We start from the raw sequence: 144,179 nt of genomic DNA, 5'->3' as shown, positions 1-144,179 counted from the left end.
GAATGTGTACAAGGCATCATGAAATCTGAGGATTGCCAACGGATTTTGGGTCGCACTGTACAGCCCAGTGTCAGAAAGCTGGGTTTGCGTCCAAGATCTTGGGTCTTCCAGCAGGACAATGACCCCAAACATATGTCAAAAAGCCCCCAGAAATGGATGGCAACAAAGCGCTGGAGAGTTCTGAAGTGGCAGCAATGAGTCCAGATCTAAATCCCATTGAACACCTGTGGAGAGATTTTAAAATTGCTGATGGGAAAAAGCGACTGATTTCAGTTATTTTTTTCCAAAGAGTGTGCAACCAAATATTAAGTTAAGGGTGCCAATAATTTTGGTGTGACATTATGTCCAATTTGCTTTTTTTCCTCCCTTTTTTGGATTAGTTCCAATACACACAAAGGAAATAAACATGTGTATAGCAAATGTACTTCTGTATAGTTCTCCACTTCTGTCTAGTCTAGAGCAGAAAACATGACACAGCGAGGACTAGAGACAGACTTGGGGGAAAACCTTTTAAATGCTGCACAGTGCCATGATCACCGCAATCCTGACCCAGATCTGCATCAGGGTACAATTTTGCTAGAGTGGTGGTGGTACTGTATCTATATTAAACTCGCTTCGGATGCAAGTATCTATTTTACTGAAGAAGGAACTTATGGAGATTCCAAAACACATTTAATGGAGATACAGTACCACCACCACTGTTGCAATATTCTACTTTGTACTTTGAAACCTACATTCAGGAATCCTTGCCCGTATCTTTTGGGAAATCTCAGGTTCAGCGCGCACACCTCTCAAGAGGCAGATGCTGGCTTTCTGATCCTACTTGCTGTATCTGCACACTTCCATACGTGCCGGCCAGCCAAACAGGAACGACGCACCGCAACCAATCCTACAGACCCAGAGAGACACCCCTGTTCCACTCCATCTGCACACTGAGAGGGCTCACAGAACCCTGCTAGTATCCGATCTGACTGCAAGAACCAGGGAGGACTTGCATTTCTTCCAAGGGTGAGCGGTACTGTGTACCAGTGTCTATATTTACAAGATTATGTTCTATTTAAATGGTGGAACATTGAAGAGCATTGCAAATTTGGTGGCCCAGTATGGGATGGTGTTTCCCCGTACTTCTCCTGCCCTGTGAGGCAGAGTCTCTCAATGTCCCCAGGGCCCCCTTTATGTATTATTCCCTGTGTATATAAATTGGGATGTTAATAATGTACTGTTTCTTTAATTGTTATACCATGTGAATGTTACCCAGGAGGCACTAGTGACCAGGTGACCTATGGGCTCCTTGCACAGCCCCCCTATATAACAGGGGAAGGCCTGCAATCTCTCTTTTTCCATGCTCTTAGTTCCCGAGGTCCAGTACAGTCAAGTCCTTTCAGTGTGTGTGTCTGGAACATTGGAGGCCTCAAACCCAAAGTCTGCAGCTACCTGTCAATTGCAAGTAAGCCAAAGTCATCTAATTGTCAGTCATTACGTCAGTCAAGTCAAGTCCACCTTATAGTCACTGTGGCCTGCACCAAAGTCTGTCTAACTATTGCAAGTCCAAGCAAGCCTGCAAGGTCCCCTTGTGTCACTGGTCACCTCCTTGGGATATTGGCTGTACTGCATAGACTGTCATCTGTCTACCCTCAGTAAAGCTACCGTTGTCCGTAACTTGGCGTCGGTATCTTCATTGCCCCCGTGCCTAGCCCAGGACCAGCGGTATTACCTTCGGGTGGTTAAGGCCAAACCACGCCCTGGCGTCACGGCAAGAAGGGGTTAATACCATCTGCCCCTTGGGTTATAACATCTACCATGCACATAACACCCCAGCGCCACACAAACAATTGCTGCAAACTTTGCATGCTCCTATTGATTCATTGCACAGACTATCTATGAATTGCATTGCATCATATTTTATATATTTTATTTTTTATGATTTTTTTTATTAATGTATCATTTACTATTAACATTATTTTATATCCTGTTATAATTTTTGCATTTATTCTGCCAAATTCACCCACAAGGGCCCTGTGGGTGGACTGTTTATACGCATTGCAGTGCATGCGAGAATCTGGTAAACATTGAAGATGCTATAATGCTCTCATGATGAACACTTGATCAGGGAGTTAGACACCACCAGACTAATATTGATGGCCTATCAATTTTAAAAGACTAGATAATCCCTTTAACCCCTTAAGGACCCAGCCATTGTAGGACCCGGCCATTTTTTGCACATCTGACCACTGTCACTTTAAACATTAATAACTCTGGAATGCTTTTAGTTATCATTCTGATTCCGAGATAGTTTTTTCGTGACATATTCTACTTTAACTTAGTTGTAAAAATTTTTGGTAACTTGCATCCATTCTTGGTGAAAAATCCCAAAATTTGATGAAAAATTTGAAAATTTTGCATTTTTCTAACATTGAAGCTCTCTGCTTGTAATGAAAATGGATATTCCAAATATATATTTTTTTATTCACATATACAAGATGTCTACTTTATATTTGCATCATAAAATTGACGTGTTTTTACTTTTGGAAGACACCAGAGGTCTTCAAAGTTCAGCAGCAATTTTCCAATTTTTCACAAAATTTCCAAAATCACAATTTTTCAGGGACCAGTTCAGGTTTGAAGTGGATTTGTAGAGTCTTCATCTTATAAATACCCCACAAATGCACCCCCCAAAGTATTCAAAATGACATTCAGTAAGCATTTTAACCCTTTAGGTGTTTCACAGGAATAGCAGCAAAGTGAAGGAGAAAATTCACAATCTTCATTTTTTACACTTGCATGTTCTTGTAGACCCAATTTTTGAATTTTTACAAGGGGTAAAAGGAGAAAATGTATACTTTTATTTGTAGCCCAATTGCTCTCGAGTAAGCACATACCTCATATGTCTATGTAAAGTGTTCGGCGGGCGCAGTAGAGGGCTCAGAAGAGAAGGAGCGACAAGGGGATTTTGGAGCGTACGTTTTTCTGAAATGGTTTTTGGGGGGGCATGTTGCATTTAGGAAGCCCCTATGGTGCCAGAACAGGAAAAAAAAAACACATGGCATACCATTTTGGAAACTATACCCCTTGAGGAACGTAACAAGGAATAAAGTGAGCCTTAATACCCCACAGGTGTTTCACGACTTTTGCATATGTAAAAAAATGTAAAAAAAAATGTCAATAAAATGTGTGTTTCCCCCCAAATTTCAAATTTTTGCAAGGGTTAATAGCAGAAAATACCCCCCAAAATTTGTAACCCCATCTCTTCTGAGTATGGAGGTACCCCATAAGTTGACCTGAAGTGCACTACGGGCGAACTACAATGCTCAGAAGAGAAGGAGTCATATTTGGCTTTTTGAGAGCAAATTTTGCTCGGGGGCATGTCGCATTTAGGAAGCCCCTATGGTGCCAGGACAGCAAAAAATACCCACATGGCATACCATTTTGGAAACTAGACCCCTTGAGGAACGTAACAAGGGGTACAGTGAGCATTTACCCCCCACTGGTGTCTGTCAGATCTTTGGAACAGTGGGCTGTACAAAATTTTTAATTTGCGCAGCCCACTGTTCCAAAGATCTGTCAGACACCAGTGGGGTGTAAATTCTCACTGCACCCCTCATTACATTCCGTGAGCGGTGTAGTTTCCGAAATAGGGTCACATGTGTTTTTTTTTTTTTTTGCGTTTGTCAAAATCGCTGTAACAATCAGCCACCCCTATGCAAATCACCTCAAATGTACATGGTGCACTCTCCCTTCTGGGCCTTGTTGTGCGCCCCCAGAGCACTTTGCGCCACCATATGGGGTATCTCCGTAGTCGGGAGAAATTGCATTACAAATTTTGGGGGGCTTTTTTCCCTTTTACCTATTGTCAAAAGGAAAAGTATAGGGCAACACCAGCATGTTAGTGTAAAAAAATTTATTTTTTACACTAACATGCTGGTGTAGACCCCAACTTCACCTTTTCATAAGGGGTGAAAGGAGAAAAAGCCCCCCCTAAATGTGTAAGGCAATTTCTCCCGAGTACGGCGATACCCCATATGTGGCCCTAAACTGTTGCCTTGAAATACGACAGGGCTCCAAAGTGAGAGCGCCATGCGCATTTGAGGCCTGAATTAGGGATTTGCATAGGGGTGGACATAGGGGTATTCTACACCAGTGATTCCCAAACAGGGTGCCTCCAGCTGTTGCAAAACTCCCAGCATGCTTGGACAGTCGACGGCTGTCCGGAAATACTGGGAGTTGTTGTTTTGCAACAGCTGGAGGCTCCATTTTGCCCCCCCTGCGATTGGTCGGTTAACTAACCGAAGAATCGCAGGGGATCGGAGGAGGTGGCAGGCTTGCCTCCTCGCTCCTATACTTCAGCATGGTCCTGGCTGTCTGTGACAGCCGGGATCATGCAAAAATTACCGGGCGGTCGGGTCCCAGAGACCCGATCAGCCCGGTATCGCCTACATGGCCCCCCTTGGCGTTTGCCCTGGATCCCTGCTGAAGGATTTCAGCAGGGATCCGCTTCCGATCTCTGCCGGGTGAGCGGCGGAGACCAGGAAAAGACCATGACGTATGCATACGTCATGGGTCCTTAAGACCCAGGGTGTGATGACGTATGCATACGTCATGGGTCCTTAAGAGGTTAAAGGAGTATTCCAGGAAAAAAAATTTTTTTTATATATATATATATATATATATATATATCAACTGGCTACAGAAAATTAAACAGATTTGTAAATGACTTCTATTAAAAAATCTTAATCCTTTCAATAATTATAAGCTGCTGAAGTTGAGTTGTTGTTTTCTGTCTGGCAACAGTGCTCTCTGCTGCCATCTCTGCTTGTCTCGGGAACTGCACAGAGTAGAATAGGTTTGCTATGGGAATTTGCTTCTAAACTGGGTGGTTCCCGAGACACGTGTCACCAGAGAACACTTAGACAGAAAATAACAACTCAACTTCAGCAGCTCAAAAGTACTGAAAGGATTAAGATTTTTTAATGGAAGTAATTTAAAAATCCGTTTAACTTTCTGGAGCCAGTTCATATATAAAAAAAAAGTTTTTTTCCTGGAATACCCCTTTAACTACCATTATATAATGTTTTCCATTAGTCTCTAGATACTACCATATCTGCAATGATCCTATTCCTGCTATCCTGCTATTGGTCCAGTTATCCTGATCCTGCTATTGGTCCAGTTGTCATACCCACAGGAAGAGGTGACAGAGGCCAGCTGGCACTACTCAAACCCAAACACAACCTGAAGTCATGTGTGGTGCTGTTTTTGGAAAAAATTATTTCTGTTTTTCTATTCCTGGGTAACCCCTTTAACAAAATAAAGGTGGACATATCAAAAAAAGCCTGACTAATTTATTTTACAGTATTTTTAATTACACCTTTTTTTCTTATCACATTTTCATAGCTCACTTGTGTTTCTTTGAAAATATGTAAAGTTTCTATTTGACCCCATTGTTTTCCATTACACACCAACATTAGAAAAATGTGTGGCAATTTAAAATTCCCAAAAATTCTTGCAGAAAATTGCAAATCACACGTTACAAAATTGTGAAATAGTTCAGGATTCCATGGAAGAAGATTAATCTGAAACATCATAATCTGGATCCAATAATGATATCAGAACACATCAACTAAAAAACAGCCAAAAAAAAGTAAAAAAGGTTGTTTGCCATGATATATTCCTAAATCGTAGTAAAATGTACAGCAATTATGCTAATCGGTTATTTGCCATACAAAGGTGTGTGGTACCACAAAGCAGCAAAGCCAGATAGGCCTCCAGATTGGACCCTATTTAAAAATTAAAAAATATATAATTTGAAAAAACATTTGCACAGTCAAGTTTAAATGGACACTGTCAGATGAAAAAATTTGATGTTGTTACTGATGAAAATTAAAGACGTTTTGAAATATTTTGAATATTTAATAAAGAAAACAGCTCCTGAAAATCCCACCTCTAGGGGTCCTCATACCTACTGGGACACTAACCAGTTCTGCAGCAGCATCAGATTTGTCCATGAGTCAGGGACAAGAGATGACTCATGGACAAGACTGCATGAGCAGACTCACCAATCACCTCCCCCTACCATAAGGGATGGACACGCCCCCTTCCACCACACACCAATCACCTCCCACCACCACAAGGGAGGGACATGCCCCCAGCACCTGAGAGGATCTCTAACACATTGAGCTAATAAAAAGAGGGATTTTTATGATAAATATAGGTGATATAAGCATAAAAATTAGATGTACATGGTCAGGATTAGGTACTAAGGGGGAGATTTATCAAAACCCGTGCAGAAGAAAACTTTCCTAGTTGCCTATAGCAACCAATCAGATCGCTTCTTTCATTTTTAGGAAGGCCTGTGAAAAATTTAACAAGCGATCTGATTGGCGGCTATGGGCAACTGGACAACTTTCGCTCTGCACAGGTTTTGATGAATCTCCCCCTGGTTTTATTAATGTTTTATTATTTATTATTATTATTAAAGTATTCATTTTTGTTGGATCTGACAGGTAACTGGAAAAACAAAAAAATAAAAAATAAATAAAAAATTTTTACACCGTGCAAAACTTGGTAAAAAGTGGTGCGAAAATCCCTCTATGTTCCGAATATATCCTCTAGAGTCTTTTTATAAAGTTCAGGTAAAGATCGTTCACACATAACTTTTCCCTTTTGCGTATGAGCGGAGTTAGTAATCCCCTTGTAGCTTGAACACATGTTTAAGGTTGTGGTGACATTAAAATCATTGGCAGGTAGTCTAAAAAGTGTCAGTGCGATCGTGGAAAACGTTGTCTCTCCTAATAATTGCCAAGTAAAGATCCGGCCAAGCGTGAATGTCCAGTTGGTTGCGGAAGTTAATTCAAAGCCATTGATTTGGAAAGGTGACATGTTAGATTAAGTAATGGAGGGGGCGAACATGGAAAAAGGGGGATGGATGGAAAGATGACGACAGGCTGGGAGGGTGCTGGACTATAGATAAAATCTACGCCGTTAATCCAAGGTCATCTAGACACCACCGGTCTCGCCAAGGTAAGATAACATCACCTCTATCCCGTATGTCTATTTTTTAGTCCTTGGAAAAAAGTTACAGCAGGTTCATTAAAAGAGAATTTCTTTAGCCTGGTGACAGGAGAGGACAGGTGGCTGAGACACACAAAGGGGGTCTTTGTCCTTCTGAGCTTAAATGAGCATATTGTATAGAGTAATGACTAGTATAGGATTAACCTATAACCTAAGCTACGCTAAATGATTAAAAACCCTCTACTAAAATGTATATTAGACATGGCATATTAAAAAGCCGCTGCACATTTCTAGATACAAAAAATAGGTTTCTATTTGGGTAGTTCTGTTCATACTACTATTACTTTGATTCTTAAAGGAGACATTACCAATATGAGTGGTCCAGCTTCAAATAGATACCAACAAATCCCTATAGATTCCATTGATTTATAATGGGTCTGACAGGTTTTCATCTAGGGTTGACAAGAGTAGTTCTGCAGACTACATTGTTCATGGTATAAAATAAGGTTCCGTCTTTCTGGCTTGGGATCAAATTTGGCAAAACATAAAGAAACATGGTAAGAAGGACAGACGATAAAGGGAAAAGCAGACGATGGACGGAAACAGGCTTATTTCCCCAAGCTTATTGTATGGCCTTTAATGCTCCCTACACCAGCTTGGCAATCTCCCTAAGGCAAAACATTAATCCCTCAGACCCATGAGCTCTCTTTAAAAGAGTTGTTGTATTACAATAACCCCTTTTTATGTGGCCCATTTTAGGGGGGGCACTTAGGACCGTCATTTATGAGCCAAAGCCATGAGATTATATTGAGAGACTATTGCTCTGGATTCTCCATCTATTTTATGTTTTGCTCTTCTCCACAGATGCTCAGATTCTTGTCCGCTGTCTTCTTCATCCTTCTGGCTCTGAATTACATGTCTTCAGCGGCTCCTAGTGAACCTCAACATCCAGGAGACCAGGCTTCCCCCGAGCAGCTGGCCCAGTATTACTCAGACCTGTGGCAGTACATCACCTTCGTCACTCGTCCTAGGTAAGAGGAGTTACCCATCATTCTATTGAAGCTACCAAGCTAACGGTGGCCATAAAATCCCGTTAACTGATCATACTTTCAATAGGTTTCCCCTAAAGTTTCTGGTGTCTTCTGACTTCATGGTAACGTAAATGTTTGGGTATTAAATACATCACAAATATCACAAATACATATATGTATCCATGATTGATATTCAATTGTAAGTCCACGTGGCTTGCATCTAAGATAACACTTTTGAGAGTGCTGTCAAGATATAAGAACTCTCAAAATAATTTACCAAACTTTGTGGCCCTCATTTACTAAGAGTGGAATGTAGTTTTCTTTGTGTTTTTTTTCCGACAGGTTTATTTCAATGGATTTATTTCTTGTATTTGATTATTTTCCCCACGCTTTGCACTTTTTACACCTGCTCTGAGCTGTCAGGTATTCCAGAGCTCAATCCCACCACATTTTATGTGGAAACATTAGAAAATGTTAGTAAATTTGTAGTTTTTTTTTTTTTTTTACAACATTTTTTTTTAGGGACACATCCCCTTTCCCTAATGACCAAACCCCTTTTTTATTTTCTGGGTAAAGTGGAGAGATAGTAGTGTTTTTTGGGGATTTTTTTGTTGTTGGAAATTTTGACAACTGACACATGGGACACAAAAAAACCCTACAAATCTACTCAGAAAAGCCTTAGTAAATAAGGCCCAATGTATATATTCTGGATGATATCAGGGCTATTGGGGGAGATTTATCAAAACCTGTGCAGAGGAAAACTTGCCCAGTTGCCCATAGCAATCAATCAGCTTGCTTCTTTCATTTTTAGGAAGACCTGTGGAAAATGAAAGAAGCGATCTGATTGGTTGCTATGGGTAACTGGACAACTTTTCCTCTGCACAGGTTTTGATAAATCTCCCCCACTAAGTGTGCAGAAGTAGAAGGTACACAAAGCTCTTGAGGAAACAAAGGCCAACCTGGAACATAAGATGATAAGTATTTAAATGTCACATTGGGGACCTCTTATGGGTTTTTCATTGGCACCCACGGCTTCAAGTTATGCCTCTTGATGATTTACATCCAAGAACAACACAATTATATATAGCACTGTTATAATATGCATGCTTGGCCTATTTATCATGCCAGGGGTGGGACCCAAAGGCTAGCTGGTAATGATTCTATGCTATAGATCAGAGTTCTGTACTGGTGGCAGGGTATACACGTCTTCATCTATGTGTTTCATATAAGGATGTATTATGGTGTTACAATGACTAAATAAAATGTAAATGTAGAAATAATGTTTAGAAATCTTTTTTGATTTGTAATTGATTTGGTTTGTATAGATTTGGAAAAAGATGGAGTGAAGTTGGAGTAGAAGATGTCCCCAGCTATTAAACCGGTAAAGCAAGTAATATATTACTAAAAATTAATAAGTCAAAGGAAGTCGTTTTTTTTGTCTCTCGCTCTCCTTTTACCCTATCCAGTGGTTGTTAGGGGTAAGGGTAGGTTTTATGCCACTTTGTCCCTATTTCCAAGAACCATGACACATTGCAATGGAGACCAAGCAAACTTGTCATGTCCGTATTGGCCTGTGTTCACACACAGTTATTGGATTTACTTTGTGTGAAAAGTTTTATGTTCTCTGGTCAGGGAATAGTTAATGTCTCTGGCTTTTTCAGCCTCAGCCTCTGTTAGCCAATAGCTCCGAGGGTGTTTCTATTTAATGTCAGCCCAGTCTAGCCTCTGGGCTGGTGATTAACTTCATTATATCCTGACTTGTTATGATGCTGGATATGCTGCTGGGAGCTCTTGGTGATAACTCTTCTTATTTGAGATTATAATCTACTATCTCTGTTTTAACATGCACTTTGTATTTTCTGGTTTTAGCCATGTTAGGTGGCATACTCTTAGTGGATTTTAAGCTGTGTTTGTTTGGTCGGTTTTAGGATTTGTATGTTCTTTCTGCTATGTGTCTATTCACACTGTATTTTCTCTTGTATCCGTTTGTGAAGTTCTGTGTTTTAGATTTCTGTTTTCCTACTGGGTCAGCTTCTGACCACACTAGGGAGTGTGCCGCTGGCCAGTAGTCTATTTGGATTTATTATTAATGGCTTCTCCTATAGTGGAGTGGAGTGTCCAGTTTGTGTGTCCAGTGTGAACAGACACATAGGAGAAAGAACATACAAATCCTAAAACCGACTAAACAAACACAGCTTAAAATCCACTAAGAGCATTCCACCTAACATGGCTAAAACCAGAAAATACAAAGTGCATCCTAAAACAGAGATAGTAGATTAAAAGCTCAAATAAGAAGAGTTATCACCAAGAGCTCCCAGCAGCATATCCAACATCATAGCAAGTCAAGATATAATGAAGTTAATCATCAGCCCAGAGGCTAGACTGGACTGACATTAAATAGACATACCCTTGGAGCTATTGGATAACAGAGGCTGAGGCTGAAAAAGCCAGAGACATTAACTATTCCCTGACCAGAGAACATAAAACTGTTCACACACAGCAAATCCAATAACTGTGTGTGAACACAGGCCAATATAGACATGACAAAACTGAGTGATTCCCATTTAGCTAAGACCCTCCCATTTGATAATGGGGATAAGGAGGAGTTTCATTAACTTGGAAAAACAGGCAAACTGACAAATACTATATTGATTTCTTCCTTACCTCTTGTGATTTCTAGATAAACTCTTCCTTTAAGGTTGTGTCCCTAACTACCATTCTACCTCATAGTCTACAATGATTACAGTATATTAGAAGTAGCTATTGTTCAAAGAGGAAATACCTCTATAAAATGGCATCTTATGATAAAGGAATGATCTGTGTGAATCCAACAGCAAAGGCCTCTAAATTTGAACAACTCCGAGCTCTCTATAATGTACAATTCTCTGTTTAATTACATTATTTCTTCTCAGGTCGGGGACAAATCCTGTGCGACATGGGCAATGAAGGGTCATCCTGAAGACTACCAAAGATCTATATTATATGTTTTATCATAATTCATATCTTATGTTTCATTAATCTGATGTAATGGAAAATCTCAATCATTAGTTTAATAAAACTTTGTTACTAACTTTGCCTGATTAAACCGTTCTGTGAGTACTGATTGAGTACAAGTGAAGCTTAATCCTTTGGTGTGACACTTGGAGTTGGAATTTGGAACTTACTCTTTTGATTACAAGAAAATGTCCTTTAATAGACTCTAAATAGAGCGGGAGCAGAAAAAAAACCCTTGTTACTTGGCACAAACCATCAGACAAATGCTTTTAGTGAATACAGTTTTGTTTCTATTAAAATACCTTCTGCAATATAAGGCATTTCAGGGCATTAATGCCCCTTCATCAGATAAAAGTTTGGCATGACATAATACAAATAACATAGGCATTAAAATATGGAGGAATAGTGGCAAAAAGGTTCAAGAAACTCATACTCCACAAGGGCTATCTACGTTGTCAATAAGACAGGGCACCGTTATCCTATACACGGTCCGAGGTTGGGGACAGCTTCTCCTGGGCCAGACACAGGGAGTAAAAGGACACACCAACTTCGGGTTACGGATAACTGTCTTTACTGAGCTGGGTGCAGATGGTAATACATGTACAGCTGGGTTTAGGTGAGAGAGTGCAGCGTAGCCCCTTGGGACCCCTGCTGCCTTGCTGGGACTTGTGGTACTTACACCAAACAGATTAATACTGACTTGGGAGACGGAACAATGAATCCTGGCAGGTAGGGTCCTGGCAAGGTAATGAAGCCTTCTCCGCAGGGGCATGAACTTCCACCATGCGAGTAATCCTTGCAGGATGGCCAGTTGATAGATTAGATTTGAACTAGGCCTCTCCTCAGAGCACACAACACACAGCACACCTGATCCAAACTGTTGCTCAGGAGCACTCACAGGAACTGGGGTAACTCCTCCCCCATTACACTATACAGGGTACATTCACACGGGCGGGTTTACAGCGAGTTCTGCTGCAAGTTTGAGATGCGGCAAATTTTCCGCCGCAGCTCAAACTCCCAGCAAGAAACTCATTGTAAACCTCTGCCCGTGTAAATGTACCCTAAAAACACTACACTAACACATAATAAAGGGTAAAACACTACATATACACATACCCCTAGTCCCCCCCCCTGCAGACACCCAGTTTGGGAAACACTGCCGTAGGGTATTTTTGTGGCGGATTCAAATACCCTATTTAGTCCTCAAATGCGCATGGTGCTCTCTCACTTCGGAGCCCTGTCGTATTTCAAGGAAACAGTTAAGGGCCACATATGGGGTATCTCCGTACTCGGGAGAAATTGCGTTAGAAATTTTGGGGGGCTTTTTCTCCTTTTACCCCTTATGAAAAGGAAAAGTTGGGGTCTACACCAGCATGTTAGTGTAAAAAAACATTTTTTTTACACAAACATTCTGGTGTTGCCCCCTGCTTTTTATTTTCACAAGCGGTAAAAGGAAAAAAAAAAAATATTTGTAACACAATTTCTCCTGAGTACAGAACTACCCCATATGTGGGTGTTAAGTGCTCTGCGAGCGCACAACAAGGCTCAGGAGTGAAAGTGCACCATGTACATTTGAGGTCTAAATTGGTGATTTGCACAGGGGTGGCTGATTTTACAGCGGTTCTGACATGAACACAAAACAATAAATACCCATTTTGGAAACTACACCACTCACGTATTTTAATAAGGGGTGCAGTGAGCATGTACACCTCACAGGTGTCTGACAGATTTTTGGAACATTGGTCCGTGAAAATGAAAAATTTAATTTTTCATTTGCACAGCCTACTGTTCCAAAGATCTGTCAAATGCCAGTTGGGTGTAAATACTCACTGCACCCCTTATTAAATTCTGTGAGGGGTGTAGTTTCCAAAATAGGGTCACATGTGGGGGGTCCACTGTTCTGGCACCACGGGGGGGCTTTGTAAACGCACATGGCCCCTGAATTCCATTCCAAACAAATTCTCTCGCCATAAGCTCAATGGCGCTCCTTCTCTTCTGAGCATTGTAGTTCGCCCGCAGAACACTTTACATCCATATATGGGGTATTTCCATACTCAGAAGAAATGGGGTTACAAATTTTGGGGGGCATTTTCTCCTATAACCCCTTGTAAAAATGTAAAAGTTGGGGGAAAACCTGCATTTTAGTGAAAAAAAAACTAAAAATTAATTTACACATCCAACTTTAACGAAAAGTCGTCACACACCTGTGGGGTGTTAAGGCTCACTGGACCCCTTGATACGTGCCTTGAGGGGTGTAGTTTCCAAAATGGTATGCCATGTGGGGTTTTCTGCTGTTCTGGCACCATAGGGGCTTCCTAAATGTGACATGCCCCCAAAAAAACATTTTAGAAAAAATCACTCTTCAAAATCCCATTGTTGCTCCTTCCCTTCTGAGCCCTCTACTGCGCCCACCAAATACTTGACATCCACATATGAGGTATTTCCTTACTCGAGAGAAATTGAACTCCGATTTTGAACTCCAAAATTCCGATTTTGAAAAATATTTGAAAAATTGGGAAATTGCTGCTGAACTTTGAAGCCCTCTGATGTCTTCCAAAAGTAAAAACATGTCAATTTATGATGCCAATATGAAGTAGACATATTGTATTTGTGAATCAATATATCATTTATTTGGAATATTCATTTTCTTTACAAGCAGAGAGTTTCAAATTTAGAAAAATGCTAAATTTTCATGAAATTTGGGGATTTTTCACCTAGAAAGGATGCAAGTAACGACAAAAATTTACCTCTGTGTTAAAGGGGTACTCCGGCGCTAAGTCATCTTACCCCCTATCCAAGGGATAGGGGATAATATGCCTGACCACGGGGGTCCTGCCGCTGGGGACCCCCGTTATCTTCCACGCCACACCCCATTAGCATCAGCCCCTGGAGCGTGCTCGCTCCGGGTCTGATTACTAGCGATCACAGGGACGGAGATTAGTGACTTCACGGCTCCGCCCCATGTGATGTCATGGCTCCGCCCCCTCAATGCAAGCCTACGAAAGGGACTTGCATTGAGGGGGCGGAGCCGTGATGTCACACGGGGCGGAGCCGTGATGTCACTATGCTCCGTCCCTGTGATCGCTAGTAATCAGACCCGGAGCAAGCACGCTCCAGGGGCTGATGCTAATGGGGTGTGGCGTGGAAGATAACGGGGGTCCCCAGCGGCAGGACCCCCGTGGTCAGGCATATTATCCCCTATCCCTTGGATAGGGGGTAAGATGACTTAGCGCCGGAGTACCCCTTTAACACAGAGGTAAATTTTTGTCGTTACTTGCATCCTTTCTAGGTGAAAAATCCCCAAATTTCATGAAAGCACACTCCGGGGGCTGATGCTAACGGGGTGTGGCGTGGAAGATCACGGGGGTCCCCAGCGGCAGGACCCCCGTGGTCAGGCATCTTATCCCCTATCCTTTGCATAGGGGATAAGATGTCTTAGCGCCGGAGTACCCCTTTAAAGTAGAATATGTCACAAAAAAAACAAACTCGGAATCAAAACAATCGGTAAAAGCATCCCAGAGTTATTAAAGGGGTATTCCAGGCAAAAACTTTTTTTTATATATCAACTGGCTCCGGAAAGTTAAACAGATTTGTAAATTACTTCTAATAAAAAATCTTAATCCATCCAATAGTTATTAGCTTCTGAAGTTGAGTTGCTGTTTTCTGTCTAACTGCTTTCTGATGACTCACGTCCCTGGAGCTGTCCAGCTCCTATGGGGATATTCTCCCATCATGCACAGCTCCTGTGACGTGACATCATCATTGAGCAGTTAGACAGAAAACTTCAGAAGCTAATAACTATTGGAAGGATTAAGATTTTTTTAATAGAAGTAATATACAAATCTGTTTAACTTTCCGGAGCCAGTTGATATGTAAAAAAACGTTTTTGCCTGGAATACCCCTTTAATGCTTAAAGTGACAGTGGTCAGAATTGCAAAAAAGGGCTCAGTCCTTAAGGTGAAAAAGGGCTCAGTCCTTAAGGGGTTAAAAGGCACAGTAACACAGAAAAACATATATACATATAACAATAATAGAATTAATTTAGAAAAATATATCTGACATTAGAACGCAAACATAGTTGATTTAACTGTAGGACTATGGTGGGCCCAAAACCTTGTGCTACCAAGCTGCCCAAGATAGTCCAAAGCCACAGGACAGCTACTGATGCTGGGATACCACAAATGTGGCTATTCTGTTAATAGTTATATAAAAATTTGATCAGCATGTGTATGTTAACATTAACCTTTAGCACAGGGTTTTTACGCTGACATTTGACTGTGTTTCTACCCCCTTCTCTTGTAAGTCTCATCAGTGCTCTGTACAGCAGCATGAGCTTTCTACTGCTAATACCTCTCCCCATACACCCATGAGCACTTTCCTTTTTGTACTGCTAATACCTCTCCCTATACACCCAAGCATTCTGCTAGCATTTCATGCTGCTCTTTGGCATTGTCTAACTACTTTTCACTGCTTCTGAAATAACGACCCCTTAATCACTTTCCTCAGATACATCGACTAGGACTGTATTCTGCCCTTGGGTTTTTACACCCCAGGTGTATTATCTTGCACTTATCCACATTAAAGCTCAGTTACCAGAGTTCTGATCATTCTTCTACTTTACTTAAAGGGGTATTCCAGGAAAAACCTTTTTTTTTTATATATCAACTGGTTCCAGAAAGTAAAACAGATTTGTAAATTATTTCTATTAAAAAATCTTAATCCTTTCAGTACTTATGAGCTTCTGAAGTTAAGGTTGTTCTTTTCTGTCTAAGTAATCTCTGATGACACGTGTCTCGGGAAACGCCCAGTTTAGAAGCAAATCCCCATAGCAAACCTCTTCTAAACTGGGCGGTTCCCAAGACACGTGTCATCAGAGATTACTTAGACAGAAAAGAACAACCTAAACTTCAGAAGCTCATAAGTACTGAAAGGATTAAGATTTTTTAATAGAAGTAATTTACAAATCTGTTTAACTTTCTGGAGCCAGTTGATATATAAAAAAAAAGTTTTTTCCTGGATAACCCCTTTAAATCCTTTTCCATTTGGTGTATCTCTACAGGAACATCAAACCTGTTACATATCTTTGTGTCAGCAGCAAAAATACCAATACCTTACCATCGAGACCTTTTGCAATATCACTAATAAAGATATTAAACAAAATTGGTCCCAGTACAGATCCCTGAGGTGCCCACTGGTAACAAGACCTTGCTCTGAATATATCTTTTAACTACAACCCTCTGTTGTCTGTCACTCAGCCACTGCCTAATCCACTCAACAATATGGGAGTCCAAGCTCAATGACTGCAGTTTATTGATAAGTCTTCTATGTGGACAGTGTCAAAAGCCTTACTAAAATCTAGATATGTGATGTCTACTGCCCCTCCGCCATCTATAATTTTAGTCACCCAATCAAAAAAATCGATAAGATTAGTGTGACAGGATCTCTCTGTGGTTTTTCATCTTGAAATCCATGGGATTTTAGATGTTCCACAATCCTATTCTTTAGTATGGTTTTCATACTAAAGAGGAACGATGAGGACGAGCGAGGAGGAGCGAGGAACGAAGACATGGATATAGACCGTCACCCAGAATACATGGACCAATATAGGAGATTATAGCAGATATATTCTACCACCCAGGAATATGTGTAACTGTATAACGCTCTCCTTGATCACATGATGTTAAACTGGTGACCCCTCCCTCCTATAGAGATCAGTGGTGATGGCAGGGATGAGATCTGTATAGGGGATCTATAAATACCTTATATATTGGGAGAGATTTATCAAAACCTGTGTAGAGGAAAAGTTGCCCATAGCAACCAATCAGATTGCTTCTTTCATTTTTAAGAGGCCCTTTCGAAAATGAAAGAAGCAATCTGATTGGTTGCTATGGGCAACTGGTCAATGTTTCCTCTCCACAGGATTTGATGAATCTCCTCCATTGTGTCACTTATTTTCCATACTGCAACATTTCCAAATGTCACTTTCCCAATCTTCCCTGCAGTGGGCGGGGCTTAGATAGAGCGTGACAACTGCTGTGTGATCATGGCGCTCTCTATGGCCCGGCTCATGCACTGCGGGTGTTAGACCTGTTAGAAATAATAATAATTAAACTTGAAATTTTACATTGTACATCTCTTTTGGTCTTAACAAATAAGGAATATATGTTTGTTTGTTTTTTGGGGGAGGTCACACAAAGGGGCAGATTTATTAAGTGTGGTGTTTTATAAGTTAGTCTTAGGCTAAGTTTCCACATGACTTATTATTTTACCTGGGGAAAAAAAGCACAAAAACTACTGCCCTCATTTTGCACTTGCATGGGGCATTTTTATTTATTTTTTTTAAATAGTGGGATTAAGTGTTTTGTTTTCCTATGCATCACATTTTGCGCAGCATGAAATACACTGCATTAGCGCTACATTGGACCATACAATTAGGGTAGCAAATTTTGGTAGAAAAATTAGCTGCAGAAAATAAGTAAAGCATCCACATGTTACTGTACCTTTAGGTTTTCTTTTTGACATAATTTTTGCAAAGCTGTCAAAAAGAAGCATTTTCCAAAATAGTGTGTATTAGTTAATATGGTTTTTTTGGTGATGTACAAGCACATTAATATTTTTTTTCTATGCATTTATTTTATCCGTATAGGTCAATGGGAGGAAAAACTGGGTGAAATTTTTTTTTCACTGCGGGAGCATACTAAGGGAGATTTATCAGTCCTTGAGGGGAGGATCAGTGGAGAAATCGCCCATAGCAACCCATCAGATTCCAGGATTTATTTTTTAAGAAGGCCTTTATAAAATGAAAGCTGGAATCTGATTGGTTGCTATTGGTAACCGTTCCACAGATCCTCTGCACTAGGTTTGATTAATCTGCACCCCCTGTGTGATTTGGGAAAAATGTCACTGACATAAAAAAAAAAAACGTAATATAGAGAAAAAATGCCATAAACAACAACAGCACTATGTATGGATGCAGCAGGTCTCCAGCACTACTTAGAAGTCACAGAAACATTGCCCCCTCAGTCTCAAAAATAAATTATTGACCAAGACCTCCAAATACATTCATATCTCCAGATCCCTAAATACATTCATATCCCCATATTACTGTTGCAGTCATTGTACTCATTACCTTCTGCCTCCTTTATCTGGGACTCTGCTGTGCCACAATGGTCTCAAGCTCCATGCAGCCAGGGAACCAAGGACGACATGTCAGGCACACTTTATGGCCCTTAGTCCCTGAAGATTGGGGAATAAGGGGAAGGAGCCAGCACTGTACAGACACTAGAGGTCGGGAGAGGAAGATAAGGCTGACAGTGCCCAGGCAAGTAAATAAGTAAGCAGACTGCACACCACGCAGCCACAGAGTAAGATACGTTCACACTATATAATTCCTGCGGAATTCCTGCACGGTGAACTTTACCATCAGTGTGAATGGGTTTCCACGAGACCTGTTCACACTGAGCAATTTCAGTGTTGGACAATTCCGCCGCTAAAATTGTTCTGCTCAAAGAAGAAACTTGTTCTTCCTTTGCTCGTAAGTCCGCCAGCTCTGTATAGCCGTCAATGGTGATGGCACAGGCAGCTGCCAGACTGAATCTCCACTCGCTGAATTCCGCGGTCAGAGATTCAGCTTCAACTGCCCAATGTGAACGCACAACACTGACAGCACTTGTGCTGTGTGTCAGTGTCTCATGCGTTGCTTGTCATACAAGATAGTAGCTAGACATGTGCAATTCGTTTCGTCCCGAATGTCTAATTTACCGAATTTTACAGTTTTCGGGCATTCAGACCGATCCAAATGCACGAAAACATATTTTGAACATTCCCGAATAGCCATGATAATACGAATAGCAAAATAACGAATGCATTCATTATTTACCGAATGCATGTGGTAAATAACAAATGCATTCGTTATCCGTAAACGAAAGTAAAGAAGAATTTTTTTATTGGTCCTTGTGCTAACACTGTTGCGCTACACACTGTTTCTGTTGTTACCAGGGTGCCACCAGCTGTTGCAAAACTACAACACCCACCCAGCACGCCGTGACAGCCAAAGGCTGTCTGGGCATGCTGGGAGTTGCAGTTTTGCAACAGCTGGAGGCACACTTGGTACGTTGGCAAACATGCGCTAAGCTTTTTCTTTCATTTTTAACTTACGCTAGCTTTTTTCAGAAATGGGATATAGTAGGTCAATGACATGCATAGTAATTGCCGTGGGAACATTTTTCATTCATAAAACCGCAGACTTCATTGGATAATTGCCATTTGGGGTCCCAACGTTCTAAACGGCAATTATCCAATTAAGCCTGTGGTTTTATGAATGAAAAATGTTCCCACGGCAATTACTATGCATGTCATTGACCTACTAACCCATTTCTGAAAAAAGGGAGCGGAATTTGAAAACGAATTAAAAAGCTTTGCGCATGTTTGCCAAAGTGTGCCTCCAGCTGTTTCAAAACTGCAACTCCCAGCATGCCCAGACAGCCTTTGGCTGTCAAGGCATGCTGGGTGGGTGTTGTAGTTTTGCAACAGCTGGAGGCACCCTGGTAACAGTAACAGAAACAGTGTGTAACGATCAAACACATCGATCAAACACATCAATCATTCATACAGCATTCAATAATTCATTCATTCATTCATTTACTCATTCATTCAACATTACATTATGTATTAATAATAAATCACATAAAATTATATTATCTTACCTGTCTTCCAATGTTCCGACCTCTGCGGCTGCCCTCTTTTCCTGCACACACACGCTCCCGATAATGGTCCCCTGCTTAAAAAAGATTTACCCGAATGTACCCGAATACCAAATGTATCCGAAAGAAAATAAAAACCTGAATACCGAATGTATCCGAAAAATCAAACCGGACACCCGAATACCGAATGTATCCGAAAAATCAAAACCGAAAATATTACCGAACCGAAAATTTTATCCAAAACGAAAAAACAAAGCGAAACAAAGAATTTTCTTGGGCACATGTCTAATAGTAGCCTATTCAGCCTGGGCCTATTTTCAGGAAGGGGAATGAAGCTGCAGCAACATTAGCCCCTATCTTTATCCGGCCCTGCCAACAGCCCCGACATATTCTACTTGTTCAGAAACCAACAACACACAGGGACATCAGAAAACGCATGGAAAACTATGACTTTCACTGTAGTTTCCACATTATAAGAATATATGCTAGTGTCCTTTGGGTTCTTTGGAGTTGTTTGGAGCAACCACTCAGGGCCGGCCTTTGGGGTGTGCGAGCTGTGCGGCCGCACAGGGCGTCATAGCAACAGGGGCGCTGGGCGGCCGACACAGCTCGCATGCCACTAACATACTTGTCACATACTGCAGTGGCGGATCCGGGGGGGGGCAACGGGGCAATTGCCCCCCCCCCCGAGATCGCCTCCCCCGAGATTGCCCCCCCCCCCCCCCCCGAGATTGCCGCCCATCCCCCTCTCGGGAACTCTATCATGGTGGAGTGGGAGCTGTCAACTCAGTCGCTCCATCATTCATTCACCTTTCTCACACGCTGCTCCTTGCTTGCAGCGTCTGAGCCGCGGGGACGCGAACTACGGCTGGCTGGAGCGATGACGTCACATCATTGTGCCGGTGCCCGTAAACACGTTCCAGCGGCTGGCACACTGAGAGCAAGCAGTAAGCTTAGGAACCAATAAGTGAAACTTGGGGGGCACATAAACGGGGGAAATTGTATGTGAAGGGCACCTCACAGGAGGAATTCTAAGTGAAGAGCACATCACAGGGGGAATTCTAAGTGAGGGGCACATGACAGGGGGGCATTATAAGTGAGGGGCACATGAAAGGGGGCCCCCTGTCATGTGCCTCTTACATGTAATGACCCTGTGCTGTGCCCCTCACATATAATGACCCCATCATGTGCCCCTAACATATAATACCCCCTTTTCTGTGCCCCACACTTATAATGCCCCCTGAATGGGGCATTATTTCTATATGTGAGGGGCACTTACTGTTTTGCATTTCATAGGTATAGCGTATATTATAAGGAATTTCTGGGTTGGTTTTTATAGGCCACAATACGTTATGGTATTGTATTAAGAGGGTGCACTGAACTGTAAGGTTATATTAAGAGAGCACAGTGTGTGGTAGTATTATATTCAGAGGATACCTTGTGTGGTAGTATTATATTCAGAGGATACAGTGTGTGGTAGTATTATATTCAGAGGATTCAGTGTGTGGTAGTATTATATTCAGAGGATACAGTGTGTGGTAGTATTATATTCAGAGGATACAGTGTGTGGTAGTATATTCAGAGGATACAGTGTGTGGTAGTATTATATTCAGAGGGTACAGTGTGTGGTAGTTTTATATTTAGAGGATACAGTGTGTAGTAGTATTATATTCAGAGGGTGTGTGCCAGAATTATATTCAGGGGATACAGTGTTTGGCAGTATTATAATAATTATTGTTTTATGTAGAGGATCAGAAACCGCTGACATAGTGAGAAGCCATCTGGGAGTCAAGTTCTGCAGAGAGAAGATTTAGCTGGACCTTGCGGTATGTACCATCTGAATTAGATAAGGAAAGACTATAGAGAAGACGTCACCTGTAATCACTGGGGGGGGGGGGGGGGGGGCGCCACAAGGTTAGCTCGCACAGGGCGCCTGAACAACTAAGGCCGGCCCTGCAACCACTACCACAAAGTACAATGATGACCATGAAAAGCCCGGCACAGCTATATCAACTATAACACAGCTACAACACTTGTCTAGCTATTTACATGCAGCACCTGTCAGCTCATGAAACCTCATAGGGGTATGCAGATTGGAATACTTTGAAGTTTGGCTGCATTAAAATCAGGCACGAAGGCTTTCAGGGCGAAATGTGTCTGACCTTGGGAATGAAACACAATTGGAGCTCTGTAATTAATTATATGGCATCTGTCATCCCCAATTTCTGATTAAATCACGGCTTATTTGTTTAGTAGGCACTTTAAGATAAGAGCTACCCGGCCGTATACTGGGAACAAGGGCACAGCTGTTTCTAAAAAAGTCGTTTTGGCCGGGACATTGTTATTTTTTGGAGTAGCGCATAGTAAATACTCAATCATAATTCTGCCCCATTATGCTTACAATGGAGTTATATTCCACAGATGTGGTCTGTTGTGTCACTTCAGTTTCTCCTTATTTTCTATGTCGCTTACCATCTAAACAAACAAGATTTACCATCTAAACATACTAGAGAATAGTGTAGGGGGGATCCGAGAATTGCATGAGAACAAAACTGTGGTATGATGTGAGGACGGGACTATGATGGACTGTAAGCAATAGGGGCTTATAAAAGAATGGCAGCAGTATAAACGTCATATAACCTTTGGGATGTGGGGGTGAAGGGAATAAACTTCAATCTACCCCTTGTGCCTATGTGACAAACAATATAATGGGATAGCCATGATGCACTAGCCCCACTGAAGACTGTGCAGGTACCGGGAATGCAATAAGGTACTTGTACACCTTATCCTCAATGCCTCTGATGACTTTCCTTTCACAGAGGGAATTCTCTTGAGATTGATAAATATCCCTTTAGAAAGGACCTAGGAATTCACCGGGATGACAAGTTTTCTGGAGTTTAAAAGCTCTCACTGTGCGGTCAAAGGTGAGGTGAGGCCTATCTTATGGAGAAAGATAAACTAGACTACATGTACTTAGCCTGAAGGACTACAACTAACCACTCTGCTAAAAGGGAAGCCAGGCCAGGGAAGCTTCTTCCTCACTCTAGTATGTTCCATAATGTAAAGTATATCTGGCTTTGTTAGTGTAGTGAATGGGCCTCTCTTACATGAACTTACAGGTTTCAACATAAGGTGTCAGTATTGTAGCAAAGTTCAAAGAATATTTATAGATAGCTAGCATATGATAAATACATAGGACATCACAGTGCACGGAAAAAACAAGAAAACACAATAATGGAACTGCAACCATTCAACAACCAAAATATTTGTGAAAGCAGGATCTGTACTGGGATACTGCATCTACATGGGGCAACATAATTTACTTTAACATTGCAAACCATTGATGTTTCCATCCAGTAATCACAGCTTTAGCAGGCAGACTACAGAAATCGGACATAGCCTCTCCACTTATATTCTATGAAGGAGAGTAAATATACCATATACATTAGGTGACATTAGCTTGTCAAATGAGATACAACAACATATGATCAGATTTTGAGGTGTTTATAGACGAAAAATGCCATAGAACTGTTTTTTTATGTCATGAAAAATGACTGTGTTTGCTATATCTCATTAACCCTTCAATAGCAAAGATCCTATATTCCATCTTCTGAATTCTGCCATGCAGGAAATTACTTGTTACATTATGCTATTCCCGGTGCTGCTTTAACCCTATTACAGTCAGGTCCTGCTGGCTGCCATTACCTCTCAGGAGACCTACAGGTTGATGTGATAATCATATAACTGAGGCTAAATAATAACCTTAGGTTACCTAGCTCACCAGATGCGTTTCTCTGAGGGGGTGTAATTGAATAACTGGCTTAATCACTTTCGGGTGAATTGCTTATGTACACAGGGTAATGCTGTTAATGTGCTCCTGTCCTTACAAAATACCTTTTTTTTATCATTGAACAGTAAATCAAAAACTGTCTTACTGGCCATTTACTCTGGGGACCTGCTCTGAAGATTTTTTTCTCTCCATGACGATGGCAGCAAGTGATATATGGAAAAGAGAAAGGGTGCCTTAGTGAAACCAAAATGGAGTTGCTGGGCCAAAAGAAGTGGCATATAAAGAAGACAGGGGGTAAAACTGGGTCCTCATTATAGCATTTTTGTTTCTCCTCCCAGGACAGAAAGGCTGGTGCTTGTTTCCCCAGTTCAAATCTTGGCGCATTTCAGGATTATTCCTTTATTCATATGTTGAACACACCAGGATGAATCAGTGCTGATCTGGTTACCCCACCACCCATTCCCTAAAGCAGTGGCATGGCTTTCATGTTCTAGCCAGAGTGGAAGGCCATCAACAAATATCCGGTGTGCAATACAGTTTTTCACCTGTATTGGCCACCGTAGGTAACATGTCTAGCTGGCGGCAGCCTCTCATTTCATTTGCAAAAAATTAAGAATAATGGCCCACATTTACTTACTATACTAGCCGGCCTATAAACCATATTTTATTTTTAGTGCCATTTTTAGAATACAGGATAGGATGCAAACCACGCCCCTTCCAGTGAAACCTCTCCCAGTTTTAATATATCCCACTATCAAGTGCAAAATTGTCTAACAAAAAAAGGTTCAAACTCATAATAAATGTGTAATAAAAGCAAGCCATGCAAAACAGTTTTTTTTGGTGCACATTGCTTGAGAATCTGACCCAGTGGCCTTTGTCCTTCAGTTCCTACCTTTCAAAATCTTCATTTGCTCTCAGTGAATTGAAACATTTTTAGTTACATCCAGTAAATGATAACCCCTTATAGAACTGCGATGGAGAGTTTGTAACCACATATCTGGTATAGGTCATCCTCTTGGTCAGGTTTTTCCAACCGAGAACTACCAGTGGGGGCTGTAATGGCCCCTATTTTGGTTGTCACCCAGCTTTCCAAAAACAGATGCCAATAAGAAATGGTGGACAATCTTTGTAGCAACTTGAAAAAGGAGGATAAATTTTGAAAAAATATTTTTATTTTTCATATTGCCAAATCCCCTTGAATAGCGCACGGAGAGCAGCAGATTTCTCCCAATTGGATTATTCTGGTGGTTCCAGTAACTCTTGCCAAATTGCATTGTTTGCTGAATACATGGGAATGAGAGTGCTCCAAGTCATTACAATATGGTCGGATTATCCTGGTCATTTACATAGACTCTACAGCCATCTCATCATGACCATATGAACTGTCCTTCTGTTGCATGTTGCAGTACCCCCTTAAACTCCCCCCTTGCATTGACTTGCATTATTCCTGGCGTTTCCCTTTTAAGAACCAGTGGATTCTAAGCTGTCGCTACATCTGGGTGATAAGAAATAGACCAACGATAGACCACCACATAGAGCCCCCAGAACCTCATATTCTGACATCTATATCAAGGGGAGGTGAGCAGACCATATGTGAATGTAAATGGCATGTAAATTATCATGGGTTGTATCCGTGTATTTGTATATGTGAGCCTATATTTTTTGTTTATACGTGTGTATCTATCGGCATGCCAGTTTATGTATGAACAGTATTTATGTCTACAGATCTATATTGCTACATGAATATACGTATCCCTAAGTGTCTGTATTTGTGTCTATGTGTGTATGTTACATGTATGTTTCAATGTATGTACAGTATGTGTTTGTATTAGGGATCATATGTTTCATTTTTATGTGTGGGTACATATGTGCAGATTTATTTATGCTTGGATCTGAATGTGTGTTCACTATATGCTGATAAATGTATAGCTATGTGTGTTAGTTTGTTATAGTGTATGTGTGTACACATTTGTATGCGTACATATGTATGATAGTTTATATTAATACTATGTTAATGTATATGTATGATTACATGTATACTGTATATTTATGTTATATATGTCATCTATCTCTATTTATTTATTTGTCTATCATCTTTTATCTTTAGTTCAATTTAATATATCTATTTCATATCTGTCATCTAATATCTACCTCTTTTATATCTATCTATTCTGATATCTAGCAGATAGATACACGGCAGCACTCCCTGGTAGTGATTATTAGTGGCTTTATTAATCACAAAGTGAATATGCGACGTTTCGGCCACCTCACGTGGCCTTCATCAAGCCTATTCTGATATCTATCTATATCACTATTTCTCTCATATCTCTGTCTATCTATCTCGTATCTATCTATCTATCTATTTCATATCTATCTCTTATCTATCTATCGCTCTCATATCTATATATGTCATGTCTATCTATCTATCTCATATCTACCTATCCATCTCAGATCTATCTATCTCATATCTATCTATCTATCTATCTATCACATATCTATCTATCTCATATCTATCTATCCATCTCAGATCTATCTATCTCATATTTATCTATCTATCTATCTATCTATCTCATATATATCTATCACTCCATCTCAGATCTATCTATCTCATATCTATCTATCTAACTCGTATCTATCTATCTCATATCTATTTATTTCCTATTTATATATCTATCTATCTGTCTCACATCTATCTATATATCTATCTATCATCTATCATATATCTATTTATCTATCTATCTATCTATCTATCTATCTCATATCTATCTATCTATCCATCTCATATCTATCTATCTATCTATCTATCTATCTATCAATCTCATATCTATCTATCTACCTATCTCAGATCTATCTATCTATCTACCTATCTCAGATCTATCTATCTCATATCTATCTATCTCATATCTATCTATCTCATATCTATCTATCTATTTATCTATCTATCTCATATCTATCTATCTATCTCACATCTATCTATCTATCTATCTATCTATCTATTATCATAGTGTAGATATACTGATATTGTTTGTATCCCACTATATTTCTAAGGCCATGTTCACACAACAGTTCAGATTAATCTATCTAAGACAAACGTGTCTGATTTTTGTCATAGACTGATAGAAACCAATTACAGCTAATTTTTCATTTTCCCAGAACCATTTGAAAAATAAAAGCTGAGCTGTGATTGGTTCCTATCTGTCTACAACAAATTTTTTGTCTCAGATTGATAAATATGGCACAATTTATTTTTGCACAGTTTTAATCCTGTGTTTTACTGATAAAAATGTTTTTCTCCCTTTGCTGTTAAATTATATTGAACTCTGTAGTAAAAGGACTATAGGTGCAAATTACAAGCTCTTTTTTGACACAAAATGACTGAAAAATGTAAGAGTTTTTTTCATAAAAATGTGCCGATTTTCTGTACGGATGACAATACCAGCCATGGACATTGTGTGATTGTGGCCCATTGTCATCCGGATGGTTATAAATGTGTACGTACCATGTGCTCATGTTAGATTTGATGTGTAAATATGTAATGTCCTCTTTACTTTCACTTAGCTGCTCCGCCGTGTCACCGTCACCTGTTACGTATATGTTATATGGTGTTACTGATAAAGTCCGCGGCCATCTGCTATCAGTGAGTAGTAAGTGTAGCGGTATACATATGAGCTGATCCCCGGGGTTATAAGGCGATGGCGGTCACTCGCACAAATCTCACCATTATCACTGCATCCGGTTATCCAGAATCATAAAATATGAGAGGCTAAACCTGATATCTATCTGATACACATATGTTGTTTAGTCTAATGTAATCTGTAATCTGTTCTTTCCTGTTATCAGCCATTTCATTGCCAGAAAGAAGCTGCGGGTAATGTTTTTGTTTGTTTGTTTATTTAGTTATTTTTTATATCTTATCCAAAAAATTCTTCTTACTAAATACTTGTATTCTACATGAAACCACAACTCCAGAACATCTTCTCTTATGCTGGCTATATACATTCATGTTGGCCAAACCCATTGATTATTGCGATCGGCCAACCAACTAATGGTGGCTTCCCAACCCTCCCTTGACATCTGCCAACTGGGAAGGATCAAAAGGCCACCATATACAGTGACCCCCCGACCTACGGTGGCCCCAACATACGATCATTTTGACATACGATGGCCTCTCAAAAGTATATCCCAAGGTTAAAAGTTATGGAAGGGCATTATGCATGCTTTTCTAGTGAACTTTCATACATTGCCGAGTGGTGCTGTTGGCTATGTTCGGAAGTCCCATAGAGAGTAAACGGAGAAGTGGCGAGGTTGTGCGCTGCTGCTCCATTCGCTCAGGGGACAATTGATCTCCATTCTCATGATCGATGCGGGTCCCAGCAGTTAGGCCTTCATCAATCCTGTGGATAGGGGCTAACTTTGAGGGTACTCCAGTGGAAAACATTTTTTTTTTTTTTAATCAACTGGTGCCAGAAAGTTAAACAGATTTGTTATTTACTTCTATTTAAAAATCTTAATCCTTCCAGTACTTATCATCTGCTTTATACTACAGAGGAAGTTCTGTTCTTTTTGAATTTCTTTTCTGTCTGACTACAGTGCTCTCTGCTGACACCTCTGTCCATGTCAGGAACTGTCCAGAGTCAGAACATATCTCCATAGCAAACCTCTCCTGCTCTGGACAGTTCCTGACATGGACAGAGGTGTCAGCAGAGAGCACTGTGGTCAGACTGGAAAGAAATTCAAAAAGAAAAGAACTTTCTCTGAATTATACAGCAACTGATAAATACTGGAAGGATTAAGATTTTTAAATAGAAGTAATTTACAAATCTGTTTAACTTTCTGGCACCAGTTGATTGGAGGCCTTGCTGTATGTAGAGTATTTCCATATGTCATTGCACTACCTTGTAGTTTATTTGACCATCACAATAAGATTTGTATAATCTAGTCTGCTATCTCTAAAGATTGAGAGTCTACTTTGGGGTCTATATGAATGGAGGATCTGGTTCGGGGTTCTGTATAAATGTTGGGTTTGTTCTGGGGTTTGTCTAGATGTGGAGTTAAATCTGAGGTCTGTATAGATAAGAGATCAGTGTTGTATAGATGGAAAGGTCTTGTCTGGAGTCTATAGATTGGGTTATGGCCTGGGGTCTATAATATGGTTGTCTGGTCTGGGGTCTGTATAGATGAAGGGGTCTGGTATAAGGTCTGAATAGATTGTGGGGTCTGGCTAGGGGTTTATATAGATTGTGGGATCTTGTCTAGGAACTGTATAGATAAAAGGTTTATGTCTTGGGTCTGTATAGATAGGTGTCTGGTCTGGGGACTGTATAGAATTGGGGATCTGGTATAGGATCTGTGTAAATGGGGTCTAGTAGAAGGTCTAAGTAGATGGGGACCTGGACTAGGGTTTGTTTAAAGAGCTGGGCTGGATCAGTATAGACAGGGTATGATGTGTGGTCTGTATTTGTTTATGGGGGTATTCATTTTGAGGGCCATCTCATTTGCACTATTTGTGATTCAGATGCCACAATTTGGGGGCATATCCAATATAAACTGGTGGGCATAAGAAAAGAATGTTCTGGATTTAAAATTTCTTCATTACATTTCTCCTTAAAAGTTGGCAAATAAGAGGCCATGTCTTGTATTACACCTCAGCCCAGTGAATTAGATTGGGGCTAAGTTGCAATACCAGATATTGTCTCGGGACGAAAGTGGTGCTGTTTTTTCTTTTTTTTTTACAGTCCCTTAGGTTCTCAGCACCAATAGCAACTACATTTTTATCTAATCCAAAGTAATAAATGGCTTAACGTGTCAATAATTCTCTTTACTCCTAGGAGTCTCCTGTTACTCTTCAGTTCTCTCTTTGATAATTTCCCAAGATACAATCTGGCCTGTATCTTTTATAGCTGCCGGGTCCTCAATGCCTGTCCCATCCATCGAATCTGACTCTGGTAAGTTACAGATGCTAATAGGTGTGGAATTAGCAGAAGACAGGACTTAACAGACATGTAACCCCAAATGTCTGAAGCGTTGCCACTTGTTCTTGAAGGCCACGGGCAAGTGCGTTATCGACCTCTTGTGCCTATTGAACAAGCAGCGAGGTACAGAGCCAATTGCTCTCAGTTCCACCGCCCTTTAGTTTAAGCAGTGCCCTCTTCCTTCTTCAGGTAAGACAAGGGACTGATGGTTCCCTGAACCACCAGAGGTTTTTTTTTTTAACTTTAAAGGGGTACTCTGGGATACAAAAGCTTATCCCCTATCCTAACTATAGAGGATAAGTGTCCGACCGCTAGACCCCCCCCCCCCCCCCCCCCCCCAGTATCTCCTGTAAGGGATCCCGGCTCTCCTCCTGAATGGGACATGTTCGACCATTGCACAAATCGGCATTCGACACGTCCCCTCAATGCGGCTCTATGGGTGGGGAGGTGCGCGGTATTCATCAATCTCCGGTTCCTCTATAGAGCTGCCTTGAGGGGGCATGTCGTGCGGTGGTCGAAGACACCCAATTCATGAGGAGAACTGGGGCCCCGTACGGGAGATAGTGATCTGACACTTATCCCTTATCCTTAGTTTTTGTACCCCCAGAGTACTCCTTTAACTTCCCTTAGGATGCAGATAAAGTTGAACATCATACTGCTGTTTCAGTGGGCAGTCAACGGTTCCCTGTGCAGGTCCACCAGTTGCACCTATGGTAAAAGGGACCCATCCATCTAGTCCCCTTTTATATGCACCCCATACACTATTGCCTATCTATCTATCTATCTATCTATCTATCTATCTATCTATATCATATCTATCTATCTATCTCCTATCTATCTATCTATCTATCTCATATCTATCTATCTCCTATCTATCTATCTATCTATCTCATATCTATCTCCTATCTATCTATCTATCTATCATCTATCTCATATCTATTTGTTTATTTATCTATCTATCTATCTATCTCATATCTATCTAAGCAAAAAAATTTGCAGCACTCCAAATGCAGTGAAAAGATGGTGGATTTATTTAGCCCAATGGCATAGCAACGTTTCGGCTGCCCACTTGCAGCCTTTCTCAAGCTCCCAGGAGCTTACGCAGTGGCTGACACACCCCCTCAATACACAGAAAATCAAGGAAGAATTGTGAGAAAACCGTCACACACAGGTATAGACACTATATTATGAACTACACTAACTTTACAGCCCCTGTAGCATAATCAAATAAAAAAAAATCCTGGAATACCCCTTTATACATGGGCAATTTCTCTTGATCATCTCTGAGATGTTTCTAAACCTGTGTTACCTGTGTCACCTGTGTTAAATTCAGCTGATCAGGCATGAAATGAAAAGACACAGCTCTGTAGAAGGTCTCAGAGCTGATAATGCACAGCCAAGCAAAAGCCAAGCCATGAGGTGGAGATAACTGCCAGTAGAGCTCAGAGAGAGGATTGTGTGAAGGCACAGATCTGGAGAAGGATACAAAACATTCTACTGCACTGAATGTTCCCAAGAGCACATTGGCCTCCATAATTGTTACATGGAAGAAGACTGGAACAATTAGGACTCTTCCTGGAGCTGTCCATTTCACCAAACTAAGGAATCAGAGGAGAAGGACTTTGATAAGACAGGTGACTAACAACCCAATGGCCACTCTGACTGAACTACAAAGATGCTGTGTGCCGATGGGAGAAACTTCCAGAAGGCCAACCATCACTGCAGCCATCACAATCTGGACTTTATGGCAGAGTGACCAAAAAGAAGCCTCTTTTAAAGGAGTACTCCGGGATAAGAAAACGTATCCCCTATCCTAAGGATAGGGGATAAGTTTCATATCGTGGGGTGTCTGACAGCTGGGGCCCCTGCGACCTCCTATACGGGGTCCCGGCAGTCAGCAGCCAGGGGGCGTGTCCAACCACCGCATGATGCGGCAGCTGACACGCCCCCTCAATGCATCTCTATGGCAAAGCCTGAGAGCTGCATTCGTCAGTCTCTGCCTCTGCCACAGAAATGTATTGAGGGGGTGTGTCAGCCACTGCGTAATGCATTGGTCGAAACGTGCTATTTCGGCAAAGAGCCGAGGGCCACGTATGGAAGATCACAGGGGGCCCCAGTGGTCGGAACCCCCGCAATCTAAAACTTATCCTCTATCCTTAGGATAGGGCATGTTTCATATCCCAGAGTTCTCCTTTAAGTAAAAGTCACATAAAAGCGCATCTGTAGTTTGCAAAAAAAATAAAATAAAAATAACAAAACTCTCAGACTGTGAGAAACAAGATTCTCCGGTCTGATAAAAGAAAAAGTAAACTTTTTGGCCACAATTTTAGGCATCATGTCTGGAAGAAACCAGGCACTGCTCATCCCCACCCCACAGTGGAGCATAGAGGGGGCAGCATTATGCTCAGGGGTTGTTTGTGCAGAGCTGAGACAGGGAGACTGGTCAGGGTTGAGGGAAAGCTGAATGGAGCAAAGTACAGAGATATTCCTACTTATTAAACCCCAACACTCTGGACCTCAGACTACTCTGAAGATTTACCTTCCAACAAGACAATGGGGGAGATTTTTATAAACTAGCTAATTCTGCGAAAGTATAAATTTAGACAACATCACAAATATGCAGCAAATACTGAATGCGTTCCACTGATTTAGTTGCAGAATTACTGTGGATCTCGCCTCTATACACAGAACATGGTGCGATCAATCACATCTACAGCATAATGACCAGCTACGGATAATTCTGTTGTGAGTTCACTCAAAGGGCCAGGCCACAGCATGAAGTGCTGCCCCCTTAAACCTGCTGCCCTATTCACAGGCCAAGGGATGCTCAATGGCAAAGACATCTCTGCCATGAATGACCCTAAGCACAGCTCTGTGAATATCCTTGGGTGACCCAGCCTGAGCCTTAACATGAACCCAACAAAAATGTCTCTAGAGAGACCTAAAAATGGCTTCCACCTACGGTCCCCATCCAACCTTACACAGCTTGAGAGGATCTTCAGAGAAGAATGGCCGAAAATTCCTAAATCCGGGTGTGTAAACCTTGTGGTATCTTCCCCAAGAAGACTGAAGGCTGGAATCTCTGCCAAAGGGGCTTCACCTAAATACTGAGTAAAGGGTCTGAATACTTATGTCAATACAAGATTTTAGTTTTCCATTTTCAATAAATTAGCAAAGATTTCTAACATTCTATTTTCACTTTGTTATTACGGAGTATTGAGGGCAGAATAATGGAGAAAATTGAATTTAGTTAATTTTAGCACAACATGACAAAATGTAAAAAAAGAAGACTTTCCAAATGCATTTAATCTGTCTGGCTATGTATATAATGTCTATTTATCTATCTATATTATATCTATCTATCATCTATTTATTTATCTATCTATACAATATATATATATATATATATATATATATATATATATATGTCTGTCTATCTATCTCATATCTATCTATCTATCTCATATCTATCTATCATCTATCTTATATCTATCTATCTATCTCATATCTATCTATCTATCTATCTATCTATCTATCTATCTATCTATCTATCATCTATCTTATATCTATCTATCTATCTATCTCATATCTATCTATCTCATATCTATCCATCTATCTCATATCTATCTATCTATCTATCTATCTATCTATCAATCTATCTATCTATCTATCTATCTATCTATCCAGGGCTCAAGTCATGCAGGAACGCACAGGAATGGAGTTCCTGCACTTTTTCCAGAGCAGGAACACTGTTCCCATTTGAAGGAGTCCTGCAGGACCAGCCCTTGAGTGGAAATCATGCGTGAGTTCCCACACTTTTTTCCTCAGGACTTGACCCCTGTATCTATCTATCTATCTATCTCATATCTATCTATCTCATATCTATCTATCTATCTATCGCATATCTATCTCATATCTATCTATCTATCAATCTCATATCTATCTCATATCTATCTATCTATCTATCTCATATCTATCTATCTCATATCTATCTATCTATCTATCTATCTATCTATCTCATATCTATCTATCTATCTATCTCATATCTATCTATCTCATATCTATCTATCTCATATCTTTCTATCTCAAATCTATCTATCTATCTATCTATCTATCTATCTATCTATCTATCTCATATCTATCTATCTATCTCATATTCATCTATCTATCTATCTCATATCTATCTATCTCATATCTATCTATCTATCTCATATCTATCTATCTATCTATCTATCTCATATCTATCTATCTATATATCTCATATCTATCTATCTATCTATCTATCTCATATCTATCTATCTATCTATCTATATCATATCTATCTATCTCATATCTATCTATCTATCTATCTATCGATCTCATATCTATCTATCTATATATCTCATATCTATCTATCTATCTCATATCTATCTATCTATCTCATATCTATCTATCTATTACATATCTATCTTTCTAGTCCCCTTTTATTTGTATCCTTCCCCGGTGTCGCTGCCCATGGCTTCCTGTCTTTCTGTAGCTTGTTACGATGATCTCTTCTTTCCTCTCTTCTGCTTTCTGTGTGAATGTCACTTTGTGCGGCCTCGGTGCATGACGTCCAACACCCCCCCGCCCCCCATGCGCCTTATGCAGGAGGCGGAGATAGACCCCCTCATACATGAATGTGCCCTATTTAATTGTTGCATTTGCTGGCTTACTATATTACAGCCTTACTATATCACACTCTTACTATACGATTCGCTTCCTGTAGTCGGGCAGATGCAGATCTAGAATATCATCCCCCCGATGTATTCCGATATGATGTCTCTACCCGTGGAGTGGGGGCTGCAATGTATAGCAATGCTGATACTACAGCACGGAATGTAAAAGGATGTTATGCTGTTACTGGAGAATATGGCGCTTGGGTGATGGAAGGGTTAATCATCGCAGCATCCAGGCTGGTACCCATCTTGTGTAATCCCCAGGTTACTATGGAAACTAGAGAGTGATGTTCAAAGCGCCGAGCCTTAAAGGGGTCTTGCAGTAATACAATATCAGGCTAGTGGGATTTGCATCCACTAATGCAGAAAACTCCCTTCGTTGCCCCCCGCCCTTCCAGCCCATAGTATTTGCACCTTTGGCCTGGGCCAACCAGTTGGTTGCATGGTTTTTGCCATGCGCTTCGACTGGTTAAGTATTAGTATTTGTTATTAGCCCTGTGTAACATATACAGAAATGTTGTGTTTGGCTGTTATATAAGATGGTTTCCATGGGTGCTGCGTCCCCTGTCTCAGGGTCATAATGATGCTCTTGCCAGGCGCGGCTTCTGACCCTAATTCGGTCAGACTGATGTGACAGTGACACGAAGAGAAGGGCAGGGATGGAAACAGAGGCGAGGCAAGAGAAAAAGGAGTTATAGCAGGAATAGAATAGGGAGGGAGCAGCCGAGGAGCAGAGAAGGGGACACTGTGGAAGAAAAGCTTGATAGGAACGAGGCAGCCTAAGTGGGTGTCCTCCATGGGGTCTACAGAGGAATCCAGTTCACCAAAGGAAGGTAACTTCTTCACATAATTTCCGCCTAACATCATCATCCATATTATGACCTACCCCCAATGTTACCCAACCAGGGTGCCTCTAGCTGTTGCGAAACTACAACTCCCAGCATGCCCGGACAGCCAGCGGCTGTCCGGGCATGCTGGGAGTTGTAGTTTTGCAACAGCTGGAGGCCCCCTGGTTGGGAAACACTGACCTACACAATCCTATCATGACCCAGAAACCTTCTACCACAACCTTATACCTAATCTGTTTCTTCTTGAGGTTTATACTTCCTCTTAAGAATGTCCTGCTGATAGTGTGGTGTCCCGGTACAGTATTTCATACGTTACCTTTGTAGAGGTCCCCATAGTAAGAGTCCCTAGGAAAGTTGGGGTCCCTCTCCTGTAGTTATCCCCTTGTCATCCCTCAGTTAGTCTATGATTGTATAGAAGTTCTTATAAATATAAGTATAAATGTGTATATATGTAATTGCCTGCCTGTTCAGCGTAGCAGGACCTGCGGGTCACGTGATTAGGACTAGAACTCTATGGTTTTGCTACAGGACCTTTGGAGGTTCCCATGACGTGTTCACCCACAATGCAATGTAACGGTGAGTGACAGTTGTTATGGACCAATCCAAAACTGCCGGCCCCTGCCCATATAAAGGAGCTGCGCCATTTTGATCGCTTTCTTGGGTTGCTGACTCTGGAAGAGGTAGGACCTCCGCAGCTTACAAGACGATTTACTAGGCCAAAGCCTTGTGGCCTTGGCCTATATCAAAGCAGATATACTAAGCAATGCCCCGCTACTCACTGCAAGATCACTGGACCTAATTACTCCCCTAAATCCAGTGGATCTATGCTACCAAATCTCTAAGAAGCTAAATTGAGCTTATCTGATCCCAACCAACTGTCAATCGCTGCTCAGCTATATCTGTAGAGACTCTGTTATCTGGACTGTTACTATTGCTGCATGTACAGAAATTCTTCAGTAAAAGTTCCAGCAAGTTTTCAGTTAACAGTGGTTGTGGACAATCCTTTATTTCTGCATCACCTATTGCTCTTGGGAAGGGTGGCAATAGGCCTATCAAGATTACAGTATTTAACCCTCACCCTGGCATCACGAGTGACAAGGGTTAACAGCGCCCTTTAGTATTCTGAACAGCAACACCCTAACTACCCTACACCCCACAAGGCTTCATCCCCCAAGTTTACCACAATAGTATGGAGCTCATAGGGTTTTAATAGGTATTCTTGAATGTCCATAGTTTATTTTCTGTGTTCGTTAAGTGGACCTCATCCCGTTCCTGCCAATATGTTAAAAGGATAAATAGTTGGTCTGGGGTGTAATAGTAAGGGTGCTTGGTTTGGGCTGTTTATAGAAAGGGGTCTAGTATGTGATGTGTATTAATAAGGGGTCTGGTTAGTAGTGTGTGGTGTCCTGGTACCGTATTGCATACCGTACCTAGTTTAGAGGTCCCCAAAGTCAGAGTAACTACGCTCAGGTGGGATCCCTCAGATGGGACAGCCCTTGGTCGCCTCTCCTCTACTCTAATTCTATACTGTTAATACATGTATATATTTGGTAATAATGTATATTTAATATAATGTACAGTACTTACCTTGTTTAGCGTCGCAGGACCTTCGGTCATGTGACCATGTTAGTATCCTTTATGGTATGTTGCAGGACCTTTGGAGGTCCTTGGGTCACGTGTTACCCATAATCCTTTGTAATGGTGATTGACACAAGGATTGGACCAATTAGCACTAGTCCAACCCCTGCCCATATAAGGGAGCTGTAGCCAATTATCGCTCTCTTGGGTTGCTGCTTTCGTGGATGCCGGACTAGCAGGACGGATCTGCGCAACTTGCAAAGACACGCTAGGCCTGAAAACCTACCTGTCTCAGCGGAACTTAAACCGTGAGTTCTAAACTACCCCCGCTAAAGCTAGCGTGACTACTGGACCGCAACTAAATCCCCTAAATCCAGTGGAACAGGACAGCATATTATCCTAAAGACTCTAAATTGCTAAAGTCCCAACCTTTGTCAATCTCCAAAGAAAGCTTGCATGTATAGCAACTGTTCCGGATATGAAGCTTGCATAAAATCTTCAGTAAAAGTTACAACTGTTTTAGAAAACTCTCCGGTTTTGGACATTCCATTATTATCTACCTCCCGATCGCTCTTGGGAAGGGTGGCGGTAGGACATCGTTACTGAGGAGCCCTTACCCTGGCATCACTAATAGCAAGGGTTAACAAGCACCCTTTAGTCACCGCACAGCTACACTCCCCATACTCTACATCCCCCCAGGCTATCACAAGTGTGTATCAATGGAAGGTCTGGACTGAGATCTTTATAGATGGATTGTCTGGTCTAGGGTCTGTATAGATGAAGGGTTCAAGTCTGGGGTCTGTATAGATATGGTGATCGTGTCTGGGGGTTTGGGATCTGTATAAATTGGGGGTCTGGTTTGGGATCTGTATAGATAGAATGTGGTGACCCAGTACAGAATCACGTGTTCTCCTGTACTCCTGCCCATCCTGTGTGGCAGATGGTGCTTCAATGTCTGTCTTGGGCCCACTCTACTTAAAACTCTCCATAATGCAGTAAATAATGTAATGTTACATAAGGGTTGTTGTCAAGGACCTTGTTGTTAAGGGGAGTATGCAGTGGTGAACATGTGACTTATCCAGCCAATGAGATCTCTCTAAATTCCTCCCATATATAGTGAGGTCAGGGTTTAGCTCACTCTCTTAGTGCTCTTGTTGCTGAGATACAGTTTGGTGGGGAGTGAAGTCTGTCTGTAAGGTGGATCTGAAAGGAGGCCTGAGGCCTAATCCAGCAACCACGCATCTACTACAAGTTAACCCCATTACCCAGGTGAAAGTAAAAGCCTTGCGATAAGCCTACAGTCTTGGGGATATAATACAAGTCAAGTCCAGCAAGTTAGTTAAGTCCAAGTCCCTAAAGTATAGCGTCGACTGCATACCAGTCCAGTTAATTATACACAGCACAATCAAGTCCCAGCAAGCCGATAAGCTTCCCAGAGTTCACCCTGCAACTCCTTCACGCTAATATGAGCTGTCACAGATTGTACCATCTTTCCAACCTCAGTAAAGCAAGCCAGAAAACCGTAACCTTGCGTCAGAGTGATTACTTGCCCTGTGCCTGGGACAGGTGAAGCTGGCCTACCTCAGGTGGTGTATAGGTCAACCACACCCTGGCGTCACAAAATGGTTATTTACACATTATCCCGTCTGACACCACAAGAAGGTTTAGGTTGTGGGTCTGTTTAGAAGGAGGGTCTGGTCTGTGGTCTGTATAGATGGGGTGGTCTGGTCTACATAGTTGAGGGGTCTTGATTGTATGAGTAGGAATTTGCTCTGCAGGCTGTATAGATGGAGGGTTCAGGTCTGGGCTCTGTATAGCTATGGCGATCTGGTCTGGGGTCTGTATAGATGGGGTCTGGCATGTGGGCTGTATAGATGGGGATTTGGTCTATGCTCTGTATAGATGGAGTCTGGTACGTGGGCTGTATAGATGTGGTCTGGTCTGATGGCTGTTTAGATTGTGGGGTCTGGGATCAGTATAAATTGGGGGACTGGTCTGGGATCTGTATAGATAGAAGTTTAAGGTCGTGGGTTTGTTTAGAAGAAGGGTTTGATCTATGGCCTGTATAGATGGGGTGGTCTAATCTGTATAGCTGAGGGGTCTTGTTTTGGTCTCTGGTCGGTATAGATGGGGGGGGGGGGTTGTGGTCAGTATAGATGGGGGTCTGTGTCCAACATCTTAAAGATAATTCTTAAAGAAATGTTCCCATCAGTGTCTCTAATGCTTTTGTTGTGTCACTTTAAAGTTCTTTACTGGGCTCTTTCATGAGAATACGTCTTGAGATTTTCCCTCTCTCCTACCTTTCAGCCATGCAGCAAGTCATGCATACATTTGATCTCCCTCCATCCTCCGATCTGGACCTTATCTTCCTTAAAGGGATCATGGAGAGTCCAATGGTAATTCATTTCTTTGAAATAACTATGCATGGATATGAGTTTAAATTAGTTTTCTGGTTTTAAGCAAAGAAGTCTACAACTTTCTAATATTGTGTTAGAATTCCTCGCCATTTTTAAGACCTCTGTCTGCTGTCAGTGAATCGAAACATTCCTGTTAGCACGCAGAGGCTGATGTAATAGTTTTATCTTCACCATAGGCTCATGAACGTATGGAAGAGACCAGGCTGGAAGCTGTGAGAGAGAACAACCTACAGCTGGTGCAGGAGATTCTCCAGGACATGGCTGGTGTAAGAGACCAAAGTGGAGCAGCAGCTGAGTTGCAGAAGATCCTACAAGAACCTCATTTCCAGGTAGGGTATAGAGTTAAATGAAACATTTTTTCCAAATTTTATTAGCTATAAGATACTATATTTACTGCTGCATTGAATATTTCTAAATTGATGTAACTGTCTGAATCAGTGATCCATGACCTAGAGTGATTGCGTTCTAGAGAGTGGAGATGCCTTTGACAGATCCAAGGAGAACAGAAGTAGAAAGCTATAGACATAGGACAAAAGAAAGAGGGGCTCCTCTGAAAAAGAGTGTCAGGTTTTACTACCGATGACAGAACTGCCTTGTGTTTGTTTGCCCCTCCTGCCTGATGACCCTGTTTGCCCCCTTGATTGTTAACAATAAATTTCCTCTGAACAGGGGAGTCATAAGGAGGTTGTTACCATCCAGTGGCAACCAAGGTTGAGTCCTCTCTCTTCTAGGGACCCAGAGTAGCAGCATGTTCTGGCTCTATGTTATGAATCCCTTTGGTGCTCATATACACCTATTTGGCCCTCAAGCTTCTACCTAAATTTGGTATAACACCAAAAATTATACTGGTCCAGCAGCACCAAACAGAACCCTTTAGCTTTAATGAAGTCCATCTATTAAGCACCCAACTATTAAGAAGATAACTAGTGAGATCATCATTCACATTGTATCTATGTTCCCTCTACTCCAGTCTCTCTTACAGACTCATGATTCTGTGGCATCCAAAAATTATGAGACCCCTCCTGCCAGTCCTCTCCTGGACCCCACTCTGAGCAACCAGCCAGTTCCCCCTGATGCAGTGCGTATGGTGGGAGTAAGAAAGAATGCCGGAGAACATTTGGTAAATTGGAAAGCAAAATGGCCAGGGTATTTCCCATTATTATTACCAGGACTTGTGCTTATGTCTTAGCTTTGTCACTGCCTAGTTGTCTCCTGTCCAACAGGGAGTGACTTTCCGTGTGGAAGGGGGTGAACTGGTGATTGCCAGGATTTTGCATGGTGGCGTGATCGACCAGCAAGGTCTTCTACACGTGGGAGATGTCATAAGAGAGGTGAATGGTCGCGAAGTGGGAAGTGACCCGCAGGCCCTGCAAGAATTGCTCCGAGAAGCTAGCGGGAGTGTGGTGCTGAAAATACTGCCGAGCTATCAAGAGCAACACCCTCTACGCCAGGTACCAAACAAGAGAGACTAGTTCCAATACTATGTGAAAGAGATTTAGAGTAAAAGGAATCCTCTTTTTTTCTAGAAACATCAGCAATTTTCTTATGTATGGTCAGCCACATTCAAGGGACTTTTATGCTAATGACCTATCCTAGGATAAGCCATCAGTATCACACCTATTGGGGTCATACTTCCCCAGCTGATATAAGGGGTTGTCCAAGCAGAAAATGTATTGGGCTGGGTTCACATCACGTTTTTGCAGTACAGTTCCTGTATACGTTTTCAATTTGAAAACCGTACAGAACCGTATTGAAAACCATATGCATTGACTCTCCATTGAAAACCGTATGCCAAAAGATACATCAGGTTGTGTCTGTTTTGCATCCTGTACAGTTTTGTCAGTTTTTTTCCCGTACCCAAAACCATAGTCTACCACTGTTTTTGGTCCGGTTGAAAAACAGTATAGAAATGTACATGTTTTTTTTTTTAATATAGGAGTCAATGGGAACCATACAGAACCGTATGTGCGTACGGTTCCATCCGGTTTTCACCATCCGTTTTTTGACTTTGCCCAGTTTCTTTCTTGGAATTTCAATCAAACAAGTAAAACTTTATTCATAATGGAGTGAAAAGTTAAAAATGTATACCTTTTTTTTTTCTTAAAAACAGATGCAACCGGACATCATTTTTTTAAAACCGTATATGACTTTCAACCGTATACATGTTAAAATTTGTACACGCATTTTGGTACAGTTAAGAAAGGTTTTGAGGAATCCATTTTTTATCAAAAACCTGATGGGGAAACTGTATTGCAAAAACGTGATGTGAACCCAGCCTTACCATGTCTGGCTTCCCAGCACTTCACTTCCTCCTTGTACACATCTTAGAAGTATACCTTTCTGAGACGAGAGGGGGCGAGTACCAACTATGTTGCGATCATTAGATGTGGAACATGTACCTGGTATTGCAGTTCTTCCCACTGAAGTAAATGGGATGAGCTACGATACCTGCTACTGAATGTACAGAGATATGCCTGGCAAAAGAGGCCACAGTCTTCTCGGGGAGGCCAAAAGTTGAACCCCCACTGACCTGATGATGGTGACTGAATGTTTTTATTTTTAATGGTGGTTTAGTGGTTAATACTGTTGTTGTGCAGTGCTGGTGTCCTGGGTTCAAATCCCACAAAGGGCAATATTTGCATGGGGTTTGTATGTAGGCCTGGTGCAAGGATTTTTGCCACCCTAGGCGAAAGCTAATTTTGCTTCCCCTTGACGCCGCCCATTGGCTCCACCTTACTACTGGGGTGACACACTGTAACAAACCTCCTCTTCATGTAATCTCCTCACTACTGGGGTGACACACTGTAACAAACCTCCTCTTCATGTAATTTCCTTACTACTGGGGTGACACACTGTAACATACCAACTCCTCATGAAATTATCTTACTACTGGGGTGAAACACTGTAACAAACCTCCTCCTCATGTAATCTCCTTATTACTGGGGTGACACACTGTAACAAACCTCCTCATCATGTAATCTCTTTACTACTGGGGGGACACACTGTAACAAACCTCCTCCTCATGTAATCACCTTACTAATGGGGTGTCACACTGTAACAAACCTCCTCATGTAATCTACTTACTACTGGGGTGACACACTGTAACAAACCTCCTCCTCATGTAATCACCTTACTACTGGGGTGACACATTGTAACAAACCCCCTCCTCATGTAATCTCTTTACTACTGGAGTGACACACTGTAACAAACCTCCTCCTCATGTAATCTCCTTACTACTGGGGTCACACACTGATAACACTGTAACAAACCCCCTCCTCATGTAATCTCTTTACTACTTGGGTGACACACTGTAACAAACCTCCTCTTCATGTAATCTCCTTACTACTGGGGTGACACACTGTAACAAACCTCCTCTTCATGTAATTTCCTTACTACTGGGGTGACACACTGTAACATACCAACTCCTCATGAAATTATCTTACTACTGGGGTGAAACACTGTAACAAACCTCCTCCTCATGTAATCTCCTTATTACTGGGGTGACACACTGTAACAAACCTCCTCATCATGTAATCTCTTTACTACTGGGGGGACACACTGTAACAAACCTCCTCCTCATGTAATCACCTTACTAATGGGGTGTCACACTGTAACAAACCTCCTCATGTAATCTACTTACTACTCGGGTGACACACTGTAACAAACCTCCTCCTCATGTAATCACCTTACTACTGGGGTGACACACTGTAACAAACCTCCTCCTCATGTAATCTCCTTACTACTGTGGTGACACACTGTAGCAAACCTCCTCTTCATGTAATCTCCTTACTTCTGGGGTGACACACTGTAACATACCAACTCCTCATGAAATTATCTTACTACTGGGGTGAAACACTGTAACACACCTCCTCCTCATGTAATCTCCTTATTACTGGGGTGACACACTGTAACAAACCTCCTCCTCATGTAATCTCTTTACTACTGGGGTGACACACTGTAACAAACCTCCTCCTCATGTGATCTCCTTACTACTGGGGTGACACACTGTAACAAACCTCCTCCTGATGTAATCTCTTTACTACTGGTGTGTCACACTGTAACAAACCTCCTCATGTAATCTCCTTACTACTGCGGTGACACATTGTAACATACCAACTCCTCATGTAATCACCTTACTACTGGGGTGTTACACTGTAACAAACCTCCTCATGTAATCTCCTTACTACTGGAGTGACACACTGTAACAAACCTCCTCCTCATATAATCTCCTTACTACTGGGGTGACACACTGTAACAAACCTCCTCCTCATGTAATCACCTTACTACTGGGGTGACACACTGTAACAAACCTCCTCCTCATGTAATCTCCTTACTACTGTGGTGACACACTGTAACAAACCTCCTCATGTAATCTCCTTACTACTGCGGTGACACACTGTAACAAACCTCCTCCTCATGTAATCACCTTACTACTGGGGTGTCACACTGTAACAAACCTCCTCCTCATGTAATCTCCTTACTACTGGAGTGACACACTGTAACAAACCTCCTCCTCATGTAATCTCCTTACAACTGCGGTGACACACTGTAACAAACCTCCTCCTCATATAATCACCTTACTACTGGGGTGTCACACTGTAACAAACCTCCTCCTCATGTAATCTCCTTACTACTGGGGTAACACACTGTAACAAACCTCCTCCTCATGTAATCACCTTACTACTGGGGTGACACACTGTAACAAACGTCCTCCTCATGTAATCACCTTACTACTGGGGTGACACACTGTAACAAACCTACTCCTTATGTAATCTCCTTACTACTGGGGTGACACACTGTAGAAACCCCCTCCTCGTGTAATCTCTTTACTACTGGAATGACACACTGTAACAAACCCCCTCCTCATGTAATCTCCTTACTACTGGGGTGACACACTGTAACAAACCCCCTCATGTAATCTCCTTACTACTGGGGTGTCACGCTGTAACAAACCTTCTCATGTAATCACCTTACTACTGGGGTGTCACACTGTAACAAACCTCCTCATGTAATCTCCTTACTACTGGAGTGACACACTGTAACAAACCTCCTCCTCATGTAATCTCCTTACTACTGGGGTGACACACTGTAACAAACCTCCTCCTCATGTAATCTCCTTACTACAGGGGTGACACACTGTAACAAACCTCCTCATGTAATCTCCTTACTACTGGGGTGACACACTGTAACAAACCTCCTCCTCATGTAATCTCCTTACTACTGGGGTGACACACTGTAACAAACCCCCTCATTTAATCTCCTTACTACTGCGGTGACACACTGTAACAAACATTCTCCTCATGTAATCACCTTACTATTGGGATGTCACACTGTAACAAACCTCCTCCTCATGTAATCTCCTTACTACTGGGGTGACACACTGTAACAAACCTCCTCCTCCTGTTTGTATGTTCTCCCTGTGCTTGCATGGATTATCTCCAGATAGTCTTGTTTCCTTCTCAAGTACAAAATAAATTAGTTGTCATCTTTGGGAAGTGGTTGAAAGTATTAAATTCGAGTCTAATGGCATGCCGGGAGTTTGCTGACTTTCTTAAGTTAAAAGGATTTTACATGTACAGTGGTCCCTCAACATACGATGGTAATCCGTTCCAAATGGACCATCGTTTGTTGAAACCATCGGATGTTGAGGGATCTGTGCAATGTAAAATATAGGACAGTGATCTACAACCTGCGGACCTCTAGATGTTGCAAAACTACAACACCCAGCATGCCCGGACAGCCAACGGCTGTCCGGGCATGCTGGGAGTTGTAGTTTTGCAACATCTGGAGGTCCGCAGGTTAAAGACCACTGGTATTCGAGGTTATACTCACGTGTCCCCGCCGCTCCGGACCGTCACCGCTGCCCTGGATGTCGCCCTCCGTCGCTGTCGCCGCATCCCTGTGGTGTCCCCGACGCTCCGGGAAGGTCTCTGCTGCCTGGGAATGTCGCTCTCCGTCGCCGCCATCACGTCGCTACGCACGCCGCTCCTATTGGATGACAGGACGGCATGCGCAGCGATGTGATGACGACGAAGGAGAGCGCTGGCGATGCAGGGGATCCTGAAGAGGACGTGCCGGAGCCCCTAGGACAGGTAAGTGATCGTCAGCGGCCCAGGCGGGGCACCGTAAACGGCTGTCTGGGCATGCTAAGAGTTGTAGTTTTGCAACATCTGGAGGTCCGCATGTTGTAGACCACTGGTATTGGAGGTTATACTCACGTGTCCCCGCCGCTCCGGACTGTCACCGCTCTTCACCGCTGCCCTGGATGTCGCCTTCCATCGCTGTCGCCGCGTCCCCGTGGTGTCCCCGATGCTCCGGCAAGGTCTCAGCTTCCCCGGCATCCTCGCTCTCCGTCGCCGCCGTCACATCGTTACGCACGCTGCTCCTATTGGATGACAGGACGGCGTGCGCAGCGACGTGATGACAACGATGGAGATCGCCGACGATGCAGGGGATCCCGAAGAGGATGCGCCGGAGCCCCGAGGACAGGTAAGTGATCGTCAGCGGACCACACGGGGCACCGTAAACGGCTATCCGGTGGCAGCTGAAGCAGTCTGCGCTGCCGGACAGCCGTTTATGCGATGGCCCCGACATACAAAAGCATCGTATGTTGATGCTGCCTCTGAGAGGCCATCGTATGTTGAAATGATCGTATGTTGGGGCCATCGTAGGTCGGGAGGTCACTGTATATATATTTTTTTTCTACAAACAGTGCTGCCCTTGCCCATGGGCTGTGTCTGGTTTTGCAACTTCTTTCCATTTAGAATTTGATTAATAAATGTTTTCTCAATGTAGTTATCAGGACTAACATGGTGTTAATATTTTTTAGGTATTTGTGAAATGCCACTTCAGCTATGAACCCTCCAATGACAGTTTGATTCCATGTAAGGAAGCAGGTTTGGCTTTCCGAGCAGGTGACCTTCTGCAGATTGTCAACCAGGAGGACCCCAACTGGTGGCAGGTGAGACGTGAGACATAACTAAGCACATGAAGTTCTCCAGCTGTATTGAGGGCACTCTACACATCAGTTGACGTGTTTTTCAGATCACCATTGCAAGTGGTAAAGTAGGAAAAGATTTGTCACTTATCACATTTTATTCATAGACATGAGATGTATCCTGTCAGTCCATAGACAAGTATATATTTATGTTGCTTTTCTTAAAGCAGTTGTCCATTCGAGGAAGTCTCTATTTGTTAGAAAAATCCCAGTGCTGTGACTCCCTGTGATTAGCTGCAATCTTTTTTGGAGAATTCACAGCAGTTGTTTCCCCTACAGCACTCCCGGAGGAGACCTAAAGTATTACACAATTTCTACTAAAATCAATGAACCGTCCATGTGCTACATGGACTTATCTGTTCCTCCAGAGCAAGACACCATCTTTATTTTGTATTTAACCTCTTAAGGACGTAGGGCGTACCTGTACGCCCTGAGCCCGGTCCCAGTGTTTAAAATGGGGTCACACCGTGACTCCCCGCATCACACCGGGTCGGTCCCGGCTGCTAATGATAGCCGGGACCCTGTGCTAACAGCACGCGGCACTGATCGTTGTGCCGCGCGCTATTAACCCTTCAGACGCGGCGATCAAAGTTGACCGCAGCATCTGAAAGTGAAAGTAAACACTTCCCGGCAGCTCAGTTGGGCTGATCGGGACATCGTGATAAAATCGTGATGTCCCGATCAGCTAGGATGCGAGCGGAGACCCCCTTACCTTGCTCCGTCGCGTCTGATCGGCGTTTGATTGCTCCAAACCTGAGCTACAGGCTTGAGCAATTGAGCCCCTATCTCGATGATCCATGCAAAGCTATGGCTTTGCAGGGATCAGCATAGGAGATCAGTGTGTGCAGTGTTATAGGTCCCTATGGGAGCTATAACACTGCAAAAAAAAGTGGGAAAAAAGAAGTTAACAAAGGTCATTTAACCCCGTCCCTAATAAAAGTTTGAATCACCCCCCTTTTCCCATAAAAAAAAAAAACTGTAAATAAAAGTAAACATGTATGGTATCGCCACGTGCGGAAATGTCCGAACTATAAAAATATATCGTTAATTAAACCACATGGTCAATTGCGTACACGCAAAAAAATTCCAAAGTCCAACATAGCGTCTTTTTGGTCACTTTTTATATAATGAAAAAATGAATAAAAACCGATCAAAAAGTCCGATCAACACAAAAAAGATACAGATACAAACTTTAGATCACGGCGCAAAAAATGAGCCCCATACCGGCCCGTACATGGAAAAGTAAAAAAGTTATAGGGGTTAGAAGATGAGAATTTTTTACATATACATTTTCCTGCATGTAGTTATGATTTTTTTTTTTAAGTAATACAAAATCCAACCTATATAAGTAGGGGATCATTTTAATCGTATGGACCTACAAAATATAGAGAAGGTGTCATTTTTATTGAAAAATGCACTGCGTAGAAACGGAAGCCCCCAAAATTTGCAAAATTAAATTTTTTCTTCAATTTTGTCGCACAATGAATTTTGTCACTGCAAAGTAGAATTGGTGGCACAAAAAATAAGCCATCATATGGAATTTTATGTGCAAAATTGAAAGCGTTATGATTTTTAGAAGGTGATGAGGAAAAAATGAAAATGCAAAAACGGAAAAACGCTGAGTCCTTAATGTCTTTTCCAAACAAGACAGCCCCTTTAATCCTCCCAGTAGCTATAGTCCTTTAAGTTAGTATCTGAGGACCAAATTTTATCACATGATATATTAGTATCACTACATAAAAATCCCATTCACACCGTATTTACAATGTATATATGTATTTGATATATATCTCTAATCCAGTTTTTATTCCTAATTTCGTGTTTCTCTCTTAGGCATGCCTTGTGAAGGGGGGATCCGCTGGACTCATTCCTAGTCAGTTATTGGAGGAAAAGAGAAAAGCCTTTGTTAAAAGAGATGGTGAGCTAGGCCCAAATTCTAGTGAGTAGCTTATACCTTGTGTTGGTGTGTCATTTTAATACCAATGGGTTGTATGAGGTTAAAAAAATAAGGATTTACATTTTCTAGAAACAGAACCACTCTTCTCCTTGGAATATGTCTGGTTTTGCAGCTTAGGTTAATTCAATTTAATAAGGCTAAACTGCAATAACAGACATAGCCTGAGGACGAAAGTGGCACTGTTTCCGGGCAAAAACAGTTTGTTTAACCTCATAAATCCCATTCATTCCACAAGGTAAAAGGTTAGCAGACATGCCATGGAATGTCTTGTGTTTGCTTTATGTAAAAATTGTTCCTAGGTGCCCTATGTGGGAGTATGGGAGGAAAGAAAAAGAAGAGGATCATGTATGTGACCACCAAAAATGCAGGTAAAAATTTCTCGAATATTCAAAGTGATCCAAAATTTGTACATACACAGATGTCTGAAATATCCAGAGGCAAATATTAAAATATGGATCTTTTCACAGCTAGTTATACATAATGCCTAGTTTTAAGCAAAGACCATCCAGACCTCCATATTATACTTTTTTGACAAATTAATATTGTGAGAAGAGATCCCAAGAATAGGTAATCATAGGGCACTGCCACACAGGGGAAAAGAAGCATGACATCATTAAATGGATGTGTACTACCATATAATGCATGGGCACACTGTGTCCTCCAGAAGGAGAGATGTGGTTCATGTCCCAGCACTGTCTTCTCCATGTGGTTTACAGTCTGGGGTCAGTGGTATGCACATTGGTAACCATGATAACTTTCTACTCTGCAGAGTTTGACCGCCATGAACTTCTCATATATGAAGAGGTTGCCAAGATGCCCCCTTTTCGAAGAAAGACCCTGATTCTGATTGGGGCACAAGGAGTGGGAAGGAGAAGCCTGAAGAACAAACTATTAACCTCAGACTCGTTAAGATATGGCACCACTACGCCTTGTAAGTGTACGGCCACCTTGAAGAAACTTTTTCTAATAATAATCTGATCACATCCTGCTGAGACCTCCAGGCTTTGCTCCCATGTTGCAGCTGGGGTAAAATTGCTTCCATGTGCCGTGGCCAATGTGGCAGACTTTAAAGGGGTACTCCTCCCCCAGACAGCAAATCCCCTATCCATCCAGTGGCACCCCAGACATCCAGAGCACGGAGCAAACTTCGCTCCATGCCGGATGACTGGCGATGCGGGGCGGGGCTCGTGATGTCACGGCCACACCATACTCGTGACATCATGGCCATGCCCCCTCGATGCAAGTCTATGGGAGGGGGCGTGACATCTGTCACGCCGCCTCCCATAGACTTGCATTGAGGGGGCGTGACCATAACATCATGAGCGTGGCCATGATGTCACGAGCCTTCGGCGCTGCACTCGACATTCTAAACGAATGTCGGGTGCAGCAGGGAGATTGCGGGGGTCCCCAGTAGCGGGATTCCCATGATCAGACACCTTATCCTCTATCCTTTGGATAGGGGATAAGATGTCTATGGGCGGAGTACTTCTTTAAGCAATATTGGAGTGTCCTGAAAAGGGCTCGTTCACATTGACGTCTGGCTCCTTTAAGTCATGTCCGTTAATAAAATCCCTTCAAGCCTTTTTGCAAGCATATGTAAAAGGATCGGTTTCTATTCTGTTTTTTTTTTTTTTTTTTTACAGGAAAATAGACGGTGCATGCAGTATTTTTTTACCCCATCAAAAAAAAAAAAAACACAAGAGAAACGGATATAATAACTTTAACACTGAAGTCTATGGGAGACAGATGAGCCTTTAATGTCATCTGTTTGCATCCATTTTTTTCAATCCGTTTTTAATCCATTATTACTTCTGAGCATGCTCAGAAGGAGTGTGAGCAACCAGGAAGTAGCCAGACAAAAATAAAAAAGGACACAAACGGACAGTAAAGGACATAAACTGGTGGAAAAACGGAAGCAAAAGGATGAAACCGATCTGTTGGTTTTTTTTTTCAAATAGTCTGTAAAAATAACAGGCAAATGGCATCTTTTTGCATCTGTTTCTTAGTATGGTCTGTTTAGCAGCAATATGGGGGGGAGGGGGGTAGTAGGACAGGAGAGAATGGCCATGTGAACCTAACAGGTGCATGGTTTTCCCTGCAGCACCACCACGGGTGATATAAGGAATTACATGGTGTCCACGGGAAATTAATAACCTGTGTATACAATGCACAGAAAATAAAAATCCTCCATAGTGACACATACTTCTACCTCCTAGTAAATGGGGTCATTTGGTTAAATATTCTCATCCAAAGATCCCATTCAACATTGGGTGCTTCCTGAGTTCTGCTATCTCTTGGCTTATGTTATCAGGGCTCCCTTTTTCATGTCCAGCTGTCAATCAGTGCCTGAGGAGATGGATTGGCATTAATCCCCCCCCCCCCCCCCCCCCTCCAGGCCCATAGTGTGTCCTAACACTACAGCAGATATGATACTGTCTGTAACTAACATCTACAATAGCATTGAAAAATATGCCGAATGTTCTTAAATCAACCTGCAAAATAGTTCAATCCTTAAAATAATGAAATTTAAAACAGACTTTCGGCTTCTCTTTCCTTACAGACACCTCTAGAAAGAGGAAAGATGGAGAATGGGATGGTCAGTCCTATTCCTTTGTGTCCCGTACAGAAATGGAGCATGATATAAAGGCTGGACGGTACCTGGAGCATGGAGAATATGAGGGCAATCTGTACGGGACAAAGATCAGCTCCATACAAGAAGTGGTGGCGTCTGGAAAAATGTGTGTGTTGGATGTAAATCCACAGGTGAAGAGGCAATATAATCACATAGTAATAGCATGGATCTATTTGTCTATGTTTCTATCTGTATTTCTGTCCGTCTATCTATCTATCTATCTATCTATCTATCTATCTATCTATCTATCTTTCTATCTATGATCCATCAATCTCATATCTATCTATCTCATATCTATCTATCTATTGTCTATCTATTTATCCATCTATGTCTGAATTTCTTTGCAGGCGGTGAAAGTCCTCAGGACGGCTGAATTTGTACCGTATGTGGTTTTTATTGGGGCTCCAGATTTCGACACTCTTAAATCCAATAATCTGAGTGCGGTGGAGGCCGGCATGACAGCTAAGCAGCTATCAGTAAGTGGCACTTCTAATGTCTTAACCATTGGGAGTGCTATATATCAAACATATTTGTGGGGTCAACATAACATGTTTGGGCTCTAGCAGTTCAGCATTATCACTGAGATACTGGGTATGAAAGAAGAAATCCGATTGGTTATTAAAGGGGTACTCAAAACTTATACCCTATCTACAGTTTAGGCAATAATCATCTGATCATGGGGGAAATGGAGGTCTGACCACAGAGATCCCCCACAATCTCCATAACAGGGCCCTGGCTCTCCCTGTGCATAGGACACTGTCATTGGTAGTGCCGGAGTTACACAAACACAGTACTTCTCCAGTGCTCCCATGGACAGGAGGTGGGTGTCGGCCTCACCCCTTCATTCACCATTAAGCTGGGAGAGCCATGACCCATTTCTGGAGATCGTGGGGGATCCCAGCGGTTGGACCCCCTGTGATCAGACAGTTACTTAAGTACTCCTTTAAAAAGTCTATTGTACTACCAAGGCACTGTGCTGTTGGAGCATAGAATCAAGAACTGTTGTCATGGGGACACAAGCACAGGAGCAAAAGAAAAAGTTTTAATACCCTACAATATCCATTATACCCTTTTTCATACAGGATGGAGAACTCCTGCGCATCATAGAAGAGAGTGAACGGCTTCAGCAGGCCTATGGCCATTACTTTGATCTCAGTCTGGTCAACTCTGACCTGGATGAAACATTTCAAGAACTTCAAACAGCCTTGGAGAAGCTGCGTACAGAGCCTCAATGGGTACCAGTCAGCTGGGTCTACTAGAAGTCTTCCAGCCTACACAATCCTTCCCTAGACATTCCTGGAGCCAGACATTATGGATGGACACTATCATTACCTCCTGGGTTTTACCCCAAGAAACTTAATATCCCTTAATCCCTTCTACATGCCTTGTTCTTGTTCACTTGTGTCAAGTGTTCTTCTATTCCTTCTCCTATTCTCATTATTTCTACCATGGTGATGGCCTCAGTCTGTACCTTTTTGCATTTATTGGATGCCAGCTTTGGTTTTGGAAGGAGATGGTGTATCTTTAAAACAAATTCTACTCAAGTATGTAGAATCTCGTGACCATTAGGAAAACATTTGGACACTAACAAAAATCTAACCATTGAGTAAGTAGTGCTGAGTTCTCCATTTGGTTTCCATCTTTGGTCAGCCTACATGTAGACACCCCTTAGGTAGCACTGCCAAAAACATGTCCTTATAAGATACTGTCTTTTCACTATAACAACTAACTGCAAGGGTTAGAATACACCCTGGACAACCCAGGAAGGCTTAGAAGGAGAAGTATGTCCACTTGTATGGTCATAGGATGGTGAAACAAGGTTACCTTACAAATCTGAACCAATAACCTCAGAAATGGCGGGGGCTGGTCTTTAAAGACTCAAATCACTAGAAGTTCTCAGTACTCTTCCTACACACAATATTTATGCATCTACACTCGACTACTGCTTAGAGGCACCACATGTGAACAATTGTGAGCATGTACAAAAGTGACTAAGCCCTATCTCCCTTATGCAAAAATACTCTGATATGATATGCTACCTGGGAGGCCAGAACCTTATTGCTTCCCTCTTCAAACCTTACTCAGCATTGTTTATAGCCCAACTTCAAGGACCCCTCACCATCACCAATCTCTACCATGTCATCCCCGCCGTTTATGCAATTCAACATACCCATTCCGCTTATACTGCCTAATATCATTCCTCCAACCCTGTATCCTGTATGTCCAATATAGGAAGGGATAAACATGAAAGGTAGGTGGGAGATTGTCAGCTATTAGTCTGTCACACTAAAAAATATGCCAATCCCCTCTAAACGCCACTCTTCATGACTCACATACCCCCCCCCCCCCCCATAGTCCCACCAACTAGAGAAATGCATTATGGGAGTATTTGCTTGATTCAGCCATCAAATTTTATTTAGATTCTTAAATAAGCAGGGGCTCCTGTTAAAAACTGACGTTCCTGCTCCTGTACAGTCAACAGCCGGGTCTACTCCATAGTTAACATTTGGTGGGCCAGGCACAGAGTTTCAACAAATTTCAACTAATTATTTTCTGAAATTCTGGGCAAAATTGGTGCTGACCCAAAAGCCCTTTGCCCTTTTTAGACCATTCTCACTATACCGGAAATGGCCCTTGGTCAAAAGTGTTGGTGTTTTGGCAAAAAAAATCCCTTCTTCTAATTCAAGATAACCCCATAAAGCTGTGAAACTTCTAAGTTCAGTTAGATGAATATCTAACTAAACTCCTGTCCATTTTCCCTCCTGATGATGTTACAGCAGTAACGAAACATGTAGAGGGGCATTTCTGCTGTTTTAACTGCGGAGCCCCATGTGTGTAGAATCTAAGTGGTACTGCAGACCACTGACTATAATGGTGGTGACATAACAGTGTATTCGATATGGATTCGATATGATCTAAGATTGAACTAAGACTGATCTAAGATTGATCTAAGATTGAACACACAAAGGCCCGTGTTTTTAACCTTTGTTACTCACTTTAATTATAATTTTTCACCTAATAAAAGTTAAGTTTTAGGGGTGGGAATCCAAACAAGGGTATTAGTGACCCTGGTTCTTCCAGGGTCCTCAGTTCAATGAATGTCATCAATGCCATCTCTAGTCTAGGGTCCATTCCAGTCACTCCTACCCTAAGGTCCTCATCAAGCCATAATATTATAAGGGGAACATTACATTCAGTCACATGACTCAACATTTCTAAAAGGTGGTCGTCTTTCCCCATTCCTGCATTTGTTATGGTGCAAGTTCTTCTACAAAGTGTCAGTATTAGAATTAGATGAATTGTCTGAAGTGCTTTGTAGAACTTTATAATCTGAATATTATTTTTCTATAGATATATAACGTCTTACTTGTAAAACAGAAGATTGACTTCTATAAGAAATTTTATTGTCTATATATTTAAAGCATTTACTATGGTGAAAATTCAGTAAGAATACAAAAACATTTGGTAAAAACAATAAACTATATGTCAGGGGAGTTTTTGCAAAAATGTACATGATGTTCCTGGAAATCTCATGCAGGCATAAAGGCCTGAGTGGAGAAATGAAGGTAGATCCCGTCAAAGAGGTCCACCAGCTAGATAGGCCACATTGTGATCCTTGGGCTCTAATGAGTAGAAAGCTCCTATAAGACTTCACCAATATTTATGAGAATGGAAGCTAAAATCCAAACTATTCGACTTTTTACAAAATAGAGTGGAATATGAGATGATAGAAAAAAAAAGATGACATATAAAAAGTTTTGATCAGTTAGGGTCTGGGTGTTTAGACCCCCACCAATCGCAAGACTGAGATGGGAGAACTGTTCAGCTAAGCACTGATGTGTAGTGAGCAGCAAGAGAGTAGCACTTGGCTTCATTGTAGCAATAAGCAGGGGTATGTATATAACATAATACAGTAATCACAAACACACCAGAAAAGGGGAGAGCACTCTTAGGAACAATATCACCTTATATCAGTAGAACGGTCCTCGTGACCGGTGTCAGTGTCTCCTGCGGGGTGCACATACAATAGTATGAAGTATCCAAAGTAAATACAGAAAGGGGCACGTACGTGCACTCACCGCAAAGTAGAGACAATCAGGTGTGTAGGTCCGGTAACGGGGTGCCGGGTCTCGGCATCGGCGCTGGCGTGTGGCGCTCGGAGGCTACGCCGGCAGTTTCGCATGTAAGTGTGTGCTTCTTCCGGCCTCTTAAGTCAGGGTAGATCAGTTAGGGTCTGGGTGTTTAGACCCACACCAATCACTAGACTGAGATGGGAGAATTGCTCAGCTAAGCACTGATGTGTAGTGAGCAGCAAGAGAGTAGCACTTGGCTTCATTGTTGCAATAAGTAGGGGTATGTATATAATATAATACAGTAATCCTTCAATTCACAATGACCATAGGTTACAAGATTTTTGTAACACTCACGTTTCTGAAGACAGGAAGTCCGGTGGATGTGGATCCGCTGGACCTGTGTGGCAGATGACTTGGACCGTACCAGGGAGCGGAGTTTAAGGTGCCACTGGTTTTCACCAGAGCCCGCCGCAAAGCGGGATGGACTTGCAGCTGCAGGTGACACCCAGGTCACTACCCCTGGCACGGCTCAACCACACAGGCGGCTGAGGAGATGCGAGGCACAGGAGGGATAAGGCAGCTCATAGTCTGGATAGCAGAAGGTCAGGGCAGGCGGCACAGTAGCGTAATGTAGACGTAGCAGGAGGTCAGTAGGCAGGCGGCAGAGGAGCAAGGTCGAGTCACAAAGCAAGAGATCTGAAACACGGCAAGGCAATAACAGGAATGCTTTCTCTCAGGCTCAAGGCAACAAAGATCTGGCAGGGAACTGAGGAAGGTGGAGGAATTTATAAATGAGCCACAGGTGGATTACACTAATGAGCATACTGGCCCTTTAAATCTTAAAGCTCAGGTGCGCATGCGCCCTAGGGGACAGGGACACGCGCCCCGGAGCAGAGAGGCAGAGGCAGGAGAAACACCCGGAGAGTGACAGACTTGGGCTCGCATGCAGGTCTGTCCCGCAATGCGAGTCCTAGCCCTGTCGGCAGCAGAAGGTAAGGGGACCATGCGCTCACGGCCAGCGTGTGTGGCCCGAGCGCATAACGTAACCATTTTTAACATACAGTGGTCTTTTCTGGACCATTGTAACTTGAAACCATACAATGGCTGGAAGAACTGATCAGTCAGAATGAGCATTTCACTGGTGAAACCCCTGTATTCCTGAAGTGCATGCACTGACTGGTGTCTGGCAGCGCCCCCTACAGTACAGGGAGGTATTACATGTTCTGTAATACTATTTACCTTTGCCAGGGTAAGCTGCTCTTTAGGACACCAGATGAGGGTGGCTCAACTTTACTTTTTAGGACACTGTGTACTGTACAGGACCCTGAAGAAGCTACTGTCCTCTACATAGACAGTGATTTACCGCTTCCAGCAGCTCTTTCTTATCTTTATATGTAAGGACTTTATCTGTATTAGTTATCTACTTCTATCTTTATTTGAAGATGTACTCTGCCCCTAGACATCTTATCCCCAATCTAAAGGATAGGGCATAAGATGTTTGATCACAAGGGGTCTGGCCGCTGTGGTCGCTTGTCGCACCCTCCTATAGACATGAAGGGAGGGGACGTGGCGTGACATCACGACCACGGTCGCCCGAAGCCGGCTTTCTGAACATAAATGTTCAAAACACTGGGGTGCCAGCCCGGAGATCCCAGCTGCCGGACCCCCGCTCCCTGCGATCAGTCATCTTATCCCCTGTCCAAAGGTTAAGATGTCTAGGGACGGGGTATCCCTTTAATCCTCGCATTTCCCAATTTTTGGAGTTCATACAATGGTGATCCAGGAACCAATTTATATTTTAACTTGATTTTTTATTTACATATAAAGAAAGGGTCACCATCAGAAATAGTCAGACCATGTCACCCCTTTGTAAGGTTTCTGGGGGATAGTATATAGATTTTTTTTATACTACCTTATGTGGGAGATGATCTTTAAGGAGACTTTAGGCCGATATCCTTGATGGGTACATAGAGTAAGGCAGAAGGGACTATTTTGGGCCCATGTATTTTCACCTGTTGAATAGAGCTTGTTTGTTCCATTTAGTGATGGGCAGGCAGAAGAAAGCAGCTGGTAGGGGAATGTGTGCTCCTTTTTTGTGTTTATCTGGAACAATAGATAAAGTCTAAATCTGGTCTTAGGTTTTATGGTTTCCTGCATATAAAATAGCAGAATAAATATGAATACTTAAAAAATGTTCTTACATGGACCCCTCAACATTGAGACAATTGTTGTGTCAAAGCAATGCATAGCTTGACCTCTCTGACTCTGTCCCGGTGTTTGGTATTGCAACTCAGCCCTATTCAAGTATAAATCACTTACCTGCAATACCAGACAAAGCCTATGGAGAAGTGTGGCACTGTTCTGAAAAAACAAAAGCTTTTTTCTATACTCTATAGCCAATCTGCCATGTAGGAGCTGCTCATGGCTATTATAGAAGATCAATATTCACAGGTGGTCTCCAAATACAGAAGCACCTGCAGCCCATGAATAACGTGAGGACCATGAAGTAAAGAAACCTGTAAACAATGGGGGACAATTTAAGGGATATTTAGTTACTGGGTCATCTACCACAGGACAATAGGCTAAGGTTTTAGATATTGACATTTTTAGCATCTCTTCCACAAATGATAACTTTATTATGTCTCCATCATCACAAACAGAAATGGATTACTAATTTGATAATTCCACAGCATAACACTGCCAATAAATCTATAACGTCCCAGGCATGTACGTAATGTGTTTTGTGATGTTTATAAAAATAAATATGTGAAGAAAATCATGTGTTTGCCATATATTTTATCAATAGATAGATATGAGAGAGAGAGATATGACATAGATAGAAACATAGAAACATAGAATGTGTCGGCAGATAAGAACCATTTGGCCCATCTAGTCTGCCCAATGATCTGAATCCTATGAATAGTCCCTGGCCTTATCTTATATGAAGGATAGCCTTATGCTTATCCCATGCATGCTTAAACTCCTTCACTGTATTTGCAGCGACCACTTCTGCAGGAAGGCTATTCCATGCATCCACTACTCTCTCAGTAAAGTAATACTTCCTGATATTACTGCAGAAACCTTTGTCCCTCTAATTTAAAACTATGTCCTCTTGTGGTAGTTTTCCTTCTTTTAAATATGTTCTCCGCCTTTTCCGTGTTGATTCCCTTTATGTATTTAAAAGTCTCTATCATATCCCCTCTGTCTCTTCTTTCTTCTATACATGTTAAGGTCCTTTAACCTTTCCTGGTAAGTTTTATCCTGCAATCCATGTACTAGTTTAGTATCTTCTCTGAACTCTCTCTAGAGTATCTACCATATTTATAGGCGTATAAAATTTTTAGCCTAAAGTCTATCTGCGTGTTATACGGCGATAAGCCACTGCAGTTCAATGATTTAAAGCAGGCGCTTTAAATCAATGAGCTGCAGCGGCTTTGCAGGTGCAGAGATCAGCCGTCGCTGCCGGCTTCTCTGCCCCTGCCTGTCCTGGGGTCTAGAGCCCTGCTGCCGGCCCTTCTCTCCCCCTGGCTATCGGTGCCGCTGCCCGTTCTCTCCCCCTGGCTATCGGTGCCGGCGCCCCATTGCCGGCGCCGATAGCCAGGGGGAGAGAAGCGGGGCTGGCAATGGGGCAGCGACGCCGACAGACAGGGGTAGAGAAGCCCCGTTGCCTCCCCATCCCCATTGTATAATTACCTGTTGCCAGGGTTGGGTCCGCGCTGCTTCAGGCCTCCGGTGTGCGTCCCCTACATTGTTGCTATGCGCTGCGAGAAGCAATGACGTCACTCGTCATTGCGCCGCGCCGTGCAGTGCATAGCAACGATGCAGGGGACGCACACCGGAGGCTTGAAGCAGCGCGGACCCGACCCCGGCAACAGGTAATTATACAACCGGGGATGGGGGAGGCAACGGGGCAGCGGCGGCGGCAATGGGTGTCGCTGCCCCATTGCCGGCGCCGCTTCTCTCCCCCTGGCTATCGGCCCCGGCACCGATAGTCAGGGGGAGAGAACGGGCAGCGGCACCGATAGCCAGAGGGAGAGAACGGGCAGCAGCGCAGATAGCCAGCGGGAGAGTAGCAGCGGCAGCAGGGCTCTAGACCCCAGGAAAGGCAGGGTGGAGAGAAGCGGGCAGCGACGGCCTCTCTCCCCCTGCCTTTCCTGGGGGCTTCTGCGGGGTCAGAAACAGTGTATCGGGGTATACGCATGCACACACATGCACCCTCATTTTACCAAGGATATTTGGGTAAAAAACTTTTTTACCCAAATATCCTTGGTAAAATGAGGGTGCGTGTTATAGGCCGGTGCGCGGTATACCCTGATAAATACGGTATATCCTTCTGGAGATACGGCCTCCAGTACTGCACACAATACTCCAAGTGTGGTCTCACCAGTGTTCTGTGCAGCGGCATGAGCACTTCTCTCTTTCTACTGCTTATACCTCTCCCTATACATCCAAGCATTCTGCTAGCATTTCCTGCTGCTCTATTACATTGTCTTCTACCTTTAAAGGGGTACTCCGCCCCTAGACATCTTATCCCCTATCCAAAGGATAGGGGATAAGATGTCAGATCGCCTCGTTCCCGCTGCTGGGGACCCCTGGGATCCCCGCTGCGGCACCGCGCTATCATTACAGCACAGAGCAAGTTCGCTCTGCACGTAATGATGGGCTGTACAGGGGCCAGAGCATTGTTACGTCACGGCCCCGCCCCTTGTGACGTCACGGCTCGCCCCTTTCAATACAAGTCTATGGGAGGGGGCATGGCGGTCGTCACGCCCCCTCCCATAGACTTGCATTAAGGGGACGGGCCGTGATGTCACGAGGAGCGGCGCCATGACGTCATGCTGCTCCGTCCCCCGTATTGCCCGTCATTATGCACAGAGTGAACTCGCTCTGTGCTGTAATGATAGTTCGGTGCCGCAGCGGGGATCCCGGGGATCCCCAGCAGCAGGACCGCGGCGATCTGACATCTTATCCCCTATCCTTTGGATAGGGGATAAGATGTCTAGGGGCGGAGTACCCCTTTAAGTCTTCTGAAATAATTACTCCTAAATCCCTTTCCTCAGATACAGAGGTCAGGACCATTCTTCTAGTTTGCCTAAATCCTTTTCCACTTGGTGTATCCCTCCAGGAACATCAACCTTGTTACATATCTTTGTATCATCAGCAAAAAGACCCATACCTTACCATCGAGACCATTTTCAATATCACTAATGAAGATATTAAACAAAATTGGTCCCAGTACAGATCCCTGAGGTCCCCACTGGTAACAAGACCTTGCTCTGAATATTCTCCATTGACTACAACCCTCTGTTGTCTGTCACTCAGTCACTGCCTAATCCACTCAGCAAAATGGGAGTCCAATCTCAATGACTGCAGTTTATTGATAAGTCTTCTGTGTGGGACAGTGTCAAAAGCCTTACTAAAATCTAAATAAGCTATGTCTACTGCCCCTCCGCCATCTCTTATTTTAGTCACCCAGTCAAATAAAATCAATAAGATTTGTTTGACATGATCTCCCTGAAGTAAACCCATGTTGTTTTTCATCTTGCAATATACGGGATTTTAGATGTTCGACAATCCTATCCTTTAGTAGGGTTTCCATTAATTTCCCCAATATCTATGTCAGACTTACTGGCCTATAGTTGCTTGATTCCTCCCTACTACCTTTCTTGTGAATGGGCACGACATTTGCTAATTTTCAATCTGTGCTACTTACATGGCAGTGTTTCAGGGGGAAATTGGAAATTGGTATTTTCACTCTTTTGCCCCCCCCCCCCCTTCCTAGTTTACACTACATTAGCACCCACAGATCAGACAGTGCTGACATGGTCACAGAATTGCCTCTTTTGGCACATCTGAAATGCCAGAGCAGAGAGAGTGATAAGTGTTACGCCTAGCGCTCCGGGTCCCCGCTCCTCCCCGGAGCGCTCACGGCGTCTTTCTCCCTGCAGCTCCCCGGTCGGTCTCGCTGACCGGGAGCGCTGCACTGTCATGGCCGTTGGGGATGCGATTCGCACAGCGGGACGCGCCCGCTCGCGAATCGCATCCCAGGTCACTTACCCGTTCCCGTCCCCTGCTGTCATGTGCTGGCGCGCGCGGCTCCGCTCTCTAGGGCGCGCGCGCGCCAGCTCCCTGAGACTTAAAGGGCCAGTGCACCAATGATTGGTGCCTGGCCCAATTAGCTTAATTGGCTTCCACCTGCTCCCTGGCTATATCTGGTCTCCTCCCTTGCACTCCCTTGCCGGATCTTGTTGCCCTTGTGCCTAGTGAAAGCGTTTTGTGTGTCTAAAGCCTGTGTACCAGAACTTCTGCTATCCACCCTGACTACGAACCTTGCCGCCTGCCCCCGACCTTCTGCTACGTCCGACCTTGCTTCTGTCTACTCCTTTGTACCTCGCCTATCTTCAGCAGTCAGAGAGGTGAGCCGTTGCTAGTGGATACGACCTGGTCACTACCGCCGCAGCAAGACCATCCCGCTTTGCGGCGGGCTCTGGTGAAAACCAGTAGTGACTTAGAACCGGTCCACTAGCGCGGTCCTCGCCAATCCCTCTCTGGCACAGAGGATCCACTACCTGCCAGCCGGCATCGTGACAATAAGTATGAACAAAATTACACTTACAGGTGCAGAGCTGCAAGGCATACAGAGCATTCCTACCTGCTCAGTTTGTACAAGAGCAGGGACTCATGTCAAAGACAGGAGTCCCTGCTCTTGTACACTGGCCCAGAGGTAAGCAGCAAAACTCACCACTTACATTTCTTACAAAGCTATCTAACAAGCATAGTCACCTCACCCAGCTGTTACTAATGTCACACATGTTTATCATACCTTATACATTTCCCTTACTTCTGTCTGCTGTAGGGTGTACACTTACATTTCTTATAAATTCAAGTAACCTCACTCCTCTTGTATTGTGGTAATTCCAGGCACAGGTGTCCTGGAACGCTTAAGGGCTCACACGCTGGATACACAGAAGCAAATAGAATATTTCCTTGGCAAGTTCTGTAAAAAAAAAAGAACATTCTTTATTCAAAGATGATTAAAATGGTACAACAAGTACATGACATCATGGTAGCAAATTGCATCAGACCGACGCGTTTCAAGCAACTAGGTGCTCTTAGTCATAGTCAGACCTTGCCAAGTACAATACTCTTTTTGCACTTACATTTCTTATTACATTTGCTGGTCTGGGTGCTCTGCACTATGAGTGTACAGACTAAATCTGAATTGCTAAATTGAATTGATGTATAATTTACAGCAGATCCTTTCAAATCGAATTTTGTGAGGTTAGCTCATCATAAACACTTCTAATATGGCAGAAAACATATTAGCCAGAGCAGAAAGCTACAGAAATTGTCCATTACATACACTATCCACAGTCCATTCTTTGCACTGAGAACTGTGTTATGCTTTATCTTTCCTGGGGCAGCGTTACAGGGAACTGGTTTCGATGCTGATCACTGGATGTCCCAGCAGGGAAATATCACATTTTTAACCTATTCTTTAGGGAACTTACAACCCTTTATGAGATATAATACGATGACCAGCTTCTTGGTTAGTACCATTGGCTTGTACTACGTGCTGGAGAACAGATACTTCCCATTCTAGGACTTTAGCTTATGGAGATTTATCCTGGTAATCTGGTAACTATGTCATGTGATTGTGGCATAGAATGTCAGAATGAGTACAATACGCACTTTCTTGTATTTAGGTAAAGTTATGCAGAATTGGAGGTATGCCTCAGTTTGCTTGTCTGGCTCTGAAGGGAGTAGAGTGAGAATGGGGAACTGCACTAAAATATGTGGACAATATGGCAGCTATGCTTAGAACATAAGCACGGTGCCTGGCACTGTAATCTGGACACCATCCCTACTACTATTTTATTTACAATGTGGCTGATACTAGTATTTAAACACTGTTAATGTTATTTGGATACTATGACTGGTAGTATCGTGCAAGCAATGCGTCCAGCACCAGGGACAGACATACCAAGTGCCCTATAGGCATACCAAGTGCCCTATAGGCATACCACAATAAAAAAAAAGAAAGAACTCCAAGGCTTCCTTGGCCAAAAATGACTAATGGATTGTGATCCATGAGATGAAGGACTGACTAAAGAGTCATAGTAAGCAAGGTCCTATTTGAGGGTTCCTGCTATCATTGGGACTTGGACCTAATAAACACCCATTCATATTTATAATGTTTTTTTACCCACTAAAGTTCTGCCCCACTCAACCTTGCTGACCAAGGCACAGGCCGGTGGGTGCATACAGTCCTATAGTGTGGTGGTCACTGAAGAGTGTTGTAGTATGATGGGGGTTATGCTGGGAGTAGTAATCTGGATGGATATGTCACATGATAGTACTAACCATTTGTTCCTATGTGACGCACCACTACTTTGTGTCAGATAAAGCTGTTTACTGCAGATGTATGTGCAGGTGTTAGAGGTCACTGTTATTCTTGTCCACAGTCCAAATTACAGAACCTACTAAATGAGGATCTTCAAAGATGGATTTATCATCAAGATATAAAACACAAGGCCCATCCAGGTAGAACTCCAGGCCCATCCAGAGAAGTTCTTATGACAAGGCAGACAGCACTTACCCAACCATAAGCCCAAAATAGAAAATTGAAAAACAGATAGATACTTGTACAACTTCTTCTCTCTTGAAAGATGACTATGTTGAGACGTAGTAGAGACGTATTCTCGTAGCATGGGCTGGAACAGGGTTCAGAGACAACTTGATTGTAGAATAGACTGGTGATATGACAGGTGTGTGATCTTTATGTAAGGTATGCCTGACTTTAACAACTATTTGCCTCCTAAGGAAGAACACAGCTGAGGAACTCACATTTGGCTTTGGCTATACAAAGGCCTCAACTCCCTAGAACAGATTTATGTCCTCCTATTTACCCAGAAGGGGAGAAGGGACATTCTCCTGCAATTATTGGTCAGGAACTGACAAGTGACTAAATGACTATTCATCTGTACATTCAGTGCAAGACATGTGAGACAAATTAACCTTCTGCACTCTGGTTACCTCAGTGTGTGCATAAACTTTTAGTATTATGCAAGAGAATACATTTGCAACATTTCCAATACCTGAAATACATTATATCTATATACAGTATATAAAACTCAAAGTGTGTATGTATGTGTGTATATGTGTGTGTATGTATGTGTATGTATGTATGTATGTTCCAGCATCACGTCCAAATGGCTAAAGATATTAACATGAATTTTGGCACACATGTTACTTATATGTCAATAACATACATAGGATAGGTGATTTAACCCTTACTCATCCCCATTTGCCAGGGGCGGGGTTTATGTTTAAAGTCCCATACAAGTCTATGGGAAATATATGTTACTGCATAACTTCCAAACGGTTGGAGATATTTCGATAATAATTGGTCACATGTTATTTATATGTCCACTTAAAATATAGGATTGTTAATTTAACCATTAACTACCCTCATTTGTGAGGGTCGGGGTTTTTGTTTAAAGTCCCATGCAAATCAATGGGAAATGTATGTTCTCACATAACTTCCGTACGGCTGGAGATATTTCAATACCTGGTAAACATATTACAGGACAGGTCGGGGTATGAGGTCGGGGTAGGAGGTTGAGATAGGAGGTCGAGATAAGAGGACGGGATATGAGGACTGGATATGAGGACGGAATATAAGGATGGGATAGGAGGTCGGGATAGGAGGTCGAGATAGGAGGTCAAGATAGGAGGACGGGAAAGGAGGACGGGATAGGAGGTAGGGGTGGGAGGTCGAGATAGGAGGTTGAGATAGGAGGTCGAGATAGGAGGACGGAATAGGAGGTCGAGATAGGAGGACGGGATAGGAAGATGGGATAGGAGATTGGGATAGGAGGACGGAATAGGAGGTCAGGATAAGAGGACGGGATAGGAGGTCTGGATAGGAGGTCGAATATTGGGTTGGGATATGACAAAAATATATCAGGACGGGATATGAAGTCAAAAGCTTCCTCTGTTGATTTTCCTCCATAGGATAGGTGATTTAACCCTTACTCATCCCTATTTGCCAGTGTCAGGGTTTTTTGTTTAAAGTCCCATACAAGTCTATGGGAAATATATGTTACGGCATAACTTTCAAACGGCTGGAGATATTTCGATAATACTTAATCACATGTTACTTATATGTCCACTTAAAATATAGGATAGTTATTTTAACCCTTACATACTCCCATTTGTGAGGGTCGGGGTTTTTGTTTAAAGTCCCATGCAAATCAATGGGAAATGTATGTTCCCCCATAACTTCCGTACGGCTGTAGATATTTCAATAATACCTGGTACACATATTACTTATATGTCAAATAAAAAGATATGATAGTTAAATTAACCCTTATCTACACCCTTACATACATGATGGGTCTTTGTTTCAAGTCACATGCGAGTATATGGGACTTCCAGTACCTTACTCCACAAGCTCCGCTCTTCATCTCCTGGTGAATGTGTCAATCCGGCTTACAAGCTACACCCCATCTCACAAAGAGAGGAGGTCGGGATAGGAGGTCGAGATATGAGGATGGGATATGAGGTCGGGATATGAGGACAGTATATGAGGTCGAGATAGGAGGACGGGATAGGAGGTCGGGATATGATAACGGGATATGAGGTCGAGATATGAGGACGGGATATGAGGTTGAGATATGAGGACAGAATATGAGCACGGGATAGGCGGTCGGGATTTGAGGTCGAGATATGAGGACGGCATATGAGGACAGGATACTGTACTGTACTGGTAGTGTGACTGGCACTGTTATTATCTGTACATTATGGCTGTATATACTATCCAATGACAGTATGACTGGTATTGTTATTTGGACACTATAGATGGAAAACATATGTGGGCAGTCTGTCTGAAACTATTATTTATATGTTATCACTGATACTGGTATATGGACAGTGTGGATTGTACAATTATTTGGACACTTACTGGCACTATAATTTGGACACCATTGGTGGTACTGTTATATGCCTATGAATGCAGTTGATGTATTGGTAATATTTTTGGATTAGAAGCTTCTATAACAGTGATTAGCGATGCAATCCTTCTCTTGGAGTTAGATAACAAGGAACCTTTGTACTGTGTTGTTCTAAAACCTTTAGTAGCAGGTTCATTATATTGTTGCCTGTGTTCGCTGGCTTTCTATGACTTTCTGCTGAAGTCTGGGTTGTATGTATATAGATTTACCCCATCCATGCACTGCGAATGAATATGAGCTGTCTGTATATTAGGTTTATGTGAGTGTGTACTAGGTGTGAATATTGTATGTATTGACTGTACAGTGTGTACTGCCTGCCTGTGTGTTCTGTGTATTGGGCACCTGACTGCTATAGTAATATCTATATATTTATCCATCTGTTTTTCTATCCAAAGTTTCCATTGTCTTTGTAACGCATTGCTCCAGTGATGTTACTATGGATCTTGCCTCCCTTGCTCTTGTCTATTGTGCTTTTCTATTTCTACCTGCGGTTGTATTATGGATGGGGGAGCCTCTTTAGAGAAGATTGTATTCAGCCCCCAAGACCTCTAGTCACTGACAAGAGAACTAGGGACAAGGTTCTTAAACAAGGTAAGTGACTATAACATCCTATATTCAATGCTTGTCAGAAATGCAACAAAGGATAACACCTTTGCGTTCCTGTGATGCATATTTATGACTTTAATCCTGGACATCCCCTTTAAGGACTATATGTGACTTAGGAGGTTCCTTAAAGGACATTTGGTAGGTTGAATCTTATTTCGGTTTCTGTGGAAAAATATGGACTGGTGTCTTTTGTTGTGAATTTACATATGACCATAAGGGTAACTTAAAGGGGAACTCCGGTGGAAAACATATTTTTTTTAAATCAACTGGTGACAGAAAGTTTAACAGATTTGTATATTTATTCTATTTAAAAATCATAATCCTTCCAGTACTTATGAGGTGCTGTATGCTCCAGAAGAAGTTCTTTTCTTTTTGAATTCCTTTTCTGTCTGGCCACAGTGCTCTCTGCTGACACCTCTGAGCATGTCAAGAACTGTCCAGAGAAGGAACGAATCCGAATAGTAAACCTCTCTTGCTCTGAAACAGTTCCTGACATGGACAGAGGTGTCAGCAGAGAGCACTGTGGTCAGATAGAAAAGAAATTCAAAAAGAAAAGAACTTTCTCTGTAGTATACAGCAGCTGATAAGTACTGAAAGGATTAAGATTTTTAAATAGAAGTAATTTACAAATCTGTTTAACTTTCTAGCACCAGTTGATTTAAAAAAAAAATTTCCACCGGAGTACCCCTTTAAAACTTCTGTTAAATGGATCAAACGACTGGTCTTGATGGACCTTGTGGGCTCACCATGTTCAAGGGCTTAGGTGCACCTGCCTCCTGAGTACCCCTCATAGTCATGCATCCGATGGCAATGGACATCCAAACATATCACATTAGATGAGGATGTTAGCACATAGGTGTATGGGAGGTATATGAGATATGTGTTAAGACATAACTGGATCTGCAAGTGTTATGAAAAGTGGTGAGCAACAATATTTGAAGCAAAGACAATTTCATATTTCTTCAAGAAAACCATGCCAACAAACGTACACTGTATCAACCTGTTGGTTAATATTAGGTTATGGAGAATAGAGAATGTTCATACTTATCAATACCTGTATCAGTCCCTGGCAAATTCAGCAAGTTCAGCCAACGTATATCTTATGTGTATGGGGATAAAACAATTATATATGGCTAGGGGTGGTGTAAAAAATAAAGAGAAGCAATACTCTACCATAGAGTATACAATTGCTGCTCTGATGCTTCTGGTCCCCACTAGTCACTGCTTCTCCCGTATGTGTGTGTGTGTGTATATATATATATATATATATATATATATATATATATATATATATAATGTTAGTCCACCCCTCACATTTTTCATTTTTGTAAATGTTTTCTCATATATTTACATGTGACAACACTGAAGAAATGACCCCCTGCTGCAATGTAAAGTAGTGAGTGCACAGAGTGTATAACAGTGTTTAATGTTGTGTCCCCTCAAAATAACTCAACACACAGCCATTAATGTTTAGACCTTGGCAAAAGTGAAATGTCCAAATTGGGCCCAAAGTGTCAATATTTTGTGTGACCACCATAATTTTCCAGCACTGCCTTAAGATTCTTGGGCATGGAGGTCACCAGAGCTTCACTGGAGTCTCTTCCTTTCCACCATGACAACATCAAAGAGCCGGTGGATTTTAGAGATCTTGTGGTCCTCCACCTTCCATTTGAAGATGCCCCACAGATGTTCAGTAGAGTTTAGGTCTGAAGACATGCTTGGTCAGTCCATCAACTTTACCCTCAGCTACTTTAGCATGGCAGTGGTCATCTTGGAGGTGTTTGTTTTTTTTATCATGTTGGAATACTGCCCTGCAGATTAGTCTCCGAAGGGAGGGGATCATGTTCCGTTTCAGTATGTCACAGTACTTGTTGGCGTTTATGGTTTACTCAATAAATTGTAGCTCCCCAGACGAGGCCCACACCATGACACTCCCAACATCATGCTTGACTGTAGGCAAGATACACTTGTACTCCTCACCTAGTTGCCGCAACACACACTTGACACCATCTGAACCAAACAAGTTTATCTTGGTCTCATCGGACCACAGGACATGGTTCCAGTAATCCATGTCCTTAGTCTGCTTGTCTTCAGCAAACTGTCTGCAGGCTTTCTTGTGCTTTATCCTTAGTAGAGGCTTCCCTATGGGATGACAGCCATGCAGACCAATTTGATGCAGTGTGCGGCGTGTAGTCTGAGCCCTGACAAGTTGGCTCCTCACCCCACCCCTTTCGCCTCTGGCAGCACTGATAGGTCTATTTCTCAAAGACAACAGCCGGATATGACGCTATGCACCTGCATTTAATGTCTCTGATTGACCATGGCGAGGCCTTCTCTGAGTAAAACCTGCCCTTTGAAACCACTGTATTGTCTTTCTCAACATGCTGAAGCTCAGTTTCAGGGTCTTGGCAATCTTCTTATAGCCTATGCCATCTTTATGTAGAGTAACAATTCTTTTTTTGAGATCCTTAAAGAGTTCTTTGCCGGGAGATGCCATGTTGAACTTTTGTGTACACACTTTTGTTGCCAAGGTTTAAACATTAATGGTCGTGTGTTGAGTTGTTTTGAGGGGACACAACATTAAACACTGTTAGGCTGTGTTTCCACTTGTTTTTTTTTTTTGTTTTTTTTTGTAAAGCTGCCCCTGTGGTTTTTCAGCCAAAGCCAGAAGTGCATTCAAAAGGAATGAGAAATATAAAGGAAGGACGTATACTTCTCCTTCATGCTGGATCCACTACTGGCTTTGGCTCAAAAACTGCAACTAGAAACCTACCGAGTGGAAACGTAGCCCTATACAGGCTGTAGACTCACTACTTGGAAGTAGATGGTCATTTCTTCAGTGTTTTCACATTACAGATGGAATAAAATATTTAGAAAAATGTGAGGGGTAGACTCTCTCTACCTCTCAGGATGAGTAAATAAAGACAAGATCAGATTAGGTACCAGAGCCCATTATACTGTGAATCATTTATTTATAGTATTTGTGTATTTCATTTTCTCTTTTATTTGGTGCAGGATTTTCTCAGGACAAAATCCCACCTAACCTGGATGCTCTTGTTATTGGAAGTGGTGTTGGGGGGCTCTCAGCAGCTTCTGCACTTGCGAAAGCTGGGAAAAGAGTCCTTGTTTTAGAGCAACATGATCAAGCAGGAGGTAGTTGTCACACATTCCAAGAGCATGGGTACGAATTTGACGTGGGTGAGTATTGTAATGGATAAATTATTGGGAAACGTATGTCTACAGCTGGAGAATCTTAACTTTTTGAACACTGACTTATGATAAGACCTATTTAGGCTTTCAGTTGACAACACTGTTTGTGATTGACCAGGTCTCCACTATGTTGGGCAGATGCATGAAGGAGGAATGTTTAGGGTGATCATGGACCAGTTAACAGATGGACAACTGCAATGGATCCGTCTGGGAAACCATTATGAGTCCATTATCATAGGACATAAGGTTTACAAAGTTTATGCTGGAAAATGTGAATATCCAGATGCTTTAAAGAAGCAGTTTCCAGGAGAAGAAGAAGCCATTGACAAATTTGTAACTTTGATGAAGGTGAGGACTCTTACATAACATTTACCCAGATAGCAGGACAACAGTAACTCAAATGTTACTCAAATGTTTATCTACCTTAAGGAGTTCAAAATGATAGATTCTGAAGGTCACTCTACAATGCTTTATCTTTCCTGTGTCATGACATTGAGCACCAATGAAGACCTTTTCAGGTGATTTTAACTAGTGGTGAAGGTGTCCAGATTTTCATCTACATCTGTTCACAGGCTGACCTATGTCGTTCATGTGCACTTGCCATAAATATAGGCCCTACAGCTGTTAGGGGCTTTGAAGGTTCTGAAACCTAGGTTTTCCTATTTTTCCTGGGTTGTGTAAAAATGTATTTGTACTACTTTCATATGAAGACACAGCAACTTTAGGAAATAAAGTACTTTGTCCTTTAAGGCAAGGTACTAGTAAAACTCAAAAAAATAGAATATTGTGCAAAAGTTGATTGTATTTCATTAATGCAACTTAAAGGGGTACTCTGCCCCTAGACATCTTATCCCCTATCCAAAGGATAGGGGATAAGATGTCAGATCGCCGCGGTCCCGCTGCTGAGGAGTCCTGGGATCCCCGCTGCGGACACCCCGCTCTCATTACAGCACAGAGCGAGTTCACTCTGTGCGTAATGACGGGCGATACGGGGAACGGAGCAGCGTGACGTCATTGCTCCGCCCCTCGTGACATCACGGCCCGTCCCCTTAATGCAAGTCTATGGGAGGTGTCGTGGCGGTCCTCCCATAGACTTGTATTGAAAGGGGTGGCCCGTGACGTCACGAGGGGCGGAGCCGTGATGTAACGATGCTCCGGCCCCTGTATTGCCCGTCATTACGTGCAGAGCGAACTCGCTCTGCGCAGTAATGATAGCGGGGTGCCGCAGTTGGGATCCCAGGGCTCCCCAGCAGCGGGACCGCGGCGATCTGACATCTTATCCCCTATCCTTTGTATAGGGGATAAGATGTCTAGGGGCGGAATACCCCTTTAAAAGGAAAGGAAGCATGAAGTGGAGGAGTTTCCCAGCACGGCAAGAGCCCCAGTAAGTGCAACCCAGCTCCTCTTTACCTAATGGCTGTCAGTCAAACAAACAGGGTAGGCTGATACAGGGTGGTGGGGGCAGTGATAAATAGGGCTCTTGCCGTACTGGGGAACACCCCCTAGAATGCCTAATGAATTGCCCTATCTAGCCTTGGGCTTATTTACACCCCTGTTCTTCTGATGACAGGAACACTTTAAGTGCCACATTGAGATCCATAACTGGGTTAGAATGAACCTAAAGTAATATTTTTTCATAGTTTTCCAATAATAACAATTTTATGTATGTTATATATCTACAGAAGGTGGCACGTCACGTACCACTGGTGGCAATGTTGAAGATCATGCCTCAGTATTTAGCCCTTCTTCTTGTGAAGTCTGGCCTCCTTCATCGACTGTCTTCAGTTTTCCACCTTGCAGAGTCCAATCACCAGGATGTGGTGGAAAGGCTAACTAGCAATACAGAGCTCCAGACCATGTTCAGCTACCTTTTCTATGGTTAGTGGAAATATCCGCACTGGCATATTGTGACTCTAATGTTGAGCTGAATGATGGGCTCTTTGAAGGTATATATCACTACCGCGGACATGACATGAACTTGACAATCAGATCAGTACTCTCCTGAGTTAACCCCTTATCATATCTGTTACATTTCTTGTTTGGGGTTATCAGCTTTATATGATTGGTTTATCGGTTCTTAGTTGAGGCGACTGATAAAGCAATTAGCAAAAATGGAAAGAAAACTCTGTACCTAGAATCCAAAGGACAAGTACAACTTAGGGCTGACACATAAGATAATAGTATCAGGTCTTGAAGTTAACCTGTTAGATGCACACAGTTCAAGGAACTAAAATACACTTTCTATTTATGATATACTGTGCTTTGTCTACAAAGGTATAATTTGAAGCAGGGCCCCAATGCAACATTTCTGTAACATGCCCAACACATATCATGTGTCATTTTTAACACTGGTGTCTACTTATGTGGCAAATAGTGTTGAGCAGCATAGGCCATATTCGAATTCGCGATATTTCGCGAATATATGGATGAATATTCGTCATATATTCGCTAAATTCGCATATTCGTAATATTCATATATTTGAAAATTTGCATGTACGAAAATTAGCATATGCGAAAATTTGCATACACGAAAATTTGCATATGCGAAAATTAGAATATGCAAATTTTCCCATATGCAAAAATTTGCACGCCAGTCTCACACAGTAGTATTAGAGCCTTCTTTAGACCACACAAGCAGGAAGCAGAGAGGGATGATCACTGTGATGTGTACTGTGAAAATAAAAAAAAACAATATTCGTAATTACGAATATTTAGTGCTATATTCACGAATTCGCGAATATGTGATATTCGCGAATAAAATTCGCATTGCGAATATACGCGAGCAACACTAGTGGCAAAGGGGGCTTTGGGCTTCCCCAGGCATTCTGGTTCAGATCTATCTGCCCCCTCTTCATCCTCTTAAGCTATGCTCCAATTGGTGAGATATCTTGTATCCATAAGGTTTTATGCCCAGGGAAAACACAATATGATATTATGACAATATGACATTAGGTCAGTGATGGCCTGAACTTCGTTGTTGAAAGGATGGAAAGTTCCCTAAACTCTTAAGGTAGCCATACACATTAGATAGTGGCTGGTTTCTTTGGCTGACAGCTTTCTCTTCATATACCTCAATACATTGGCTCGAATAAGCAGATGTGTTTTTAGTGTAGAGGGATAGGTAAACCTCTGCCTGACACCTCCTGCTGGTAGTGATTTATCTCCTCTGAGAACAAAAGGAACAGGTATATTGAAATCCAACTGCCTGATCCTTCTCTTCACATCATAATACACTAGTGGTCGACTGATCCTTTTAAAATCAGTGCAACTGGCAGGCAATATTCCAATGTGTATGATCAGTTTTTTTTTAATGTATAACCAAGTGGTAATATCAGGGGCATCACCTTTGGTCCTTGAAGTCCATCAGAGTAGCTTTCAGATGGACACTCATTCGAGTAAATACCCCAGAATCCCCCCATTTCCCACCAATCTCTAATATATGTGGGCTTCCAACATGTTGCCACCCCTGACATTTTTAAAGAAAATGAAGTATATCTCATAGAAAAGGATTGCAGTAACACATGTTTTGCTATACACATGTTTATTCCCTTTGTGTGTATTGGAACTAAGCCAAAAAAGGGAGGAAAAAAAGCAAATTGGACATAATGTCACCAAACTCCAAAAATGGTCTGGACAAAAATTACTTCTAGACCCAGTCAATGGCTCAAAGGACACCGTCTGCCATGGAAACAAAGTATAGAATAGTACAATGCACAAATAGCTATTACAGTATGATTTGTATATTTTATTATAGCGGTTATGGAGTTAATATTCTGTTCATTCCTCTCCTTTCACACCTATTTCATCTTCTGTTTTGCCTGAATGTAGCTTCTGGGTAATCCATTAACTTTTAGTAATTAGTTTATTGATGTACCGATTACATGTCTGATAAACCAATTATGAACAAGACGCATGACCTGCATTGCAGAGTACAAAGACTAGGCAAGGTCTATTAACTTGGTAACAATGTAGGGAGGGGATGGTGGGGCATATGCCCTGGGTGTCAAGGTGGGGGGGGGGGGTCATTGGTGCTCTCCAAGGTGGTTAAAGTGGGGTTACAAATTTTGGGAGGCCTTTTCTCCAATTACCCCTTGTGAAAATGAAAAAGTTGGGGCAACACCAGCCACAGATTACTACCTATGGGGGCTACTACTATTAATACCTAAGGGGGCTGCTGGCTATTACTACCTACAGGGGCTACTGATTAGTACCTGAGGGGGATACTGATTAATACCTTAAGGGGATACTGCTATTACTACCTAAGGGGGCTACTGATTACTAACTATGGGGGCAACTGATTACTACCTAAGGGGGCTGCTGGCTATTACTAGCTAAGGGGGCTACTGTTAATACTACCTCAGGGGGGTGCTGGCTATTACTACCTAAGGGGGCTACTGATTAATACCTGAAGGGGCTACTGCTATGACTACCTAAGGGGGCGGCTGACTATTACTACCTAAGGGGGCTACTGATTACTACCTAAGGGGGCTACTGATTACTACCTTAGGGGGCTGCTGGCTATTCCTATCTAAGGGGGCTACTGTTAATACTACCTCAAGGGGTGCTGGCTAATACTACATAAGGGAGCTACTGAATACTACCTAAGGGGGCTACTAATTACTACCTAAGGGGGGTGCTGGCTATTACTACCTAAGGGGCTACTGATTACTATCTAAAGGGGCTACTGCTATTACAACCTAAGGGGGTTACTCATTACTGCCTAATGGGGCGACTGTTATTACTGCCTAACGGGGCTACTGATTACTATCTAAAGGGGCTACTGCTATTACAACCTAAGGGGGTTACTCATTACTGCCTAATGGGGCGACTGTTATTACTGCCTAACGGGGCTACTGATTACTACCTAAAGGGGCTACTGCTATTACTACCTAAGGAGGCTGCTGGCTATTACTACCCAAGCGGGCTACTGATTACTACCTATGGGGCCTACTATTTACCACCAAAGGGGCTGCTGGCTATTACTAGCTAAGGGGGAAACTGATTACTACCTGAGGGGGCTACTAATTACTTCCTAAGGGGGCTACTGCTAATACTACATAAGGGTGCTGCTTCTATTACTACCTAAAAGGGGCTGCCACTACTATTACCTAAAGGGGGCTGCTGGCAACACCTACATAAAGGGGGTCTGCTACTACTTCTTAAAAGGGGGGCTGCTACTATATATGGGGGGACTGCAACTATATACAGGGGGACCTACCTACAGGGAGTAACCCCTACTTATAGGGGGCTGCTACTGCATACAGGGAGTAACTATCTACAGGGGGCAGCTATCTACATAGGGACCTACCTACAGGTGGGGACTCCCTACTATGGGCACCTGTGTAATGTGGGAAACTATGTGAAGGGATCTGTCTACTTTCTGGAGCGAACTAACTACCTAATGGGTGGGGGACGGACCTACCTACTCTTCCCCAATTCACTTATCTAGCCACTTTTATTACTGTATAGAGTGTTATAGGTGCAGGAAAAGTCTGCGGCCTAAAATTTTGTCTGGCAAGTCCTATGGAGATAAGTTGTGAAAGGAAGAAATCGTCACAACGATTTGGGCCGGAAGGAGAAGAAAAAAGGAAAATGAACGACTGCGATCAGAGAAGACATCACCTGATGTTACTGTATGTCATCACTTGTATGGTCTGCAGAGTCTGTGTAGAGCTAATATCTACCACTATATGGTCACTGTATGGGGGGAATATTTCCTCCTAGTATACTAGTATTATTGGTAATGTTGGTCTCAGTGTACAGGATTTGGTCAGTAACAGAATAATGGTAATATGTATGGTGATAATATTCCTCCTTGTATACTGGTATTATTGTTAATATTGGACTCAGTGTTCAAGATTTGGTCAGTAACAGTATGATGGCAATATGTACGGTGCTTATATTCCTCCTTCCTTTCTCATTGAACTAAAGGGCTCTTGTTTTTCTTGCCCTGTGGTTAATTTTTTTTTTATAGATGATTGGGTATATAGCCGTCAGGCTATGTTGGGGGGGGGGGGGGGGAGCGCGGCTTTGAGCTGTGTAAGGGGCCCCAAAGTCTCTGATGGCAGCCCTTAATTAGAAATTAAGATTTATTAAAACATACTTTCTTTCAGGTGTGACATTATTCCAAGATCCAAAGTATAGGTGATAACTAGCTTATAGACAGGGGCCCAACCACTGGGAGAACAGAGACCAAATGTTGGCCAAATGGAATAAAATGGCAGGGCACAAGTTTGACCACAACTCCTTTCGTTCTCTATGGAACTTCTGAAGAAAATCCAATGCTGAACTTAGATAAGTTCAGAAGTACTACAGACAGTGGATGAAGTGAATGCTCCATGTTTCATAATTGATGGGTTTGTTAGCAATTCCCCCCGATCTCACCACCACCACCAATACGCTAGTTATCACCTTTGCTATACAGAGGAGATAACGTTTAAGTTTGGGATAACTTATTTAAAGGCAAAACTGATCACTATGTCATACCTAGTGCAGAACTTCCAACTTATTGAGAAAGAAACTCACTCACCCCTTCAGTCAGGTTTAGCGCACTCATGGTACATGCTGTCCAATGCCTATTAAGTACTTGAATGTTCTCCCCGTCTTCACTTTTGTTTCCATGTTTCTTACACTACTTTGGGATCATTTTCAACCTTGTGGTATTGCTACTATTCATCTTATTGATCATTATTGTCTGTGAAATCTCCCTAACCAATCAGTACTCAGCAAATGGATGACTTTTACATTTTGAAATAGTTTTCTTCCTTTTGGAGAAGAGCTAATTTGCATATCCACCCACCCACTACGACGCACTGCCTCATATAAGGTCCATGTGCCAATTCAATGGGTATCAGCCGCACCTTCAGTAGCCTTCTTTTGTAGTCTGATATGAGGTAGCTAACTGATTCACTAGATAGAGTATCAAACTAATATATCTATTTAACCAATCTCTTTGACTACATGATTATGCCTAGTAAAGGGATAACATAGCTTTCAATATTTAGGCCTTATCCAGGGACCTCCCTGAAAATGCCTAGAAATGCCAATTAAATGCCCAGGAACCCTCAAATTTCTGTGGGTGGCCCATTCTTTTTGCAGCTGTGCTAAACTTAAGAACTTTACTTTATTTACAGGCGTCCCTCCCAATGACTCGAGCTTCATGATCAATGCCCTTCTTCTCCATCATTACAAAAGAGGAGCCTGGTATCCTCGAGGAGGGAGCAGTGAAATTGCCTTCCATATGATTCCTGTTATAGAGCGTGCTGGAGGCAAGGTTCTTGTAAGGGCCCCTGTTACACGAATCTTGTTAGACAATGGAATAGCCACAGGTAAGCAATGAAGGACAATCAAATGAATAGATGAAGTTGAACATTAGAGGTAGAGCGCCAAAAGGAAGGGATTTAGGATATAGTCCAATTATGAGGTCTGTAGGCTGTGGAGTATAAAGGTTGAAGCTTCTAGGCATAAATGGATCCACCATATAAAGATGCCAATGATGTTGTGTGCTGCCATACTGGATGACATCATGTTAATATGTGTGTATATGATCAAATGGTTAATTATAGTGAGTCTATATATTCTTAACATGGTTACAATGCTGAATATAGAGGTTAAGGATGTAAACAGTGAATGGCTTTAAAAAAAATCGACATTTTGTCTATAGGGGTTGCTGTACAACATAAAGACAAGGAAATATGTATTCATGCTCCTGTGGTCATATCAGATGCTGGCTTGTTTAATACCTTTGAGCAACTTCTACCTCCTGCAGTTAGGAATACACCAGGTAGGTTGTAACCATGTAGAATTGCCATGTATTTTTTTTTCTAATAGAAGATTCTTATAATTAACCTCAAGGAAATATATCACAATATTGAAAATAACTTTTCTTATAATTGTACAAATCTCAGTTTTATATAGATGATAACTTTTGATAGAAGTGTTTTTAGATAATCAACTATCTGTTCTTCTCTTCCACCCTAGAAGTGGAGTGCCTCTTGTCTAATCTGCAGTATGGGATGGGATGCTTCCTAGTCTTTGTAGGCATACAGGGGATGAGTGATGAGCTGGGACTGAAGTCTACCAACCTCTGGATCTACTCAGAGAGTGACCTCAACAGCATGTGAGTCTTGGTTGGAAAAACTGTCCCTTTCGGCAATTGTGACACTTTTTTATACCTGAAACCTTAAAGGAGAACTATTGAGCAGAAAAAGTTATCCCCTATTCAAAGGATAGGGGATAAGTTTTAGATTGTGGGGGGGTTCGACCGCTAGGACACACCGTGTTCTCCTGCATGGGGCCCTGGCTCTCCCCAGGAACAAGAGAGTGTTGACCCCTGCACTAAGCGGCGGCCTCCATGCCCGCTCCATGTATCCCTATGGGAGAGTTGTTCGGCTACCTCCGGCTCTCCCATAGAGATACATGGATAAGGCAGGATCCTGTGAGCCGGGGGGAGACAGGGTCCCGTGCAGGAGATCGTGGAGGGTTCAAGCGATCTAAAACCATCTTAAACAGATGTAACAAGTGTTCAATGCAATGAAGGAGTAGAAAAAATCGGCACTCACCAGTCTTCTCCAAAGTTATCTTCTTTATTGAAAAATACTCACAACATGAAATGCAGTAGGGGAGAGGGATCGGTGCAGGGGGGGTAAGTAGTAGGCGACAGATTCTGTTTCGCTCGTTACATGAGCATCATCTGGCCATGTCTACCTGGAATTCTGTGCTGCTTCTTATACAGGTGAGCGGCCAATCGCAGAAGCTCTGGACCGCCCTCCTTACCTGATGTACCTGGCGAGTCCTCGTTAGAGTCTCGTCATTGGCTAATCGTCGCCATTTTGTGAGTGCGTCAGTAGAAGCTAGCATTAACAATAGAAATTTGTTTAAAAAAGTGTGCAAGTTAAAAACTAAATAGTTTAAAAACAGGGCGCATAATCTACCTTCTCATTGAGGCCAAGAGGACCTGCTGCTGCTGTCTGAATGATCCAATACGTTTCTCTTTGCAATAGATATAGGTCTAGGCTGATCCCCGGTTTTGGTTTAACTCTTTCTATTCCAGAGAATTTAAGGTGGTCCAGTTGTCCCCTGTGGGTCTCCATCATATGGCTATAAGACATGGCGCTCCTTTTAAAGTGCGAAAGAAAAATAGGTGTTCCCTAATCCGAGCGCACAGCTGTCTTATCGTTTTGCCAATATAATAGAACCCACAGGGGCAGTAAATGACATATACTACGAATTTAGTTCTGCACGTAATTAAGTCTGACACTATGTGTGTAATAGCACCTAGTCTCATCGTTTTTAGAGTCAAAAGCAAGATTAATTTTGTTCATTTCATTTAAATGAAGTGAACAAAATGAATCTTGCTTTTACATCACAATTCAGTGGTTTATCCATTGAGTTTCTGGATGTTAAATTGTCAGTCAATGGTAATAGGATACTGAGTGAGGGGTATAGAAAAGAAATGGCCAGGAACACCCTTCTTCACTATTATAGCTCTCATCCAGCATCAGTGAAGAAGGGTATTCCCTATGGGCAATATATTCGCCTGAAACATAACAATGCATTAGAAGAGACATTCAATAAACAAGCTGACGATCTACAAAATAGACTTATAGAGAGACAGTATCCAATACAACTAAAACAAAAAGGTAGAAGAAGAGCAACAGAGATGAAAAGAGTCAATTTATTAAAAAAATAAAAATAAGAACAAGATGTACTTAACTGAGCAGAGACGTTTCACATTTACATTTCAGAACACCTCTTTAAATAGAACTATAGAACAGGCAATAAGACGCAACTGGCATATAATAGAAAGTGATGTAGAATTAAAAGAAATCGCAAGTAAGAAGCCACTAGTCTCATATAGGAAGAATAGAACTATAGGTGATACCCTAAAGAAACAAGAAAAAGCAAAGAATAATGCAGAGAGTACATGGCTGGAGAAATTTACCCCGAAAGGAAATTATGCATGCAAGTCATGTAGTTTCTGGAAATACAATGCTGAGCTAAAAACGATGAGACTAGGTGCTATTACACACATAGTGTCAGACTTAATTACGTGCAGAACTAAATTCGTAGTATATGTCATTTACTGCCCCTGTGGGTTCTATTATATTGGCAAAACGATAAGACAGCTGTGCGCTCGGATTAGGGAACACCTATATTCCTTTTGCACTTTAAAAGGAGCGCCACGTCTTATAGCCCATATGATGGAGACCCACAGGGGACAACTGGACCACCTTAAATTCTCTGGAATAGAAAGAGTTAAACCAAAACCGGGGATCAGCCTAGACCAATATCTATTGCAAAGAGAAACGTATTGGATCATTCAGACAGCAGCAGCAGGTCCTCTTGGCCTCAATGAGAAGGTAGATTATGCGCCCTGTTTTTAAACTATTTAGTTTTTAACGTGCACACTTTTTTAACAAATTTCTATTGTTAATGCTAGCTTCTACTGACGCACTCACAAAATGGCGACGATTAGCCAATGACGAGACTCTAACAAGGACTCGCCAGGTACGTCAGGTAAGGAGGGTGGTCCAGAGCTTCTGCGATTGGCCGCTCACCTGTACAAGAAGCAGCACAGAATTCCAGGTAGACATGGCCGGATGATGCTCATGTAACGAGCGAAGCAGAATCTGTCACCTACTACTTACCCCCCCCCCCTGCACCGATCCCTCTCCCCGACTGCATTTCATGTTGTGAGTATTTTTCAATAAAGAAGACTGGTGAGTGCCGATTATTTGTACTCCTTCATTGCATTGAAGACTTGTATCTTGCTATCATATCAGAGCACCACCACATCTCTATGGACTTTCCTAGTCGAGTGTCCGTCCAATAGTCCGGCTTGGCCAGGTGTAGCAGTGCTGAATATCACACCTTTGTTTTGTCTATTTGATGTAACAAGTGACCATCACCAGTCAATTTTTCTTGCATCTCATTCAAAAAATTAGGGGTTTTTGCAATATCTTTAAGGGTCACGCTTAACTTTCGTACATCTATCCTTTCCGCGAATATGCATGCTCAGATCAGCCAATCTGTCGACCTGTCTATCTGAATAGAAACAAGGGGGATAAGTCACTGCACGTCCCCTCTGGTAGAAGCTTGGCTTTTGAGGGAGTAAAGGATTTGATCATGTTGAAATGTATCATGCTGAAACATCATTCCCGATGTCTGCCAAGTCTTAGTAATCTCTGCACGGACTTGTATGTGGGAATGGAAGTTAACTACCTGTACAGTCACCCCAGCAATAATAGGGAAACAAAAAAAGACTTTGGGGGAGATTTATCAAAGGATTTAGACTGTTTTTTCTTGTCTAAATTTGTCGCACAGAAAGTCGCAGTCTAAATCTGTGCGACTTTTCTGCGACTTTTGCTCTAGAGGATTTTTAGAACATGATGCATGCAAGTCTATTTTAGACTGAAATGCATTGAAAAATGCATTGGTGCTGAATTTATCAAAAGCGACTTTTCAGCGACAAGTCGCATAGGCTGAAAGTACGCCGACATGTCAGACCATGTTGGAGCAGGTTTAAATATAGACTAAAGCATAGATCATGCAGTCTGTGCACAGAATTTATCAAGAGCCGTGCACCATTTGATAAATTAGGTGCACAATAGACCAGACTAACCCTCTGTAGTTTGGTCTATATTGATGCGGGACATAGACAACTTTGATAAATATCCCCCTTTATGTTTATAATTTTTATGCTTATGCATCTTTTTTCAGGATGGAGAAATTCTCAAGTTTGGATTTCGAGCAGGTATGCAAACAATTACCCCTGATGTTCATCACGTTTCCATCTGCTAAGGATCCCACTTACAGTCAGAGACATCCAGGTCAGAACCATGTAAAAGTATATCTTTTCAGAAATATAAAGATACTTATAAAAGAAAACCAGGCAAAGTTTAGACAGTGGCTAAAAATAAAGCCAGCCCTGGGAAAATACTACTGAGAAGACCACACAGGTCAGCAGAATCACAAGGGCAATAAATCTCCTTGTGGAGAGCCAGTTGAGGCTTAAAAGGGGTATTCTAGCCAAAACTATATATCTACTGGTCCATGGATGTGATGAATGTCAGGATCTGTGATGTAGCTTATAGAGTATGTACTGTAGTTGGTCAAATGGGGTTGAACCTGGAACTCCTTACTGATCACTGTATGACCATGGAGAAATGGAGTTAAAAAGGAGCTTATATGCTGCAACTGTAACTCTATGGGAGTAACAAAATCACCCGAGTGAGACCTCCACATGTTATATGTACAGCACATTTATTCCAACAAATAATAATGTAGGTGTCCAGTGGTGGGGTACACTTGCTGCCATGTTTGCCTTGTGATCACTGGAGAGTTCTGAAGCAGTTGTCACTTTTAGGGGTCAGACATTGACTTTAAGGGTAGTAACCTATAGCTAGTGCTTCAAAGATAATTGTCTTCCTTATGGAGGAGAGTTTTCTTCCAAAGGGAGCAACAGAAAAGCCTCACCAATATTCTGTACTATTTGCCCAGCCCAGAGATTTGCCCAGACAGTCATTGTTATGTCAATACCTATTTAATTTCAACTTCACAAAGCCTAAAATATTTCTACTTCCTTTGCAGGCCGATCATGTATGACCCTGCTGACCATGGCACCTTATAGTTGGTTCCAACAATGGAGTGGTCAAAAGCCACGCCACCGCGGAGATGAGTACCACAGTATGAAGATGAAATTGGCTGAGCATATGGTTGAAAGAGCAATAAAAGAATTTCAACAACTACAAGGCAAGGTACAGGCACACATTAGCCCAGAAGGAAACATGCACTGGAGGCTTCTTTAAAGAAACCATATTAGGCTCCTTTCACACTGCTGGTATGACCCGTCAAATACGGCCGGCAAACTCCCCTTTTTTTTTTTTGCAGTTTGATGGCCGTAATTTTGACGGTTCATAACGGCTAATAAAGGGTGGACCCCATTATAGTCAATGGGGTCCGTCAGGCGCCGTTATTTCAGTAAAGAAAATCTGGAGAAAAAGACGGTGCAAGTACTATTTTTTCTCCAGCTTTTCTCGATCCTAAAATAACGGGCTTCACACTTTACGGAGACAACCGGCAGTGTGAATGTAGCCTTATACTTGTTACTAAACAAAGGCAGCAAAGCATGGGACAGGGATTCTCGCTATCATGTTACTAAACCCTGTACTGGGTATAACACAGTGTATCACTTTTGCATGGACTGTTCCCTTAAAAAAAGCCTCCATTTCCCTTTTGGGATTCAGATATTGGGTGGGGTGCTAATTCCTTTTCTTGAGTTATTGAGAGCTTATGAGAATCATATAATGGTTTTGTTTACCATAATTATGCCTGATGAAGCGGTTTTCCGCGAAACGCGTTGCATTGTGGGTAATAAACCTTTTCTGCCTCACCTGAGTTCCATGCGCCCTGCTTGATCCTGAGTTTCTTGGAGGTCCTTTTTGTGTTTGTTTACCATAAGACTACTTTGTGGTTCCTTAAAGGGGTACTCCACTTCTAGACATCTTAACCCCTATCCAAAGGATAAGGGATAAGACATCTGATCACGGGGGTCCCGCCACTGGGGACCCCCGCGATTTCCCTGCTGTACCCGGCGTTCATTGGGTGCAGGGCCGGAGCACAGGAGGCTAGTGACATCACGGCCACGCACCCTCAATGCAAGTCTATGGGAGGGGGCGTGGTGGCTGTCACGTCCCCTCCCATAGACTTGCATTGCGGAGGCATGGTCGTGATGTCATGAGCGGGGCGTGACCGTGACGTCACGAGCCTCCGCCCCGCATCGCCAGTCATCCACCGTGCACCGGATGGCTGGGGTGCCACAGCCAAGATCCCTGGGGTCCCCAGCGCCAGGACCCTCACGATCAGACATCTTATCTCCTATCCTTTGGAAAGGAGATAAGATGTCTAGGGGCGGGGTACCCCTTTAAGTTTTATTTATATTGATATGCATGCATTTACTTTCTGCATTTGAATTTGCTTAGATTGAATACATAGAAGCTGCCACCCCAGTGAGTAATGAATTCTACCTACGAGCACCCAAGGGATCCATGTATGGTGCTGAGCAGAACTGCAGTAGATACCAGTGTGAGATTATTAGCAGAATGAGGTCACAGACTGTAGTGCCGGGATTATACCTGACAGGTGAGAAGCCATAGTTACATCATATTTGCACCTGCTTACCTCTGACAACAGATATTCTTGCTATAGGCGATGGGCAGTCTAGTCTATATGAGGCCCAATGTTTAAAAAAAAAAGGCAATATAGAATGTGGATAGCAAAAGAACATGGCAGGTCTCTTCTGGTTAATAGACGATGGGGATTGATGGGGAAGACCACCCTAAATTAAGCTCCTAGAACCCTGAGTGATCAGTTGTTGTTATTTAGTCCTAGATCGCCCACTGCAGGTTGACGGTAGTATTACATACTAGCTTTTTAAATGAATGTAATTAACGGGCTTGGCATACCAAGGAAAGACTTACTCTCTATCATGGCTTATGGAAATTCCCATTATAATGTTCATATAAATACCTCCTAATTTTGTAATCCCTATTTGTGAGATGCTTTCAGCCAACCCAGATAAGCACAGGAACACCTATAAAATAAACACTTTCGTATAAGCCCTGCCCCATTTGAGATCCATTTCACAGGGCAATTGTTTTAGAAAAACTGTCTGGTTGGAAGGTATGTGCTTTAAAGGGGTACTCCGGTGAAAACATGTTTTTCAAATTAACTTGTTCGAGAAAGTTAAACAGATTTGTAAATTATTTCTATTAAAAAATCTAAATCCTTCCAGTACTTATCAGCTGCTGTATGCTCCAGAGGAAGTTCTTTGTTAATGTTCTTTTCAGTCTGACCACAGTGCTCTCTGCTGACACCTCTGACCATGTCAGGAACTGTCAGGAGCAGGATAGGTTTGCTATTGGGATTTCCTCCTGCTCTGGACAGTTCCTTACATGGACAGAGGTGTCAGCAGAGAGCACTGTGGTCAGACAGAAAAGAACAACAACAAAGAACTCAACTTCCTCTGTAGTATACAGCAGCTGATAAGTACTGGAAGGATTACGAAAAAATAGTTTTCCACCGGAGTACCCCTTTAATGGAAATCTGTCAGCCAGTTCATTCAATACACTGGGTTATAGTGTGGGTGAACAGGAGTCCTTACAGGGGTCACTTAGTTTTGTTGCCGCCGATATGGAGTCACACGCCCCCTGAGCGTAGCGCTCTGTATGCAGAGTGCATGCGCTGAAGTTTTTACCCAGCTCTCATGTCCTAATGACGTGAGAGCTGTGCGTCGGGAGAGCCGCTCTACTCAGCGTAATTGCGCTTGCGCTGGTCCCTCGCTACTTGGAAGTTGGGCGTAGCAAGGGATTGGTGCATGCGTTGTTACACTGCGCAGAGCACTCTCCTGACGCACAGCTCTCACGTCATCAGGACATGAGGGCTGGGTAAAAACTTCAGCGCATGCGCTCTGCACTGTGCTCAGGGGGCGTGTGACTCCGCATCACTAGGACGTGTAGTTGAAGAAAATGCATATGCGAATAAGGGGGCGGGCTTAGGCACCTTCCTCCGGAAACCAAAGCTGCCGGCAGGGGACACATTGTCAGAACGCAACTGAGGAGGTGAATTATGGAACTTTAGAGGACGAAAACTCGGCGGTGACAAAAAACTAAAAATGTAGGTGACCCCTGTGTATTGGGTTTAGTGTGGGGGAACTGGCTGACAGTTTTCCTTTAAAGGGGTACTCTGCCCCTAGACATCTTATCTCCTATCCAAAGGATAGGGGATAAGATGTCAGATAACCAGGGTCCAACTGCTGGGGACCCCGGGATCCCCGCTGCGGCACCGCTCTATCATTACTGCACAGAGCGAGTTCACTTTGCTTGTAATGACGGGCGATACAGGGGCCGGAGAATCTTTAGGTCCCGACCCCGCCCCTCGTGACATCACGTCCCGCCCCCACAATACAAATGTATGGGAGGGGGCGTGGTGGTCATCACGCCCCCTGCCATAGACTTGCATTAAGGGGGCGGGCTGTGATGTCATGAGGGGCGGAGCCATGACATCACGCTGCTCCGTCCCCTGTATCGCCCGTCATTACGCACAGAGCGAACTCGCTCTGTGCAGTAATGATAGCGTGGTGCCGCAGCGGCGATCCTGGGGGTCCCCAACAGCGGGACCGCGGCGATCTGACATCTTATCCCCTATCATTTGGATAGTGGATAAGATGTCTAGGGGCGGAGTACCCCTTTAAGGTATATGGACAGACATCCCCTTTAAAATCGACAGTCATAAATTCCATGCAAGGGCCAATGACCCCCATCACTTCAAAAATAGAAACAGGAGCTCCAGCATCAATGTCTGCAAAATTTGATGGGCTTGATTCATTCAATGCCCAGTCCAAATTTAATTTCCTCCTATAGACCAGTGGTCTCCAACGTGCGGACCCACGGATGTTTCAAAACTACAACTCCCAGCATGCCCGGACAGCCAACGGCTGTCCGGGCATGCTGGGAGTTGTAGTTTTGCAACATCGGGAGGTCCGCAGGTTGGAGACCACTGTTATAGACTTTAACATGTACATAAGATAGTGTAAGCATGACCTAGGAGGACATTGTAATATTACAGGTCTTCTCTGTTACAGGGCAGGATGTCTTCAGCAGCGGGGTGGCAGGTGCGGTACATGGAGGTTTGCTGTGCGCCTCCGCTGTCCTCAATAAAATCCTGTACATCGACCTATTGATGCTGAAAAAGAGGCTAAAACGTCGCATAAGACAGAGGCTCTCATAGAGTGAACGGACTGGCGGAAATGGAGAGCGGTCCTCATCTGCCATTAGTCATAAAGGGACTCAAAATCAAAACTAGAACAAAATAAATATTTTTTAGTACAAAATATTCTTTCTGCTGTGCTCATGATATTGACAATGAAGATATGTGATAAATCACAGAATAAATACAAGTGTTCATATAAACATATATACAGTCTTCTAATCTAAAATCTACTTCCTTAAAAAAATAAAAATAAAGTTGCTGAGTTTACTATGGTCCTGAGTATCACAGTGACACCCCCAACAATAAAATAGAGATTCTCTATATATTATTACTTCATATATCTGGCATTCTGTGTTATCTAGTATTACCTCAGTATCCCTCAAATATAAATATTTTGTTTTTCCATAAGTTAACCCCTATATCTCCTCCTATTACTCCATATAACCTCTCCTATATCTCCTCCTATTACTCCATATAACCTCCCCTATATCTCCTCCTATTACTCCATATAACCTCTCCTATATCTCCTCCTATTACTCCATATAACCTCCCTATAACTCCTCCTATTACTCCATATAACCCCCCTATATCTCCTCCTATTACTCCATATAACCTCCACTATATCTCCTCCTATTACTCCATATAACCTCCCCTATATCTCCTCCTATTACTCCATATAACCTCCCTATAACTCCTCCTATTACTCCATATAACCTCCTCTATATCTCCTCCTAATACTCCATATTACCTCCCCTATATCTCCTCCTATTACTCCATATAACCTCCCTATATCTCCTCCTATTACTCCATATAATCTACCCTATATCTCCTCCTATTACTCCATATAACCTCTCCTATATCTCCTCCTATTACTCCATATAACCTCCCCTATATCTCCTCTATTACTCCATATAACCTCTCCTATATCTCCTCCTATTACTCCATATAACCTCCTCTATATCTCCTCCTAATACTCCATATTACCTCCCCTATATCTCCTCCTATTACTCCATATAACCTCTCCTATATCTCCTCCTATTACTCCATATAACCTCCCCTATATCTCCTCCTATTACTCCATATAACCTCTCCTATATCTCCTCCTATTACTCCATATAACCTCCTCTATATCTCCTCCTATTACTCCATATAACTTCTCCTATATCTCCTCCTATTACTGCATATAACCTCTCCTATATCTCCTCCTATTACTCCATATAACCTCCCCTATATCTCCTCCTATTACTCCATATAACCTCTCCTATATCTCCTCCTATTACTCCATATAACCTCCTCTATATCTCCTCCTATTACTCCATATAACCTCTCCTATATCTCCTCCTATTACTCCATATAACCTCCCCTATATCTCCTCCTATTACTCCATATAACCTCTCCTATATCTCCTCCTATTACTCCATATAACCTCTCCTATATCTCCTCCTATTACTCCATATAACCTCCTCTATATCTCCTCCTAATACTCCATATTACCTCCCCTATATCTCCTCCTATTACTCCATATAACCTCCTCTATATCTCCTCCTATAACTCCATATAACCTCCTCTATATCTCCTCCTAATACTCCATATTACCTCCCCTATATCTCCTCCTATTACTCCATATAACCTCCCTATATCTCCTCCTATTACACCATATAACCTCCTCTATACCTCCTCCTATTACTCCATATAACCTCTCCTATATCTCCTCCTATTACTCCATATAACCTCCTCTATATCTTCTCCCATTACTCCATATAACCTCTCCTATATCTCCTCCTATTACTCCATATAACCTCCCCTATATCTCCTCCTATTACTCCATATAACCTCCTCTATATCTCCTCCTATTACTCCATATAACCTCCCCTATATCTCCTCCTAATACTCCATATTACCTCCCCTATATCTCCTCCTATTACTCCATATAACCTCCTCTATATCTCCTCCTATTACTCCATATAACCTCCCCTATATCTCCTCCTATTACACCATATAACCTTCTCTATATCTACTCCTATTACTCCATATAACCTCCCCTATATCTCCTCCTATTACTCCATATAACCTCCCCTATATCTCCTCCTATTACTCCATATAACCTCTCCTATATCTCCTCCTATTACTCCATATAACCTCCCCTATACCTCCTCCTATTACTCCATATAACCTCCCCTATTTCTCCTCCTATTACTCCATATAACCTCCCCTATATCTCCTCCTATTACTCCATATAACCTCCCCTATATCTCCTCCTATTACTCCATATAACCTCCCCTATATCTCCTCCTATTACTCCATATAACCTCTCCTATATCTCCTCCTATTACTCCATATAACCTCTCCTATATCTCCTCCTATTACTCCATATAACCTCCCCTATATCTCCTCCTATTACTCCATATAATCTCCCCTATATCTCCTCCTATTACTCCATATAACCTCTCCTATATACTCCTATTATTCCATATAACCTCTCCTATATCTCCTCCTATTACTCCATATAACCTCCCCTATATCTCCTCCTATTATTCCATATAATCTCCCCTATATCTCCTCCTATTACTCCATATTACCTCTCCTATATCTCCTCCTATTACTCCATATAATCTCCCCTATATCTATTCCTAATTTTCCATATAACCTTCAATATTCTTCTCGTTACTAGTACTAGACTATGTCACTCTCTGGGTTCCTTCATGACGGTCTTCTTCTATTCCGCCTTCGTTCCGCCGTCCTCCATGTCGTAGCTCCACACATCCCTCCTACTGATCTGTGTGACTTCTGTGAGTAAACATTACTAGGATTCCACCATCTTTATCATCAGCTGTGAACCCCCAGAGCAGGAGTTGTGGGTTCTGGGATGTTTAGCATCACACTGCTGTAGGATGGTGGACTAGAGGTTGTGGGAGGGTAAAGGAATGGCTTGGCGGTAACCTATAGATATGAAAAAAAAAAAAAAAGATTTAGTGCTGAGACATTTCGTACATACATTAAGAAGAGTATATGAATCATATTGATCAGGTGATGGATCATTTATATGGGACAATGTTGGGGCAGAGTTTTCCTTTCCATTACTTTTTATTGATGGACTATCTACTCACATACAAAGAGAACAATGCTGGAACAATGCTCTCTACATTGTGTAGTGGCTCTGCTGGGTTACTAAAGTGAATGGCAGCAATACTGCAGTAACCCAGCAGAGCCACTCAGTGGCGCACTGACTAGGGAGGTCTCCCCAGGTGAGCTGTGACGTGGACTCCAGATTAGAGAGTGGACTTGGAAAGAGAAACAGCCAGGGATATACTTATTTATCTCTGATGCTCCTATAGACAGTGCATGGAGCACAAGCAGACCCCACCACTCCATGCAGGGGAGAGCAAGGGCACTGTTGTGGTAACTGTGGGGGTCCGACCACCCTGAACCCCCTCCTGTGGAATGAGGATAGGTTATAAAGTACTGGAGTACCCCTTTAATTGAGTCTTCACAAAAATGACACCACTCCTGTCCATGGGTTGAAGGTTACATTCACTGAAGTAAACAGGGCTGAGCTGCAATACCAGAGACAACCTGTGGATTTTTTTTAAGAAAGCAGTCATGTTTTTTTAAATCCTGGAAACCCTCTGTGACTTACCTCTTCGTATGGTGGTGGTGCACCCATATTTATGAGAGGTGTCTCCCGTGGTGATGGAGGTGTAGACCGAGTTCGGAATCGACAAACATTATTACAGATTCCACAAAGGCACAGGACTGAGAACACGATCAACATACAGATAAACAGCGGCCTGCAGAAACAAAAAACAAAGTGTGTATGGTGTATCTGGCACCAGCAAATAAAACACAAGCTAGTGAGGTATCTCCGTCCAATACCCATTTAATTTTTTGGTTTAAAATTCTGTACACTTTCATTTTATCAAATATATTGATTAATCATTAAATGTAATGGCAGATATATGTATGTACAGAGGTGTACACAAGGGGGCAGTTTAACAGTTTTAACTGCCCCTTGAGTTAGCTGTATGGTGGATTACTTGTGCCTGCGACACTTTTAACTGTAAGCACTTTACGCACTTGCATTTAAAAGTGGTGTTCATCCTCTAGGTCAGAGTTAGCTTAAAGGTGTACTCCGCCCCTAGACATCTTATCCCCTATCCAAAGGATAGGTGGCAATATGTCTGGTCGTGGGGTCCCGCCGCTGGGGACCCCCGCGATCTCGGCTGCAGTATCCCAGACATCTGGTGCACGGAGTGAACTTCGCACCTTGCCGGTTGACTGGAGCTGTGGGGCAGAGGCTTGTAACACCACAGTTTAGTTGTGTCGTTTAGAGTGTCGGGTGCAGCGCCAGAGGCTCATGATGTCATGGCCATGCCCCCTCCCATAGACTTGAGGGGGTGTGGCCGTGATGCTACGAGCCTCTGGCACTGTACCCGACGCTCTAAACGAACGCCATGTGCAGCAGGGAGGGGGATAAGATGTCTAGGGGCAGAGTAACCCTTTAATGCCTGCAGCCACTAGATACCTTGGAGAGACTCTTTCGCATGCACAAGTGTAGGATGATGTTCCTCTTCCTACAGGTGTGCTTACCAAATGCTTTGTATCTCCAAAACCTCTAGTCTCTGCAGGCAAAAAGCTGCCTCCACCCATAAAGGTAGAAGAGCACTAGTGATTGTGGGGCAGCCAATTTTTTTTTTTTTATTGGGGGGGAGGGGGGGGGGGGGGTAGGTAAAACTACCTATGGGGCTCATCTACAGAGGAAAACTGGAAAACTACCCACTAAGGCCTATATGCAGGGGAAACTATTTACTGTGGACCTATAAACTGTGGAAACTTCTGTATCTACTGGAGTCCTACATACTGAGAAAACTGGAGGGGCAAGCTGTGCATTACTAGCTTGCCCCCTGACTGGTGAGCAGTTAAGGGGTTAAGAAATATACAGGCAAGGTTTTTAGCCCCCTCCCCCGTCTGTAAAAACTTGTTGGTAACTATAGTGGTATGTCCCATGGGTGGGGGGAAAGGAGTGCACCAATCAGGGGTTTAATAGTTTCCCGGGCTTTCAGGGGCCCTCCCCTGGGTATTTATAGCTGTGGTGCCTCCCTTCCCCCCTCAATCTGCCCAGGACCCGGAGTTTTGACTGCTGGTTGGTATGTGTCTTCCTTTTATTTGTGGCCTGGATGGAGCAGGAGGGTGAGGGCTGGCATGCTCCCTTATGGCTGAGCTGGCCTCCCCTCCTGTTGCACCCGAGGCGGGTTTGGGAGGCTGGCGGACCTCTCACAGTCCCGCTCTCCTACCCACTATGGCCCCTGTGAGCCCTGTCCCGCCCGTTCCTTTTGCCCTCTTCCCTGCCCGTGGCCAAAGCCCTCTCCCCTGCCTGTGCCTGTATCCCTCCCTATGGGCATGCTCCTTATGAGCATGCTCTGCTGTTTTCCTTGTCCCCCCCCTGTCCCCCTCCGTCTCTTTTTCCTCTTTGCGGTCCCCTCCGTCTCTTCCCCCCCCCCCCCTGTTCCCCCCCCTGGCTCTGGAGGCAGCGGCCCCTGGGGGGCTGCTGCTGTTTTAACTCCCTATGTGCAAATGGACGCTTATTAACATCCATTTGCGCTCCTTCAGAGATAATGCGCGCTCACAAGGTGAGCGCACATTATATCTGTGGGGTCCCGGTTGCTCTTAGCAACCAGGATCTATGCTATGCCGGACATCGCCGATCAGGCAGATGTCCGGCATTACATCTTTAGACGCGACGATCTAAGTTCATTGCCGCGTCTGAAGATGTACTTTCAAGCATCCCGGCTGCTCAGTCGGGCTGACCGGGACAATCGCGATCTAATCGCCTTGTCCCGATCAGCTGGGACGCAGCAGGAGGGTCACTTACCTGCCTCCTGCGCGTCCGCTCGTTGATTGATTGCTCCAAGCCTGAAATTCAGGCTTAATCAATCGTTGATGGCACCGATCATTGCCATGTTAATACATGGCAAGTGATCAGTGTTAGGAGCAGTGTGTGCAAGGTTATGGCTCCTATGGAGCTATAACATTGCAAAAAAAAAAAAGAATTAAGTCAATAAAGGTCATTTAACCCTTCAACAATAAAAGTTTGGTTTGCCCCCTTTTCCCCATCCAATAAATAAATAAATAAATAAATACAAAAAAAAAAAAATTATATATATATATATATATATATATATATGTAAATAAATGAAAAAAAAAATTAAAATCGATAAATATATAAATAAAAGTGTATGTATGTATATATAGGTATAACTAGAAATAAATAAATAAATAAAAAAATAAAAAAATATGTGTGTTGCAGACATGCATGTATGTGGTATCTCCTCATGCGTGCATGTCTGGGGTATAACAATATGTCGTCGTTTGAAGTGTTCCGTCTATGGCGTGCACGCAAATATAAATAAATGAATAATTCAAATAAAATAATTTTAAATTAAAATAAATAAATAAATATTAAATTTCATTATACACGTGATATACATAATAAATAATATTGGTAATTTAATACACATATGACATTTCTGTTTAGCATATTCGGTCAATTTTTCTACTGTATGTATTAATAAACGGCGTTCACAAAAAAAAAAAAAAAAAAAAAACAATCCGAGAAAAGGGCAAGGGTACTGCGGGCTCTTTCGGATTACGGCGCAAACTATTTGAGCTCTCCTATCGTCCCCTCTCATTTACACAGCTTCTCACTCCGCCCACGCTGGCACCTCTCCCCTTACCACACCCCCTGCCCACTGCGTCTGCCCCCCCCCCCCATCACCTCTTCCCCGTGTTCCCAGATCTCCCCCCCCCCTTCTTCCTCCTGCATCTCCAATGCCCCCCGTGGAGGGGTAGAGAGTGTGGTGGCGGAGTGCCCGCGACCCGGCGGTCTCCGACTTGCCTTGTCCCACGCCTGCGGCGGTGGTGAAGTGGTTCTTCCAGCTGTTGGGTTCTCCATCTTCTGGAATTGGTGGGTTTTCTGATGCGGGGCTTGGCCCCTTCCCCGGTTAGTGTGCTTATGGCTGCGTTCTGTGCAGTGTTCGTCCTTTTGTTTCTGTGTGTATGTTGAGTTTGATCTCTGGTTGGGAGTTGAGTACGTCTCTTCTTGGGTTCTGGCTGTAGGTCAGTGGTCTGAGCAGCCATCAGTTGAATGTGTATTGTGTGGGAGACCAGAGTTCTAATCCTCCTTTCCTCCTCTATTTCAGGGTGCTTTGGTAGGGTATCATAAAAAAGTAAAAAAATAAAAAAAATAAATGTTTTCTGCGGTGAGTGCTCTTTTGGCCTTACGCTCTGGGTGGCCGGGTTTGGCAGACTTGGCTCCTGCGGCTTGTTCCTTTTCCTGATTCGGTGGTTGCCGCCCAGTTACGGTTTTGTTTCTTTTGGTTTTCTCCCCCTTTTGTTTGGTTTATCTCTCCGTATTTTCCCCAATCTCTGGTAGGCATGGGACTTCTGTATGTCGTTTTGGGTGCTTTAGCTGATGTGTTCGGTGGGTAGGTTCGCTTGAGTCTCTGTTTGCCTTGCCTTGTGAGTTTTTCTGTTCGTGGTGGTATTCCGGAGGGTGATTCTCCTGTGCTCTGCGCTTGTGGGGGTGTGGTTTGTTGTTGCAAGGCTGACATGCAAATTGTGAAGCGTTCCATATTTGGTGCTCGCTTCGGCAGTACATATGTTAAAATTGGAACAATACTGAGTAGATTAGCATGGGTTCCGCATGCCGCGTTGGCGTTGGTCTGCTGCTTTCCTGTGGTCAGGGTGTGATTGCGTTTTTCTCTGTTTTGGTTTCTTCGGGGCTCGCTAGGTGCCCTGGTTACGGTCCTTGCTGGTTTCCTGATTGTTCCACGTGGAATATGGTTCCGGGCGGAGTTTTTTCCTCCAGGTTGTCTCTGGCCGCCGAGGGTGTGTGGTATCTGTGCCCCCGCATATGTGCCCCGGGTGCACTAAGGGCTGACGTTTCGGCTGGTTGGGGTTTTTTCATGTGTCGTGCAGTGGACAGGCCTACTTTCTGTCCCCCGTTGCAGCTCACGGGAAGCTCGCTCTGTTTCCGGATGTGGCCGGTTTGGTTGGTTGTTGGTGTGGTTTGGTTTCCCAGTGGTGCTGCTGGGTGGTTTTGCCCTGGGTCTTGGTAGTCAGTGGGTTTCTGCCATGCTTGGGTTTTGTTAGCGCTTTTGCCTTGGTATTGGTTGTGGGACTTTGGGTGCTTGCTTCGGCAGCTCATGTTCTGGACTTGTAACGATACTGTGTGGGTTGGCTTGGCCCCTGCGCTTGGTAGCGCTCTAATTTGGTGTTACTTTTCTTCTTTTCTGGGGTGCTTTGAGTGATCGTGGCGTGTTGTCGGTCTGACATTCGGGGAGTTGTCACTGATATTACTTTTGCGGATTTCTTCTTGTGTTCGGCTTGTTGTGCCTAGTGCTTCGCTGTTTGGAGTTACTATTTATTTTGGGGCTGTACTCCCTGGGGTCGGTATTGGGTGTTGACGCTTTGTCTCGTTTTTCTCTGGCAGTGGTTCCGGAGGTTGCTCCCTTGAGCGGAGTCGGAAGGTTTGCCTGTGTGGCTGGCCCGTGGGTCATCGTGGAGTTTGGTGTGTATTTCTTGGTCCGCTTTGGTGGCTCCTGCGACTTGGTCACACTCACGGTAAGGCGTTTGCGAGTGGTTGGTGGTGTGGTGGCCGGGATGTCTACAGTGGAGGTGGGTCCCGGAGGTTCCAAATGTGTCTGTGGATAGGGGATTTGTTTTTCGTACCTGGAATGCCCTTTGTAGTAACCTTCCGGGCTCTAATGTTTATTCCTATTTCGTTTTCATGACGGTAGTTGACTGCTGTGTCACCTCTCCAAGGAGGTTCGAGATTTGGGCTGTGTTCTCTGTGCATCCAAATAACATTCTTAGTACATGATGCCGGGATATTCACCTGTTCGTGTGAATGACCTTCTATTAAAAAAAAAAGGAGAAAACAGGTGGGTGGCTTTCCCACTGTGCTGCGACCCAGTGGGGTGCGGTTGGCGCATGGCGGGGGGTAATTTTTTCTTTTCTACTTTGCGGTTGGTGGGATGTTGGTGCGTACCTAGGGGCTGGGCCCGCGAGTGGGTGGCCTTGCTGTCGGCGACCGGTTTTTCCTATCAGTTTTGGGTCACTTGGTGGCAGCTGCGGGTCGGATTTTTGGTTGTCGCTTTTGCGTCGTTTTGCTCATCCAAGGTTTGCACTGGCTTTTTTCGGGGCTATGTGGATGGGGCACTTCCTTTCTCCTCATCTGGGACTGGGGTGTCTGTTTTTTGGGTGCCTATTTTGTGCAATTTGCGACACAGTATTAAAAAAAAAAAATTTTTTTTTTAAATTATAAAAATTAAAGGCCCCCTTTTTTGTCTGAGACTGCTTCGGCGATCCAGGTAGCGCAGCTTGTGCTGCATGGGGGTCAGCGAATGACTGTTTTTTCGGGTTGTCGTCCTATTGCTTGACGGGGTGGCTGTGGGGCGCCCCCCCCCCCTTTTTTTTTTTCTTTTTTGCTCCACGCCCCCGATTATTCAGTTTCGAGTTTTTTGTCTGTTTTGGGTTTTGCTTTTCTTTGATAGGATGGGGTGTTGTGAGTTGGAGACTCGCCCTCTTTTGTATCGGGGCCGGCGGAGGTGGCTTGGTTTCCTGAGTGGGTAGCGCAGCGCGTGGGGCGCTGGCGATCTGCATGTTGCGTTGCTATTTTCGCCCAGTTTGATGTTTCCCATATGTGTTATGTTTTGCGAGCTTTTTTCCGCAAGGTGGTGCGAGTGCTGCGGCTCTCTTCGATGTATGGGTGAGTCTGGGAGATGTGTTCGCACAAGAGTTATTAAAAAAAAAAAAAAAAAAGATTAATAAATAAAAAGAATGATACAAATTTATATAAGAAATAGGTCCTGGCGGCAGGTACCTCGGTTTTCCTGGAGAGGAAATGTGTTGGGCAGTTTTTCCTGGAGAGGAAATGTGTTGGGCAGTTTTTCCTGGAGAGGAAATGTGTTGAGCGAATTTCCTGGAGAGGAAATGTGTTGGGCAGATTTCCTGGAGAGGAAATGTGTTGGGCGAATTTCCTGGAGAGGAAATGTTTTGGGTGTGCCGGGGGGCTGAGGTGGCCCCAGGTGTTGGCTATCCAGTATCTCTTGGGTGGGGGTCGGAGCCCAGTGTAGGGCTAACTGGTCTCCTCCGTGGCGGTAAGAAGACGGTGAAAGCGGGGTCAACCCGGGGTAGACCTCCACACAGGACGGTGTGGCAGCACCTCTCGGGTTGGCAAGAAGCCAATCGGTGTCTTTGTTACAGTTAAATTGTTATTTATATAAGTAATTTTATAAATAAAGCTGTGGCCGATCCCCACCCATAAAAAGTTGAATTGTTGTTGTGTCAGTTATTATTTAATTAATTATTGTAATAAGGGGGAGGGGTAGTTATAGCCTGCTAGGAGCTAATTGGGTCTCAACAGTCTGGAGGGGCAAGCTGTGCATAACTAGCTTGCCCCCTGACCGGTGAGCAGTTAAGGGGTTAAGAAATATACAGGCAAGGTTTTTAGCCCCCTCCCCCGTCTGTAAAAACTTGTTGGTAACTATAGTGGTATGTCCCATGGGTGGGAGGAAAGGAGTGCACCAATCAGGGGTTTAATAGTTTCCCGGGCTTTCAGGGGCCCTCCCCTGGGTATTTATAGCTGTGGTGCCTCCCTTCCCCCCTCAATCTGCCCAGGACCCGGAGTTTTGCCCTCCCTCCCTCCCTTTTTGTATCTCTGTTTATTGTAAGTCACAGCTTGGCGGTAAGAAGACGGTGAAAGCGGGGTCAACCCGGGGTAGACCTCCACACAGGACGGTGTGGCAGCACCTCTCGGGTTGGCAAGAAGCCAATCGGTGTCTTTGTTACAGTTAAATTGTTATTTATATAAGTAATTTTATAAATAAAGCTGTGGCCGATCCCCACCCATAAAAAGTTGAATTGTTGTTGTGTCAGTTATTATTTAATTAATTATTGTAATAAGGGGGAGGGGTAGTTATAGCCTGCTAGGAGCTAATTGGGTCTCAACAGTCTAGATAATACTGTGGTAGCCCAGTACGGGCGATGTTGCCCCGTAGCCTTGCTGTCCTGTCAGGCAGCCTCCTTCAGTGTTCCCAGGGCCCCTTGCACCTGTTTCCCCCTGTACATATGTTCTGCAGTGTATTGTATTATAAAATGTGTTGTATCTTTAAGAGTTATGTCATGTGATTGTTACCCCGGAGGTACCAGTGACCCTGGGATCCCAAGAGTGACCTATGGCCTCCCTGCTAGTCTCCCCCATATAAGCCCTGGGTGGAGCTTCTCTCTCTTTGAGCTCTGCTCTTCTGCTGAGGTCCAGTGCAGTCTTGTCTAGTGTGTGTGTCCAGAGTGTTGGGGACCTCAAAGTCCAGTCCTGCAGCCACCATCAAGTCAAGTAAGATAAAGTCACAGCTTTATGAGTCAAGTCAGTCCCTGTCATCTGTCAAGTCAGCGTGGTCTGCATTCAATTGTCCAGTCCTACTACAAGTCCCAGCAAGCACCTTAAGGTCTCTGCCCTGGCTGAACTATATATATTTTACCAACTGTCTACCCTCAGTAAAGCTACCGTTGTCTGTAACTTGGCGTCAGAGTCTTTATTGCCCCCGGATCCAGCGGTATACCTTCGGGTGGTTATAGACTAAACTACGCCCTGGTGCCACGGATACAAGGGGTTAATGCCATCTGCCCCTAGGGTAACAACATCTGCCCTCATCACACCCCGCTACCACACTACCAAATAGGGGAAACTACAAAACAACATACTGAGGGGGCATATGTACCGACTGGAACAACCTTCCTACCTATTGGGGAGATCTACATACCCCCTCCTTTATTGTGTGGGACACCAAGGAGACAGAGTAAAGTATACAGTAATCTCCCTTTAAAACCAATATACTTGGTATGGAAAAGGATCTTAAGCTTTATCCAGTTCTTACAAGCCAAGTTCTGCCAACTGTCTCTCTAATCCTATATTTTCAGGTGGGCACTCTATTTCTGCAAGTACTCTCTTCCTTTTAGTAAAGCTGTCTCTTCATTGCCAGTACCACTATATCTGAGAGCTCCACATCAGATGTAGATTTGGATAAGTGATCCTCGTCAGCAGTTCCGAAATATATACCTGTTTCCTAAACGACCTCATTCAAACTATTCATCCTCCAGGAATGGTGTGACATGGGTGTTATCGTACCATCTAGGGTCTACAGCAATGGTACTTATTTATTTTTGTTATTAGGTTTAGACTATGGCCCAAATTTATCAAAATGTGTGAGAGAAAAAGTGGAGAGATTTTTCCATAGCAACCAATCACAGCGCAGCTAAGGAGCTCTGGTAAAGTGAAAGCTGAGCTGTGATTGGCTGCTATGTGAAAATCACTTCACTTTTTCTCTCACACAGTTTGATAAATCTCCCCCATATGTTTTCATTTTATACCTGAAGTTACATTTTAAAGGAAAATGATCTATTGTTTAAATTAAGTTTTTTTTTAATGTTAAATGGGCACTGTCATGAACTTTTTTTTTAATATGTTTTAGTACTTTATATGTTGTAGTATATGTTGTAGTACTTATGTACTACAACATATCTCTAATATACATCAATTATTTGAAATCTGGCCAATAGGGGTCTCCCTCCTAGTGGCTGGCTGCAGCCTGCTGCGATGTCACTGCTGAATTCGGTCCGATCCCGGCCAGGCAAACGGTCCGAATTCAGTCAGCCTGCGCTCGCTCCCTGCCTGTCAATCAGACAGGCGAGAGTGAGCGCTGTGAACGCCGGGGCTGCACACATTGGCTCACTGGCCTCGCGTGCAGGTTCATTCTTTTTGGGAACACGGAGACGGAATTACGGCCGTGTGCACAGTGCAGCAGAGTCCCATTGAATACAATGGGATTCTGCTGCTCCGGAATCTTTGGCGGAATTCCACACGGAAATTCGGGACATGTGAACATGGCCTTACTCATGTATCGTCCATGCCAGTGTTCCCCAGCTTGTGGTTTTCCAACTTTTGCAAAACTACAACTTCGGCTGACCTGACATGCTGGGAGTTGTAGTTTTGCAACAGCTGGAGACTCACAGGTAGGGAAACATTGCTCCATGCTGGTGATGAGTAAAACTAGGGCATTCTTCTACAATGTCTGAGGGCCGATGTTCCTGCTTAAGGGTCCATTCACACGTACAGTATTCTGTGCAGATTTGATGCGCAGGATTTCAGGCTGTATTCAGTCATTCAGCTTACATTGAAATCTGTAGCAGAAAATCCTGCGCATCAAATCTGCACAGAATACTGAATGTGTGAATAGACCATAAAGCTAAAATCTGCAACAGGTTCTCGCCTCAGGCGGCGCTCAGCTAGGATTGCAATGGGTGGCAATTTAGCCTCCAGTAGCCTACAGTCCTGTAGAAACGTAGTGGTTTTTGCAACAAATTGCTTGCTGCATAAACCACCATATAACCACCATGTACAATGAGTGTGCAGGAGAGGACTGAAGGACCTGGCAGATGAGTCACATGACCTGCATGTCCTCAAACCTAGAGTGTGGGGTCGCATGACTGCTGTGTGTGTGTGTGTGTGTGTGTGTGTGTGTGTGTGTGGGTGTGTGTGTGTGTGTGTGTGTGTGGGTGGGTGTGGGTGTGGGTGTGGGGGGGGATGTTGGATTGTCATCCAGTGTGATACTGATGCATCTGAAGATATCGCACTTGATACAGTTATCATGTGTGATATGCCATCCTGTGTGATTTTAGTGTATCTAAGCTTATCACATGTGATACTAATGAATCCAAGTCTGTCTTGTGTTATACTTATGTACCTTATGCTATATGGGATGATACTAGTGTATCTAAGCCATTCTGCATAAAACAACTTTATGTAAGACTAACATATTTGAAACTAGTACATTTTAGCCTTTCATGTGTGCTGCTGGTGTATCTAAGCCTATTATGTGTGATACATTCCCAGTGAACCACACACTCTCTCACTTTGTGCAGTGTTATGGGACGACAAATGACTGATAGGATCTTTTGTGCGGCTATTTAAATGATCATAGCCGGTCTCACATCCCCCTGTATAAACAGGTGATGTGATGACATTAATGGGCCATACGATTGATCAGACCTTGGTAAGGCTCAGCAAACAAGCGCCGATTGCTGAGATTGGTGCTTGTCATCTGCAGTCCATTGGCCTCCTAGGTTTGTAAATATTGAATTATGAATTAAGTGTAATACGGTTGTAGAGTTTACCAGATCTGCAGCAAAATTGTATTATATGTGCCAAGCCCATCTGTAAATGTGAAGCAGGGGGGCAGAAGGAATTAACCCCTTGTATTTGTGACGCCAGGGCGTGGTTTTACCTCTACATTACCCGAAGGTATGGCCGCTAGATCCTGGGCTAAGCACGGGGCAAATAATGACTCAGACGCCAAGTTACGAAACAACGGCTGCTTTACTAAGGCAGACAGATGGAATAGTCTTTTACAGCTCAGTTAGGCCCAAGGAAGTGACCAGTGACTTGAGAGACTTTAGGGCTACTGAGACTTGTAGTGGACTTGGATTAATTGCTGCAGACCCACGCTGAATTTAGATAGACTGATCTTGACTGACTTGACTAGGACTGACTAGACTTCACCCCTTGTGTAGCTCACCAGGTTTTGATGTTCACATGTGGGGCACTTGTTTAGTGGAGGCGTGGCTGCATGACTGGGCCTTGGGTCTCCTCAGGACACCAGACACTCTCTCAGGACTTGACTTCACTGCACTCAGCACAGAACAGAACTCAAAGAGAGTGACCAAGCACCTCCCAGGGTTTATATGGGGGAGACTCTGGAGGGGTCCTATAGGTCACCCTATAAGTCACATGATCACTGCTACCTTCCTTCGTTACAACACTTAGTAACAACATTCAAAGGTACATAACATCATATATGCATTACATTAGATTACATAGGCGCTTATTAACCTTTTACACTACTCAGCTTAAAGCGTACCCGCCAGATCCAACAACAACATTTATTTTTTATATATCACTTAGTACCTAATCCTGACAATGTACATCTAATTTTTATGTGTCTAGCGCCTTTATTTATTTTTTTATTACACTTTTAATTTAGCTCACTAGTGTGAATTCCTCTCAAAGGGAGGGGGCGTGGCCTCACTGTGCAGGTCTCCGCCCCCTCCCTCAGTATGCTGTCTGCTCACATCTCCCCTAGCATTAGCAAAACTACAACTCCCAGCTCGTCCTCACTGACAGTAGCCGGACACAAGCTGACAGTGGGAGGATTTTTCCTCCAGATGTGATCCCTGTGCTCACAGCTGTCAATCAAGGAAGTGTGTCCATGACATAGGTGATGACTCATGGACACAGCAGGACTAGTATGTGTCCAAGCAGGCAGGGGGCAGTTGTTAGACTGCATTTTTCATTTTGAAATACTGAAAATTTTCGAATGAAAGCAATTGCAAAACCTATTGGTTTACAACCTTTGCTTTACAACATATCAAAAGTTTTTGTATCTGATAGTGCCCATTTAAGGGAGGACTCAGGGGACACTGCAATAGAGTCTGCCGGACAGGAAAGCAAGAGTACAGGGGTGCAACTCCTGTACTGGGCCACCACACCATTACCAAGCCGCATGTGTACGGAAGGATAGTCGCTGAAACGCTTGTCCATCTCTTTGCTGCAGTCAGCATTACACAGATTCATGTGCGGCCAATGGGCGAGGATTTTTAAACAAAAACAACCCGGTCAACCAACGAACAAGCAAAAGCTCATTATTGGCTAATCAGGTTGATCGCTGCCCTTATGACCAATAATATAAAAGGGCCCTTGTAGGGAACGTTTTCCAGAGCATGTAAGTAGAATTTAAGTTCTATTCACTTGCAGGAAATCATTTGCGGATTTGAATATTTTCTCCATTGGCACATTGGCAGTCTGCCCCATAAAGGTATATGGGGGGGCTGTTTGAATTTTTAACTTAGCTAAAGGGTAAGTGCACCCCTGGTATGATAGTAATGTATGGCTATAATGTTTGTTCCCCGTAACTGTATGACTATTGCTCAGAGTAGCGCATTCCGAACTTGGTGATCTTTTTAGACATACATACTACTGGCCATACTGCCAATTGCATGCATCAAGTTGTGCATCCTATGTTGCCTATATATAATATTTTAAATTCCAGTTTCAGCATTACAAATGTGGCTGCTAATCCCCAGTACCACTTTATCACTCCCTGTGCCATTTCTTCACCCCCTTTACCACCCCATGTGCCATTGCATTACCCCTGTGGCATTACAGAGGCAGTGGGAGATTAGCGAAGTAAACAATTGGCTCAGAAGCTGGTGTAGGAAGGAGGGGTTTGAGTTCACGGAGAACTGGGCAGACTTCGCTGTCGGATACCGGCTCTACCGCAGGGTCAGGGGGCAGCTGTGCTTGGGGAGAAGTTGGCCAGAAGGGTGGAGGAGTGTTTAAACTAGGGACTGGGGGAGGAGGGAACCTACATTATAGAGGGGGAAGATAATGCAGATGGAGAGGGCGGACTTATTAATGCACCTGAGGGTGGAGCGGAGGGAGGGGTTAGAATAGTTAATAGGGATAGGCTTCATAGGAAGAAACATACACCATTGAATTGCATGTTGACTAATGCCAGAAGTCTGTCCAATAAAACTGATGAACTGGAGTAGTTGATGTCTGAGGAGAATTATGACATAGTGGGTATAACAGAGACTTGGTTGGACGATAGCTGTGACTGGGCGGTCAACGGGTTATAGTCTATTCAGGAAGGATCAGACAAAACGGAAAGGGGGAGGAGTTTGTCTTTATGTGAAATCGAGTCTGAAGGCCGCAGTGCTGTAGGATATATGGGAGGGAAACGATAATGTGGAGTCATTATGGGTAGAAATATATAGCGATAAAAAAAAAATCCAGATTGAACCTGGGATAATCGCTGTATGTCGTATATCTGGATTTTTTCAAAGCATTTGATACAGTGCCATATAAATGGTTGGTGCATAAAATGAGAATGCTTGGACTGGGGGAAAATGTGTAAGTGGGAAACTGGCTCAGTGATAGGAAACAGAGGGTGGTTATTAATGGTACTTATTCTGATTGGGTGACTGTTACTAGTGGGGAACCACAGGGGTCAGTCTTGGGTCCTGTTCTATTTAACTCCTTAACGACGCAGGAAGTATATTTACGTCCTGCACCAGCTCCCGTGATATAATGAGGGGGTCACGCGGTGACCTCGCGTCATATCATGTCGGTAACGGTGGCCATCAGCGTCCGGGTCACGCGGCTAATACCGGACATCACCGATTGCGGTGATGCCCAGTATTAACCCTTCAGACGCAGCGATCAAAGTTGACCGCGTGTCTGAAGTGAAACCGAAAGCATCCTGGCAGCTCAGTCTTGAACAGCTTGCAGGACACCAGGAGGATTCCTACCTGCCTCCTGCATGTCCGATCGCCGAATGACTGCTCTGTGCCTGATATCCAGGCAGGAGCAGTCGAGCGGCGATAACACTGATCAATGCCATGTTAATGCATGGCAGTGATCAGTGTAGGAAATCAGTGTGTGCAATGCTATGGTCCCCTATGGGAGCTATAACATTGCAAAAAAAAAGTGTTAATAAATGTGATTTAACCCCTTCCCTTAAAAAAGTCAGAATCACCACCCTTTTTCCATTAAAAAAAACTATGTAAATAAAAATAAATATAAACATATGTGGTATCGCCGCGTGCAGAAATTTCCGAACTATAAAAACATATCATTGATTAAACCGCACGGTCAATGGTGTACACGTTAAAAAAAATCCAAAATAGTGTATTTTTGGTCACTTTTTATACCATTAAAAAATTTACAAAAAGCAATCAAAAAGTCTGATCAAAACAAAAATGGTTCTGATAAAAAATGAGCCCTCAAACATCACTATATGCGGAAAAATAAAAACGTTATAGGGGTCAGAAAAGGACATTTTTAAACGTATACATTTTCCTGCATGTAGTTATGATTTTTCCAGAAGTACGACAAAATCAAACCTATATAAGTAGGGTATCATTTTAACTGCATGGACCTACAGAAGAAAAGGTGTCATTTTTACCGAAAAATGCACTGCGTAGAAACGGAATTCCCCAAAAGATACAAAATGGTATTTTTTCTTCAATTTTGTTGCACAATTATATTTTTTTTGCCGTTTCACAGTGGATTTTTAGGTTAAATTAATAATGTCATTGCAAAGTATAATTGTTGGTGCAAAAAATAAGCCATAATATGGATTTTTAGGTTGAAAATTGAAAGGGTTATGATTTTTAAAAGGTAAGGGGAAAAACAAAAATGCAAAAATTGAAAAATGCGGAGTCCTTAAGGGGTAATATATTTATTAATGACCTTGTAGAGGAGTTGAATAGTAAAGTAGCAATCTTTGCAGATGATAATAAACTCTGTAAAGCAGTAAACACAATAGAGGACAGTGCACTGTTACAAATGGATCTGGATAGGTTGGAGGTTTGGGCTGGGAAGTTGGAGATGAGGTTCAACACTGATAAATGTAAGGTAATGCACATGGGGAGGAAAAATCCGGGCTGGGATTATGTGTTAAATGGAAGAACACTTGGGACGACTGATGTGGAAAAGGACTTGGGAGTCTTGGTTAATAGTAAATTTAGCTGTAGTGACCAGTGTCGGGCAGCTGCTGTCAAGGCAAATAAAATCATGGGGTGCATCAATAGGGGCATAGATGCCCACGACAAGGAAATAATTCTACCGCTGTACAAATCACTAGTCAGACCACACATGAATACTGTGTACAGTACTGGGCACCAGTGTACAAGAAAGATATAGTGGAGCTGGAGAGGGTTCAAAGACAGGCAACCAGGGTAATACGGGGAATGGGAGGACTACAGTACTCAGAAAGATTATCAGAATTGGGGTTATTTACCGTAGTTTAGAAAAAAGAAGGCTTAGGGGTGACCTAATAACTATGTATAAATATCAGGGGACAGTACAGAGATCTTTCCCATGATCTATTTATACCGAGGACTGTATCTATAACAAGGGGACACCCTCCGCGTCTTGAGGAAAGAAGGTTTCGACACCAGCACAGATGGGGGTTCTTTACTGTAAGAGCAGTGAGACTGTGGAATTCTCTACCTGAGGAGATGTCATGGTGAACTCTGTAAACAAATTTAAAAGGGGTCTGGATGCATTTCTAGAGATTAATAACATCACTGGTTATGGATTCTAGATTTATAGGGACAGAACATTGATCCAGGGATTTATTCTGATGCCATATTTGGAGTCAGGAAGGAATTTTTACCTCTAGTATGAGTTTTTTTTTACTTCCTCTGGATCAACTCAGTAGGGACTCAATAGGGTTATAGGTTGAATTTGATGGACTCTGGACTTTTTTCAACCTTATGAACTATGTTACATGACCTCCTTTATCACCCCCTGAGCCATTTCCTCAAAACCCTTCAACCCTTCATGACTCCAAATATGGCATCCCGGCTTATAAAGTGTACCTGTCATTAACAAAAACTTTAAATCTACAGTATATACTTGTGGTAAGCCTCAGGGGTAGGGGTAGTGTAGTCAGGGTATTGCTTCAGTATATCAGGGGTTAAGGTTAACCCTAATGTTCGTGATGCCAGGCTGAGGGGTAGTATGCTGAGGTAATTCTCCGGCCTATCGCCGCCCTTCCCAGTAACGATAGGTGTATGCATAAAATGACTGAAGGTCCACAAGGTAGTTGAACTTGAACTAGGATAAACTTTACTTAAAGACTTGCGGTACATCCAATGAACAGTAACAGTCTCATTAATACAGTCTCCATACACTTCAGTGACTGACAGTTGTTGCGGACCTTGACTTCTGATATGTCTTAGAATTTAGGGATATTTGCGAAAATCCGTAAGGATTTAGGGGTTAAATAAGTTACGGTGATCTTGCAGAGTGCTTAGGGATTGATTACACTCACGGTTTTGTAAACATCAGCCGTCGCCGCAAGGCTCGGGCCTAACTCACTCATGACAGCAGCGCAGATCCTTCCCTGTCAACAGCCCATGAGGAAAGAGAGAGAATAATGGCCGCTGCTCCCTTATATGGGCAGGGGCAGGGCCGTTTTGGATTGGTCCAAGTCAGCTGTCACTCACCGTTACATAGCCTGATGGGTAAACACCTGACTTCCTCCAGAGGTCCTTGAACTACAAACCATAGAGTCTTTGGAACGCATAGAGTCTTTGGAACGCAGGTCCTGCGACGCTAACTAGGTAAGTACACTTACTATATAAATATATACATTAAATTTAAATAATTTTAATTACAAAAGGGGTGACAAGGGGCTAATAAGGATGAGGACCCCACCTACACCTAGGGACTCTGACTTTGGGGACCTCACCACAAGGCAACGGATGCAATCTGGTGCCGGGACACCACATACTATTTTATATAATGTAAAAAATAACATTATATGTATATTTGTAATATACATTGGTTTAAAAAAAAAATTGTATTTTTGGGTGAAAATTTTTGTCCTTGCAGGTATTGCCTGTGTGTCTCTGTGAGGAGACCAAATACAGGAAGTGAGGGCAGGAGAAGCAGGACTCTGCGCACTGAGGACAAGCAGGGCTCTGTGCAGTGAGGACAAGCAGGGCTCTGTACACTGTGGACAATCGGGTCTCTGTTCACTGAGGACAAGCGGGGCTCTGTACACTGAGGACAAGCAGGGCTCTGTGCACTGAGGACAAGCAGGGCTCTGTGCACTGAGGACAAGCAGGGCTCTGTACACTGAGGATAAGCAAGGCGCTGTACACTGAGGACAAGCAGGGCTCTATGCACCAAGGACAAGCAGGGCTCTGTACACTGAGGACAAGCAGGGCTCTGTACACTGAGGACAAGCGGGGCTCTGTACACTGAGGACATGCAGGGCTCTGTGCACTGAGGACAAGCAGGGCTCTGTACACTGAGGACAAGCAGGGCTCTGTACACTGAGGACAAGCAGGGCTCTTTACACTGAGGACATGCAGGGTTCTGTGCACTGAGGACGAGTAGCGCTCTGTACACTGAAGACAAGCAGGACTCTGTGTACTGAGGACAAGCAGGGCTCTGTACACTGAGGACAAGCAGGGCTCTGTACACTGAGGACAAGCGGGGCTCTGTACACTGAGGACAAGCAGGGCTCCATGCACTGAGGCTCTGTGACATGCTTCTGGCTCACACATGAGGATGATTGACATGCCAGGAGCCTACACAGTGCTCTACTTGTCCTGCCCTCACTGCCTGTATTTTGTCTCCGAGCAGACACACAGGCAATAGCTACAGGCACAAGACAGCATTTTTTCACTTAGGTATTTTACAAATATACATATAGTGGTATTATCTACATTATATAAAAAGTTTTTGCTAACGACAGGTACACTTTAATGATCACACACCTGTCCATCCGGCTCTGGCTGGCCCAGTGGCAGGCTCAGTGGCTTCCGCTCAGATCTGGAGTCTGACGAGAGACGTCCTCCCGCTCTGCTCCCCTGGCACAACGACAGGGGCGTCACTTGTCAGACGTCCTGGCAGCCACCACTGCTCATTAACTTAAAGTGGCCACAAAGCCGGCTGTCAGTTTAAGATCTGGCAGCACTTAAAGGGGTACTCCACTGGAAAAATTTTTTTAAATCAACTGGTTAACAGAAAGTTAAACAGATTTGTAAATTACTTCTTAAAACTGTTGATCCTTCCAGTTCTTATCATCTGCTGAATACTACAGAGGAAGTTCTTTTCTTTTTGAATTTATTTTTTGTCTGACCACAGTGCTCTCTGCTGACACCTCTGTACATTTTATGAAAATTTCCATAGTAGGAGCAAATCCACATAGCATACCTATTCTGCTCTGAACATTTCCTGATGTGGTAGCCCTTGGGGGGTGTATGGTAGTTGGGGTGTTATTTCGGTAGATGAGGGGTTAAGGTTAACCCTATAGTTCATGACGCCAGGCTGAGGGCTAGTATGCTGAGGTAATTCTCCGGCCTATCGCCGCCCTTCCCAGTAACGATAGGTGCATGCATAAAATGACTGAAGGTCCACAAGGTACTTGAACTTGGATAACTTTACTTAAATGCTTGCAGTACATCCAATGAATAGTAACAGTCTCAGGAATACAGTCTTTATCTATTGCAATGACTGACAGTTGTTGCGGACCTTGACTTCTCATAAAAGTCTCTGAATTAGGGAATATTGCGAAGATCCGTCCGGATTTAGGGGATAGATAAGGTCCGGTGATCTTGCAGAGTGTTTAGGGATTGACACACTCACAATTTAGCAGATATCAGCCGTCGCCGCAAGGCTCAGGCCTAAACTCACTGATGACAGCAGCGCAGATCCTTCTCCATCAACAGCCCACGAGGAAAAAGAGTGAGAAATGGCCGCCGCTCCCTTATATGGGCAGGGGCAGGGCCATTATACTGGTCCAATCAACTGTCACTCACCGTTACAAGGAGTGATGGGAGATAAACGTCACAGGAACCTCTGAAGGTCCTCAAGCATAAAACCATAGAGTTCACCCAGTCACGTGACCCGCAGGTCCTTTTATGCTATGCACAGGTAATTAACCATTTATATAAACTTGTACATTCCTATATATATACAAATCCTGAAGAATTATTAGATAACTAATACCTAGATGAGAGGTGACTAGGGGTGGGCTAGTTAAGAAGAACCCGACGTCCTAGGGTCTCTGGCTATGGGGACTTATATACAAAGGTACCGGATAGGATGCGGTACCGGGACACCACAAACCCCCTTACTTAAGATAAGTCAACCTCGACGCCGGTCCCCTAAGACAGAGGGACTAGGACTAGAACAGGATGATCTATGAATTAGCTATACATCCTAAGTAAACATTGAATACATTTACATTCTCTGATACTCTTACTAGTATCTGGACTAGACAATAGAAATCTATCTAGACATTGGTGCTATCTAGACATAAATGCTATCTAGACATTAACGAAGCTATCTATCCTTTAGTTTCTAGCTTCTTAAACATTCTATTAAACTTACTTTACATTTGAAAGCTTACTAGACAATTAGGCAGCTATCTGACATGTATCTGCTAGCTCCTAAGACATTTTATTAGCTCTCTACACATTTTTATGAGGTTAACTAAACATTAGTAAAGCTCTCTTTACTTTTAGCTGACTAGACATTTTTATTATCTCACACATTTTGTTTGCCAACAATAAGTTACCTGTTAGTACACAAAAGGTTATACTGGCTAGCCGGTAGCTAGGTCACAGTAAGGTTGGCTGCTAGGGTCTATCGGCTACACGCTACTTACCCTAAGAGCACTTCACATAACCTACCTAGGTTACTTTAAGAATTACGTGTTTAATTCTATATTCGCAAGAGCACCTACTGGCCAGGCAGAGCATCTCACACACGCAAAGAAGGAGAAGAAGAAGTGTACCTAACAGTGGCAGGAATTGGGTATCAATTTGCTACAATCCCTAAAGTATTTTCTTGAGTGAGATATTTACTTTGGTGTATGTACTAGAGAAACTTGAGGTAGTACATTTAAGTCAGTAATCTAGAGTATTGAAAAGTGATAGGCAGAGCATTGAAGTGGGTTATAAAAGGTACTTTGTTCCAGGTACTAAATGTGAGTCCTGGTACCTTACGGGTAGTTTGCCCTGTGTAGTCCTTTGAGACTGCCGCAACACCACCTCCGAGTCATAAAGAGTTCCTTCACTTGGGGTTTATTCAAGAGCTTCAGTCCCCGAGGGACCAGCTGGAGGGCTGGAAACAGAAGAAATATCTTCGGTGGGACTGGGGATTCTCAGAAGACAGATGGAGTAGTGGCATCAATACTTGGAGCAGTCACTGGAGCAGGACTGATGCTGGGTGTAGCAACCAATGGTGGTTGACAGGGAGCAACACCTACTGGCAACTGGCTAGGCGGTACGGCTACCGGCAACTGTCTGGATGGAGCTGGGAACGGTATACCCCAATACATGGTAGGCTGCTGAGATGGGAACAAAGGAACGTCCATAGTGGGATGAATTCCTTCCCCCGACATATATTCTCTCATTGGCCTTGTTGGAGGTGGAGTAGAAGTAGCAGGAGGAGCAGAAGGAATAAGAGGAGATGGGCCAAGCACATCTTCTTTCAGACACACTTTTATCCTATTTCTGTGGACCACCTGTGGCTCGAACCCGTCTTTCTGTATCTCATACACATCCGTTTCGGGATAAGGGACTGCAGTAATGGTGTATGGCTCCGTTTCCCACAAGGAGTCCAGTTTATGGGTTCTAGGAAATTTTCTGAGCCACACTTTATCTCCAAGCTGTAAGGGCTGAGCCGAAGCATGTCGATTATAATATTTCTGCTGGCGTTCATGAACTTCACCCATTTTCTTCTCAACAATGTCTTTGGCTTCCTCAATTCTTCATTGATGCTCTGACACCCAACCTTGGGAAACCTGAGGAGAATTGTTGAAAGGTGCCTGTAGCCCGAAGGTTCGATCCTTTGGCAATTGGCCGCGTCGGCCCATTATCAGGAAAAAAGGCGTGTACCCCGTAGAGCAGTGGACAGTGTTGTTGTAAATTTCTAGGAGTTCCGGCAACAACTGAGGCCACTCTTCGTGCTTTGAAACAGAGGCAGCTCTAAGCATTTGGATGAACACTTGATTGATCCTCTCGCAGAGCCCATTCCCTTGGGGATGGTAGGCCGTCGTCCGGAGCTTCTTGCAATCATGCAACTGGCAAAGTTCCTGGAACAACTGGGCTTCAAAGGCGGTTCCTCGGTCCGTGAGGACCGATTCGGGACACCCCAGAGGTTGGATCCAATGTCGATAGAAGAGCTGAGCGGCAGTCTTGGCGGTAAGATCCTTGACAGGGACCACGACCACCCACTTGGAATAATGATCCACCATGGTTAGAGCATGACAATAGCCAGATCGAGTGGGGGCCAGCTTCACATGATCCAAGGCAACAATTTGATTAGGCCTTTCTGTACAGATGGGATGTAAAGGGGCTCTTGTGTCCTTTATCGGGGGTTCTTTATCACGTTGCACACGGAGCACTCGGCACACCATTTCTCGATGTCTCCCTGCATCCAAACCAGTAAAATCTCCTTCTGACAGTGATCTCTGTCTTATGGACCCCGAAGTGTCCGGATTGATCATGATAGGCATTCAGGACCATGGCTGCATCTCTTCTGAGAACCACAATCTGATGTATGCAGTCTCCGGAAACTGGGTCCAGGGAATTTTGGTAGACCAACCCTTTGTGCAGGAACAGGCGATTCCTCTGCCACCACAGCTGCTTTAAATCGAAGTCCCCATGGGCCTTGCGCGCCCGAGTGGGCACTTTCTTGTGGAGGCAATAGTCTAGGAGGTCCCCGATAACCCGGCTTTCATCCTGAAGTGTCTTCCAGGTGGATAGATCTTCAGGGACTTTGGGAGATTCAGGTACGTCACCCGCCGGGGCAGTTAGAGCACTCTGGCTCACGAACCTCTGGTAGAAGGGAGGCATTTCCACATCTTCCCACACATCCTCAGCTGGATGTGCTTCTCCCGGGGCCATGCGAGAAAGTACATCCGCATTAACATTGGTTTTTCCGCTGCGATACTTAATGTTGAAATCATAGTTGGCCAACCGAGAGGCCCAACGCTGTTCCAGCTCTCCCAACTTAGCAGTGTTCAAATGGGCCAAGGGATTGTTATCAGTGTAGACCGTGAAAGGGGTAGCAGCCAGATAGTCCTTAAACTTCTCAGTAATGGCCCAGACCAGGGCCAGAAGCTCCAGCTTGAAGGAGCTATAGTTGGCATCATTCTTCTCAGCACCTCGGAGATGCCGGCTGGCATAGGCAATCACCCTCTCTTTGCCATCTTGCACTTGAGATAAGACCGCCCCCAGACCTTCAAAGCTAGCGTCTGTGTACAAACGGAACGGCAGGCTGTAATCAGTATACGCAAAAATGGGGGGTTCTGTGAGGAGGTATTTCAGGGCTCGAAAGGCATCTTCCTGTTCTTCAGCCCACTGTATGGGGAGCCTCCCATTATAATTATCCCGGGCAGTTCTTCTCAGTAATTCGGTTAAGGGTCCAGCGCCGGTAATATCCAGCAAATCCCAGGAAACTTTGGACGTCTCGCACCGTCCTGGGTGTAGGCCACTCTTTCACAGCACTCACTTTGTCTGGATCAGGCTGGACTCCTTGAGCACTGACGACATGTCCCAGATAGTGTACTTGCGGCTTTAGCAAGTGACATTTAGAAGGTTTAACCTTGACTCCATGTTGGATAAGGACTTGGAAAACTTCTTTCAGATGATCCAGGTGTTCCTGATATGTCCGAGAAAAGACGATGACGTCATCTAAATACAACGGGACACTCTGGAAGTTAAGATGCCCCAAGCATCGCTCCATCAGGCGTTGGAAAGTAGCTGGTGTATTGCACAGTCCAAAGGGCATACTTTTGAACTTGAAGAGACCCATAGGGGTCACAAATGCGGTCTTCTCTCTATCCTCTTCTGCCATTGGCACCTGCCAGTAGCCACTCGTCAGATCCAGTGTGGAAAAGTAGGCGGCTGACCCCAATGCAGTCAAGGATTCTTCGATGCGTGGGAGAGGATAGGCATCCTTATGAGTTATGCTGTTCAATTTCCGGTAATCCACACAAAATCGGATAATCCCATCTTTTTTCTTCACCAGGACCAAAGGTGCAGCCCAAGGACTCTGGCTTTCTTGGATGACATTGGCCTCTTTCATCTCCACAAGCATTTTCTTTATGGTCTGATACATCCCAGGAGCCACAGGGTGATGTCTCTCTTTAATGGGTGGATTGTCCCCAGTGAGAATCCTATGTTTGATCATGGTGGTCCTGCCGAAGTCTGTGGGAAACTTGCTGAAAGCTTCCTGATATCTCTTAGCTACCTGGATGACTCCTTCCACCTGTTCCTTGGAGGTATCTTCGCCTCCTATTTGCAGTTGGTTCCATCAAGGTTCAGCAGGATTCTGGTCAGGTCCTCGTTGAACCACTTGTGACTTCGAGACCACATTTCTGACATCTAAATGGTGTAGGGTAGCCACTGGGGTATACTTGGGTAGTTGGACCGCAACTTGAGAGAGGTTAATAAGTCTCACTGGAACCTTCCCATTACGTACTGTTACCAGGCTTCTAGCGGCTCACACCAAGGGACAATCTTCCAGTAGAAGAGGTTCCAAGAGCGCTTGGTAATCTTGATTTTTCACCCCGGGTCGGGCACGACACCAAATAACTGTCTCCATCTGTGGCTGTAGACTAATGGCTCGGATATCTTGAATCCTTGCTCGACAGATTTCTCCTTGATGATTCACGAACTTCTGTTCTGCTTGGAGGATTTTGAGGTGGTGTTGGGCAGCTCGCCGGCCTGGGGGTGACAAGTGAGGGAGAGATGCATGCAGTGCACGGAAAATATCATCAAAACAATGCCTCATAATATTCATGCCTAAGATGAAATCAGCTGCCCCTTCATCCCTAACATTGGTGACAATCACACCCTGCCTTTCTAACACATGCTTTCCCACCTTCACCGTGGGCTCCCAGTAGCCATGTATCTATTAGAGCTTGCAACCGGATACCTTCAACTATCACCTGTACATAAGGGCAAGGAGCAACATGCATAGACAGTCCTTTCTTGTCGACGGTTATTTCTGGACCGTCATCAGCTAAAGCCCAGCATTGGCTCTTCCAGTGTCCATTCTTGTTACAATAACTACAAACAGGTCTCTGACTTCCAGGTGGTCTCACAGGAGGGTTATTAGGTGGATCAGCAGGGCGGGGGTCAGGTTTCTTAGGTGGGAGTGTTGCAGATCTAGGGGTATTGGGCCGGACGGCCATTTCTTTAAACGCCTTGGCTAACGGTTCAATGCTCTGCTTAATGTCTTGCAAATCAGCTGTCCAAGGGCTAGGGGGAGGTGTTGTAAGGGCAGACTGAGAGGGGACAGGTGACTGGGGCAAGGGCCCTGAGGATTCTGTAGCGGGGACACTAGACTCCTCTGCTTGGGGTTCTGATTCGATCACTTTAACCGCTAGTCTCTTAAAAGCTGGGAAAGCCATGTCAGGATTTTGCACAGCCAGCCTCCTAAGTTGGGCCTTGTCCCATTTGTTCAGTGCCCCTTCTATAAAACGGTCCATCAGTACTCGATTGCCCTGATCGGGCGTGATGCCGTCCAACTTCTGTACCGCCTCTAACGCGCTCTGTAAAGCTACTGCATATGCTCGGAGAGTCTCACCTGGCTTCTGACACCGTTCATATAGTCTGAGGCGTCCCTCCAAGGGAGAGTGAGATTCAAACACTTGAGAAAGTCCTTCAAAAATCTGTCCCACTGTAGCTTTATCAGCCGCCGGCCAGGTGCGAAGTTCCTCCAAGGTGGGTCCCTGGAGCTGTCCCAGAAGCAGCTGTATCTGTTGATGAGGGGCTAATGTAGAACTTTTCTTTAAAGTCTCTCAATGTAAAAGGGTCACCATTGTAGGTGAGAAGCACAGGATTCCCAAAGAAGACAGGTGAAGCAACAGGGGCTCCCAACACATAGGGAGAGACTGGAGGTGGACTCGCTGGGTCCTGCTCCGCTTGTGATGGAGGTCTTGCTGGAATCACAGGTAGAGTACGTCTTTGTGAGGTAGAAAGTGTTGGTGAAGGCGCAACACCCTTCTGACTTGGGGTGGAGACCCCATTGGTGGGGCCACTGGAGCATCGCCCCCTTGCTGTTCAGATGGGGACTGTGGCGCTGCAGGTTCTGACATGTTTTTACTGAGTGCGCTGGCCCTTTAAATGAAGCTTGGATCTGTATGTCCCCGACTTTGGGCAACGGCAAGATGGACGCCGCCACACCGCAGACTTTGGTGGGCGGAGTTTCTGGATCCTGCGCGGGAAGGCCTCGCTCCGGTTTTAAGTCTTTTCAACGCAGATTGCAGCTCCGCTGTACTCTTCGCCTCCCCACTTACTTTACGCGTGGCCCCCTTGTAACGTTCGCCACACGCGCCACTCTTGCACATTAAGCACAGTCTATATAGGGGGGAGTACAATTTCACTAGTGGCAACTGTAGTAGGCACACACCCGAATCCTGTTCGTGCGACGCCAAAAAGGCTTTGTGGTAGCCCTTGGGGGTCTATGGTAGTTGAGGTCTTGTTTCGGTAGATGAGCGGTTAAGGTTAACCCTATAGTTCGTGATGCCAGGCTGAGGGGTAGTATGCTGAGGTAATTCTCCGGCCTATCGCCGCCCTTCCTAGTAACGATAGGTGCATGCATAAAATGACTGAAGGTCCACAAGGTACTTGAACTTGGATAACTTTACTTAAATGCTTGCAGTACATCCAATGAACAGTAACAGTCTCAGGAATACAGTTTTTATCTATTGCAATGACTGACAGTTGTTGCAGACCTTGACTTCTCATAAAAGTCTCTGAATTAGGGAATATTGCGAAGATCCGTCCGGATTTAGGAGATAGATAAGGTCCGGTGATCTTGCAGAGTGTTTAGGGATTGACACACTCACAATTTAGCAGATATCAGCCGTCGCCGCAAGGCTCAGGCCTAAACTCACTGATGACAGCAGCGCAGATCCTTCTCCATCAACAGCCCACTAGGAAAAAGAGTGAGCAATGGCCGCCGCTCCCTTATATGGGCAGGGCCGTTTTTACTGGTCCAATCAACTGTCACTCACCGTTACAAGGAGTGAGGGGAGATAAACGTCACAGGAGCCTCCAAAGGTCCTCAAGCATAAAACCATAGAGTTCACCCTGTCACGTGACCCGCAGGTCCTGTTACGCTATGCACAGTTAATGAACCATTTATATAAACTTGTACAATCCTATATATATACAAATCCTGAAGAATTATTAGATAACTAATACCTAGATGAGAGGTGACTAGGGGCGGGCTAGTTAAGAAGAACCCCGACGTCCTAGGGACTCTGGCTATGGGGACTTATATACAAAGGTACCGGATAGGATGCGGTAGCGGGACACCACACTGACATGGACAGAGATGTCAGCAGAGAGCACTGGTGAGACAGAAAAGAAATTCAAAAAGAAAATAACTTCCTCTCTAATATACAGCAGCTCTAGAAGGGTTAAGATTTTTAAAAAGAAGTCATTTACAAATCTGGTTAACTTTCGGGCACCAGTTGATTAAAAAAAAATGTTTTCCTGCGGAGTACCCCTTTCTGAACAGTGACCAGCGGCTGCTTCTGCAGGCAAGCAGAATGGTCCTGCAACACCCCTGAAGACTGCTGCCGACACACAGAATGGAAAGCTCTGGCTTAGAGGTATACAGTCCATTTTGCTATTGTTTTATACTGCAGATTTTCTGCATGCAACCCTTTCTTATTTACAACATTTCTGCCTGGAATCGGCCCTGATCTGCAGCACAGTGCACTTAATAATAAAGTGTAAACTGCAAGTAAAAGTCCAAAGACGAGACAACAGTAAATCATTTACACTAAGTTTTGGTATTAACTTTCCTCACAAGCGAGACAAAAGTCCTGGACAGAAACATAAAATGCTGTAGCTCCTTGGAAGCAAGTTTTGATCATTCTGGGTCTCAGTGATGGAATTAGACCCCCCCCCCCCCCCGTTCAAGAAAACAAGCAGGGAGAAGCGCCCTTCACTCCCCAGGTTTTAGCGATCTCTATCCTGTGGTCCCATTATAAGTCCATGGGGTTGTCCTTTTAAGTAGGATGGATAACACTGAGAGTGGAGTGTGCTATCGTGCACTTCTCCCAACTAACTCCTATAATAGGTTAAGGTCTCAGCAACTATCAAAACCTTTGTCTCTGTGACATGTCAACATTTTTTATAAGTGACAGGTACACTTTAATCGGGTTGTAGGGTAAAGATCAACTTATCCCCTATCCACAGGATAGGGGATAAGTGTCTGATGGTGGGGGGTGGTCCAGAATTGGGCCCAGGCTCTCAGAGAGAGTAGATGCTGCATGCACCATTGATTTCTATGGGAGTGCTGGAGATGCCTGAGTGCTGTACTCTGGTATCTTCAGCGCTTCCATAAAAATGAATAGAGTACGGTACATGTTATCTTCAGTATGCATCTCTGAGAGCCTGGGCCCAGTTTAGGATATCGTAGGGGATCCCAGCGATTGGACCCCCTTGTCATCAGACACTTATCCCCCATCCTATGGATGGGGAATAAGTTGTTTTTCACTGGACTACCGCCTAATGGATTAAAGGTTGACTGCTGAACACTGGCACAACTGTATCATGTTATTAGGTTTCCCATATACGCACATAGTGATAGTGCCAGTCATTGTTCCATTAATAAAAACAGTAGTGTCTGTATTCATAGTTGTTACTGCTCTGGGCATTGTTTATGAATGCTTTATCTTTGTACCCCAGGCCCCTTGTTCCAATTGGTGAAAAACATCTATCAATAGCTGGCATTCATCTTGTGAGCTACCAATGCAGTTTCATCTTCTTAGGAGGGCACAACCTGGCATAAAACAGCATTGTCTGAAGTCGGTGCTGTCTAAAAAACAACTATGGACATCTGTAAAACCAGGTAGATAGTGTAACCACCTGGGCCTCCGCTTCTGGACAACTGCTACGTAATGCCTGACAACAAAAATTACGTAGAATATCGCTCTCATGTTTCTTCCGCCAAGAATAGGGAATTAAAATACAAGGTTAATATTGACTAGGGTTCTATTTTTGGAAGTACTTTCTGCTAGGAATTATGACATGGTATCATTTGGTCACAATATGGTGGTATCATCTGGTAACTTATGGCAATATAACTAATTAGGTCAACATATTTGGTGACTGTACGGCATTATTATTTTATAGTCATTGTATTGATTTGGTCATTATATGACTGTAATCTTCAGTGAGTTTATGGTGTCATTTTGAGGTACAATGTACTACAGCATTTTTTATTTGTAGACGGTATTTGATGACTAAATGGCATTATTATTTATTTACGATGGTGATGGTTTATGACGGCATTATTTACTTTAATTACTGTATGACAGTGTTATTTATTTTGGTTATTTATTTTGGCCACTGTATGTTAGAATTATTTGTTGATCATTATGTGGTTTGAAGGAGTACTCCAGGCTATAAAAATGTATCCCCTATCCTAAGGATTGCGGAAAAGTTTCAGATTATGGGGCGTCCGACCGCTGGGTCCCCCCGCAATCTCACAATACCATCCGATCCCAACACTATACCCAACACAAATGCTATTACTGTTCAGTACTATGCTTTGGCATAGCACTAATCAGTACAATCGGCAATCTACTTGATGGCAGACCATATGAGAAGATCCTGGGAACCGGCTGTGGAGCAGGTAAGGAGAGCTCCGGCCACCATATTGACTGATTAGACCCCCCGCAATTGTGCTGTAGGTGGTCCAATGAGTCTCACATAGCCGACATCTGCCTTATGTGCCGTGATCATTACTGAAGAGCTAATGGTAGATATCAGTGGGATCGCTGATGTCCAAAATTTGCTGCACACTCTCGGATGCGCTCGTTTCATATTCATGATGTAAATGTACGTCATGGTGCGCTAAGTGCCAGGACGCCAGGACGTCAATTTACGCCATGGGTACTCTAGGCATTAAATCAAGTTTCTAACATAAACATATTTTTCAAAAATGTTTGGTGATGTTTTTCCTATTTTTATTTTATTTTACTATTTACATTTTTAATGTAATCATGAAATCTTGCAGTTTTTAATTTCACCACTAAGCTTAAAACTAAGCTGAGGCTTTTAGTTCTGTCTGTGATGGCAAAAAATGAGGCTGCTAGAAAGTGAGGAGTAGAGCATTACAGCGAAAGTTGACACCAGTGGATAGAGAAGGCAATAGGAGCTCAGCCTCCTTCCCACTTGTAGAATAACCTCTCCACAGGTTACAAACCTGCCCCATAGAATATAGTCTGGAGACGTTCATCGTGCTGTAAATCATATCTTAAAATGTTTTTAATGTTTGGTTCTAGGTTCGATTGTAGATGTACTTTTCATTTCCACACCAAGCGCAATGTATCAAGTGGCGGCTGTGTATACTGGCGTCACTACTAACCAAATCAAATACAGAGATGTTTGCCTATAGTGTTAGTAACACTTCTGTTTTTCCAGTATTGACAAGGTTATCAGATAAGGACAGCTTTTGGCTGAGGTTGTACACTTAAGAAAGAGGCCATTTATGCAAATTGTGCACATGGCAGCATTACTATAGGGTCAGTGCCAGGAGGAATAATCTACCAGTGTCAATTAAATGACGTGCCCATAGATTTTGTAGCATAAATATACATTTGTGTGACAGGTACTTTCCTTATTCAACTTATGAAGATCTATTATTATTATTATGATGACATAGAGGAAGCGACGTACCCATACCAGCTGTAGTCCAAGTAGACTTTGCCCTGAGAATCACAACAGGAAGAGCCATCCAGACACCTACACAAGACATGTAATGTGTGAATGACGCATAATATAGTCAATGACGTTATATCTCTATAATTATATGAGCAACTGATACACTGTCTAATTAAGTATAAAAAATGTGATTGCTAAAGGTACAGCACCTCTACATATAGAACAGTACATAGAAAGTCACAAGGCAAGATCAAACAGAGAAATAGGAGGAGATATAGGGAGGATATATGGAGTAATAGGAGGAGATATAGGGAGGTTATATGGAGTAATAGGAGGAGATATAGGGGAGGTTATATGGAGTAATAGGAGGAGATATAGGGGAGGTTATATGGAGTAATAGGAGGAGATATAGGGAGGTTATATGGAGTAATAGGAGGAGATATAGGGGAGGTTATATGGAGTAATAGGAGGAGATATAGGGAGGTTATATGGAGTAATAGGAGGAGATATAGGGGAGGTTATATGGAGTAATAGGAGGAGATATAGGGGAGGTTATATGGAGTAATAGGAGGAGATATAGGGGAGGTTATATGGAGTAATAGGAGGAGATATAGGGAGGTTATATGGAGTAATAGGAGGAGATATAGGGGAGGTTATATGGAGTAATAGGAGGAGATATAGGGAGGTTATATGGAGTAATAGGAGGAGATATATGGGAGGGTATATGGAGTAATAGGAGGAGATATAGGAGAGGTTATATGGAGTAATAGGAGGAGATATAGGGGAGGTTATATGGAGTAATAGGAGGAGATATAGGGGAGGTTATATGGAGTAATAGGAGGAGATATAGGGAGGTTATATGGAGTAATAGGAGGAGATATATGGGAGGGTATATGGAGTAATAGGAGGAGATATAGGAGAGGTTATATGGAGTAATAGGAGGAGATATAGGGGAGGTTATATGGAGTAATAGGAGGAGATATAGGGGAGGTTATATGGAGTAATAGGAGGAGATATAGGGAGATTATATGGAGTAATAGGAGGAGATATAGAGGAGGTTATATGGAGTAATAGGAGGAGATATACAGGAGGTTATATGGAGTAATAGGAGGAGATATAGGGAGGTTATATGGAGTAATAGGAGGAGATATAGAGGAGGTTATATGGAGTAATAGGAGGAGATATAGGGAGATTATATGGAGTAATAGGAGGAGATATAGAGGAGGTTATATGGAGTAATAGGAGGAGATATACAGGAGGTTATATGGAGTAATAGGAGGAGATATAGGAGAGGTTATATGGAGTAATAGGAGGAGATATACAGGAGGTTATATGGAGTAATAGGAGGAGATATAGGAAAGGTTATATGGAGTAATAGGAGGAGATATAGGGAGGTTATATGGAGTAATAGGAGGAGATATAGGGGAGGTTATATGGAGTAATAGGAGGAGATATAGGTGAGGTTATATGGAGTAATAGGAGGAGATATAGGAGAGGTTATATGGAGTAATAGGAGGAGATATAGGGGAGGTTATATGGAGTAATAGGAGGAGATATAGGAGAGGTTATATGGAGTAATAGGAGGAGATATAGGGGAGGTTATATGGAGTAATAGGAGGTGATATAGAGGAGGTTATATGGAGTAATAGGAGGAGATATAGGGGAGGTTATATGGAGTAAAAGGAGGAGATAAAGGAGGTTATATGGAGTAATGGGAGGAGATATAGGGAGGTTATATGGAGTAATAGGAGGAGATATAGGAGAGGTTATATGGAGTAATAGGAGATATAGGGAGGTTATATGGAGTAATAGGATGAGATATAGGAGAGGTTATATTGAGTAATAGGAGGAGATATAGGAGAGGTTATATGGAGTAATAGGAGGAGATATAGGGGAGGTTATATGGAGTAAGAGGAGGAGATATAGGGGAGGTTATATGGAGTAATAGGAGGAGATATAGGGGAGGTTATATGGAGTAATAGGAGGAGATATAGGGGAGGTTATATGGAGTAATAGGAGGAGATATAGGAGGTTATATGGAGTAATAGGAGGAGATATAGGGGAGGTTATATGGAGTAATAGGTAGGAGGAGATATAGGGGAGGTTATATGGAGTAATAGGAGGAGATATAGAGGAGATTATATGGAGTAATAGGAGGAGATATAGGGAGGTTATATGGAGTAATAGGAGGAGATATAGAGGAGATTATATGGAGTAATAGGAGGAGATATAGGGGAGGTTATATGGAGCAATAGAAGGAGATATAGGAGAAGTTATATGGAGTAATAGGAGGAGATATAGGGGAGGTTATATGGAGTAATAAGAGGAGATTTAGAGGAGGTTATATGGAGTAATAGGAGGAGATATAGGAGAAGTTATATGGAGTAATAGGAGGAGATATAGGAGAGGTTATATGGAGTAATAGGAGGAGATATAGGAGAGGTTATATGGAGTAATAGGAGGAGATATAGGGGAGGTTATATGGAGTAATAGGAGGAGATATAGAGGAGGTTATATGGAGTAATAGGAGGAGATATAGGGGAGGTTATATGGAGTAATAGGAGGAGATTTAGAGGAGGTTATATGGAGTAATAGAAAGAGATATAGGAGAGGTTATATGGAGTAATAGGAGGAGATATAGGAGGTTATATGGAGTAATAGGAGGAGATATAGGGGAGGTTATATGGAGTAAAAGGTAGGAGGAGATATAGGGGAGGTTATATGGAGTAATAGGAGGAGATATAGAGGAGGTTATATGGAGTAATAGGAGGAGATATAGGGAGGTTATATGGAGTAATAGGAGGAGATATAGAGGAGATTATATGGAGTAATAGGAGGAGATATAGGGGAGGTTATATGGAGCAATAGAAGGAGATATAGGAGAAGTTATATGGAGTAATAGGAGGAGATATAGGAGAGGTTATATGGAGTAATAGGAGGAGATATAGGGGAGGTTATATGGAGTAATAAGAGGAGATTTAGAGGAGGTTATATGGAGTAATAGGAGGAGATATAGGAGAAGTTATATGGAGTAATAGGAGGAGATATAGGAGAGGTTATATGGAGTAATAGGAGGAGATATAGGAGAAGTTATATGGAGTAATAGGAGGAGATATAGGGGAGGTTATATGGAGTAATAGGAGGAGATATAGGGGAGGTTATATGGAGTAATAGGAGGAGATATAGGGGAGGTTATATGGAGTAATAGAAAGAGATATAGGAGAGGTTATATGGAGTAATAGGAGGAGATATAGGTGAGGTTATATGGAGTAATAGGAGGAGATATAGGGAAGGTTATATGGAGTAATAGGAGGAGATATAGGAGAGGTTATATGGAGTAATAGGAGGAGATATAGGGGAGGTTGTATGGAGTAATAGGAGTAGATATAGGGGAGATTATATGGAGTAATAGGAGGAGATATAGGGAGAAGTTATATGGAGTAATAGGAGGAGATATAGGGGAGGTTATATGGAGTAATAGGAGGAGATATAGGGAGAAGTTATATGGAGTAATAGGAGGAGATATAGGGGAGCTTATATGGAGTAATAGGAGGGGATATAGGGGAGGTTATATGGAGAAATAGGAGGAGATATAGGGGAGGTTATATGGAGTAATAGGAGGAGATATAGGGAGAAGTTATATGGAGTAATAGGAGGAGATATATGGAGAAGTTATATGGAGTAATAGGAGGAGATATAGGGTAGATTATATGGAGTAATAGGAGGAGATATATGGAGAAGTTATATGGAGTAATAGGAGGAGATATATGGAGAAGTTATATGGAGTAATAGGAGGAGATATATGGAGAAGTTATATGGAGTAATAGGAGGAGATATAGGGAGAAGTTATATGGAGTAATAGAAGGAGATATAGAGGAGGTTATATGGAGTAATAGGAGGAGATATAGGGGAGCTTATATGGAGTAATAGGAGGGGATATAGGGGAGGTTATATGGAGTAATAGGAGGAGATATAGGGGAGGTTATATGGAGTAATAGGAGGAGATATAGGGAGAAGTTATATGGAGTAATAGGAGGAGATATATGGAGACGTTATATGGAGTAATAGGAGGAGATATAGGGTAGATTATATGGAGTAATAGGAGGAGATATATGGAGAAGTTATATGGAGTAATAGGAGGAGATATATGGAGAAGTTATATGGAGTAATAGGAGGAGATATAGAGGAGGTTATATGGAGTAATAGGAGGAGATATAGAGGAGGTTATATGGAGTAATAGGAGGAGATATAGTGGAGGTTATATGGAGTAATAGGAGGAGATATAGGGGAGGTTATATGTAGTAATAGGAGGAGATATAGGGGAGGTTATATGGAGTAATAGGAGGAGATATATGGGAGATTATATGGAGTAATAGGAGGAGATATAGGGAGAAGTTATATGGAGTAATAGGAGGAGATATATGGAGAAGTTATATGGAGTAATAGGAGGAGATATAGAGGAGGTTATATGGAGTAATAGGAGGAGATATAGAGGAGGTTATATGGAGTAATAGGAGGAGATATAGTGGAGGTTATATGGAGTAATAGGAGGAGATATAGGGGAGGTTATATGTAGTAATAGGAGGAGATATAGGGGAGGTTATATGGAGTAATAGGAGGAGATATATGGGAGATTATATGGAGTAATAGGAGGAGATATAGGGAGAAGTTATATGGAGTAATAGGAGGAGATATAGGGAGAAGTTAGCATTTGAGAAGATTACTTACTCTGTGTCCCGACATAGTTTCTGTAAAATAAATAAATAAATTTAGGAAATTGTAAACTAGAACCCTATTGTACACCAGATATGTTACATTGAACTAATGGACCTCAATGCAAAAATTCTGACGAGACCCCCACCTACCATGTCCCCTTCATAATACTGGTGTCTTCCTATGTGTCATAGGGGCCCCCGGGCACTGACTCCCTCCTCACACTTTATATGTATGTCCTTGTTCTATACAATTGTTGTCTATGGGAGCCTCATCCCCTTCCCTTGTTATTTCAGAGAAGATCTTGCCTCACACATGTCACGCCGCTTGTCTCCCCGGACGCTGCTGATTCATATGACATCACTGACATCAGCATTTTCCATGTTCATTAAGAGGAGCATAATAACTATGTATCTGTACAGGAAGTAGCTGCGGGTAGGTACCGTACGTCACTGTGTATAGTCGGATTACTCACGACTGAAGCTGTTTGTACACAAAATGTATCAACAATGTATATACCCACAAACCTATACAGAACACAAAACAAACAGGATCACATTTGCTGCAATATTTATATACAAGTACAATATTATCAATACACACAAACGTGTTATGTATAAACAATATACAGGGCATGTTTTCATGTTAGGGAAAATGCTGCCCTTCAGAAACTGGAAAACAGGGGACCTGTCTATAATAAATATGGAACGGGCCTCAGGAGTGATTACTTTCCATGGTGTTTTATTGTCTTCTACTTTTGGATTCCTCTTCCCAGGACTGACTATTACTACAGTGAGTGTTCACTATCCTATGGGTTGCCCATTGGACACATCCTACAAGTGCCCCTGTTTTGTCAGCGTCTTTGGTTCCAACCAAGAGTCTTTCCATTGGTGCTTCACCTGAAACCTTGGCCACATCCATGGTATACTATAACAACGAAATATCTTCTAAAGGACCATCTGGACATCACGGTCACCTAAGTTAGTAAGTTGGAGTTTCTTAGAAGCGTGATGGGTGTATTAAGCCTGACACTGACATGAAATTTTAAAGGGGTACTCCGCCCCTTGACATCTTATCCCCTATCCAAAGTATAGGGTATAAGATGTCTCATCGCGGAGGTACCGCCGCTAGGATCTCCCTGCTGCCCCCGGAATTTGTTTAGAGCATTGGGTGATGTCACAGATCTGCCCCACTTTTGATGTCACGGCCACGCCCCCTCAATGCAAGTCTATGTGAGGGGGCGTGATGGCCGTCACGCCCCTTCCCATAGACATGCATTGAGGGGGCGTAGCCGTGACATCACGAGCGGAGCATGACCGTGACGTCACAAGACCCCACCCCACATCGCCAGTCATCCGGCCCGGAGCAAAGTTCGCCCCGTGCATCGGATGTCTGGGTTGCCACAGCCAAGATCGCTGGGGTCCCCAGTGGTGGGACCCCCGTGATCAGACATCTTATCCCCTATCCTTTGGATAGGGGATAAGATGTCTAGGGGCGGAGTACCGCTTTAATGGAACCTGCCAATGTCAATTGAATATCCCAAGATATTGGGCAAAACAGGAATCATTCTGATGTTTTCTATCCCAATATGGAAACATCAACAGACGAGTTAAGGAGAATAATAATTCTTATATCTATGATTAACTTTGCCCTCAATTATGAATTGAGGTGTCCATAAGTATTAGATAAAGGCTTTACCAAGCTGACGATTTCGATGATACCCACCATCTATCTAATGTTTATGAGGATGTCCCAACTACAATCCAAAAGCAGATGTCATTGGAAATAACAATCAGGCATGCTGTATACTGCCCAATGCTGTGAACATAAGAGGTGCCTGTCTGCGATTTATACAGGGGTAGAGGGAGAACCAACTACCCTAAAAATGTAGAACTAAAGTAAAGAAACATAGCCGCACATCCACCATTTGTAATTTGATCTAATGCTTCTCAGCATCAATTCAAACCCTGAAAACGTAGATTTGTCTTACATCTGCCCAAAACAAATATCTGATAAAGCACTTCAAAGGAATGTTGGATAAAGGACAGAATGGGAATTTACATTACAAACGGACCTTATCTGTTCTAGTCCTGGAAGATAAGGCCTCAAAAACGTACAAAAAGCCTTCCTCCAGGATATTCTATTAAAATAGGGTTAGTGTCCATTTACATTCATAAATACTAATACTCAAGAGTAGATAAATATTTGTATATCTTGTTGAAAGTATAGATCATTTACAGTGTAACCTAGCACCCAAGAAAACACGTGGTTATAATAAAGCATCTAGAAAGATTACATGCTAGGCTACATGTCAGCGTCCTTGTTCATCAGTGTGTGACAGCAAGCCGGATGTGAGTCAGGATCCTGCATGTGGGACATGTGTAAAATCCACATTTAGGAAACCTGTGACCTCTCCGCATGCTGTGATACGTAGATACATAATGGCTTTTACGCCAGACGTTAACGTACAATGATGGGCAGCACTTTTGTGCCGATGTGACCTTCCAGCAGTATCGTGGTGGACAAAGATATGGAACTTCAGTGCAGGCTACAGCTGTAGCGCAGGACCACAGTCTCATGAAGTGTTAGGTTCACGCACAACAGTTCAAAACTGTACTGAAGTTCTATGTTTGTGTCCACCACAACACTGCTGGAACTTTGTTTGCACCAAAATAAAAGAAAGTCTTATCTGCACAAGAGTTACGAGTGCTGCCCATCATTCCTCTATTATGGGCTGTGATTGCTGAGTACTATAAGTATCTTGCAAGAAAGCAACCCCATTGAATACAGAGGCCTGCTAAAAGGGGCCAAGTATTTGCTGCTAAAATGCTGGTTAACCCTTGTCAGTCCCGTATGGATGTTTTTTTTATGGTGTTGACCACTGGGTTTTTCAGAGACTGTTTCTTACGAGACAAAGGTACATGGCTTCTCATTTAGAGCTTTGTGTCCATAATGTCATTCCACTGGTTTAATGATGAGGTCACTAATCCTCACCTGAGGTCCTAGAGATCCATCAGTTCTCCCCCAATTAGTAAGTGGCCCCATGATACAATAGATAACCTAATCCTATGACAGGTCCAAACATAGATGTTTAAACAGGGGAACAAACCTCAATGCTCCTCGTGAGGTCTAAGCATAAGCAAATGTTTTCCCCTTATAACCTGAGGGATCATGCCCCCAGAGGTCCACTAGAGATCTAAGCATGGGCAGATGTTTCACAATCCTAATCCTATGAGAAAAGAGAGGGCTCAAGACCCACTGCCCCACCAAAACTCTAAACATGGGCAGATGTTTCACCCTTCTAACCCTTTCAGCAAACTGAGCGATTAAGCTTCCAATGTTCCATCAGAAGTCTAAGCACAGGTAGATGTTTCACCTTCCTAATCCTATAAGAAAAGGTAGGATTGGAGCCCCCAATTCTTCACCAGAGGTCTAAGCATATGCAGATGTTTCACTAGCTATTCCTGTTGACCAAACATCTACCTGTCTATGACCACCCTAATAACAACTTTGTCCCTCCAAACTTTTTTCTAATTTGGCGTTAAAACGTATGGCATGAGAAAATCCTTGTCTCCCAACATGTGCGCTCATCTATTTTTGTTGTCACTTTTGTAATGTTTCGGCAGATTTCCTATTCCCTTTGGCATGGTACCCTTCAGGATGAGCTCATTCCCTGAGGAAGCACCAGACGTAGCTTTGACACAGAAGCCTCAACTCATTTTTACAGGTGTCCCTTTAGTGAAGTGTCTTTGGAGATATATATATATATATATATATATATATATATATATGTGTGTGTGTGTGTGGGGTGGCATGTGTCAGGGCAGTCACTTCTTACCGAGGCGCCAACAGGAACAAGACAACCGGCCAGGAACTTAATATAGGTTTTCTTTAGGAAAGAGATGACTGTCATGTCTGCTTCCCGTCTTGGTGGTCTTTGTCTGTCTGTCTCAAGTCTTGCTTCTGTTCTTCCCTTTGACCTATCCTGCTCACATCCTCTGTCTTTTCTGTCTGTCTCTCTTCCTCTCTCCTCCTTAGACATCAGATCTCCACCCACCTCCTGTTTCTTAACTTCTTGAAGTCTCAGTCACCGCCTCATTGTGACCCTCATTGCCCTTCTGTTTCTGTGTCTTTTCCTGGTTGACACCTTCTCCCCCTGGCAGGGCACGGCCTCCTCCTCACCTCCCATTCCTCTGCTTCACCTCCCACTCCTTTGTTACAAAACCCTATACACCTAGACAGCTCTTGTCCCTGCCTACTCCAACTCCTCCTCGCCTCGCTTTGTCCTTACTAGGACTTACTCTTTACATACTGACTGGTCCTCAGAATCTGTCTCAGACACTCATGGAGTACTTGGACTTGGATGTTCTTGGTTTAAAGAATCGGCAACTTTTTCTTCCCAGAAAAACCTCATTGGGAATCTTGCGTCTCTATTGACTGTTTTATCACTGTTAACCCCATAGGACCAAAGCCTTTTTTGTCGGGTCCCATGCCATCTCATCCCTGACAATCCTGTCGCTTGGGCGGGCAATCTTCAAGGACTGTGGCACCGAAAGGGTTAATTTTTTGATTTCTGGTCGTTGTAGTGGGTGCGCAGCTGTATATTACATTCTTGCTTCCTGCAGCCATTGTTATGGGCACAATAGCAGTACCCACGACATGATTTCAACATACCTTACCTACCTCAGGCCCTTTACATAGAAATGTGGGATGGGAATGATATTATTATCATAACCAGCAGTGATAGTGGGGTAACATTCGCTCTTGGGCCAAACGCAAACTCTGCATTAGGTCCCTGTACTTCATATATGGCCTTTGGTCAGGAACTGGGATGCGACTGCTACCTCTGGACCTCCTATAGCAGTGGTCTCCAAAGTGTGGACCTCCAGCTGTTTCAAAACTACAAGTCTCAGCATGTCCGGACAGCCAACGGCTGTCCGGGCATGCTGAGAGTTGTAGTTTTGATACAGCTGGAGGTCCACACTTTGGAGACCACTGCTATAGAGGTCAAGAGGCTATACGCTTCAGACCCCACCAGACTTTTTTTTTATTTTTTTTTATTATTATCAATTTCAGTTAGGATTAAACATTTACATTTAGTGCTTTAATTATTTGTCATTACTCTATTGTATGTATAGATAACGTACTAGGTTTATGTCAAATCACAGTGACATCGTACGAGCTGCTCATCATGACAAACTCGGCTCCACTACACCACAGTTCAGACGCCTAATCAGCACATCAGGGGTTTGCTCAGTGGTTGTAAATACTGGGTCACTTCAAAGTCTTTTTATTTTTTTTTTCCTCCTTACCATTGTCCTTTCATTGTTGTTCTTAGTCTTACCATTAGATGGCGCCATAATACAAGGATAAGACTTTTTTGTTATTCTTTTGCCATGTGGATAACATTCTGCAATGACAAATTATATACTGGAATCCCCCTATATCATCAAATTGGACCCCTCGGAGTGGGATACTCTGCAGTCACCCCTGCAATTTGACTACATGTGCTCCCTGCTTGGATCGCCAAAAGCTAGGGCAACATGGTGACTTTGGTCCAGGAACGCCGTGTTACGCTTAGCAGCAGATGTAACCTAATGGGGTTTCGTTGCGACCAACGACTGTGACCCAACAATGGCCGTTGGGTTGCAATATGACTCAATTCACGGCATAAACGGCAGTGCAGCAAGATCCTGGAGCACTACATGGCAATCTTTGGTAGTGTGGCCCATGCTGTAGCCAAAGCCGCCATTTATCCGTAGCCAGTAGAACCAATTCTGAAGAAGATTGTCCGCTTCTGTTAGGCATATATTCCCAATGCCAGGAGGACCCATCATTTTCATGCGTTCCACGTACCCTTATGATTTAAATGACCACTGCGTAATACTTCATTTTTCCTTTGGGGTTGCTGCTGGGGAAATGAACAGTTACTACTAGGTTCCACCACAGATTGTAGCTGATCAATGGGGTTCTCAGCAGCAGACCACTCTGTGATCAACTTATTTTCCTCCACTATTTTAACAAAAAAAAAAAGTAGACAACCCTTTTAACAAGGGCACCAATAACCAAACAGTAGATTCATACTGCAGATTACATTAGATGTATTTGTATATGACAACAGCTGTCCGGGCATGCTGAGAGTTGTAGTTTTGAAACCGCTGGAGGTCCACAGTTTGGAGACCACTGCTATAGGAGGTCCAGAGGCTACAGCCTTCAGACCCCACCGTTCAGACTTTTTGTGTAAGGATTGAACATTCACTTTTAGTCCTTTATTTATTTGTCATTACTGTACATCAGATGTATTTTTTCAGACAACAGCTGTCCGGGCATGCTGAGAGTTGTAGTTTTGAAACCGCTAGAGGTCCACAGTTTGGAAATAATTGCTATAGGGGGTCCAGAGACAACCTTTTTAACAGTGACACCAATAACCAAACAGTAGATTCATACAGCAGTTTACATCTGATGTGTTTTTCAGGCATATGTGCCTAAGCATACGTACATGTCCGCTATGGTTCCCATTGCAAAAACCAGGGTTTCCCAACCAGGGTGCCTCCAGCTGTTGAAAAACTACAACTGCCAGCATGCCCACACAGCCAATGACTATCCGGGCATGGCAGGAGTTTTTTTGCAATAATTGGAGGCACCCTGGTTGAGAAACACTAGTACAGTGTCCCCTCAAGTTACAATTTGAATCGGTTCCAGGATGACCATTGTATGTTGAGATCATTGTATGTTGAGAGCATTGTATGTTGAGACCATTGTATGTTGAGACCATTGTATGTTGAGACCATAACTCTATGGAAACCTGGTATTTGGTTCTGAAGCCCCAAAATGTCATCAAAAATAGGAAAAAAGTGAGGATTAAAGAAAAATAAATAGATGACTTATATAGATAAAGCAAATCCTTCCATATAAAAGTAAGAAAGATCTGCTGGGAGCGGTAATCACTGTCTATGTAGAGGACAGGAGCTTCTTCAGGGTCCTGTACAGTACACGCAATGTCCTAAAAAAGTAAAATGGAGCTGCCCTCACCTGGTGTCCAAAAGAGCAGCTAACCGTGGCACTGTACTGTAGGGGGCGCTACCAGACACCAGTGAGTGCATGCACTTCAGTAATATAGGTAAAGAGTACAGAACATGTAGTATCTCCCTGTACTGTAGGGGGCGCTACCAGACAACCAGTGAGTGCATGTACTTCAGTAATACAGGTAAAGAGTACAGAACATGTAATACCTCCCTGTACTGTAGGGGGCGAATACCAGACACCAGTCAGTGCATACACTTCCGTAATACAGGGGTTTTACCAGTCGACTGACCATTCTGATTGGTCAGATCTTCCTGTCATTGACACATTTCACAGATCTGGACTGTCCGTACATTGTATGTTGAGTCTGGTTTCAAGTTACAATGGTCCAGAAAAGATCATTGTATGCTGAAACTATTGTATGTTGAGGACATGTAAAAAACAAACAAACAAAAAACAAAAACTCATAGTAGATATTTTACTTTCATAGTGGACTATGCAATTCTTAACTGTAAAACAGAAGAAAAAATTAGTCCTTTGGCCTCTGTAGGATGTATAGAGGCTTCTGCATATATGGAAGCTTTACTGACATATACATTAAGGGTATGTTCACACTACGGAATTCAGTGGTGTGAACTTAACATTAGTGTGAATGGGTTTCCGCGAGACCCGTTCACAACGCAGAATTTCAGCGGCGGACAATTCCGCCGCTGAAATTGTTCCGCGCAAAGAAAGAACATGTTCATTCTTTGTGTGGAAGTCCACGAGCATTGCACAACCGTCAATGGTGATGGCGCAGTGCCGCGCGGCCCTACCGCCGCCGCTGGCTGCCAGTCTGTAGTGTGAACATACCCTAAGAGAACACTGCAAATGCACTAAGGAGGTATTGGCCCTGATTTACTAAGAGTGTTGTGTAGGTTTCTTTGTGGGTTTTAATCCCCTACAAAAATTTTTCCACGGTATTTACTAAGGTTTCCCTACATTTTCCACTTTCCCTACATTTTCCTTTTTTTACACATGTTCTGATCTGTCGGGCTTTCCTCAGCTCAAATCCACCACATTTTATGTGGAAGCCTTAGTAAATATGTTGGGGTTTTGTGAAAATGTCAGGAACACGCCCCCTTTTCAGTGATCACGCCCCTTTTCATGACAGCCAAGCCCCTTTTTTTGGTTTTCTCAGTAAAATGGATTGTTAATGGGGTTTTTCTCAATTCTGGCGCACATCCTGACAACCATCGTCTTCTGTGTTTTTTTTACTTACGTCTTCTTTTTGGCTTATAAGATTTGTTGTGAACAAACAGATGAGGACATCGGGCAGCATTACAACCATTGGGCTATTAGATACAGATGGAGCAAATAGGAGTGCCAGCAAATGTTGCAAGACTGAGTTTATTAGCTATAGCAGAACTCTGTGTGTAATTTGGTCAATCTGAAGGGGGTCATGCAAAAGGGACAGCTGTCGGCTCAACATTTGTTTGTCTGATAGTTATCCGTAAGATCAGCCCGTACATATTTATACTGAGCTCGGCTGAACATTTATGTATGCTGAATGGAGAGAGGAGGGGTAAGCCACTGCCAGACTTCACTTGTGACAGCATATCCCTCCAAGAACATAAGGATTAGGCTGTTAAACTGCATTCACCATTTCAAGTAGATGAATTCCACAGCACTCACCTTAGTAGTTTAATTCAGAACAGTAGAAGACATTATGGAGACATTCGGGGACAGGAACAATGTGTGCATCATCATCATTAGAGATGAGCGAATTTACAGTAAATTGATGACTTATCCTGCATAAATTAGTTCAGCTTTCCAGTGCTCCGGTGGGCTGGAAAAGATGGATACAGTTCTAGGAAAGAGTCTCCTAGGACTGTATCCACCTTTTTCAGCCCACCGGAGCACCTGAAAGCTGAACTAATTTATGCAGGAAAAGTCATCAACTGCCGAGCCGAGAAGTTTGTGACGAATCGAATTTACTGTAAATTCGCTCATCTCTAATCATCATCATCTACATTTGAAGTTATCATTGGTATATGCCTATGTTTATTTTGCTTACTGCTGAACAACACCTGAAATTGAGGAGTATTGGACCGTGTGTGAGAGCCCGTGCATCCAACATGTCCAATCCTTTTCTGCCCCAACATAGTCTGTCAGAGGAGAGTTGGAAGCCCCATACACATTAGGCAGCTGACTTTTTTCTTTGTGTATGGGCCTTAAAGGGGTACTCCTGTGGAAAACTTTTTTTTTTTTTTTTAAATCAACTGGTGCCAGAAAGTTAAACAGATTTGTATATCACTTCTATTAAAAAATCTTAATCCTTCCAGTACTTTTTAGGGGCTGTATACTAAAGAGAAATCCAAAAAAGAAATGTATTTCCTCTGATGTCATGACCACAGTGCTCTCTGCTGACCTCTGCTGTCCATTTTAGTGACTGTCCAGAGCAGCATATGTTTGCTATGGGGATTTTCTCCTGCTCTGGACAGTTCCTAAAATGGACAGCAGAGGTCAGCAGAGAGTACTGTGGTCAGGACATCAGAGGAAATGCATTTCTTTTTTGGATTTCTCTTTAGTATACAGCTCCTAAAAAGTACTGGAAGGATTAAGATTTTTTTAATAGAAGTGGTTTACAAATCTGTTTAACTTTCTGACACCAGATGATTTAAAAAAAAAAGTTTTCCAAGGGAGTACCCCTTTAACTGTAGAACGTGATCGATGGCTGTAGGAAAACCAAGAGAGGTGTCACTAGGTACAAGTAGTGACGTCAACCAAGCTCTCCTACATCTTCAGCTACATATAAATTATAGGAAGGGCATAATCAAATACCAACTGATCAGGTTATATGACATATATATATATATATATATATATATATATATATATAAAATGACATACAGTCTGTACACATGGAAAAGCACATGCCAACCTAGTGCAACTTATTAACATCAAGTGTGGATCCAGAACAAGACAGAACAAATTCCGTTTTGGTAGGTTCCTATGATCCTTGTGAATCCTCTAGATGCAACTGCATGACTAGGGAATATTATAGCTGCAGTTACCTTCTTAACCAACCACCTACACCAGTGGTCTCCAACCTGCGGACCTCCAGATGTTGCAAAACTACAACTCCCAGCATGCCCGGACAGCCGTTGGCTGTCCGGGCATGCTGGGAGTTGTAGTTTTGCAACATCTGGAGGTCCGCAGGTTGGAGACCACTGACCTACACCATCCCTTACTTCCCCCAAAACCCTCCCTTTCCTTAAAGAAGACAAAACAAAGTGTTGGTACAAAAAGGCCACAGCAGCCCACTTTATTAAATAACCAATTAAAACATTGTAAAAACATAAGAGTTGTATGAACATCATATATAGAAACCAGAAACCACGACAACTTATTCCTGGCGCAGGAGAAGAACCTGAAGGCAGCGTTACTGAACCAAAAGTGGGTGGGGCTTCACTTGTTCCTAGCCGTAGCTCACCTGCCAAGGAGCACCATTTGTGAAGCCCCCAAAACTTCCTGTGCCCATGTCCACCTGGACTTCACCATCGGGCTGGGAGCCGCTCCCAGTCCACCTCCACACTCCATCCAATACGGCCATCATGCCATCCAATGGTGCCTCCAGATCCCTCTCCTGACCCCGCCGCTGAACCGAAAAAAGGGGCAGGTGGGCAGGCACTTTCTTCTGGTCACCCGCCGGCTGATGACCCGACCCCGGCCTTTTAACCGCCTCCTGACTCCTCCCCTTGCCCTGCTGTTAACCCCGACATTTAACCCCTACTGCCTATCCAGCCTCATCCCCTATACAATTAAGCCTACCTCACGTTTCCCTTACATTAAAGGAGTAGTCGAGTGGTGAACCCAGTGGTGAACCCTCAGGATAGGGGATAAGTTTGAGATCGCGGGGGGTCCGACCGCTGGGGCCCCCTGCGATCTCTCTGTATGGGGGCCAGGCTCTCCGGCCAGATAGCGGGTGTCGACCTCCGCACGAAGCAGCGGCCGACACGCCCCCTCAATACAACTCTATGGCAGAGCCGGAGCGCTGCCTTCGGCAATCTCCGGCTCTGCCATAGAGATGTATTGACTTATCCCCTATCCTTAGGATATGGGATAAGTTTTTCACCACTGGACTACCCCTTTAACCTCCAACTATTAACCCCTTCCTGGCATAATCCCCCTGTCATGTGCCCCTCCGGTCCTATTCTATCCCCTCCTGGAAACACACAGGGGACCATCCAGTCTATGACCAGCTTTGATGGCAACCAGTGCAACCTAATGATGTTATTATAGTAAAGGTGACCCCAACCTCCTGACCTACACTGCCCCACTCATCACTACTACCACTGCACCTTCTACCAATTGTTTACTTAACTAAGGGGCTACAGGAAGGGGATCTGACTGGGAAAGTCCATATATCCAATAAATGTTGGCATTGGTTCTGCACAAATTCTGTTCGGCAAAGCTTGCTGAATAGAATTGCGGAATTGTTGCGGAACGTCTGTGCTCTCCATTGCCCATTTACTTCAATAGGATTCCTCCATCCTGTGAACATACCCTTAAGATGAAAGAATCGAAAGATCCCTTAGGCTGGAATTCCACTTTTTTTTTGGGGGGGGGGGGGGGGAAACGCCAAGAAAAACGCCAATTCTGCCGCATGGCGTTTTTTCGTCCAAAAAACGCTCCAGCCAGATGTCAGCTGTAAATCAATGAGAAATCACAAAATTCTTTTTCCACTTGGCATTTTTCAGTTTGGCGTTTTTTTTTTGGCGTACTTTCACAAATTTTTGGCGTTTTACAGCTCCTTGGCGGTTTTGCAAAATCGCAGTATGTTGAGCCAATGGCGTTTTTTCCCCTGAAATTGTGGCGTTTTTCTCCCACTGAAGTCTATGGGAGTAAAAAATCGCCAAGGAAAACGCTATGTGGGTTTTAACTTTGGCGTTTTTGCAGGCGACTTTTATTCTTTTCTGGACTTTAGCGATCAAAAAAAGTGATACCTTTTTTAAATAAAATTTCGTAAGGTACCCTTAAAGAAAAATAATAAAAAAGATACAGTAGTGATGGAAAAAATTGTATTTAACGCAAATTATCTTTTTTATAACAACATTTTTATTAAATTTCAAACAGGGATCAATTTATGTGGGCGGGCAGGGCAGGGCACAAAAAATGTAGCCGTCAATAATAAAAATGTAGTGTGTGTGTGTTTCACTTTTTTCCTTTTTTTTTAGGTGGTACTACTACTCCCAGCATGGAACACACACTGTTCCATGTTGGGAGTAGTAGTACCTGCAGTTAAGGAAAGATCACGGCGGGTATCACTCCTGACATCCGCTGCGATCATCCTATCTATTGCAGAGATGTGGTGCGGCTTTCTCCTGCGCTCTGCATCTCTGCTCTGTACTCCGGCCAGTGATATGAATAGAACATCACTCATTCATATTTCCCTCAGAGCTATGATTGGATGCCACCATCCAGCCAATCAACACTGGGCGGAAAATATGAATGAGTGATGTTCTATTCACATCACTGGCTGGAGTACAGAGCAGAAATGTGAGCGCTGTATAGAGGCACTCCGCATCTCTGCTATATTATGGACGATCGCATCGGTTGTCAGGATTTACAGGTACTACTACTCCCATCATGGAACAGTCTGTTCCATGCTGGGAGTTGTAGTACTACCTAATAAATTCTAAAAAAAAATTATTAAAAGTTCATTATAAAAAAGAAAAATTTCCTTAAATTCAATTTTTCTCATCCCCTTTTTTTAAATTTTTCTTTTTTTTTTTTTTTGGGGGGGGGGGGGGGGGTACCCAACACATTTTGAAAAAGAATGCCAAAGGGGCCAAAAATGCAATTTCAACTCAACTCAAATGCAAAAACGCCAGAAAAAAACCTCATGAAATTGCACTGGCATTTTTTTTTCAGTGAGAAAAAACGCTGGAAAAAAACCCAGGTGGAATCCTAGTCTTACTCCTGATATTAAAAGGGTTATCCGGCAATAGAAAAACAGAACTAATTTCTTCTAAAAACAGCACCACACCTGTCCACAGGCTGTGTGTGGTATTACAACGTGGCTCCATTTACTTCAATAGGACTGAGTTGAAATACCACAGACAACCTGAGAACAGGTGGGGTGCTGTGCAGCTTTTTATTCTGATGCGGAATAGCACCTTTAGGTATAAGAAACATCCTTGGATGAATTCCAGATAGCAAGTCCCATTCTACAGATACAGTAAGTTTATTTGCCATTTATTGCAATCTAGTGATCTGGAGATAGAGCCGTAGATCCATCATCACAGGACACATAACAGTTGCTGAATCCACATGGACTCACACTATCCATCTGGACTGGTGGTGGAAGCCATATGTAATTCCCTAAAAAAACAAGTATAAAGAACATAAGCTCCGTCCGCTGTCAGGTCACGGGTTGGATGAGGAACCATTGTCAGACTTTGGGGGTTACATGCCCTTCAGCTGTGCTGCAGTAAGGACTCTTGTTGTTCCTGAACCTCACCCTTCCATGTAAATAGATTTGTAGCCATAGTGATACTTGTAACAATCAAGTGATGTTGTATATTCTGAATTATTAAAGGGATTTCTATGGAGACGCTTAAATGTTCTCTGACGTATTCCCAATAAATAATTCCCTGCACCTGTTGACCATTAATATCATATGCATAGAGTTGTTTTCTAGCACAGTGGTTGGCACCATTATGGTCGCTTACAGCATTGGTATACATACCCAGACTATCAAGCTGAGGTAAAAGGAAAGAGGGCGCCAAGCCCTGGTTGGTCACATCCCCGTTGCAATTGTTTGTTAGGAATCTATACAGAACTCATTTCTGAGACATTGACCCGACCATCATAAAGGAAGAAACAAACATCGGACATCTCTGTCCTGGGGGGACATTCCCAAAGCAATATAATGGGAAGCTCATTTCGTTGCCCAGTCGGGGAAGCGCCGCTCCTGTGGGTCGCGCGGCCCGTCCTCTCCTACTGGCCGTTAATGGTGCTCGGCCGGCCGGCCGGGGGGACCGGGTTGTCGGGCCCTGCACTGCGGCATTTTTCTCCCGGTGCTACGTTTCTGGATGTGGGTGGGGGACCTCCCCGGTTCAGCCGCGCCGCCATCGCTCCGGCGGTCCCGCCGCTCCATCCGGGTCTGGTGCCACGCTTTCCCGCCGGCTCCTGCCTCGTGCGCTGGCTGGACGGGGCTTCCGGCCCGGGGGGAAGTGGCGTCATCATCCGGCGCCGCGGCGCTGCCGTGGCTCAGCCGGAGGGCGCTGCCGCGGACGGCCTCCCTCCAACTGCCCCGGCCAGAGGGATGGGTTTCCCAGCACCCACCACTCAGTCCCGCACCCCTTCTCCGCTCGGCTGGGGGTCAGTTTTCATTTGGAGCCTCACGCACGGCAGCCGCAGCTACCCTCCAGGGCACGCAGGACCTCCTGATCACGCCGGATTCTCTCAGGTGACAACAGCCCCTTCCCACCACTACCCCCCCCCTTTTTTTTTGTCTTATTCACATACAAGGTGGTCACATGGCAGGAGACGCAGGGCCCAGCCGGTCCTGGTTGCCAGAGGGAGGGGGAGGGGGTTTCAAGGGAGCAGGGTTGTGAGCTGCTTGTCACCACTGCTGCACTGAACTTGTTGCATAATGTCACTGTATACAATGTATGTAGCATGACGGCCAGTTGCTCATCAGCGTTGGCAGTTACTGTCAGTCAGATTGCTTCTTGCCTCTTCACGTTTGCTTGGTCCACAGGGTACCAGGTGGTCGGATTGTGTCCGTGTTCCCGAAACATCTCGTACAGCTTTCAGTTAAGGTACTTACCAGAATTAATAATTGGGAGAGTAACTGTATGTTCTCCCTCCATCTATCACTCCATGCTCATCTCGTACATTTACGCACTCCCGGGCACTCCCGCCACCGGTCAGGACGCTGCTACTGACACGCCTTCAGAGCCACGTGCGTCACCACACTCACGTCAATCGGCCCCAGCCTGACTCAACTTCAGTTGGGGCTTGACGACATGGTTGTTTCTGACTCTTCTTCAGAACAACTCGACACCACTCATAGGCAGAGGATTACCTGCATCTGACTCATCTTCAGTGGGGTCCCCTGCGTATGCTGTTCTGACTCTTCTTCAGCGCAACAGCATACACATAGCCTCAGTTTCAGTATCACACTTTCCTCCATCACACCCTTCGGTCATTCGCCTTCATATGCAATTAATCTTTCCATAAATATCCACAGCTGGAAGCCGTTGCCGTGCGGTCAGTACTCCCGGTGTCAGAAGCTTGTCAGGAAATTCAGCAGGTCAGTTCCCTCCTGTAGCCAGGAGAACTGAGAAAAAAAAAATGTATAGATAGATATATATATATACATATAGGGAAGGTATTTTTCACTAGTCATTTTGATTGTTCTCTCTCTCCTCTTACTCTCTCTGCCGGCACCCTTCTATGGCCCGGACAGGTGGCCAGCAGCATGTCTCAGCCAGCGGATATCGAGGAGGCACTCTCGGTTCCTGAGACTCCCGCCAGGGCCTCGGACCGAGGTAGCTTGCCCTCGTACAGGTCTTGGACCATCCCCAGGCTAATGGAAGAGTTGAGAAGGAGGGGTGTCCCCTTTCCGGCCTCAGCTAGGAAGGGCGAGTTATTCAACTTGCTGAATGCTGACCAAGCCCCCCGGGGAAGTCAGGTAGCGGCGCAGGTCCAAGTCTCAAGCGCCTCCTTGTCTCAGCTTCACACGATGATGACTGAGGTGCTTACGACGGTGTCAGGCTTCAAGGCTAGGCTAGACCTTATGGAACTCTCCACGAGCGACGAAGCAATCCCGACCGCAGCGTCACCCATGGTTTCTACCTCTCAGGCCACGCCTTCAGGTATGCCACATCCTCCACCGATCATCACGCCCGCACATTTCATCCCGGCAGCCATAAAAAAGGACATTCTTGAGGGAAAAGAGGTCAACCTCGCCTCTCTGCTAATTGCCACCACCGACTTACATGATACCAAAACCATTGCCTGCGGGGAGCTAGCGGTCACGTTGAAAAGCAAGGACGCTAGGCTCAGCAGGAAGTTAAGTGTCACTGAGTTTGTGCTGGCATTTGGGCTTTTCAGGGACATACTCTGTTCAGTCAGCTCTGGCCGCAGGGAGGAGTTGGATCTGTATTTACACCGGGTGGTACAGATGGCGTACAAATACGGGGGTACCACGTTTTACGAGTACCACAAATCTTTTGCAGCCAAAGCAGCAGCCGCATACGCTCAGTTCGGCTACGTCACCAACTGGGGGACCATAGACACAGAGTTATACTGCGAACATTTCGCTGGTCTGAAAGCCCCCTCCTGCACCGCATGCGGGGTGACCACGCATGCTTCCAGCTGGTGCCCGCAGGCCAGCAACCTAGGGGAACCCAGCACCAGTAGGAGCCTGAACACCTTCACCCCTCCAGCTCCTAGGAACGTGGCTGCTTTAGATAGGCTCGGTAGACCAGTGAGGTACCTGGGCAAGACCCAGATTTGCAATAACTTAAATCTTTCCTCCTGCGTGTACAGCAATTGCAGACTACTGCATGTGTGTTTCATTTGTTTCAGGGCTCACCCCAGCTCTATCTGCTCCCAGAAGGGCCCTCAGGCATGACTAGGCGTGGTACAGGTCCAGGTCCTCGCCCGGGTCCTAGCTAGTCATCCTGAGCCCGACTGGGTGAGATGGCTAGTGGCGGGCTTCTGCGATGGGTTCCACACAGGTTTGGTCGCTTTGCCGCAATGCACGCATGAATGTGGCAACCTGTCATCAGCCCTTTCCGAGCCAGAGATCGTGTCCGGGTTAATCCAGCTGGAACTGGCTAAAGGTTTCATGATAGGTCCTTTTGAGGTGCCCCCCTTTTCATGTTGGAGAGTCAGCCCTCTGGGGCTTGCCACAGGCAAATATTCGAATAAAAGAAGATTCATTTATGATCTCTCAGCGCCTTATTCCTCCGTCATTCCCAGCATCAATGCTTTAATCCCCTCCAACGAGTTCTCCATGAAATATGCTACTATTGACCGAGCCATACAGATCATCCTACAGTTAGGGAGGAACATTTGGTTGTCAAAGGCGGACATAACTGACGCTTTCAAATTACTCCCGATCAGACAAGACCTCTGGCAATGGCACGGTGTCAGGGGGCTGGACAAGTATTATTTCGCAGTTAAGCTCACGTTCGGGGCGAAGAGCAGCCCCTGGCTCTTTCACCAACTAGCCACAGCACTGCATTGGGCACTCCAGAACGTGGCCAACTGCCAGCACGTCATACACTATCTGGATGACTTCTTACTACTCGAACGTCCCAGTCTCTCTCCTCTAGACCTCACTTCACTACTGTCTCTGTTCAAGGAAATCGGGGTCCCAGTGGCACCACACAAGACGGAGGGCCCCGTCAGGCAGCTGGTGTTCTTAGGCATCATCCTAGACACGGTGAGCATGCAGGCTAGGCTTCCCCAGGAGAAACTAGCCAGAACCCGGGAGATGATACACAACCTATCCAGGGTCGAACTCCAGAGCCTCCTTGGCATGATGGCTTTCGCGATGAGGATCATCCCTCAGGGGAGAGCCTTCATATCCAGACTTTTGGACCTTCTCCCCTCAGTATCGGGTCAAAGGCATGTTATCCATATCAACAACGAGGCGATGGCTGACCTACTCATGTGGGATCACTTCCTGGAGAGCTGGAACGGTATCTCCTTCTTCGTTCCCCCCTTATCAGACAGGTCCCCGACTATAGTGTCAGATGCCTCATCGGTTGGCTTCGCAGCCATTCTCGGGAACAAGTGGTTAGCCGGCCCCTGGCCAGCTGAGATCCTCAACATCCCTGACTTTTAGAGTAACTTCAGCCCTGTTTGAAACATTCCCCATCGTAGCCGCCGCTGCTGTCTGGGGAAATTCCTGGGCCAACTCCACAGTTCGATTTTTGTGCGACAATTCCGCTACAGTCGACATTCTCAACAAAGGACGAGATCTCCCCACATAATGCGCTTTGTCAGGAGGTTCGTTTCGTTGTCTCTCCAGCACAATTTCCATTTTTTGGTGGAACACATAGAAGGTAGGAAGAACTTGGCGGCACTCTCTCGGGCTAAATTCAGTGTGTTTTTTCAGGTACAACCAGACGCAGACCGGGTCGGAGTCCCGGTGCCTCCGTTCCAACAACTGCTGACGGACTAGGCAGATACGTCTCCATTGCTAACACTCTAATCAGGAAGTCTTTAGCTCCCAGCACGATCCGGGCTTATGATACCGCCTTGGCGGTTTTCACCTCCTTCATGCATGGCTTAGGGCTTTCCCCCACTATCACTTTACACTCTGCCCTAGCTTTTGTTGGTTTTTGCCATTCTTCTTTACACTTATCTCAGAACACCGTCAAACTTCATTTAACAGGTCTTCAACACCACAGGTCGCTCTCGCACCCGCACGCCCCTTCTCTACTCTCTGCTCATCTAATCAAAGCAGCACTCAAAGGTATTTCAGTCTTGTCGCACCCCAAATCTCTTTCTCGCGCACCGGTCACGGGGGATCTTTTCCGGGCCATGTCTTCCTTACTGGACACGCACCCTTTTGGTTTTCACCTCAGCACGGTTGTCAAAGCTGCCATACACCTTGCTTTTTACGGCTTCCTTAGACCGGGGGAGTTCACGCGCACTGGCTGCAGAGCACCCGGGCCAACCCTGAGCCAACTATCGGCCGACAGGCTAGGTTTCACCTTCACCCTACCATCCACCAAAACCTGCAAATGGGGAGCATCTATCAGATATTTCCCTACCTCACATCAGTGGTGCCCAGTTTCGTCTCTCACTGAACTCCTTTCAATGCTGTCCGGGCAAGCAGCGGACAGTCCGCTCCTCCCGGTGGCTGGGCATGCTCTGTCTTCCTCCCAGTTCATCAGATACGTCCGCTCCCTAGTCACTATGCTAGGTCATGATCCCGCTGTCATCTCAGGACACTCATTTAGGATCAGGGCGGCCTCCGCAGCCTTCAAACATGATGTCCCAGCTCACATCATTAAGAAGTTAGGCCGCTGGAACTCCAGCTGTTTTGACCGGTACATTCCGGATCCCTCTACCGAAATGGCTAATGTGTTTAAAGTTTTGGCGTTGTGATACAAATAAAATAGAGTTACACCCTACTCTTGACTCTTTGCCCTCTATAGGCGTGCCCACGGTCGCGGTTATTGGGCACACCTCATCCGCTGTTTGTATTTCATAATTCTGTCCTAGGTCTCCCGGGGTTCCAAGGCTCAGGACGGTAAGTACTCTTGTTCTCTTTTTCTCGTATATTGCTCTTACGGCCTTTCGAGCCATGACCACAAGTAAGAAGCCTAATTGGCTGCATTTGTGGGAGTGACGTGGGGTATATAACCTCCCCTCTCCCACAGGTAGGGGCGTATGACTCGTGGGCGTCACCCACCCAACCCTCCCCTTTTCTGTCTCAATACATACAAGGGCATGCCCTCTATAGGCGTGCCCACGGTCGCGGTTATTGGGCACACCTCATTCGCTGTTTGTATTTCATAATTCTGTCCTAGGTCTCCCGGGGTTCCAAGGCTCAGGACGGTAAGTACTCTTGTTCTCTTTTTCTCGTATATTGCTCTTACGGCCTTTGGAGCCATGACCACAAATATATAAACCATAAACCATTATTATAAACCATGGCTGGCCCACTGCATAAATAAAGCACTTTCTACCCTTTGTCTCCTCATAGACTGTAAGGTCTCCCTAACAGGGTCCTCACTCCTCCTGTTTGAATATTTAGTGTATTATATTGTAATGTCTGATACTTGTCTTTATTTG

At 43.6% G+C, this 144,179-nt stretch overlaps 3 protein-coding genes across 7 annotated transcripts; 2 read left to right on the top strand and 1 right to left on the bottom strand.

Annotated features, from left to right (window-relative positions):
• Positions 1-24,904: 24,904 nt before the first annotated feature.
• On the top strand, positions 24,905-57,472 carry MPP2 (MAGUK p55 scaffold protein 2). 5 transcript variants are annotated; one of them, XM_056549318.1, is made up of 14 exons: positions 25,064-25,100; positions 27,363-27,390; positions 29,351-29,467; positions 38,925-39,013; positions 39,211-39,363; positions 40,005-40,154; positions 40,258-40,485; positions 45,864-45,995; positions 47,865-47,970; positions 48,288-48,356; positions 48,758-48,919; positions 50,549-50,751; positions 50,968-51,096; positions 51,703-57,472. In XM_056549318.1, the coding sequence occupies exons 3-14, from the start codon at positions 29,437-29,439 to the stop codon at positions 51,877-51,879; spliced, it is 1,629 nt and encodes a 542-aa protein (XP_056405293.1). In that variant the 5' UTR covers positions 25,064-25,100; positions 27,363-27,390; positions 29,351-29,436; the 3' UTR covers positions 51,880-57,472. The 5 variants fall into 5 exon arrangements, with proteins under 5 accessions (XP_056405291.1, XP_056405290.1, XP_056405293.1 ...); XM_056549316.1 differs by lacking the exon at positions 27,363-27,390 and having other exon boundaries at positions 24,905-25,100; positions 47,865-47,949; XM_056549315.1 differs by lacking the exon at positions 27,363-27,390 and having other exon boundaries at positions 24,905-25,100.
• An 8,382-nt stretch (positions 57,473-65,854) lies between these two features.
• LOC130297084 (all-trans-retinol 13,14-reductase-like) lies at positions 65,855-86,352 on the top strand. The gene is made up of 12 exons (XM_056549320.1): positions 65,855-65,899; positions 66,104-66,299; positions 69,330-69,512; positions 69,643-69,872; positions 71,207-71,402; positions 76,658-76,852; positions 77,188-77,307; positions 77,505-77,643; positions 81,246-81,355; positions 82,116-82,282; positions 83,507-83,666; positions 86,167-86,352. Exons 2-12 carry the CDS (start codon positions 66,137-66,139, stop codon positions 86,310-86,312), a joined length of 1,809 nt encoding a protein of 602 aa, XP_056405295.1. The 5' UTR covers positions 65,855-65,899; positions 66,104-66,136; the 3' UTR covers positions 86,313-86,352.
• Positions 86,353-88,583: 2,231 nt separating this feature from the next.
• TMEM92 (transmembrane protein 92) lies at positions 88,584-128,435 on the bottom strand. Its single transcript, XM_056549322.1, has 5 exons — positions 128,182-128,435; positions 124,359-124,378; positions 119,646-119,711; positions 89,932-90,082; positions 88,584-89,234 (listed from the first exon to the last, which is right to left on the bottom strand). The coding sequence occupies exons 1-5, from the start codon at positions 128,383-128,385 to the stop codon at positions 89,121-89,123; spliced, it is 555 nt and encodes a 184-aa protein (XP_056405297.1). The 5' UTR covers positions 128,386-128,435; the 3' UTR covers positions 88,584-89,120.
• Between the last annotated feature and the right edge of the window lie 15,744 nt (positions 128,436-144,179).

Source organism: Hyla sarda, chromosome 12, assembly GCF_029499605.1.
Source record: "Hyla sarda isolate aHylSar1 chromosome 12, aHylSar1.hap1, whole genome shotgun sequence".
Lineage (NCBI taxonomy): Eukaryota > Metazoa > Chordata > Amphibia > Anura > Hylidae > Hyla > Hyla sarda.
The sequence above is the reverse complement of the archived record's forward strand: the minus strand, read 5'-3'. Positions and strand labels throughout refer to the sequence as shown.

What these genes read in the sequence shown, in the direction of transcription:
- LOC130297084 (XM_056549320.1), top strand. Translation starts at nt 66,137, where the DNA reads ATGTTACTATGGATCTTGCCTCCCTTGCTCTTGTCTATTGTGCTTTTC. An exon ending in AATTTGTAACTTTGATGAAG is followed by an intron (nt 69,873 to 71,206) that starts GTGAGGACTCTT and finishes ATATATCTACAG; the next exon opens with AAGGTGGCACGTCACGTACC. An exon ending in TGCAGTTAGGAATACACCAG is followed by an intron (nt 77,308 to 77,504) that starts GTAGGTTGTAAC and finishes CTTCCACCCTAG; the next exon opens with AAGTGGAGTGCCTCTTGTCT.
- MPP2 (XM_056549315.1), top strand. Translation starts at nt 24,920, where the DNA reads ATGTTGCAGTACCCCCTTAAACTCCCCCCTTGCATTGACTTGCATTAT. An exon ending in ATCCATCGAATCTGACTCTG is followed by an intron (nt 29,468 to 38,924) that starts GTAAGTTACAGA and finishes CCTACCTTTCAG; the next exon opens with CCATGCAGCAAGTCATGCAT. An exon ending in AGCAACACCCTCTACGCCAG is followed by an intron (nt 40,486 to 45,863) that starts GTACCAAACAAG and finishes AATATTTTTTAG; the next exon opens with GTATTTGTGAAATGCCACTT.
- TMEM92 (XM_056549322.1), bottom strand. Translation starts at nt 128,385, where the DNA reads ATGTCTAAGGAGGAGAGAGGAAGAGAGACAGACAGAAAAGACAGAGGA. An exon ending in TTGTTCCTGTTGGCGCCTCG is followed by an intron (nt 124,379 to 128,181) that starts GTAAGAAGTGAC and finishes TTTATTTTACAG; the next exon opens with AAACTATGTCGGGACACAGA. An exon ending in CACCACCACCATACGAAGAG is followed by an intron (nt 89,235 to 89,931) that starts GTAAGTCACAGA and finishes TCATATCTATAG; the next exon opens with GTTACCGCCAAGCCATTCCT.